This window comes from Artibeus jamaicensis, unplaced genomic scaffold (genome assembly GCF_021234435.1).
Source record: "Artibeus jamaicensis isolate MK-2021 breed Jamaican fruit bat unplaced genomic scaffold, CSHL_Jam_final contig_867, whole genome shotgun sequence".
NCBI classification, from domain to species: domain Eukaryota; kingdom Metazoa; phylum Chordata; class Mammalia; order Chiroptera; family Phyllostomidae; genus Artibeus; species Artibeus jamaicensis.
The window spans coordinates 8,592,290-8,736,468 of NW_026521995.1; the positions used below are offsets into that span (position 1 = coordinate 8,592,290).

General features: G+C 36.5%; 1 protein-coding gene across 6 annotated transcripts; it reads left to right on the forward strand.

Moving 5' to 3' along the window:
- Positions 1-7,214: 7,214 nt before the first annotated feature.
- On the forward strand, positions 7,215-119,628 carry ARHGAP12 (Rho GTPase activating protein 12). 6 transcript variants are annotated; one of them, XR_008393053.1, is made up of 20 exons: positions 7,782-7,869; positions 26,856-26,890; positions 28,695-29,441; positions 61,466-61,729; positions 68,349-68,489; positions 69,993-70,073; positions 82,147-82,272; positions 85,470-85,544; positions 92,979-93,040; positions 99,760-99,841; positions 106,227-106,328; positions 109,246-109,344; positions 112,183-112,285; positions 113,524-113,640; positions 115,306-115,404; positions 116,640-116,717; positions 116,820-116,954; positions 117,189-117,291; positions 118,095-118,456; positions 118,748-119,628. XR_008393053.1 is itself a non-coding variant. In XM_037165448.2 (19 exons), exons 3-19 carry the CDS (start codon positions 28,764-28,766, stop codon positions 118,267-118,269), a joined length of 2,520 nt encoding a protein of 839 aa, XP_037021343.2. In that variant the 5' UTR covers positions 7,215-7,409; positions 26,856-26,890; positions 28,695-28,763; the 3' UTR covers positions 118,270-119,628. The 6 variants fall into 6 exon arrangements, 5 of the variants coding, with proteins under 5 accessions (XP_037021343.2, XP_037021342.2, XP_053529476.1 ...); XM_037165448.2 differs by lacking the exon at positions 7,782-7,869 and adding an exon at positions 7,215-7,409 and having other exon boundaries at positions 118,095-119,628; XM_037165447.2 differs by having other exon boundaries at positions 118,095-119,628.
- Positions 119,629-144,179: the final 24,551 nt, after the last annotated feature.

Sequence of the window (144,179 nt, forward strand, 5' to 3'; positions counted from 1 at the left end):
TAAACTTTTACAGTGGAAGACGTGATTTCTCCTTAACCCTGGGAATTATTTGTTTTTGGAATGCAGCTGAAATTAGCATCAAACATCTGTAGTTTGGCAAAAGGCTTATGGCAATAGAATCATATTTACAACATTCATTAATAGAGTATTATTTTGAAAGTCTTATTTTGGGACTCAGGCTTTAATAACTCAGTATGATATTCCTAAAACCTCTTTTTAAATTATGGAGAGTTAATATTGGGGAAGAGGTAAGAGACTTAATACTAAGAGACGATTTATAGTCATTTTGTGCAGGAAGACATGAAACAGTCATAAAAAAGGAATATAAAATCAAGTGCAGAAATCGTGTGGCAAAGATAATGACAGTAAAGATATATTTTGTGACTCCTGGTGGTTTTAATTTCATTCTCGATTTGGAGTAATTCAAGTTTCCACATACTAAGACTATTAACAGTACAGGTAACATTTTCATTGCAACTGAATTTATTTCAAAATTTGATACTGGTGTTGATTGACTATTCGCAACTACTTCCTTCATAACCAAATGTATATTCATGCAGAATGACCATCTTACAGCAAAACTGGAAACTGCGTCTTCAAAATGTTTACTTTTGGATAAAAAAATTCTTCAACAAGAGTTATTATCTATGAAAGCAATACAAAAGAAATTTGAAGAAACTAGAGAATGACAAAGAATTTGAAACAAAATTACTATAGCTCAAAAGACATATGGAAATGAATATGGTAGAATACAGGGAATTAGAACTGAATAAACAGAAGATTAAAGAAAGAGCAAGAAAGGATATAGAAAAAGTTGGAAGTCAATTTATTTTTACAGGTTTACTTATTGATCTTTAATTTGCTTTAATTCATTGCACTGCAAATTACATTTTGTACATATACATTGTATGTGTTTCCTCTACTTCCCTTAATAGCGGTTTGTTTGGTAGATTTCTGGAAGAAAGGAGGCATTTGTTTCTCCCTTTCAATAGTTCTGTTTCCATTGTTATTATCACTAAATTGATCTTTCAGAATGATTCTTACTAGAGGATCATATTATTTTTAAGGCCATAAGGAAGAAAAGAAAAAATTGTCGTTTAAAAATTAGAAGTGGTACCTCAGTACTCATTGCCTCATTGTTAATTTGTTCCAGAACTTGTGACAAGTGCCCGAATCAAGTGCGGAACAAAGAACCATATTCTCTTGCAAGGCAGTATGGTGACTCATACAAGTTCCAGCAAGTGCAATGAGTTCCAAGCAAGCACTGAGTGTGATGAAATTTTTTTCTCGTCAAAATGCAATGAGTACAGGGTTTGACGAGTTGTGAAGCCAATGAGTACCAAGGTATGATTGTATGCCATTTCTGTTATATTGTTCATTTTTTAATTTTAAAATTGATTCCGTTATTCTTTAAATTATCAAATACACGAATACTAATGAAAAGAAGGATTTAACTTTATTTTTATAATTTAAATCTAATGTAGTTGACATTGATAATACATATTTTGAGTTCAGCTTTTGAAATTCAGCTTTTTTCATGTTTACAGCTGCTCTCTGAATTGTTGACTCAACACTAAAGGAAACGAATATAATTGTTTAGATTATACTTATTTTAAAAATGTATCCTTTTTATTTGCTTTAGACACAAGCAGCATCTCAAGAAAATGTAGAGAAGTTTAAGAGAGAATCATAATGCTTCAATAAGAAGTCAGTTGGAACTCAGAATTAAAGATCTAGAATCTGAGTACCCGAAAATGAAAGCTTCTCCAGATTCTAAAGAGAGAGATTTGAAAATATAAGGAACTCTACCTAGAGAAATAGGTTCCATCTAAGCACCGAATACCAGTTTTCATTGTTATTGTTGTTGTTACTTCTTGGTCTTAGCTATTTGGATAGTCTCTATCAGCAGTCTCTGATTTGTAGTTGATCTGACATACAGTTTTGTGGTCATATCATCACATTTGGATTGACACTGGGAAATGACAAGGCTCTACCTTATGTAGCAATGAAGATGGCAATATGCATTCTAACATTCTAGCAGTCAACATAATTCTGACTACACAAAAGCAAATGTTTCTTCCTAAGTATGCAACAGAGAAAAATTCTAGTATTGATCCCTTAAGTCAATATTATACACAATAATTAGGAGGAGTTGGCAAATCATCTAAACTTCACATGCTCAACTGAAAGGGTTACAGGCTCCTGTTAGTGTGGAGCCGGAGGACTCATCCAGCATCTTTGAAAAACTGACTCTGATGGCCAGGCACATCCTGCCCATGTATATTTTGAAAATCCCACTGTCATGTTAGTATTTGAGGGCTGCTCAATTTTATCTGAAACTCTAAGAGAGGTTATTCTCTTCCTGCTTCCAGAATTTCCTTAGTGGGATTAATCTCCAACTGCCCACAGTGGCTCAACAAAGCACCTTTTCGCAATTGCCTTTTTCCCTGTTTTATTTCCTCACTCCCATCACCTCCCAAATAGGCTCCTTGCACTTTAATCTTTGCTTCAAGTTCAAATTCTGGAGCAAACCAAACTAAGAAAGAGATATATTTTCATCTCTTACCTTTATAAATCTGTAAAGGTCCACCTTTCACTGCTTAATACAAACTATTTTTTTACTAAGAGTTGAAAAAAGTTCACAAAACTTCAACTTTATCATTTACCAACCACCTAACATATGTTTTAGGCTAGGTGCTTTTCTCTCATTCTCCCAAACCACCATGATATACCAATCATGGGTTTTTAGTAATATGATTCATTTGGATGTTTTATCTACTGTACTGACTGACATAAATTTACATAAAGTTTTATCTGCTGGTCACCTGCTAAAACTGCCAGTACCATGTTGACTAGAAGTAGTGAAAACAGATAGCCTTGTTTTAGTCCCAAAGTTAGGGAAGTATCCTTATTTTTAAATCAAATATTATTTTTATCTTACCTTTGTTTCATCTAGGAAACTATGCCTAACTGTGACAAATACTAATGGATTTTCATGGTATAAATAGGCTAAATAATGAATTATTGACCACAGATTTTTATTAGTTTTAGGGTTATTTGTTTAGTGCCTATATCCAAGTCTGAGTTATAGATAAAACTGAAATGAATGCTTATTTAATTTAAAGGATATAAGCAGAACAAATTAACAATTAAAATATAACTGAATTATTGATTGGCTGATTTATATAGTAAAACTTAAAGGCCAATTACTAATTTTCATGTGTTACACAACCCTGGCCATAAAATTTTGGGGAAAAAACTCCATGTGGCAATTATTCCTTTAATCCTCATTATTTATGCCAGCACTTAACTTTAATGATAGCATAAAAAATCTGATCATGTAAATTTATATAGTAAAAATGTTGAGATTTCACAAGAAAACAATAAAGCCTTTAAAATCCTTAAAGGGATGGTGTTATGTAAATCTGAATGTGGTTGCAATATATGATTATACTTCCCTTTTGAGGTTTCTGGAAATTAAGCCCACAAATAAATATAATCAAATACTGAAACATATTAGGCAAAATATTTTCCAGCGCATCTGTGTAACCTATGTAAATGGGAAGTGGTTGACATTACAAAGTAGGCGAGTGGATTGATATATACAGAAACATATGCCTTGATGCCTCTAATACACCGCAGCCGGGGGCCTGACCTGCAACGCAGGCATGTCTCCTGACCAGGAATTGAACCAGTGACCTTTCTGTTTGCGGAAGGTCACCCAACCCACTGAACCACACCATTCAGGGCCCAAGTATATTTATCTTGACCTTATTAGGAGATGAACAAATGGTTCATGAAATTCTAATTTTATTATTTAAAACAGAGGATCTAAGTTGTTGAAACTTGTTCAAGTTAAGTCTCCACTTCAAGAAAAATACTTTAGAAAATTTATAAATATTTGACACAATTTATATGAAGTCTCAAATGTACCTGGATCCTAAATCATTACAGTAAGGAATAGATATTGTTCAATTTGAATTTAATAAAAATAAGTGAATTTTGAAGAAGTTTACCTGATATGAGGTCTGTCCAGAAAGTATCCGACCATGCAATATGAAAAACAGAGAAATTTATTGAAGAAGATTCAAGATACAAGAAACATGGTACATGGGACAATGATGCCTCAGTCCCCTTCAAAGTTATGACTTTCTTGAGGAAATCTGGTTCACCAGTAGTGGTTCGAATCAAATCGTCAGCAACTGCAGCACCCTGTTCCTTCTGCTCTGGTAGCAGAAGCCCTGGAACAAATTTTGCTGCAAATTTCATACCAAGATCCTATATCAAAATCTCAGACACAGTAGTTTTGGGAATCCCCAGATCATCTTCTTGTTCTCATACTGTCAGTTGCTGATCATTGTTGATTGCAGCCCATACACATTCACCATTCTCCGGTGTTCTGCTTGTTGCAGACCTTCCAGAATGTGGGTCACATTCAACAGATTCTTGGTGATTTTTGAAGTATTTATGCCACACTTTTATTTGCGTAGCAGTCATTGCATCATCCCTGAAAGCCTTCTGAATCATCTGAATAGTTTCTGCAGAGGAGTGTTCAAGCTTAACACAAAATTGGATATGGATCTATTGCTCTACTCACTCAGTCATTTTGAATGTGATGGCCGCACAGTACACATGCTCACTCAATGACATCTACTGCCCCCGCTGACTTGTACAGTGAAGTTGTCATTGTTCACTCATGTACATTCCAGTCCATTCTCCTTGGCTGCCAGGTTACATCGATGTTGCACAAACCATTCTTGTTATATTAACAATGGCTGAACTTTTTCCAGACTGACCTCATATGTACTGGCAAACATGATACTCTAATCAGGCAAATTATTTGATAAAATAGATGAAGCCAGAATATTTAAATTATAAGGATACCAGAAAAAATTTAAGTTAACATTTTTGTTTAACTTTTTGAAGCAGTAAATCATTCTCATGGCTTGAATATCCAAAGTTTAAATATGAATACAGTGAAAAGTCTTTCCTATGTCTTCCATTTGCTGATTTCTCATACCTTGACAGTTACTTAGTACTAGTTTAGAGCATCTACAAATCAATACATTATTCTGCAGCATTTTCCTGCTTTTTTTTCATTCAACAAAAAAGTCTTGAAGATAGTAATATAAAAACATAAGGAACTTTGTCTTTTTTGTTAACAGCTACATATCACATTAAAATATTTGGATAAGCTCTGGCTGGTGTAGCTCAGTGGATTGAGCGCGGGCCTGCGAACCACACAATCACAGTTCGATTCCCAGTCAGGGCACATGCCTGGGTTGCAAGCCGTTTCCCTGCAGGCCAGTTCCCAGCAGGGGACGCACAAAAGACAACCCTACATTGATGTTTCTCTCCTTCTTTCCTTCCCCCCTTCCCCTCTAAAGATAAATAAATAAAATCTTTAAAAAAAATATTTGGATATATCATAATTTAGTGTCCTGCTGATGGATATTTAGGTTGCTCCCAATCATTTGCTGTTTTCAGCAATACAAGAAATACCTTATCATTCCTTGTGTGTGAAAATTTACCTGTGAGATAAATCCTTAGAAGTGAAATTGGAGGTTCAGACTACATACATATGCATCTGATATTTTGATAGATACTATCAAATTCCTGTTTGTCAATAGCCTAGCCATGGAAATAATGCCGGAAACAATTTTATGCTTTTTCATTTAGAAATGCGTAATGAAAAGTGAGTTATGTATAAAAAATTAGAAAGAAAGCAGGACAAGTTTTTTCAGTAATTTATAGACTACATTTTCACTCAAAGATACATCCAAATTTATTGTGCACTTACTACATGCCAAATGCTTTTTAGGCACTTGGGAGATATATAATCAAGCACCATACACACACAAATCAAACTCAAAGCCTCTCCCTTTGCAAAGCTTACATTTGAATGATACATTTTGGAACTCTGTGTTCCTTCTTAAGAAGCCAATTAAATGTAATTATCCTGAAAATGAACTGTTGATATCCAGAGCAAAGGAGCCAAGCATATGCTGCCACTGTTATTTAAAAACTAACTACAGTCAATGTTGCATATGATTTCACAGCTCCCCATCAGGTTCTTTTAAAACTACACACTTGAGTGAGAGCTCTTTTTATCTGACTCCATCTGCTGTTGGTAGTGATCAGCATACTGTGGGCAGTGTGGTATCATCTGAGATTAGGTTGTGAAATAGGAAGTGGAGTTACAGGCAGATCTGCAAGTATATGCAAACTACTGCTGAAACCAAGGATGTCCAATTCAGGTTTGGAGAGTAGGGAAGATAAGGTTATCAGCACATTCCCATCAGTGCAGTTTCCTTTTTGCAGTCTGTCCTTGTTTAGGTTCTAGAAAGAGGTCAAAAGATTCTATAAAAAATATTCAAAGCCTACAGCAACAACGCTCAGTATGCTGAATAAGGGAATAGAAATGGCAACACATTAGAAACTGAGGGTGACAGAAAAGACCATCGGTGCCAAGGGAAAGGTGGTAGCAAGTAGAACGACAGAGATAATACAGTCTCAGGCTTATTTTAAGTATTTTTCCTTTCTAAGAGGAGAGTATCTTAAAACTTTAGCCCTCCATTAGATTTAATTTTATTAGAAGGTGGTAAACTACAACTTTTAAAGTGTTACCAATGTCCTATTGGGTTCTTAGCAACCTTTAAAGAACAATTGGGAGTTCCACTTATGATAAGGAAGCCAGACACAATGGCATCTTCAAGTATGAGGAGAACAGAAAAGAGCTAATTCCATTGAGTGGCTCTTGACTCACATCTTGGCAGCTCCCTCATTATTAAAATTTCATCTCGGCACCATAAAAGCCACAATCAACAACTGGTTACTGAATGAGTGATTTCTGAAGTCCTAATGCTTATCACTTATGTTTTTCGGTCACTGAATTTTAGGACTTTTGAGTTTCGTCAACACGCCCCTTTAATAGCTGAGGTCGGGAAGGGTGAAGTGGCAATGGTAGAATCCAGGTCTCTTTCCAGATTTTTAGTCCACCAAGAAAAACCTTTAACGCTCTGCCTTCTGGATTCTGGGTTGCCACACAGCAAGCAGTGCAAACTGGAATGACTTTGGGCAATGACACTGGAACCCCTGTGGGGCGTGCACACAGCAGGCCCTGTGAATGGCTGAGCGCTGAGGGTGAGTGGTCAGGCAGCTCGCAGCCGCCAGTCTCAGGAGCGGATGCTACCGGGTCCCAGGGACCTCCTCCGCCCTGAGTGTGCACAGCTGGCCCAGGAATGCCAGGTGGCTCCGGCGAAGGACAGCTCCGCGTGGGTCGGGTGATGGACTCGATGTTCCATTTTTGTCCTTTTGAGGTAGCACTTTTTCCGAGTCTCCAGAGGATTTGCGGGCCGTGAATCGCTGACCTCGCTTAGCAACAGCTCCCAGCAGGCCAGCGGGCCGAGGTCGGGATCGCGTAAGGACCACCGCCCCACTGTCCTCCCTGGGCTCCATTCTTGCCTCTCTAGCTCTCAGTCTGTTTCCATTTGGCTCTTTCCTCATTTTCCCCACGAGCGTTTTCTCAGCACTTCCCACTTCATGTTTACCAAGTGCTTACGCCCACTCACTTTCCAGCTCCCTCCGGCTCCGAGCCCTCGGCCCCTCCCTCTCCTGGATCCGCAAGTCCGATTCACCCCGCGCTTCCCTGGTCATCACGTGCTTTGAGCCCCGCCCCTCTAGGGCACGTGACCCACCCCCACCCCGCCCCCGCGCCGGCGCGCTCCGACGTGCCCTGGAACTTACCCTCCCTCGGAGACTAGCCTGCGGGAACAGGCGGTCGCGGTTGCCTTCAGGCTCAATTCAGCGTCTCCCAGTCCCCTTGCGGGGAGAAGAGGCCGCTGCTTGCGAGAGGCCACCGTGCCTTCGGTAAGGTGGTGGGCGCGGGGCCCCGCGTACGAGGACAGGTTGGTGGGGCGCTGCACAAAGGCGCTCCGGGGCCGGAGCTGAGTCCTCCGAGGGCGGCGGAGTTGGGGGTGCCGAGGTGCGTGCGAGGTGAGGCCGAGAGGGCTGTCTGGGGGCTTGGGGCACGAAAGTGGGCTTGGAGCTTCAAAGGGGCTGTTGCTAGGTTAGGGGCTGACATAGTCGAGAGGGTTTAAATGTCTAGAAGTTGTGGCTCCTTAGCCCCCCGGTTTCCTGACTTCCTGTGTGAGGGCAGCGCCCGCCCCGCCCCCAAGAAGGAGGGAGTCGGGTGCGTGTGTGTGTGTGTGTGTGTGTGTGTGTGTATGTGTGTTTGTTAAAGACGGGCTGGTGCCGCCCTCCTTCCTTGCCTCCTGCTGCTGCGTGTGCCCCTCCCTATGTGCTGTAGGGTGTTTAAACCTCCGCCCATCCAGGGATCCCACCTGGGGCGTCCATTCCTGGACTGTTGACCTTAAACTGGGCACTTTCATCTCTGCAGTCTAAAGGTGCCCCACCCCTGCTGCCTAGATGTTGCTACTCTTCAACTCTTCTGGGAGGAATCTCCTCAAAGTCCTTGAATTTAAAACATTGTCTTTACAAGCATGCTGCCCCCCTCCCATCTTAGAGTACTGATCGTTTTCCAAGACAGTCAACTGCCCTAAATTTTTTGTTACTGCAGACCCTCTGAGAAGAAATGTGCACACGTTATCATTAGAGAAATAGGCACAGCCTTTAAACAGCCTTTAGTTTAAGAGGCGTGTGATGTTTTCCTTCTGGATGCAGCAGCGGTTTTAAATGCATTTGCAAAAGCTCAGAAAGCAAAATGTTTAAAGCGTATCTTTATGGAAGTTCTAAGATCATTCAAGTGAAGTGTGTGTCGTGGGAATAGGCTGTTAACAGTCCTATTGCCTTATGGGTAATAATGACATATGGAAGTAGATTTTATTGATCATTTATGCACATATTGCTGTAAAGGGAGGCAATGTGGAGGAGCATTGAATGAGGAGTCACTTGTGTTCTGGTTCAGATTCTCCCAGCCATTTCTAAAGGTGAGAACTTGGAAGATTGAATGTCACAGTGAAAGGTTATTAAAAAGTGTATTGTCCCTAGCCACGCCTCTTTCAGATTTAAAAGTTGGAAAATGGTGGCCTGGAGATGTATTTGTTCATATCCAGTACTCCTTACGTGATCTTCAGGAGGATGAATTAGAGAATGGGTCATTTTTCTATACCTTTTTTGGCCTGGCTGCTGCTATTAGTATTTTCCTTTCTCTTTGTTTTAAAAATGCTCCTGGAACCATTGCAGAGCAGGAATTAGGATCCCAGAGTAGTGACTATAAGTAGGCTGTAAAGACTTGACCCCGAGCCGTGCAATCTCCAGAGTCAGACGGGCTGGGCACATATGTGTGACCCATGGTCGCATGTAGCTCTGCTGCTTTGGAGGTGTTTCTTTGTGAGAAAAGTACTGTAACAGATTGTGTGTGTGTATGGATATGCCGCAGTCTTTGTTGATAGATACCTGTATGTACTTTGTCAGTCATAGGAGTCGGAGAAGATTGCTAACTCACTCATTCTTAGTGCCAGCTGTATGCGTTAATGTCTGTATGTAGTCAATATTTTACATAGCTTTATATGTATTTTTACTACACCAGTTGTGATGCACAACTAAACATCTAAATGCTGTAGAAAAACAGTATATGATTTGTAATTAATCATTTGGCTTTTTCCCCATTAATTGGAAAGTGTCTGTTGAGTGCTTTTTGTAAAAGGTAGATAGAAGGTGGACTTGGCAAATTTAAGTACTTTAAGTTACTCAGTTGACATTTCTGAGAATAAAAGGTTAGTAAAATTTTTAAGTTGACTAAACCAGTGAATATGACATTTTGTAAAATTATTAAATGATAGTACTAATATTTTGTTTATCTGAGAAAATTGGTACTAGAGAAAAGCAGCTTAAGATATATCTGTCTAGATCAGGCATTATAATTTATAATAAATAGTGGGGGAGAAAAGTGAAGTTTTTATACAGAACCTTTATAACAGTTTTAATTATATGTTGCAAAAATTGCAAATATGCACTGTTTTGTGGAATGAATCAGATGTGAAAATGTACGATGCTACCATATAGCATCATTGTACTTCAAATCCTGCTTTTCAAATAATGCTCTTTTTAGGTACCCATTGGGCCACTATCTTTGTGGTTTGTCTTTTTTTCAGTTGTGAACAGGTCTGATTGTGCCACTTCCTTATTTGTGGATGGCTTTGCAGTGATTCAGCCATTTTCCTACTACTTTTATTGACTTAATAAATATCCTGCAGTTTCAGTTTGCTGTTGCTACAGTTTTTTTGACATGAACTGCAAATGCTGACATTTCCAAGTGACCCTCCCCTGTTGGTAATCTAGTGCTTCTCAGACTTCAGTGTGCATGGGAATCACCGGAACTCTATCGAGCCCCCGGATGACACCCATGCTGCTCTTCTGCCCAGAACACAGATCACTGCTGTCCAGTAGAAATAAATGCTGTTATCTGTGTAATTTTGAAGTTTTAAGTAGCTACATGATAGAAGTAAAAAAGTGGAAAAAGCCCAAGTACATTTTTTATCATTTTGTCATGTAATAAATATGAAATTATTAATAAGGTATTTCATGTTCTTTTTCTTTTCTTTTTTGGACTAAGTCTTCGAAATTGCATGTGCATTTTACAGCACATCTCTGGATTAGCCTCACATCAAATGCTGAGTAGCCGTATTTGACTAGTGGCTGGTAGCACAGGTCTGGTGTCTAGAATTCAGATCAGTGCTATGCTAAGTTTATTTTAGATTGGCCACATCTGCAACCTTTCAGAATTTGTTAGAAATGTAAATTTTGGGGCCCTGTCTCATACTCTGTAGAATATCCGGGTTTCAGTTACTTGTATTTTGAAAGCTACAGAATATGACTACACAATGTATATGTGGTATTCTGAATGGGATCTTAGAACAGAAAAAAAGTTTTTCAGGGAAAAACTAGTCTGAATAAGTATCAACCTTTGTATCAGTATTGTTCATTGAGTATGACAAACACAGCATACTAATGTAGGTGGACAGGGTAGATGGGGAACTCTCGGTACTGTCTTGGCAATGATTCTGTAAACTTTACTCATTGAAAATAAAATGTATGGGTGTGTTTTTAAAGTGGTAGTTCCCCAGGTGATTCCATTTGCAGTGTGGAAGCTGGTTAGGGCACAGGCCTGGGGTGCAGTTCCAGTTCCAGATCTGGGTACATACAGGAGGCAACCGGTTGATGTTTCTCACATCAATGTTTTCTCCCTTCCCCTGTCTCTAAAATCAAAAATTAAAATTAAAACTTTTTTTTGAGGAGTAGTGATTGAGATCCATAACTTGACCTACACTACTGTAGCCTGGGTGGCAGGATGGAGGCTAGCATTATGTGGGGTAGGGTAATAATAATAATATTTTTGTAATAGAGCAAAAACTTGTAAGACACTTACCATGTGTAAGGCATTATACCATGTGCTTTGCACATATCTACTTTAATTCTCCCAGTATGTGGAATGTCTTACTAATAAGCTTAGTTTCACAAATGGAAAAGAAAACCCTGAGGCTCAGAGAGGTTCTGTGACGGAGGTCACATAGCTACTAGCAAGAGGCAGAAACAGGGATGGATGTTGGAGGAGGGAGTAAGTCATAAGCCATCAGTTAATTGTGAGTATTTTTCTACTCTGAGAACTTTGCTTCTTTGAGTAAGCAATGATTAGTGTGGATACTCTGTATCAGCCCTTGTAGTTTATAAAGTACTTTTTCTCTTTTCATTTTCACAAGGATCTTTTGAAGTTTTCTTTGTTTTCCAAATAAGTGAAGATGCTCAGGGTTTGAGAACTGATACATGTCAAATCCTAGATGCAGATATCAGGCCACTGACAGTGAATTATATGCTCTTTCTTTTTACTACAGGACAATTTAGAAAGTGATATCTTCAAAAGTTGGTTGAAAATTATCTCTGTTTTGCTGTAGATATTAGTGGTTATTTAAAAATTCAATTTTATTGAGGTATAATGTGTACACTGAAATACATTAAACCAGCAATAAAGAGTACAGATACCTACACCAACATGGATGAGTCTCAAAAGCATTATTTTGAGTGAAACAAGCCAGACATAGAAAGCTACAAGTATGATTTGTGAATACTTTTCTGTCACAGCTTTGCTTCCTTGAGTAAGCAGTGTTTAGTGTGATGCTATCAAGCTTTATAGCTTACTTTTTGTTCACATTTTCTCTTTGCAGTCTTACAAGGATCTTTGGGGTTTATATTGTTTCCTGTTTTACAGATGGATGTGGTTGTTTAGGCATTCACCAGATGATAGGCCTTTGGGTCATTTCCAGTTTCTTACTCTTATGAATAAAGCTGTTATGAATGTCCATTGTAAGGCCTTTGCATGGACTTACTATTTTTTTCTCTTGGCTAAATACCTAGAAGAGGATTTGCTAGGTCATAAGGTAAATGTATGTTTATAAGAAATTGACAAAATATTTTCCAAAGCGGTTGAATCATTTTACATTCCCACCAGCAGTGAATGGGAGTTCAGTTGGTGTTATCCTTACCAAATACAAATATGTAGGTTAACCCCATTCTAGCAGGGGGTAGTGATATATGGGAATTTCAATTTGTATTATTAGGGTTTTGTTTAACAGCTTTATTGAGGCATAATTGCTGTATAATATTTAAGTGTCCAATTTGATAGGTTTTCACATGTGTATACCTGTGAAATGCTTACCATTATCACTATTATTAAGATAATCAACATTTATCACCTACCCCCAAAAAGAAAATTTTTCTTGAGCCTCTTTGTAATTCATTGTCCTGTTCCCTGGTGACTTTTGATTTGCTTTCTGTCACTATGGATTATATTTTCTAGAATTTTATGCAGATAGAATTTTTATAGTATGCACTCTATCTTGTCTGGATTTTTTTCACCCAGCAAAATTATTTTGAGATTCATCTGTAGGCTGATTTATCAGTAAGCTTTAGGGTTTTTTTTTTTTTTTTTGGTGAGTGATAGACCCATATGTGAGTACACTGCAATTAGTTTATCCACTCACCTGCTGACGGACATTTGGATTGTTCTCAATTTGGAGCTATTACAAATACAGTTGCTGTGGACATTCACATACAGGTCTTTGTGTTGTCATATGCTTTCATTTCTTTTGGGTAAATCCCCAGGAGTATAATCCCTGTGTCATGTAGTAGATACACATTTAAACATTTAAGAACCTGCCAGCCCTGGCTGGTGTGGCTCAGTGGATTGAACATCAGTTTGTAAACCAAAGGGTTGCTGGTTCAATTCCCAGTCAGGGCACATGCCTGAGTTGCAAGTCACATCCACTGTTGGGGATGCATGAGAGGCAACCATTTGATATTTCTCTCCCTCTCTTTTTCACTCTGTTCCCCTCTCTATAAAAATAATGCAAATAAAATCTTTTATAACAGCAACAGAAATAACCTGCCAAACTTTTTCCAAAGCACTTTTACTGTTTTACAATTTCACCAGCAGTGAGAGTTCTGATTGCTTCACATTCTCAAAAACAGTAGTGTTATCAGTCTTTTAAACTTTAGCCATTCTAGTAGATGTGTAGTATTATTTCTTTGTGGATTTCATTTGCATTTTCCTAATGACTAAAGATTTGGGGCATCTTTTTATGGGCTTATTTATTATCTACTTTGGATGTTTATATCTTTTGCCCATTTTTATTGGATTATTTGTATTATTGACATGTAAAGTTCTTCATATGTTCTAAATATGAGTTTGTTGGAGATATGTGTTCATGAGGAATATTGAGCTATAGATTTTCTTACAATGTTTTTGGCTTTGGCATTGTGATAACACTAATCTCATAGAATGAGTTGGGATGTTTTCCCTCTTTCAGTTTTCTTTGAGAGGTTTATATAGAATTTATATTATTTTCTTTACACTTTTGGTAACTCACCAGTGAAGCCATGTAGGCCAGGAGTTTTCTTTGTGGGACGATTTTTAAAGACAGATTGAATATTTTTAGCAGATACAGGGCTCTTTGGATTACCTGTTTCTTAAGCAAGCTTCGGTAATGTCTTTCAAGAAATTTGTCCAGTTCATCTAAGTTGTTGAGTTTATTGGCGTAAAAATCATGACATTATCTTCCTTTTGATGTCTTAATCTGTAGTTATATCCTTTGTCTTATTCCTGATATTGGTAATTTGTGTTTTTTCTCATTTGTTCTTGATCAGTTTGGCTAGAGGATTATCAGTTTTACTGACCTTCTCGAAGAACGAGCTTCTGGTTTCATTTATTTCCTCAAACATTTTACTGGTTTCTCTTTTATTGATTTCTACTCTGATCTTTATCATGTTCCTTTTTCTGCTTGCTTTGGGTTTATTTTTCTCTATTTAGTTTTTTAGAATGGAAGCTTATGCCATTGATTTGACACCTTTTTCTTTTCTAATACGGGCATTTAGTGCTACACATTTTTTTTAAGCACTATTTAGCTGCATTCAACAAATCTTGAGATTTCATGTTTTCATTTTCATTCAGTTCACATTTTGTTTAATTTCTATTTTGACCACTGAGTTATTTAGAAAAGTTTTTTAGATTCTTAACAAATTTGGGGGTTTTAAGACATCTTTTTATTAATTTATCATTTAATTTAATTGTCAGAGAAAACACTTTCTTTGATTTCAGTTGTTAAAATGTATTGAGATTTGTTTCATGGCCCAAGATAGAGTCTAAGGAAAATATATGTTTATAAGAAACTACTCAGCAGGCTGTACCATTTAGCATTCCCACTAGGACTGTTTGAGGCTTTTTATTGTTGATATCCTTGTTAGCACTTTGTGTCATCTTTGAAGAAAATACCTTTATCTGTTGTAGTTGGCTTGTGGTGATACGTTGTTTTGGTTTTAATTTGCATTATTAGGTTTTTAATATTTTGTAAAGTAATTTAAATTTGAATAAAAGTTAATAATCATGGAGTGTTTTCTTTTTTTCTAGTAGAGGACAGAAAGCTCTGAGGGATTTGTAGTGTAGTTCATTATTTGAGTTTATTTGCTTTTTAATACAGGGTGGGGAAAAAGTAGGTTTACAGTTCATATGGAAAATGGTACAATAATTAATAAACAGTAACACAAGAATAAACTGTGTCTCAAGTACTAACAGCTGTAAACCTGCTTTTGCTTCACCCTGTATTTATATTGAAGGAGGATCTGTAAAAGCTGTACAATGATGTTAGTGACCTTTATGGGTTTTGGGTAGACGGTGTAAGGTGACTTAAATGTTATTTTCCAATGACTTTTTATTGTGATGATATATACACTTATAATATTTCGTATATATAAAGCCCTCCTTTTTCTTAGCTATTCATCCTCCTATGGATATTAGATTTGCATCAGTCTTTTTCTCTATTGTGAATACTGCTGCCACAAACATGGGTGTTCATATATCTGTTCAAGTCCCTGCATTCAATTCTTTTTTTGGATTTATATCCAAAAGTAGAATTGCTGGGTCATATGGTCATTGTATTTTTAATGCTTTGAAAAAATTACATGCTCTTTTAGCTGCGGTTGCACTGTTTTACATTCCCACCAGCAATCCAGAAAACAGAACTTTTTTCTCCTTACCAACACTTGTTCTTTCTGGGTTTTTGCTACTGTTGTTTTACAGCAGCATCTTAATGGATATGAAGTGGTTTTGTATTGTGGTTTGGATTTGTATTTCCCTAATTCTTGTGGTGTAGAGTATCTTTTCATGTGCTTACTAGCCATTTTTATATCTGTGTACTCAAGTCCTTTGCCTGCAGTGGGGCTTCTTACCTCAATGTTAATTTGAAAAAGATTGGCATAATATAACCATTATAAAGAACAAAAGTGAAGTTCTTTTGTTGTTGTCAGGATGTCCTTTTTATTGACAACAAGGAAGCACACATACTAAGCAGTGTATAGACATGTATCTGTAATTTTCAAAATATAATCACCTCTACCTGTGGTGAACTAAAAAGGAATTCATCGAGTTTCATACCGATGTCTCTAATCCATTACCACATGGATCACTCTAGCCTTCTCCCCTTGCTTTCAGTCCAACATTGAGAAATCTGGTTCCTACCACCTACACGTCATTTACTTAACTGTTTAATTCTAGTATATGTGTATAGAAGTTTCAGAATTTATTATGTTTTTATAACTACAACACAGTACTTACATGTAGTTCCTTTGCTTATATTTTTATAGACCCCAATTGTATCCAAAATTAGGTCATCATCTCTCTTCCTCCCTTTCAGGGAGTTTTTTCTGTATATTCGTAATCTGGTTATACTGTCATGTCACACCTGGTTTCCTTCCTGGGATTCCCCTGACCTCCTAACAGCTTTTTTAAACAATTTGCATACATTAAATTTCACATCTTGTGTTGTAAAGATTAATGGATTTGACAAGTGCTTCAGCTGTGAAACACTCCCTCTTCTTCTCCCACTCCAAATAATCATTGTCTCTTTGGCTTTGACTTTTCCAGAATGCCTTATAAGGCATTGAAATCATTGAGTATGTGAAATCATGATTGAAATCATTCAGTATGTGGCTTTTCAAACTGACTTCTTTCACTTTAGCAAAATATATGTGAGCTCTATTTGTGTCTGTTCATAGCTGGATAGCTGTTTCTTTTTATCACTGAATAATATTCCCTTATAAGGAATCTTACAGTTTACCGTTTCTTATCATGAGACAGCTTGGTTGTTTTCTGTTTTTGGCAGTTACAAATAAAGCTGCTATAAACATTTGCTGTAGAACTTTTTGTGGAAATAAGTTTTCAGCTCATTTGGATAAATACCTAGGAGTGTGATTGCTTAGATGGTATTGTAAGACCATGTTTAGCTTTGTAAGAAATTGCTAAACTGTCTTTCAACGTGGCTGTACCATTTTGCATTCCTGCCAGCAGTAAGTGAAAGTTCCTGTTGCTCTACATCCTAACTAGCATTTGGTGTTGTCAATTTTTGGACGTTAGCCATTTTAATGGGTATGCAGTGGTGTCTTGTTTTAATTTGCAATTCCTTAATGACATAATGTTGATAATTTTTTCATGTGTTTATTTGCTATGTTTTCTTCCATGATGTGTCTTCTCAGATCCTTATTCCATGTAAAAATCTTGGTTTATTTTGTTGAGTTTTAAGATTTCTTTGTACATGAGTTCTTCATCAGATGTCTTTTGCAAATATTTCCTCTTCCTGCCATTTGTGTTTTCATTCTCTTAACAGTGTTTTTCACAGAGCAGAACTTCTAAATTTTAATAGATTTCTACTTAATATTTTCTTTCATTGATCATGCATTTGGTGGGTGTATCTAGAAATTTATTGCCTCTTCTGAGGAAAGATGGTAGCAGAGTAGGTGGAAGCTATACTATCCTCCTCCCAGGACCAAACTGTAGTTACAACTAAATTGTAGAAAAACCATCATGAATAACCAGCTGAACACTACCTGGAGAAAAGCTTTATAACCAAGGACATATAGGAGAAACCACATCAAGACTGGTAGGAAGTGCAAAGGTGGGCTGACTGGGCTCCCACAGGCAGCAGCTGAAGTTTCAGAGGGATTTTTTCAGTGACCCAGAGGGTTCCTCCTGAGAAGAGTGGGGTCTAAACCCCAAACTGGGCTTCCCAGCCAGAGCAACAGAACCTGGAAAGAAACCCAAATAACATCCATCTGTGAAAAGCAGTGAAATTTCTGTCTGCCAGGGAGAGATGATTAGAGATGCAGAGAGCCTCTTAAAGGGTCAACACACAAAATTTCATTTGCAGCCACTTACTGTGGGCTCTGGCAGAGGGAGGCCAGAGCAAACTGGAGCCACATGAAGAGAGTCTGGAGTTGGTGGCTGTGGGGGGGAGAGCTGAAGGGTTAGTTGTCAGGATTCCTGTGCTCAGTCATTCTTACATTGCAGAAGCCACCTTAGGCAGACCACTCCCTTCCATGTGGCATCAGCCAGGGGAGGGGAAGCAATAGCCTCACCTGCAGGAATCCCTCTCGCTTCACCCTGTGGAGCTTAAGCAGGGCTGCTGAGGAGTACAGTTGGAGGCAATTTCATTCATAAAGCCAAAGAGGCCTGCAGGTGAACGCAGACCTCTGGGAGCTTGGGGACTTTAGCTGACCCTTCTCTGGGCTCTATGCCTGTAAAAGCTGGCCTTAGTGTGCAGCTTGGTTCTTTCTATACACATCTGGGCCCAGAAGAGGGAGTCACAAGCTGTAGATTACTGGTAGCTCCAAACAGGTTGCCCAACACTAGCCACAGGCAGCACCAGAGTTTGCAGATGTAATTAATGCATAGAAACAAACACAAGGAGGCAGCCAAAATGCGAAGACTGAGAAATAGGACCCAAATGAAAGAACAAGAGAATTGTCCAGAAAAAGTGCTAATGAAATGGAGGCAAGCAGTTTATCAGTTATAGAGTTCAAAGTAATGATTATAAGAGTTAGTAACAACATGAAAAAGACATAGACACCATAAAAAAGGACCAAAAGTAAAGAATGCAGTATCTGAAATAAAAAATATAGTGGAAGGAATAAACAGATGAAGCAGAGGATTGAATCAGCGATGTGCAAGAAAATGTAGAAATAAACACCCAAGCAGAACAGCAGAAGGAAAAAGAGAATTAAAAAAATGAGAGTTTAAGGGTCCTTTGGGACAACATGAACCATCCACATCATGGGGATACCAGAAGGAGAAGAGAGTGAGCAGGGGATCAAGAAACTATTTGAAGGAATAATGACTGAAAACCTCCCTAACCTGATGAAGGAAAAAGAGACACAGTCCAGGAAATGCAGAGAGCACCAAACAAGATGGACTGAAAGAGGCCCCCACCTAGATACATCATATTAAAAAGTGACAAAAAAGCCACAGGAGTAAAGCAGTTAGTTACCTAGAAGTGAGCTCCCATTAGAATTATCATCTGATTTTTCAACAGGAACATTTCTGGCCAGAAGGGATTGACATGGAATATTCAAGGTGATGAAAAGCAAGTACTTACAACTAAGGCTACTTACCCAGCTAAGCTATAATTTAAAATGGAAGGAGGAAAAGGAGCTTCCTAGATAAGAAAAATCTAAAGGACTTAGTTACCACCAAGCCAGTATTGCAAAAAATGTTAAAGGGCTTGCTTTAAGAAGAAGAAAAAGGAAAAAAAAGGAAACTAGATTAAAAATAAAATGGTAATAAATCTGTGTCTATCAATAATCACTTTAAAGGTATTGTATTTTTAGCCCATAAGATGCACCTAGGTTTTAGAGGAAACCTTTGGACCCAAGTCCTTCATCAGATGTTTTTTGCAAATATTTCCTCTTTCTGCCCTTTGCTTCAAAATTTTTGAAGCAAAAAATGTGGTAAAATATTCAGTAACATAAGTAACATATTTCACCAAATGTAAATGTAAGCGGAACTCAACAGCAGCATTAACAACCATTATTCCTCCCAAATTGGAGGGTGTGTGAGTCTTATAGTCCAAAAAATACAGTGAATGGTTTAAATGCTCCAATGAATAGACACCGTATAGCTGAATAGATAAGAAAACAAGATCCATATATATGCTGTCTCTAAGGGACCCACCTCAAAACAGAAGATAACATACATACTGAAAGCAAATGGAGAGAAAAAAGATATTTCATGCAAATGGAAAGGAAAAAAATTGGGGGGTAGATACTTATATCTGTCAAAATAGACTTTAAAACAAAGGCTATAATAAGAGACAAAGAAGGACACTACATAGTGAAAAAGGAAACAAACAAGAGGATATGACCCTAGTAAACAGTTATGCACCTAACATAGAAGTGTCTAAATATGTAAAGCAAATCTTGATGGGCATGAAGGGAGAGATGGACAGCACTATGCTCATAGTAGGGAGATGTTAACACCCCATTGACTTCAGTGGATGGATCTAGGCAGTCAACAAGGAGACAGGCCTTAAGTGACAAACTAGGTCACATAGATTTAGTTGATATCTTCAGAGCATTTCACCCTAAAGTGCAGAATATATTATATATTCTTTTCAAGTAAAATGGAGTGTTTCTAGGATAAACCATGTTAGGACACAAAACAAGTCTCAATAAATTTGAGAAGACTGAAATCATATCAAGCATCTTCTATGACCATAATGCTATAAAAGTAGAAATCAGTCACAAGAAGAAAACTGAAAAATAAACAAAAACATGGAAGCTAAATAATATGTTACTGAATAGTAAATGGGTCAACAGCGAGATCAAGGAAGAAATTAGAAGATACCTTGAAACAAGTGAAAATGAGAACATGACCATCCCAAATCTGCAGATCAATCCTAAGAGGGAAATTCATAGCATTACAGCCTTGTCTCAAGAAACAAGAAAAAGCTCAAATAAACAATCTAACTTTATGCTTAAAGGAACTTGAAAAAGAACAACAAGCAAAGCCTAAAGTGAATGCAAGGAAGGAAATAATAAAGATCAGAGGAGAAATAAACAATATAGTCAAAAATTTATGCAAAAGATCATTGAATCCAAGAGCTGTTTTTTTAAAAAGATGAAAAGATTGACAAACTTTTAACCCCTCACGAAGAAAAAAAGAGGACCCAAATAAATAAAATCAGAAATGAAAGAGGAAAAAAACAATTGACACCAAAGAAATACAAAGGACTGTAAGAAAATATTATGATCAACTCCATGCCAACCAATTGGACAACCTGGACAGCATGGATAAGTTCCTAGAAACATAGTTTTCAAAACTAAATCAGGAAAAATCAGAGGATCTGAATAAACATTATATCTATTGCAATTGAAACAGTAATTTAAAAAAACTCACAATAAATAAAAGCCCTGGATGAGATGGCTTCACAGGTGAAATTTTACCAAACACTCTGAGAACGATCACCTCCCCTCAAACTATTCCAAAAAATTCAAGAGGAGGCAAGACTCCCAAGCTCATTTTGTGAGGCCAGCATTATCCTAATTCCAAAACCAGGTAAAGATACTACAAAGAAAGATTTATAAGCCAGTATCTCTGATGAACATACATGCTAAAATCATCAACAAAATATTAGCAAACTGAATACAGCAGTACATCAAAAAGATTGTATACCATGATCAAGTGGGATTTATTCCAGGAATGCAAGATTAGTACAACATTTGCAAATCAATAAATGTGGTTCACCATATAGACAAAATTAAGGCTAAAAGCCACACGATCACATTAATAAATGCAGAAAAGGCATTTGATAAAATCCAGCACCCATTTATGATAAAAACCTTAAAAAAAGTGGGACTAGAGGGGACATGCCTAAACATAATAATGACCATATATGACAAACATACAGCCAGCATCATACTCAACAGGGAAAAAGTACACCTTAAGATCGGGAAGAAGACGGGGATGTTCGCTTTCACCTTTCTTTTTCAACATAGTACTGGAAGTCCTAGCCATAGAAGTGGGATAAGAAGAAATAAAGAGGCATTCAAATTGGAAAGGAAGAAGTTAAATTTTCATTATTTGCCAATGACATGGTACTGTACATAGAGAACTCTAAAGATTCCACCAAGAAACTATAGAACTGATAAACGAATTCAGTAAAGTAGCAGGATGCAAAATTAATATCCAGAAATCAGTTGTATTTTTATATGCCAATAATGAACTATCAGAAAGGGACATTAAGAAAACAGTCCTATTCACAATTGCTTCAAAAAGAATAAAATAACTAGGAATAAACCTAACCAAGGATGTAAAAGACTTGTACTCAGAAAATTATATAATACTGAAGAAAGAATTTGAAGAAGATACAAATAGTGGGAGCATGTACTGTGTTCATGGATAGGAAGAATTAGCATCATTAAAATGTCCATACTACCCAAAGCAGTCCATAGAGTCAGTGTAATTCCTATCAAGATATCACAAAACTAGGTCAAATATTTCAAAATCTTATACAGAACCACAAAAGGCCCCAAAAAGGCAACATTGATTTTGAAAAACAAGAACAAATTTGGAGGAATCATGCTACCTAATATCAAGCTATACTGTAAGGTCATAGTAATCAAAACATTATGGTACTGGCATAAAAATACATATAGATAGATGAGTGGAACAGACTAGAGAACCTAGAAATAAACCTATGCCTTTACAGTCAATTACTGTTTGACAGAGGGAGCAAGCACATACAGTGGAGTAAAGATAGTTTATTCAATAAATTGTGTTGGGACAATTGGGCAGTACATGCAGAGAATGAAAATAGATCACCTGCTTACACCACACACAAGAATAAATTCAAAATGGATTAGACTTAAATATTAGACCTGACGCCATAAAAATTTTAGAAGAAAACATAGGCAGTAAAATCTCAGACGTTGCTCATGGCAATTCTCTTTCTGATATATCTCTTCAGGCCAGGACAACAAAAAAATGGGACTACATACTAAAAAGTTATTGCACAGCAAAGGAAACCATCAACAAACTAAAAAGACAATCCACTGAATGGGAGAATATATTCCCTTATACAGGGTTAATTTCCAAAATTTATAAATAACATAAAACTCAACATCAAAAAAACAGTCCAGTTAAAAAATGGGCAGAGGACCTGAATAAACACTTCTCCAGAGAGGACATACAGATGGTCAGTAGACATGTGAAAAGATGCTCAATGTCTGTAATAGCAAATTAAAACTACAATGAGATATCACCTCACCTTGGTCAGAATGGCTATCATCAACAAATCATCAGACAACAAGTGCTAGCCAGGGTGGGGGGACAGGGGAACCCTCTGGCGCTGTTGGGAATGAAGATTGGCGCAGCCACTGTGGAAAGCAGTATGGAGACACCTCAAAAAGTCAAAAATGGATCTGCCTTTTGACCCAGCGATTCCACCTCTGGGAGCTTATCTAAAGAAACCCAAAACACTAATTTGAAAGACTGTAAGCACCCCTTTATTCATTGCAGTTTTATTTACAATAGCCAAGATCTGGAATGTTCCAAGTGTCTATCAATCGATGATTGCAATGATAAAACAACTGTGATACATTTACACAATGGAATGCTACTCAGCTGTAGAAAAGAAAGGCTTTTACCCTTTGCAACAGCAAGAGTGTACTTGGAGAACATTATGTTAAGTGAAATAAGCCAGCCAGAGAAAGATAAATACCATGTTTTTTTCCCTCATATGTGGAATCTAGTGAACAAACTGAACAAGGAAAATAGACTCATAGATAAAAGGGGGGTGGTTAATGGGTGGAAGGACTCAGCAACAAAGGAAAAGTATACTCATGGACATGGACAAATGTGGTCATTGTTGGGAGGGGATGGGTGATAAATGGTAACGGGAAAAATACAATAAAAAACCCTAAAAATTCATTGCCAATTGCACTCATATTTTCTCCTTTTTAAATTGGAGCAATTTGTCCATTCTTGTAATAATCCAGGAAAAACTCACATTCACCCATTTCTAACAAAGGCTTCATGGCACAAATCTTCCTAAAATACCTCATGGAAATATGTTTTTGATTGTAATATGCTTAATTTCCCCAAATACCTTTCGCTATTTCCTCATTTTTGTGTTAGATTTACATCTGGGTTTACCGGTTTATAGCTGATTGTGTTGTTACCCAATTATTTCCTGTATGCTTTCTGTTCCAGTTTTGCTATTTCATGTGGCCAGAATAGTTCATAATATTAATCAATGTATTTTTCTTTACTTTTGTTAGGCCCAAGTATATGCCTTATATATCTTTTTAATTTAGAAAACAGGAATTATGCATTAAGAAAAAAACTCTAAGTGCTAATGACTATAATGTCTTGTTAGGTGTACATTTTATAGAATTGTTTGGTTGAGTAATTTCATTGGAACTGTTTTTAACATTTTTGTTGTGCTCATTAAGTTTAACTGATTTCTTTAGCAGAGGCCTGTATAGGGGTTAATTTTAAACAACTACTTTTAAAACTCCTTGTAGGACAGTGCTTAATTGTACAGTTCTTAAGTTGGTCAGTATTTGCATGTGAGCTGTATTAACATTTTGTTGTTCATGGTACTAGAATTGCAAAATAGGTTATACATATATATTGGGCTTAATTGTAAGCTTACTGATTATGGACACACTATATTTCTCTTCAGATTTTGTTTACTTGTTTACTTTTTGGATGTACTTAGTAAGGATACCATACTCAGACATGTAGTTGATTAAAGCAGATGTATTGGGGGAGGAAGATAACATTTACTGAGCTGTATAATTTGTGGTAGGAAAGAAAATGAGGAAAATTGGCAGACAGAAAGGAGGACGCTATTAGATTTTAAAATAGCATGATTGAAAGTTCTGAATTTGATTTGGAGGAAGAGGAGTTAAAGATGTAAGCAGTTGTATGCTTGTATATCTGCTCTCGTTGAAACGTGAGGAAGAATGGTAAGATGTATGAAAAGCCTACGTGGATATTTTTAAAGCTGCAAAGACAAGCAGTTGGTTGGTACTGGGCATTAGATATGCAAAAACTTAACATGTACTGGTGGGTAGGTACTTAGTAGTTGTCAGTGTGTGTGATGAATGTGGGTGGAGGAGTGTGGCAGTGAGTACAGGATATATTTCAATTAGTAACTGAATAAGTAACATTCTGACCAAAATACTTGAGAGGATACAAGGATGAACAGTGCTCAACCTACTACCTACCTAAAGAGAAGAATCTACAAGTTTTGGGAATAGAGGAAGAAACAAGCCAAAATTAAAACTGTGAACATTTTTTAAAAGATTTTATTTATTTATCTTTAGAGGGGAAGGGGAGGAGAGAGGGAGAGAAACATCAAAATACGGTTGCCTCTTGTGCGTCACCTTCTGGGAACTGGCTAGCGACCCAGGCATGTGCCCTGACTGGCAATCGAACCGTGGTCCTTTGGTTCACGGGCCTGTGCTGAATCCACTGACCTACACCAGCCAGGACCTGAACACTTGTTTTAATACAGCTTATGTTCTAAGTAAAAATAGGGCATCCAAATTACTCACACATTTGCAAATAATTTTCACTTAAATCTAAGTTTTTAGAGCTACTCCATAATTATTTTGATTTTCTTTGACTTCATAGTGTAGAGTAAGGCTTTTATTTTCATTTATATTTTATCTAACTTTTCTGGACCTTGGATTGTAATACATAATTCCTGCTGTGTGATTTTCTAGAAGTTTATAATTTTATTAGTCTCTCTTAGGAGCTTCCCAGTTTCATTTGCCATCCTCCACCCCAGTATTCGAAATCTATCACAGCTCCTGTTCTTTTACTACATTGTGTCCACTCTGGTTCATGCCGTCTGCCTTGATATCTAAATACCTTTTTTATATAGGTGTCTTGACTACTACTCTGTCATCCCAGTTCTCATTGCCTTTAACTAAAACTTTATAGAGAGGATGTTTCATGTTGAATGTGGTTAAACTGATGACTTTATCTTTCTTTGAGAATGCCCCCTTCATACTTAATGAACTTCTGGTTACTGGGGAAGGTGTAGTCATAAAGCTTGGGCAGTGAAAGAGACAGAAGATGGACCGGTCTTTAACCCATTGTTGCTCCCCACCCCACGGCCCCTCTCTGACTAGCATAAAGTCACACAATTTTACTTATTATTCTTCATACTTTTCTTTTATATATTCCTGTGGATAAATGACCAGTATAGTATATCCGAGCTACTGTAACATTCTGTAGATTCCTTTACTTGTTTCACTATCTTCGAAGGTATTTCTTAAGTTATATTATTTCCTGAAAAGAAAAAAAAATAAATCACTGAGGATAAGTATTTCAGTGTGGAATTTGAGAAGTTGTAGTGAACAACATATGTAGGTAAAAGGATTAAAGCACATAGTGACTAATGTCTTGGTAATGCATGAATGCAAAGGCTGGACATTTAGGAGGTTAGAATTTCTATCTCCTGAGAGGGAAAAGACCATCTAGATTTGCCAGGGCTGGGGTCGGTTAGAGACAGAAAGTGAGTTTTGATATTGTGAGTTGTAGATATCTATTAAAGCATCACATGGATTTGTTGTGTGTCTGTAGTCACTTTTAATCTAGAAGAATATCCCTCTCTTTTTCACTTTTTATGTGTTCAGGCCTGTTGTCTAATAGAATGCTTTATATTCCGGATTTGTTTGTATCCTAATAATTAGCTACAGTTAAACTTTTTTTTTGATAAGAGTACAACATAGATAACATTGTAACATCTTAGTACATCACATCAGGAGGCATGTGTCATCATGTTGTCTGTCATACTTTTGGTGTTGCTAAGTTTGACCCCTTAGTTAAGCTCATGACTTAACAGATCTCCCCATTGTAAAGGTATTTTTCGGACTGTAAGACACACTCCCCCCAATTTGGGAGGAAGGGGGGTGCGTCTTATAGTCCAAATGTAGCCTACCTGGCTTACTGTGGTGGGGGAGGGGGCAGTGGAGCAGGGTCACAGATTATTAAATATTTTACCACATTTTTGCTTCAAAAATGTTTTTCCTGTTTTCCTCCTCTTAAACCTAGGTGCATCTTATAGTCCGGTGCATCTTACAGTTCTAAAAGTACAGTAGTAAGTAATCTGTGGGGAAATGTATTAGGGCCCCCAACAACGTTCAACATTTGTTTTCATTCTCTTTACCCACTCAGTACCATAAACTTGAAAAACAGTTTTGTCATTTTAACAATTTTACAAAAGTTGTTTCTTATGTTACTAGAAGTTTAAGAGAGTATTCTGTCATAATATAAATAAGGGGCAAAAATGAAATTGAGACAATGCAGAAAGGAAGTAGGAGGGGCCGTGGTAAAGCATACTTACGTTTGGAGGGTGGTGCTAACACCATGTGATACACAGAATTGTACTGTGTTCCTTGTAGCCACAAAGTTAATGCTTCTAAAATGTGAGCAACATTGTATTTATAACTTTCTTTAAAGCAATTCTGGCCAAAGTTAATGAACTTTATTTCTTTAATAGGTTTAAATGTGATACTGGATATTTATTTCTCTAAGGTAAGTTTACTTTTTATTTTTATTTTTTGAAACATCTAGAAAGTAAATTTTAGTTACTGAAGTTGTGTCAGTGATTTATTTATCACTGGGCTTACAGGTTTATCTGTTACAAAGAGTAATTGTCCTTAGGGGAATGATTGTTAGCACATATGGCATACAATAATATCATGCCCAGTACTGGGTGCTGATAAACATTTTTGATATATTGAATATTCAGAATTGCTTAGATTTGCCTTAGGATCCTTGAGCATTGAGTTGAGTGTTTAAGTTTCTTAGGGCTGCTGTAATGAAGTGCCACAAACTTGGTGGCTTAAAAAACAAAAACATCTTCTCATAGTTCTGGAGGCTAGCTGTCCAAAATAAAAGTGTCAGTAGGTCCGTGCTCCCTCCAGAGGCTCTACAGGAAGGTCCTTCCTCGCCTCTTTCTAGGTTCCGGTTCTGCCAGCATCATTGGTGTTTGGGCTTAGAGCTGAATCACTCCAGTTTCTGCCTCTGTTCTTGGGCTTATTTCCTGTGTCTCAACTTGTTTTCAGATCTCCCCTTCCTTAAAAAGACACCAGTCATTGAATTTTCGGGTTTGCCCTAATCAAGTATAACTTCATCTTAAATGAATTACATCTGCACAGATGCTATTTCCAAATAAGGTCTTCGCAGGTCCTTAGGACTTCACCATACCTTTTGGGGGGAAACACACTTCATCTCACCGTAGTTGGGGCTTGCAATGAGTTGTAGCAGTGTTGAGATGCTGTGATCATTTTGAAACTTGAATGCTGTATTCTTTGAGGTACAGAATATTTTGGAGTTGGTATAGAAATTAAAGTGAAAACTAGATTTCTTAAGCCAGTTTAGGCCTATTTAATAGACTTTGAATGTGGGAGTGTGTAGATGTGGATTTTTTAAGATTTTATTTATTTATTTTTAGAGTGGAAGGAAGGGGGAGAGAAGCATCAATGTGTGGTTGCATCTCACATGTCCCCCACTGGGGACCTGGCTGCAACCCAGGCATGTGCCCTGACTGGGAATCGAACCACTGGCGACTCCCTGGTTCACATGTCTGCACTCACTCCACTGAGCCACACCAGCCAGGGCAAGATGTAGATTTTTAACATTTATAAATAGAAATGCTGGTTATTTATTGGCATTTGTGGGATTCAGCCCAACAAGAATTGTGGCCCTTCTGAGGTAGACATAATAGGGAAACAAAGTAAACTCTTCATCAGTGTATTTTGCGTAATAACAATAATGCTGTATTTTTTATATTAGGAAACAAAACATACAAATTGGATAATTTTCTTTAAAGCTCACTAAATGTTCTTGATCATTTAAAAAAATAAACAGTTTAGGGTCATTGGAATTCAGCTCTAACTTCAAAGATGATCTTAGGTAAGGCATGCAGTGGATTTAGGTCAGTGTCTGGCCCGTGGGAAGTGCTTCATACACATTAGCTGTTGTTATAAGTGAGCCTTTCTAGGAATGTGAAGAGGTTTGAGGTAGTCATGAAAAGAAGCAAAGTTCTCACCTCTTATTTTTGATACTCTTGTATCTGGTTGGTTAGCGTATTTACTATTACAGTCATTGGTTTGGTAATGGACATAAATGACTAAAAAATGTAGATTACAGTATTAATGAGTTTTTAAATGTGAGACAATAGAAAACATTAGACAAGTATTTATTTTCTGATTTTGAGATTTGAAAGTAATGTTCTTTAAATGGCTTGTATTATGTGAGGCTTGTAAGTAAATATTAAAAATCCAGACTGTGTTTAACTTTCTTTTTCATTGTTTTTCCCTTTAAATAAAAACAGCTATATTAATCCAACAAGCCATAATGTGGCATACCGTCCTCTTTGAGAGGTGAATAGTATTGAATAAAAATGGCTGACAGAAGTGGCAAGATTATTCCAGGACAAGTGTATATTGAAGTGGAGTATGATTATGAATATGAAGCAAAGGACAGAAAAATTGTGATAAAACAAGGGGAACGATACATCTTGGTAAAAAAGACCAACGATGACTGGTGGCAAGTCAAGCCAGATGAGAATTCCAAAACATTTTATGTGCCAGCCCAGTATGTTAAGGAAGTCACCCGCAAAGCTCTGATGCCGCCTGTTAAACAGGCAGTTGCACTGCCAAATAATTCTGTGAAAATGACACCGAGTCTGCATCTTCAGAGATCAACAGAAAATGTGAACAAATTGCCTGAGCTTTCAAGTTTTGGAAAGCCGTCGTCATCTGTTCATGGAACAAGTCTTATTCGTGATGCCAATCAGAATTTTGGACCCAACTATAATCCAAGTCAAACTGTCAACCTAAGCCTAGACCTCACCCACAATAATGGGAAGTTTACCACTGACTCACATTCTCCTAAAGTTTCTGGCCAGAATACGACACGCTTATTTGGTCACTTTCCTGGTCCAGAGTTCTTGGACGTAGAGAAAACTAGCTTCTCCCAGGATCAGTCTTGCGATTCAGCAGGAGAAGGCTCGGAAAGGGTACATCAAGATTCTGAGTCCGGTGATGAACTCAGCAGCAGCTCCACGGAGCAGATAAGGGTAAGATTGATTGTAGAACGAAACACTTGCACCTTAATAAAAATATTAATTATAGGTTCTACTTTAATTAAAGAGTTTTTTGTAAGAGTTAGGAATCATTTGTTTTGCCTTATGTTTTCAGGATAGATGGGTTCTATTCCTGAGTTAAATAGATAGGGAATATGTGAAATAACTTGTGGAGTTCACTTTATGGTTTAGAATTACTGTAAGTGTGAGAAAACATTTCCTCTCTATTGATTTTGCATGATGTAGAAAGGACTGACTTAATTTACCCAGTGCTATTTCTTTTATTAGAAAAAGTTTGCTTTCCAGCAGTACTCATTTTGACTTGTTTCCAGCGAGTCTCCAGGTAACAATGGATATATATGGAAAGATGTCACTGGATTTTCAAATCACTAACTGTGTTCTTTGAAACTTGTTTGTTAACCTTGGGTGTTAAGAAAAAATACAGAGCTCACAAACCTTTACTTCCATTCATGTACTTTTGTGTCTGAAGTTTCTGAAGTGTCCATGCTTACTTGCATTGCAGGGAAAAAACTGTGTCTGTGCTTTGGTTTTCTAAATGTTTCATTATCTAACTTTGAGATTAGTTTATGCCAGTTTATTGGTTAGGTGGAGTGAAGTAATTTGAAAAGCACATGCATGAAATTAAAACTTAAATGTATTTGGCAAAGTCTAATTTTAAAGGAACTTTAAAAATGATATATTTATGGCTTAAGACTCTTGTAAAATTTAATCATCAAGTTAAGTCATTGAATAATTGTATGGCTGTTGTTAGGTGTGGCCTGATTATAATGGAACTGGTATGTTATTTTTCTAGATTTTAATTTTTCTTGTGACATTTTGAATGGGAATAGGAAAAAGGGAATGTTCTCCAGAAAACCTCTGGGTGTTTTTGATCAAGACAGTTATGTAGAGGAGCGTAGTCAGTTTATCCTGATGTTATTATTATAGAGTATGTAGTATTACTTGGAGCTGTTTTTATTATACATAGCTCCTTTTTGAGCTCACTAGTGGGATTTGAGAAAGATGTGCTTTTTTTCTTCCATCTTGCCAATACCACTGTTTGACACTTCAAATTGCGTTTTTTTTTTTTATTTAGGTACACTGGCCTGTGTTTTCATTATGGTCATCTTAAATTTATGGCATCCAAGTTCATGGCTCTTAACCTCTCTTGGGACCTTGACACTATTTTGAAATTCTATTAGATTTCTCTAGCCAGTTCTTTTTCTTACTTTTTGTGGCAACTCTGCAAACCTTTCCTATTTCAGTTCTCTGATTCACCTGCTTTTCCCTGCTCTCTTATCAGGTAACCTTTCCTTCTATTTCACAGCAAAAATAAAAGCCACAGATAGAATTTTCTTCAGCTTTGGGGAGGTTACTAGTGCTAATAAGAGCAGTGAGTTTTGATTTGAATCTGGAGTTCATAAAGGTTCACTTTATGGTTTTCATAATTCCATCACTTAATCATCTGTGTGATGATTGGGGAAAATTATTTAACTTCTGTGTGTTTCCGTTTTCTTACCTTAAATTGCAGATTAGGTGGTTGAGGATTAAGTGGGTTACTAGATCTAATACGCTTAGAATTATCCTTGGCATATTAGTATGTTAGGTACCTATTGCTGCTTAATAAATTACTCCCAAATTTAGTAGCTTAACGTAGTAAATATTGATTACCTCACTGTTTCTGTGGGTCTGTAATTCAGGAGTAGCTTAGTTGGGCAGTTTTAAAGGCTTAGGGTCTCAATGAATTTGCAGTCTTACGAAGGTTTGGCTGGGGATGCTTTTAAAATGGCTCACTCACATGGTACTAGTTTGGCCTCTTCACATATGATTGAATGTTGTGACTAGGTTTCCCCTTGAAGAAGCAAAGCATTAGAGAATGAGGTAGAAGCTGCATTGTCTAGAAGCAAAGTTGTATGAGAATGAAGTAGAAGGTAGATTTTTTTGCCCAAATCTTGGAGGTCACACACAGTCATATCTTACAAAGTATACAGTTCACCCCAGTTCTCTGCGGGAAGAGACTATGCTGGGTGCAGACATCAGGATATGAGGACATTGAGGCCAGCCTGGAGGCTGGCTAGCACAGTCGGCAGTCATTAGTTATAGCTGTCATTATTGTTATTGTTGTTTCTATCATTATTGCCACCATCTAATCTATAAGTGCACCTGTGTCAGCGATCATCTTTACCCCCAGTGCAATGTAAGCCTTGTCGCACCTGTCAGAGGGCAGTCTCTTTGTATCTGCTTTTCCCTTTCTTCCATAAACCTTTTACTAAAGGTTATGTAGCCTTGTGCTCATATGGCTTTAGAGTCATTATTTACCAAGTTTTTCCTATCAGCATTTAAATTTGCTCATGTTTTTTGCCATTTTAGTAAAGCTCTGTAGTGTAGCTTCCCCACTGAGTATCACTTACTACCCTTTCCCTTTACTGGCACCTTATGCAAAGAGTTGTGTAGGTTTGCTTCTCTACATTTGCTCATCTCCTTAACCTATTCTAGTATGTCTTTTGACTCCACCATGCCACCTAAGTGGCTTGCAAAACTATGATACAACAATCAGGATATTGACCTTGGTACAGTAGAGAAACTGAGCATTTCCAACACTACAAGTATCCTTTGTGGTTCCCTCCCACCCCCACCCCTCTTTAACCCCTGCTCACCACTAATATACTCTCCATTTTAAAAATTTTGTTGTTTCAAGAATGTTCTCTAAATGCTGTATAACCTTTTGGGATTGGCCTTTTCATTCAGTGTAATTCTCTGGAGATGGATCCAGGTCGTTGTGTGTATAAATGTTCTTTCTGTTGGTGACTAACTGCACCCATTGAGGAACATCTGGGTTTCCAGTTTTTGGCTATTGCAAAGAAAGCTGCTATATATAAACACTTCTGCACAAGGTTTTATGTGAACATAACTTTTTATTTCTCTGGCATAAATGTTCACGAGTATAATTGCATGTTTATTTCTTCAAGACACAGGCAAGCTTTCCAAATAGTCTTTGGAAAGAAGTCATTCTATATGGTGCATATTAAGAAATAGATATTATATCCCACCTCACTGAAGGTGTAGTTTCTACATGGATTATTTGGAATTATTTTGTATGGAAGATTTTTATCTTTTCCTTCATTAATTTGTCTGTATGAACTCATAAGTATTTTTATACCCTGGATTATAATCCAGTATTACTCTGTTTTGCTGCTCAAGTATTTCAGCTTTGGCAGTTGAGAACTTGTATTGTCAGTTTGAGCGCTGCCCTACTTTCTGGCTCTATAAGGTACTCCATGTACATGTTGTGTATTTTCTGCCCCAGGCTAGAACCAGCCATTTTTCCAAGGACTACTGTTTTCCTTAATTGGAGAATGGTTTTAGAAACCGGGATCTGTGCTAGTGTGCGCATTGCTACTTCAGTTCATTGCTTCAAAGCCTTCTCAGATGATAGAGCAGGGAATATACATTGGTATGCTAGCCTGTGAATATATACATATCTATAAATATTTCCACATATAACCATCTGCATCTCTTAAACTAATCAGGTTCATATTGATGTCTTCAATTCTAATCTATAACCACATAGATCATTGCTTATTTATAAACTATCACCCCAGAATTGAAAAATGTAGCTCCTACCATTGTCATTTGTGTAATTGTTCAGTTTAAGTATACATGTACAGGGATATTAGAGATATTAACTTGTGCCCTTGTGGGGTACAACATTATCAGCTAGAATATGATATTTCATGTGCAATTAATTTTTTTACAGAGTCCACTCATTTTCAGAGTTTACTTGATCAGCACCTTTTATCCCCACCTGATTAATGAAATTGTTTCATACATTTGTAATAAAGTTAGGCTTTTCTCTACTCATATTCTGCATTCTTTTCTGGGATTCTCTACCCCACTTCAAATTTCTGCATTAAAGAAATTGCATACATTGAGGTTTGTTCTTTGTGCTATAAAGCTCAGTGGACTTTGACAAATATACAGTATCGTGTTTGCACAGTTGCAGTATCATACAGAATAGTTTCATTGCCCTAATCCCCTGGGTTTCACCTGTTTACTCTTCCTCTGCTTCTGGAGGCTCCAGTCTTCTGCAACTGCTCATCTTTATGTGTAGTTTTGCCTTTTCCAGAATGTCTTTTAATTGGACTCATGTAGTAGGTGTCCTTTTTAGATTGGCTTCTTTCACTTAGCAATATGTGTTTAAGATGCATCCATGCCTTTTCACGTTTGATAACATTCATTGATGAGTAACCCATTGTAGTGATATACAGTTTGTTCATTCATCTGTTTGTTCATTTGTTCATTGAGGCACATCTTGATTGCTTTGAGTTTTGGGCTATTAATAAAATTGCTATAAATATTTGCATGCAGACTTTTGTGTAGACACAAACTTCAGATCAGTTGGGTGAACACCTAAAATCACTCGGGTAATATCTTTGGTAAATACCTAAGGTTGCTGAATAGTATGGAAAGGCTATGTTTACCTTTGTAACAAACTGCCAAACTCTTTCTAAGTGTCTGTAGCATTTTGTGGTCCCATCAACAGTGAATGAGAATTTCTTTTTCCACATCTCACCATCATTTGGGACTGTCAATTTTTTGGATTTTTAGCCACTCTAATAATATGTAGTATTTTGTTTTAATGTGCATTCCTGAATAACAGTGGATATTGAGCATCTTTTCATATGCTTATTTTGTATCTTTGTTTCTGATTTGATGAGGTGTCTAGATCTTTTGCTCATTTTTAAATTGTTTTTTAATTCAGTTTTAAGAGTTCCTTGTATTTTTAGATACACATCCTTCATTAGATGTATATTTTACAAATACTTTATATCTGTGGCTTGTCTTTTTATTCTCTTAAGAGTGACTTTCACAGAGTTAAAGTTTTTAATTTTAATGAAGTTCAAAACTTAATTATTTTTCTATGGAGCATATTTTTACAATTATATCTAAAAACTCATTGCCAAACCTAAGGTCATCTAGATTTTGTTTCAGTTTTGGAATTTTTATAGTTTTAAATTTTACATTTAGGTCTGTGATTCATTTTGATTTAGTTTTTATGAAAGGTCTTTGTTGAGGGTTTGTGTGTGTGTGTATTTATATGTATATGTCCAGTTGTTCCTCATTTGTTGAAAAGATTTACCTTTCTCTTGAATTGCCTTGTTCCTTTTGTCAGTAATAGATTGACTATTTGGGTGTATTTGTTGTCTTTCTGTTCTGTTCTGTTGATCTGTATGTCATTGTTTTGTAAATATCAGGCTGTGTGGATTAATGTAGTTGTAAGTGCTGAAACTAGGTTGTGTATGTCTTCCAACTTTGTTGTTCAGTATTGTGTTGACTATTCTGTCTTTTGCCTTTCCATGTAAAATTTAGATTTACTTTGTTGATATCCACGTGACGACCTCTGCTAACATCATTGGTTAGCAGATGGCCTCCTTGCCACTTAACAGTGGTGAAGGTTCTAACTTTTCACTAGGCCTCCTGTGTGTGTGTGCTCGTGCATGCATGGCATGCATGCACGAGCACACACATACACACATGCATGCCATCTTGTTACTGTCTGGCAGTGACTTCTCTTGTCCTTTCCTCTGCCTTCTCTGATAGTGCACTGGTGGGGTTTGGGGGTGCCTTATTACAGTCTGGCACATATGGAAACCCAGGTTCTGTGTTCGCCATTGCTAGTGGTATGTGGGTGAAACTGTTGGTTTTTCTGTGGCATTTGGCAGGAATAGCATAGTAATACTAAAGGTTTTTGGTTTTGCTAGTCTTCCCCTTTTTTGGTCCTTTTGCTATGTAGACAGGGATTTGTTGGGCTTTTTCTGGTCTCTGCCTGTTGGTGTTTCTGGGCTCCTGACTTCTACCTTCAGACTTGGGATGTATGAAGCCAGAAGTCAATCCAGAGAACTGAAGTTACTAGTTGGTATATTCTAACTTTTAGAGTTGTCTTGTGTATGTTTTATACATTTTATCCAGTGTTTTTATTTGTAGTTAGAGGGATAGAGGACTCCTTTTTCTCAGAATTGGAAGTACTTGGTAAATTTTCTAATGGTAGTTTTTAAGTATTAATTTTCTTGACCTCTTAACAGTCTTGTTAATCTTAGCTTCTATGGGATATCCTCTTATAAGCTTCCATGGCACCTTGTACTGTTCCCATGTTCCCGTTACATTTAAGATTTTTTTCCTCTCACTAGTCAGTCTGTAATCTCTAGAGTTATGCTAGCTATATTGCTCATCTCCATATTAAGTACCTGGCATAGTACCTGGTATATAGTAGCTATGCTAAATGCTTCTTGAATGATGACCAGTGTTTAGCCACAAACATAGGAAGGGAAAACCTTGATTAATGTTGTCCCATCAATGATACATGTTTCTGTATGAAAAACAGTAATTTAGAACAGCGGTTCCCAACCTTTTTGGCACTGGAGACCAGTTTTGTGGAAGATTTTTCCACGGACAGGAGGCAGACCTCAAGCCGTAATGTGAGCAAGGCTTCACTCACTCACCCATTGCTCACCTCCTGCTGTGCAGTCTGGTTTCTGACAGGCCACGGGCTAGTATCTGTCCGTGGCACAGGGGTTGGGGACCCCTGATCTTGAAATGCTAAGCCCCTTCATGCAACATAGGCTTTAATAAAGAATGTTACTAGAGAGATGGAGTTGGGGGTAAAAAATGGTAATGCAATATGGATATATACATATATATATATATTTATGATTCTAGTAGAGTAGCAATTGTAGACATGGTTGAAAAGATGACAGAGTCTTAATAGAGTCATTAAAAATGTGTACATTGTAAATGTTCTGTGTTTTCACCCTGTTTTTGTCCTGGGAAAGAATTTGAAAATCTAGGTGACACATCAACAAAAACAACAGATGTGGAAACATTTTTTCATTTTCATTGAGAAAACTCATCTGTATGCATGGAGTATTTTTAGCAATTCCTTCAGTAAATGTTTCAGACAGATGGTTTAAACTCACAATGACTACTCAAATAATACCACAATTATTTTGAAGTGTGGCGTATAATACTCAAGCTCTGGAAAATCATGAGTGTAACTTGGTACATAAAAGAAAGGTGCAAGAATAGGCTTTTAAACCAGTGACTCAGCCTTTCTACAAAATACTTGACTTCTGAAGCCCTCTTTTTGTAATGTATGATTGAATACTACTTATTTGTCTGTTTTTTCTGTCTCGTAGTAGAGTGTAATTCAGTCACTTAAAAATGATTAGTGAATAGGTGAGTGACAACTTGTTTTTTAAAGAGGGTTAGGAAAATTAAAAAAAAACAGGATTCATCAGAATAACCAATATGATAGAGAAAGAGGAGAGTGAAAGGAACTAACCATCAAGCATTTGAATAGATGCCTTACATATGTGGTTTCCTACTATTGCTTTATAAGCTAGGTAGAGATAACTTCCTCTTTGCATTGAAGAAGCAATTTCATATTTATTCTTGGTTTACAAAGTCAGGGGAGAAATTTGTGCTTTAAAAATACTTAAGTATTAAAAATTCTTCACATTCTCATTTGATTAAGTTGAGTTGAACTATTCACTTTTATAATGGAACACTAGTTTTACTTGAAAGTATGACTGACAAACTAGTTATTCATAGTAGGGTGTTTGTTAGACCTTTTGTCTAACATGAACAGAATAAGCTTAACACTTTTAGGGAAACAATTGATTTTTTTGTTAAAATGATACAATTCAAGCTTTTATGTGAAAATGAGAATTTTGAGAACTTTTATATGATAACATGAGCTTACAGCTTCAACCCAAGACTTTTTTACTGAAAGCAGTGGTGATATTTAAGTTTCTTTTGTTTAATGTTTTTTATATTGTATAATGAAATGTTTTGGCATTTGGAAGATAAGCATAACCTTGTGAGTTAATGCTTTTTAAATGGCCAGTGCATGATGGCTACAAAAATCATTCAAAGACAAGATAGACCAATGAATTTAATATGAAAAAGTAAAAAGAGTTAATTAATGTGATTTTAGGTTCTACATTACAACTGATATTTGAGAACCTATCACTCAAGTTTTGATGGAATGTCAGAGAAGAATGTCCACAATTACATGAAAAGCTTTCTCTTTTTTGTCTGCCTAAGGCCATTTTTTCATTATGTATTCAACCAAAAGAACAAATTCTAACAGATTTAATGTGGAAGCTGATGTGAGAATCTAGAAGACATTAGAAAGTATATTATAAAACAGTGTCATTTTTCTTGGTAATGTTTTGGGGGAGACTATTATTTTGAATAAAAATGTATTTATGTTAACATGTAATATGTCTTATTTTTTAAAAATGAATTTCACAAATAATTTTGAGATTTCTTGGTTTTGACTTTGAATACTAAATATCAGTAGATAACTGAACATGAACAAAAGCTCTTTGGTGTCTCCAGTGATTTTTAAGAGTGTAAAAGGAGCTCTGTGACCAAAATATTGAAAAATTGCTGTTTCGGTGAAAGGCTCTACATTTGGCTAAGTGAAAGTGCTATTTAATTGATGCCTTGCAAGATTCTTTTCTTTAGGTACATACAGGGCACATGTTAGTGGTTGGTGATAATAAAATTTTTTGATTAAAATGTTTTGAAATTTGGCTAAATATTTTTTGGCTAAAGTCTTTGAGGAGAGGCAGCTGGTAGATGAGTTCTTCATTAAAATTTTGTATCAGTTAATTTGGAAAATAGTGGTCTTAACAATACATAGAATTAAATTTAATTTTTTCTTGTAAACATATATGAAGTATTATAAACTATAGTAATATTAAAGTGTTGGAAATTTCTTGCATTAGAAAGTGTTATATCGAAAATTATTATATATAAAGTCAAATTCCCACAAGGAAGGCACAGTGTGAAAATGCTTGGTTTCAAGATTTGAAAACCTTGAATCTGCAGAAATAGAAATGACAAGAAATGAAAGACTTATATCTGTAGTAAGGATAGAAAAGAGGAAGGAAGATTTCCTCTTCTCGGACTGTTTTAAATATTTTTGTGCTGAAGTTAGAAAATGGAAAGCTTACCAAGAAAAATAAAGGCTGCCTACTAGATTGATTCTTCCTTAAGCATAATATACAGTGTGAGAGATACCTTAATGTGACAGAACTATTTTTTAATACTTTGATATAAGGTGAATTGTGTTAATTCATGAATTGTGTTAATTCATCTTCTATCTCTCTCTTCATCTGTATAGCTTGTTGAACTAAAATTTGAAGCAAGTTTGGGCAAGGGGATAATTAATGTTAAGTCTTATGGAATAAATACTTCTGAATGCAGTGAAACCTCGCTATCACTTTTTCTGGGGGACTTACATTTTTGCCTAATTGAATTTTTTTTAGTAAGACAGGGATCCCCAATATCTATTTTTCATTCACCACTTATGAAAGGCTCTCTCTACTATATAAAATTCAGACTAATCTCATTTTTGTTTTCAATGAGCTTATAGTTTGGAGTATTATAGTTCACTCTCCAGTATTAGTTAAAAGTGACATGAAAGATTATTTAACCTTTTTAAAAAGAATCAGATTTTTGTATTTATCATAATTAATACTAGTAGTTGTCTTTATAGTAGTAGTTTTGTTTGTTTGTAGTATCTCTAGGACATACTCAATGTTATCTTCAGAGAAAAACAAAAAATCATGCTATCAGGTATCATTGCCTAATTCGCCTAAAATGAAGATATTGAAAATATCTAGGTAATAGTTTTGTATAGGTATAATTTTTTAAAAATGTAAATGTTCACTTTAAAAAATTCGATAAGAGAAAATACATCTAAACAAAAAGAAAACTTGTTTCTTTACATTTAAGTTGGAAATGCTTGTTTTTCCTACTGTGTGAACTTTGAAAGTATGTATTATTTCTGACATTCATTTAAAATCCTATAGATGTAGATTTAGTTTTATATTAGTGGCTCTACCCTCTGAATTTTACTTAACGTGCTTGGCTTCTTAGCACCCAGAGGATACATCTGGTCTTCTTTATTAATCTATCGAGTATCTTCTTCACAGATGAAGATGATAGGAAATGGTAAAATCTCCTAAAAACCCAAGAATGTAATCTAGGAGAAAGGTTCACAATGCCAGAGTTATTCTGTCTCCCTCTCTCTGAGAATCTAACTAAATGGGAGGGTGTCCAGTCCCTTACTTGGGGAGAGCACACAGAAGTGTAGTGTTCTAGTGAGAAATGTATTTGAAGCTTATTCTTAAAAGAATTTGGTGGGTGTGTCTTGGCAGTTTTATAATATTTGAGTGATTTTTAAAATTACTTTAGAGTACTGAAGAACCATGGAAATTAATGTTCAAAGTTTTCTTTTTTTCCTGCTTAAATCTACCTAGTACCCAAAACATATTAGCACTCAGTAAGTTGGATGATTCTGTGTATTGGATCAAGTAACCTGCTTCCTAGTGAAATGCATTTTTGCACTATTGATCATCTTGCTTTTATTTTGCACAGAAAAATTAGTTGGAGAGTTAGAAACATTTTGAGCTTGGATTTTGGGTAGTATCGTACATGTGATGACTATACTTTCCAAACCAGAAATCAGAACATTTGTTCTGATGATTGTGAGAAGTGAGAATGTACTTCTGGAAACAGTGAAAGGCAACATTTGAAATCTTAAGTAAGCTGAATGAGTAGTTGCCACTCTCATAGAGTGGATCATGTTATTTAATTATTTTAAATATTTATTGATTACTTAAGCTGTGCTGTGCATATTTTAGGAAGCAGGACATTATTTTCCAAATCTTTTAGTAAAAATAGGTGAACTGAAATTAAAGTTGATAATTTAACACAATATTTCTTGTCTAGTGTTTTTCTGTTTGTATCAGGGAGAAAGAACGTGCCAGTTCTTAAATTTGAAAATATTTTACACTGTGGCAACAAAAATATTTATTAAACAAAGCTTTAAGAAATAATTGTAATTACTTTTACTTGGTAGGTACAACATAGGTAGTGAGTAGTAGCCTGAACTTTGAAATCACATAGACGTAGTTATGAATCTTGGTTCAGCAACTTCCTTATAGGAGGGGTAATTAACTCCTGGGTGTGAAAGAGATTAACGAGAAGAGTAAGTGCCTGAAACAGTGTGTTTGCTTAAACAATATTAATTGCTTTATTTTTTCACTGCCAAGGAAAATTTTATTGAAGACAGTTTGCAACTGTGAATTTCTGTTTTAGACTCTAAAAAGAGCTTTTCTGAACCTCTAAGTAGGCAAGCAAAAATTTTTAAGTGTACAGTTAGCATATTGAATTAGAATCAGTTTGTTTGGGTGTGCTTCATGTAATTTGTATACTGTACTATGCCCCTGTAATATATTTGGGGGCCCATGACATTTTTGTTTTTCAGCTTGTATGGATACTGTTATTGCTTTAGGCAAGTTGTTTTAAAAATTAAATTTATTGGGGTAACATTGGTTTAATAACATAAGTTTCAGGTGTACAACTTTATAATACATCATCTGTATACTCCATTGTATGCTCACTGCTCCAAGTCGAGTCTTCTTTTGTCACTGAAAATTTCACCCCATTTACTCTCCTCATCCGCCCCTCACCCCTATACCACTCTGATAACTACTTGTCTGTCCTCTATGTCTATTAATATATTTGTTGCTTTTGTTTTATATCCCATATGTGAGTGAAATCATATGGTTCTTGCCTTTTTGTGTGTACTTATTTCAGTTAGCATAGTACTCTTAAGAGCTATCCATGCTGATGCAAATATCAATACTTCATTTTTTTTTTATGGTTGAGTAGTATTCCGTTGTGTAAATGTAACATATCTTTTGTCCTTTCATTGGTCAAAGGACACTTAGATTGTTTCTGTGTCTTGGCTATTGTGAATAAACTGCAGTAAACATAGTGGTACATACATTTTTATGAATAGTGTTTTCAAAAATGTCAGGTAGATACACAGAAGAGGGATTGCTGGGTCATATGCTAACTCTATTCTTCATTTCTTGAGGAATCTCCACACTGTTTTCCATAGTGGATGCACCAGTTTACATCCCCACCACTGTGCACAAGGCTTCCCTTTTCGCTCCATCCTCTTCAACCCTTGGTATTGCTTGGTAGTATCTTATTGATAATAGTTTAGGCAAATCAAACAAAAATTTTAACAGAGCATTGCTCACTACATTTATTTTATGTTTTATAATACTTTGTCAATTTTAATATTCTTATGGAAAACTGGTATCATAAGTTTAAGGGGAACTTGTGATTTAGTCTAGGAAGCCCACTTTACTGTTTTGAGTCTTGCTTCTCAACGACAGAGATTTGTCTGTTACTTTTTTCTGCCCCCTCAATCAGGGATGTATATATGTATTGCATGTTTCCTGAATGTAAAAATGAATGAAAAGAGCATAAAAAACTACTAGTGAAGTAAAGAAACCTGGACATTAAAGAGTATGACTTTTCATTTCTGTTTCCTAAATAATATAGTATACATTGTAAAATAAATATATGCACATATATATGTATTTATTTTACTGGTACAAGTTCTTTTCTTGTTTTTCTGATTTAATTTATAATGTACTTCTAAAGAGGACTTGAATTTTGGCATGGTTTACTTTCTGTAGCTTACAACTGTTAAGCCTTTCTAAAAACTTACTATGTTACATTATAATCTTAATAAATTTTTTACCCATTAGTAAAGTGTAAAGGTAACATAGGGTAAGAGAGGCAGAGAACACAAACACTGAAGCCAGGGTGCTTTGATTCAAAGTCTAGATTGGTCACTTTCTACTTGTTTGACCCTAGACAGGTACTCAAATGTTTTTGGAACTATTTCTCCATCTGTAAAATGAGATTGATAGTGGTACTGTGTCATAGGGTTTTTATGATAATTAAATGAATTAGTATAAGTACTTAGAATACTGCCTTGCTCACAAAATATAATATATAAGTGGTTATGTATAGATGTACTCGTGTTACTTTGATATCAAACATACTGATAGCACTATATATTTTTTGACATTTTAATTAAAAAGAGAAGAAAAGGGAAATAGCTTAAGACTACTTTAATACTTAGGAAATAAAATTTACTTAGCAAGTGGATATATGGCTTTAAAAGTAATTAATAGAAATATAATCTATCTGGTTGAAGTATTAAAGATGTAAGTTAATCACTGGGGATAATCAGATGTGGATGTTTATATGAAATGATGTGAAGCTGTTTTCTACATAAGCATTTTTCTGAGACTAACAATACAAGTATTTAAAAATATAATCTATATAGACTTCTTGTATTTCAGAGAAGCTTGAATATATCAAATTAAATAATAGTTTTTATTTTTAAGTACATTTTATTGATTATGCTGTTACATTTGTCCAATTTTTTTCTCTTTATTCCCCTCCACACCTACTCCAGAATTCCTCTTTTCCCCCTAGTTCATGTCCATGGCTTGTACTTATAAGTTCCTTTGGCTTCTATATTTCCTATACTATTCTTAACCTTCCCCTATTTTGTACCCACTGTTTATGCTTCTTATTCCCTGTGCCTTTTCCCCCCATTCTCCCCTGTCCACCTCCCTCCTGTAACCCTCCATGGGATCTCCATTTCTGTAATTCTGTTCCTATTCTAGTTATTTCCTTAGTTTGTTTTTGTTATTTTTAGGTTTAGTTGTTGATAGTTGTGAGTTGTCATTTTATTATTCATAGTTCTTATCTTTTTTTAAAGTTTTATTGTTGTTCAAGTACAGTTGTCTGCATGTTTCTTTAACATTTCATATAATATAGTAAGGACTTGTTGATGATAAACTCCTTTAATTTGATCTTATCTGGAAAGCCCTTTACCTGCCCTTCCATTCTAAATGAAAGCTTTGCTGGATAGAGTAATCTTGGATGTAGGTCCTTGTCTTTCATGACTTGAAATACTTCCTTCCAGCCCCTTGTCGCTTGTAAGATTGGAGAAATCAGCTGCTAGTCTTATGGGAACTCCTTTATAGGTAACTGTCTTCTTTTCTCTTGCTGCTTTTAAGATTCTCCTTATCTTTAATCTTGGGTAATATAAGTATGATGTGCCTTCGTGTGTGCTTCCTTGGGGCCAACTTTTTTGGGACTCTCTCTTTTGAGCTTCCTGGACTTCCTGGAAGTCTATTTCCTGTGCCCCAGATTAAGGAAGTCCTCCTTCATTATTTTTTCAAATAAGTTTTCAATTTCTTGGTCTTCCTCTTCCCCTTCTGGTACCCCTGTGGTTTGGATGTTGGAATGTTTAAAGTTGTCATGGAGGTTCCTAAGCGTCTCCTTATTTTTTGAATTCTTGTTTCTTCATTCTTTTCTGGTTGAATGTTTCTTTCTTCCTTCTGGTCCAAACCGTTGATTTGAGTTCCAGTTTCCTTCCTGTCACAGTTGGTTCTCTGTACATTTTTCTTTATTTCACTGTTTCATAGCCTTCACTTTTTCCTCTATTTTGCAACCATATTCAATAATTTCTGTGAACATCCTGATTACCAGTGTTTTGAACTCTGCATCTGATAGGTTAGCTATCTTTTTATCCCTTAGTTGTATTTTTTGGAGCTTTTATTTGTTTTTTCCTGTGGACCATGTTTTCTTGTCTCAGGGAGCCTGTTAAACATAGTAAGGGGCAGAGCCTTAGTATTCACCAGTTCTGGGCAACCATATCTCTGTTTTGTGGCGCTGTATGTGGGAGAGGGGTCCAAGAGTGGCTTTCAGTCATTTCCTCTGCCACTCACAGCAACTTGGACCCTTCTGGTGTTGATTCCCAGGGGGGTGGTTTTATGTACATTTTAGGACCCTGTGGGTCTCCAACGAACTCTCCTGGGAGGCTGGGAGTTTCTCCATATGCTGTGACATTCACAGGTTTTTTTCATTCAGAGGTTTTGAGGATTTATTTCCCTGCGCTGGAAGCCTGGGTTGCGTGGTCTGTCTCACTCCCCAGTTGTTTCTCCTGGTTATGCCCATGCAAATGTGGGACCACCCACCTTGCCAAGAGTGCTCTCTACCCCAGCTGCCAGTCTCTGTCCCTCCTACCAGTCTGCATAAATGTTTCTTCTTTAACTCCTTGCTTATTGGACTTCTATACAGTTTGATTTTTTGGCAGTTCTGGTTATTTTTTGTTTTTTGATTTGTTGTTTTCCTCTGTTTTTGTTGTATGAGGATGCAAAGTTTATCTACCTATGCCTCTATCTTGGCCAGAAGTCTAGTTTTTAAATATTTATTGTGAAGTAGGGTCTTTAAGAACTGTTACCTTTCTTTCATAACATTTGTTAAAGTTTTTTAATCGTTTTTACTTGGACAGGAAGATAAAAATCACCAATTGAGAATAATAAAGCAAAAATTATGACTTTAGATTTACTGGAATGATTGATTTATGCATTCATTAAATAAATATTTATGAGTACCACCGGCTCTGTACCTTGTATTGTGCAGGGTTCTGGAGATGGTGAACAAGTATGTCTGGTAATAGAACCATGCTTTACGAATGACTTCTAGACACTGTGTAGGATTGTTTCTGCTGCTTCTCTGTTAACGTCTCATAACAAAAAATGTGGGCATTCCCTGACCTCTGGGCATTGCTAAAAGTACCTGCACAGAATGGCTGAAACCCTTATAGAAGCAAGTAGAAGCCATTATTGTAACCACTAAGGAATTACATAGGATATTCTAATAAGATTTTGGTAGTATAGATAATGACGTGTTTACTTACAGGATTTATTTGATAAGAAAACTGCCAGCCTAGAGTGAGTTTCTTAATCTGTATTGACTTTTTTCCCCCAAAACTACAGCCAAGAGTGAGCATTCTCAGTGATTTCTTGGGATTTAGATAATAGTATGGTAAGAAAGTAAATCGGGTAATGTAAGATATAAGGTCAGAGGAAAAATATGCTGGGAAGGAAAAGTTAAATAAGTTAAACAGTTATTAAAGCCAGAGATTTTGCATTTAATTTTTGTGTCTCTTCTGTCTGGGCTAGATACTAATAAAGTTATATTTTTAAAATAAAATTTTTCTTTATTAAAGGAAACCACTAAAGTTCTTTGTGATAACTATTTCCATAGTTAAGCAAAAGAAATGTTTTGTCTTTTAAATAGGTATTAAAATGTACAGCTCATTTAAGAAAATCAGTTGAAATTCATTGTTAACAAGAAAGTGACATTTTTACAAAGCTGAAGATTGCATTTTCTATTCATCTTAGGTTTATAGGACAATGCCAGTGTTGAAGGGATCTGAATTTTGTAATTTTTTTGAAGTAATTATTTTGGAAGAATTCAGTGTAATACTCATCTAAATCTTGTGTACTTTTAATAAAATGTAGCTTAAAATGAGGAGAGCATTTTCACAAGAGTTGACAAACTTTTTCTGTAAAAAAACTAGATTATAGACATTTTAGGTTTTGTGAGTTAATGGGACCTCTCACAAATTTTCAACAATAGGCAAACAAAGGCATATATATGGCTATGTTTCAATACAATTTTATTTACAAAAACAGGCCACAGGCTCGGTTTGAACCAGGGTTTGCTTATCCCCTTAACTAAAAGGAAATACAGTGAAGTGATGTACTATTTTTTCACTTTTCATTTTTTGCCTCATTTAGTAAGTGTAAAATATAGTAAAATGCTCAAATACAAAATTTTGCAGGCATTACTGTACAGATAATGTCCAAGGCTTCTGAAAGAGAATTGTTGCTGTCAGTGTAAGAAACATCCGGACCTGTAAGAATTTTTATGAGTTTATTTGAGTCAAACTGACAATTTCATGGAAGCAAAACCTGAACGGATTGGGAAAATGGCAGTTTTGTGCCTTAAACTATGCATTACAATCAAAAGAGAAGATGATAAGTGGGTTACTTGATCATCCAGCAGTGGTAGTTTAGGGAGACTGGAGAAAGCAAAGCCGGGGTGGGGGAACCTCTGGGATCGGATAAAAAGTGAAATGATAGACACATCTTTAAATAGGTGGGCACAATAAACTGTCTTTCGCCTTGTATAATGCACACTTTTTGCTCAAATCTTGAGGGGAAATGAGGGTGAGCATTATAATTATACATGTGTAGTATTAGTTCCATATCTTTATAAATATTTAATTCTTTTATTTATGTTTATATATAAAAAGTGTAACTCTAGGAAGCAGTAACGCTATCTGTGTCCAAATAATATCCTGGAATACAAGAATAGGTTTTGTTTCTAATTATAAATAAAGAAAAAATTGAATTAAAAAATGAAAACGAAAGATATTTTTCCCTGAAAGTTTGGGCCAAAAACAGGTGCACGTTATGCACAGCAGAATAAGGTAGTTAAGAGTCAACAACTAACATGATAATAGTAACAGTGGGGGCATTTGCGGCCTCACTCTAGTGTGGTATCTGTGCTTTGAAGAGTCGAGAAAAGAAACTTGACTTTCCAAAGGTATGTTATCATAGATACAAAAAATATAATAGACCCGCTCTATTAAAGTAAAGATTGAGTTTTGTCAGGGAAGAGTCTAGTCTTGGACATGACTGTCTGCCATGACCTGCTTTTAGTTAGAAAGCTTTTAATTTCAGACCATCCTATGTGGCTTCTTTAGGTGAGTTTGCACCCTGGGCCCCTCTGAGCTTGTCAGGCTTAGTATGGCTCCTTTTTGTGCACATTGCCATCATTTGATCTCTCAAAAAGTTTATCAGCTGGTATAAGCCAGTTCATATTTTTCTATTAAAGGAAACTCAGGAATTTCATTATGACGATATGGAAGTACAAGATGTTTGAAAGTTAAAAATGCTAAGTAAGAGTCCACAGCCTATACCTCTTACTAAAACTTCATTCAAGATATCAACAGATTATACTGGAGTAGTAGATTTCTCTGGAAGATTATTTTTCTTTTTAACCTTATTCTCTGTTTTTCATTTTTTTAAAAAGATAGATTACTATTTTTGATCTTTTATACCTATATTTTATAATTTAAAGAAGAGGAAATCTTAACACTTTGTGCAACTCACTGCAGCACTTTTCTAGTTAGTAAAGTGTGGCTTTAAAGTTTCATTATCTGCTAGATGTCTCCCATACGAATGTCAGATTTTCCTTCACTTGATTTACCATGCTTTTTATTGAAAAGCATTGTTAAGCCCTCATGTTATATGGATAGCATCCCTAGTGTATACATAGGGATTGAACTTTTTTTTTAATAAAGAACCAACTGTTCCATATATAAGTTAAAGTAATTTTTTCTTCATCAACATTTTAGTTACTATGATTTAGATAAGTTATGGAAAAACCTGTTTATCAGTTATGTAACATAATAACCAGGTTTTCTTTCAGCATAATCAAGGGGGAAAGAATGGGATCTTTTTAATTTCTCAGCTACAGATTTAAAGATTTAAATGGGAATTAATAAATCTCAGTGTTCCTCTAGTAACTAAATGTAATTGTAACAATGGTGTGGATATTCCTACAGTACTTACTTGCTCTGATATATCATTATTGACACATACTTGTTTTTCTGTTAGTGTATTTACCAAAATAGAATATGAAAACTGAAAACTGTGATAACCAGACTTGTTTTTTCCTATGGCTGACGGCTGGCACTTCTATTAAAAGGAACCAGACACATTTATGGCACTTTCAGTATGTCTCATCCTGAAGACTAACAGTATCCCAAAAAGACATACTAGAGAGAAATTAGTAAATTTTAACTGAATATCTCTGTTGCAGATTTTCTCATTTTTCAGTTTTACATGTAGAGATTCTTGAAGTCTGAATGAAAACCTTTTTATTTCTCCCATGAATGTTCAGATACCCGATGAAAAGTAACAAGCATATAAATAACTGACAAATAACTAACAAGCATATAAATAACTTGGCACCAAAAGGAGCCGGCATGTCTCAAGTGAGCTTTAGAACAGTGTAGAGTAATTCTGAGTCTTTAGAGGGTGGGCAGGAGTTAATATGTATGGGAAATGTATCTTTGTATTTAAGAATCTTTTCTAAAAATTCTGAACTAAGAGCTAGTTTTGATGAAAAAGAGAATTGGGAAGGGCCCTAACAGGAGACTAAAAATGTTGGAAAACAAGATACAGTTACAGTTTTACTCGAGTGTTTTTTAGGTGATTTTGTCTCCTGCACTTCAAAATATAAGTAGGTGTTTTGCACTTTTCTTCTTGGAAATTAGGGATATAGGAGGGGGTTGTATAAGTAAACTGTGATTTTTTTTTTAAATGGTGACCTTTAGTGCTAATGGTAAGTTTTATTTAAGGAGTTTAAAAAAATGTGTAAATCTGTGTAAGTCAGGGTTCTCCAGAGAATAGAACCAATAGGAGATATGTAAGAAGATTTATGGTAGGGGTTGGCCCGTGCTCTTACCGAGGCTTGAGAAGTCTCATAATCTGCCATCTATAACCTGGAGGACCAGAAAAGCCAGTAATGTGATTAAATACAAGTCTGAAGGTCTGGGAACTGGAGCGGGCTGAGTGTACTTTCCTGTTTGAGTCCTAAGGCCCGAGAACCAGAAGAGCCAATGTCACAGGGCAGGTGGCGATGGATGTCTCAACTCAAGTGAGAATATGAACTTGCCCTTCCCCTGCCTTTTTGTTCTATTTTGGCTTTTAATGGATTAGAGGATGCCCATCCCCACTGGTGAGGACAACCTTCTATATTCTGTCTACTTACGCAAATACTAATTCAGATACTAATCTCCAGAAGAGAGATATACCTAGAAACAATGTTTTTCCTGCTATCTGGGCATCCCCTTAGCTTAGTGAAATTGACACATAACATTAATCATCACAGTACTGAAAAAAATCGAAAGCAGTGACTTGAACAGATATTCATATGTCCATGTTTATAACAGCATTATTAATACCCAAAAAGTGGAAGCATCCCAAGTTTCCATCAGTGTATGTTGAATAAAGAAAATGTGGTACATACATGTAATGGAAATTTATTCAGCCTGAAAAAGGAAGGAAATTTTGACACATGCTACAGAATGGATGAATCTTAAGGATAATATGCTAAGTGAAATAAGCCATTCACAAAAAGGCAAATATTGTATTATTCATTTATATGAAGCACCTAGAGTAGTCAGATTCATAGAGACAGAAAGTAGAATGTTGGTTGCCAGAGACTGGAGCACAGGGAGATGGAGAGTTTATAGGGCAACATGTACAGAGTTTTAGTTTTGCAAGATGAAAAAAAGTTCTGGAGGTGGATGGTGGTGATGCTTTCAAGGAGAGGAGGTCTGGAATGATTAGTTCGTGTCTGGCCAGGCCTCCGTTCCTGAAACTTCAGGATGAACTAACTGCACACTCAAAAGAGGTGCTCGACTTTTGACCACTGTCATAATGGCACAGCCCTTCTCCACCTCACCTGTCTTTACCCTATTCTTACCCTATTGTTTTATCCGTTAGTAATTTGGAGAATTTGCTAATAGGAATGGTTATTCACATTGTGGCTTATTGTGAGGGTTATAATTTTAAATACATTGCCTACCTTTCTGACTTACAGTGAACCCTAAATATTTGTGACTTTGAACCAGCTTTTCCTCCTTGCCTACTCTGTATTTTCTGGGTAAACTTGAGTTTAGTATTGGCTTCCATGGGTATCATGTGTTCTCGTCTCTATAGTTTGGATTGTAGAATTTCCTAAATATCATTCTAGAATTGTTACATGGTTTTAAAAACTAATGGTCTTTTTTTCCCACATTTTTTCTTTTTCTCTCACTTCAAAATAAACATACTCATTGAGAATAAGTTAGAAAATACAAACAAAAGCAAAACAAAATTAGCTCTAGTTCCATGAAGTACATTACAGAAACTTTCAGTCTTGATTTTTTAATGCACAGATGTGTGTGTGAGTATATTTTTAAATTTATTGACTCATATGTGTCTGACTATATTGAATATCTTTTACGGAATTCAAGGTTTCACTATTTGTTGCTTTAGAGTAGAGTTGCCTTTATAACAGTGAACAATCATTTACTTTTTATGTGGTTTGTATAAGGTTTTCAGTACAGCTTTATGGAAATAATGTTTAAACCTCATAACTATACACCTAGATAGATTATCCAAGCAACTGTATTACAGTGTTGTCATGCAGAGTTGTTAATGAATTGGTATATGTGATGAGTTAGAAACCCATTTTCTTTGGTTGTGTTCATTTGAAATGACAGTTTATAGATTCTTTTCCTAAGGTAATTTGAGGTTTTTGAAATGTTATTGCAGAATCTTATTTTTGAAAAAACAAACAAAAAAGAATAGTCATTTATCAGAAAATGAGAGTGAGGATAGTATATCAGCCATTAAATGTGTACTGTATTACTGTGGATTAATATTTGTATTAATCCACTTTCTGAAATTTATTATTTTTTGTTGTTGCTGGAAACCTCAATGTCTATTCTTAAATTTGTTCATGTATGTTTTCAACAAGTAAGCACAGATGCATTTTTTCATTTGTAATTTTACGGTAAACTTTTTAGTTTCTAGATGAAATTTCAGCAACAGACTAATCTTTAGTCATCCTCTGCATGCTGATTGTACAGTTACTATTCAAGTCCCCGGGGGAGGGAGGTTTGGAATAACTGGCAGCATAGCAGTCCTTTGCATGTTGCTTCATCAGCATAAAATAGCAACTGAGTCTTGCTGTCTCAGCATAATGTCTCAGTTGAAGAAGTCAGTTAGTTTCACTGACCAAGGACAAACATCTCTGGCTGAATATTTTCAACACAAGTTAATAATAAGATTTTATCAATAAATACTAGTTTATAGCAGCTGTCTCCTTTACTTTAATATTTCTTAAAATATTTTTGGGTTGGGAAAGTAGTTACCTGGCTTAGTTTAGTATTTGTGTTAGTGCTGCTCTGTGTGCACAGGAAGTGTGTGAGTTCTGCTGTTGAAGAACAGAGGAGCATCTGAAAGAGAAGGCGACCTTTGAACCAGCTTCTTACGGTTTTATATGTGGTTTACCAGTTCGTGTTTGGGGACAGGATATCCTAGATCTCAGGTGGCAAGCACAAGGCCCTCGGGCTGAATGTAGCCCTCCACCTTGTTTTATCGGGCCCTGCACCTTATTTCTACCCAGTGGCAGCACTGAGCTCTTAACTGTTAAGGAGTGGTTACATTTATACAGTCCTAACATTACATTCAGCCCTTGAAGGCAACTGTGAGGCTGGTGAGTTTGACACTCCTGCCCTAGATAGAAGGCAGAAGAAAAGATTTGAAGGTAATTGGGAGGAAGAGGTAGCCTGGCATTAGTAATAGAATTGTAATGTGGGAGCTTTGAAATGAAGAATGTAAAGAGAAAGAGAAGGATAGTAAATGAGGCAGAAAAACTTATTCGGGGGTGGTATGATCAAGAGCCTTAAATTCTCTGCTTTGAGCCACATTCAATAGTCAGTGAAGTATTTTTGATGTTTTTAAGCAGATTTGTGTTTTTAGAGAATAACTGTTGGTACTTGGAAGATCAGTTGGACAAGGTGAAGAAATGGAGGCATTCATCATTCAGCAAATAAAGGTGAAGAGGCCCTAAAGTGGTTATATTGGAATAAGAGTGGAAGGAATTCAGGATGTATTAAGAGGAAGATTAGTAGAACTTTGTTGGGATAAAGAGAAGAGACACAAGATGACATTGAAATTTCTAAGGGAATAGCTTATGATGCTGTTGATTAGAACTGGTAAATATGCAAGGACAGTGTCTTAGGGGAAAGGCAGAGAGAGAAGGGAATACTCAGGGGACATACTGAGTTCTTACAGAAAGTGACATGAAGAGGTATGGGCCTGGCCCTGATGGGTAAGTTTGTCTTTTGTTCCTTTTTGGCAAAATTTTTTAAATTGCACACACCCTTTTGACTGAGTATTGCTCATCCCTTTTTTCCCCAGGGCTTTTCACTTTGGTGTACATCACCTCTTACCTACCCACCCTCTTGGTACAGATAGTCTTTAGCTACCAGTGTTTTTAGTTTTTTTTGTTTTGTTTTTTTAATTTTTTATTTATTTATCTTTAGAGGGGAAGGAGAGAGGGAGAGAAACATCAATGTATGGTTGCCTCTAGTGCATCCCCTGCAGGGAACTGGCCTGCAGGGAACCTGCCTGCAACCCAGGCATGTGCCCTGACTGGGAATCGAACCGCGATCCTCTGGTTCACAGGCCCGTGCTCAATCCACTGAGCTCCACCAGCCAGGGCTTTGTTTTTAGTTTATAGTGTGGCACTTTTGTAATGATTGCACTGTTGTCTGTTTGCAGCTATTACTGCATATTGGTAGCATGGAAATGACTTCATCAGTATGTTTGTGTATGGCTTTCTACAGATAAACATTTGCTAAATCTCATACCTTTCCTGCTTGGGACCTGCTTTGTTATTGTCTGTGTCAGATGAAAAGGCAGAAATGGTGACAGACCTGTGATGGTGTAAAGAAGTTCCTTAGGTTGTTGGCACTGAAAAAGTTTTAGTATATAGAAATAAGGTATCAAACCCTATAGGAGTTGAGCAACCTTAAGTTGCAATAACTAACCACCTAAAAAAAGTAAGGAAGAGAATTCATTTACCATGAAAATGATACCTATTAAAGCTTTTCACAGTTTCATTATTGAAAGGCCCCTTTTCATATCTTTGTGTTATGTCAGCTAAAAACAGATTTTGAATGTTCTTGGAGAGACCATCACTTCTCTTTGCTCATTGGGCTTCCTCCTGCCCAGCTGCTTTCCTTCATAAATATAGTTGAACTGTGCTGTGAACCCTTTCTGAACACTGTGTCTCACCCTTCTCTGTTTAGTGCCACTCTTATTATGCTCCCAGACCATTCTGTACACACATCTCTCCATAGTATTTAGCTCATGCCACTGGGATCATTTTCTTATCTATCTCCCCCTCTTTATACTAGGCTGCTCACTTTTAAGAACTGGGTCTCTTATTTTCATCTGCCACCTAGCTCATAATTAGTTTTTAAATGTTAGCTAAATAAGTAAATCATAGAAAATATCAGTGTACTCATATAATGCGGTCATGCTTTAAGATATGAACATGATAGTTTGTAAGATTTTATATTTTATTTCCTTTTTTAAGATCTTATTTATTTTTAGAGAGAGGGGAAGGGAGGAGAAGGAAGGAGAGAAACATTGATGTGTGAGAGGTACATCCATCATTTGCCTCTCTCATGCCCACAACCCAGGCATGTGCCCTGACCAGGGATGTAACCAGCGACCTTTTGGTTTTCAGGACGACATGCAACCCACTGAGCCACACCAGCCAGGGCAGATTTTATATTTTAAAATAATTAAACAAAGGGCAATACATGTTTTTCCCCTAAAACTTGGCTTTTAGTGGAAAGATGGCCTTTTAGAAGGTTATATTTTTCAGTTAACATTGATATGTAATTTTTAGCAATGAAACCAAAATTTTAGTCTTCTATTAACTGGATGTTGGCTTGTTGACAGTTTTTTCTTTTTGTCTTCTATTGTGTTCACCATTGTTACAGTAATTAACCATTATGGTAAGGCAGAATTTAAGCATATAAATTACCAAAGGCACATAAATGTCTTTTTCCAAATGAATTAAAATAGAATTAAAAAATAATTTTAATATAGAGTCTGATACTTTGGTAAATTTTTTTCTTCATAAATCTAAATCAGAGTTATGATTATAGGCTCTAGGGACTTATATTAATCATTCAGTGTAAGTATAGTCTTATACTTAGAGTATGGTAAATACCTAAATATTAGTCCTGGGTAGCATATGCTGAGAAATGTGAGGTGTTGCTCCTTAGTTTTATGTATTCTGACATTCTCTGAAGTTCCTTTTAGAAGCAGTTCTTGAACTACACAATGTCAAAAGTAAAAAGGGGACAAATCTCAATCTTTTCGATATTAAAATAGTAAGGATTCAGGTGCAAACTAAGTTTAAACTTATTTTCTTCATTTCCCTCCCTGTGAGTAGCGGGAAGGCTGTGCTAGTCTATGTATAGAGAAAGTGGGACAGGCCACATCTTTTTTTAAGTATGAAATGGGGTCATGTGCAGAGGTACTGGTCCCAATTCAGTTGTTAATTAATGACAGATGTGGCCCATAAAATTAGCTTTTTTTAAAGTTCTTTTTTTGGGGGGGGGTCTTGAAAAATCCACTTGTTTTTGTTGGTGACAATTCATGAACAAGGCTGTTCAGTTTAAGTGCAGAATACTTATTAAAAATAATTAGTAAACTTAATTTTTATTTGATTCATTTATTAAAACATGTTTTTTGTTGCTTTTAAATTTTTTTAACTCTTCCTTCGACTTTCAGAATAAGAAGCAACTGGCGGTATGGACTTTAGAATTGTCTTTAAGTAGTTATATATTTTATAATACAAATTTATTGAGCCATGGTGAACAGTTAGCCCTGAGTCCATTCAGGTAGCTTGAGTTCTTTTAGTGTTTTCTGAACAGTAGTATACATAAAAATAACGTAAGTTACTTACAAAAGACCAATTCCTGACTAACCGCTCCCACCACTGTCCCCACCCTGGTAACTCTGGGATATGACCCAAGAATTTTAATAAGCACCTCTAGGTGAGTCTGATATAGATGATCCTTTTACCACCCCTTAAGAAACAGTAATTTTATTAGTGTTAATACTGTGCCCTCACTTTTACGAATCAGTGGACTAGGCAGGTGCTCCAGAATCTTCCCATAATCAGACTCTAAAGGTAATAATTCTCATTGTAACAAAAATTGGGAAATAAAGCACATAGAAAAAAATCATATACAATCCCACTGTCCATTGTCCAGAGAACTCTGAGAATGTTTTAGTTTGTTTTTCTTAACACTTTAAAATTTTTAGTTAGGGAAAAATTGGTACAACTGTAATAGCATAAACAATTTTAAAAATCATCCAAAAAAAAGAAATTTTTAGTTAGAGCTTAGTCAACAGTTAAAAACAATTATATATTTTTTCTTATTAACCTCATAAAATTTTTTATTATGTTATTAAAAATCAACATTTTTCTTGCTCTTATAGTATTGCCTCATATAGTGGACATTTATTTGCTTAACCATTCTTCTGTTGGATTTTTAGATCTAATAAATAATATTGTAATGAACATCTTTGTGGGGAAAAAAACGTTTGTTTGTTTGTTTTTTTTTGCATTCCCTTCCCCCCTACTTGGCTGAGGGTCCTAAAAATATTTTTAAAAGCTTTGAAACATACTGTCAAACTGTTTTTCAAAAGGGTTCAGCTAATTAAAATTACTAGCAGTAAACTGAGGTTGTTACATTGTACCTTTACCCACATCCAGTATTTAAAAAACAACTATTGTTTTGCTTCACTAGACAAAATTGTGTAGTTGCTTAACCATCCCTTTGTTGTGGCTAATATATGTTTTGTGTATATGTAAAATTAGTTTGATATTTTGTATTAAGTTTTTTTCTACCATGAATGTATTTTTTCACGACTCAGTTGAGGAAAAAATCATTAGTGATCAATCAGTGGTAAGTACCTTGAAGTTTTCTCAGTGGTCGGAGCTGTTGATAGTAAACATGGACAGTTTCCTTTTGCCAGAGATGAGATGATTAACAAAAATACTGAGGGTTCATCTGTTTCTTCCATACACTTCAGAATTGAAAGTTTAAGATGATTTTGACTTAAATTCATTAAAGAAAACAAATTCATTAAGACACGTTTCTAATAGTGAATGAACAATATTTCAAATGACCATAAAAAAATTAACTGGTGGAAAGTGAGAATATGAAATATTAAATAAAATTTTATCATTTATTCATTGCCGGTAAATGTCTTCTAAGTACATATTCTTCTACTTAGAATTAATGTTGTATCTCTCGATCACACATCACTGCTGCCTTTATTTCTTGGTTTATCAATTTTGAAGAATACCACACTTGAAAATTTTCTGATTTAAAAAAAAGGAGACCATTCTCTTCCCCTTTTCTTTTGTGCAGTGCTTAAGATTTATCTAATTATTTTTGCTTCTTCTATTATTTCCTTTGTCACTTTAAGTAATAAGTGTAATAAGTGTATTTCTGCCCTGTTCACTTACTGAGCTTGTTAGACTCTGCTTGGGCCTCTAGTCCCTGGGCTGCCTCTGGAAACCACCTCCAGGCAGAAGGGATGGGAGTGGCAGCGCTCACCTTTGTTTCTTCTCAGGAGTCACAGTCCGGGCTACTTGTATAGGCATGAAAATAGTTTTCTTTGTTTTGTTGACTTTTCTAGTTGTTTATAGAAGGAAGGTAATTTCTTATCCTTGAGGCTGGAAGCTGAAGTCTTTTAATGACTTCTTAATCGCTGAATCTGATGGTGGTTTCATAGCTTTTATGTTGAAGTCTTTGGATTGGTACTGTCAAGTTCCCCCCCTTTTGAAATTTTCTGACTCCTTGACTTCAAAATACTTTTTCCTCGCTATATCTTCTACTTCAGACTTCCTGTTTTGTCTCCTTTATTACATCCTCTTACTTTGATAACAATTATATTAATTGCAATAGTACTTATAATAAAAACAATAGTAGAAGTCACCATGCCAGTCTTTGTGCTGTGTACTTATTTGTAACTTTAATTCATGAAACAACTGCTTATTGTTCTTCAGGGTTCTGTTTTCCTCCTGCTCTCATTCTGGGTACTGTCTTATGTTACTGGCTCCACCTGTAGGCTAATGACTTTTATATTTATATTTTTAGCCCTGATTTCCTTGCTGAGCTCCTGATACGTGTATCTAACAGTCTGAGCATTCTCACCTGGATTTTCAAAAGGCGTATCAACCTAATACAGTCTAAATGGAATTTTTTTTGCTCCTCTCTGTTTATCCTGTTCTTCATCTTGACATTATTTATTCTATAGGTAAAAAGCACATGCAACAGAACATATGCTTCACATAAACAAAGATACAATCTGCCTGTTAATTTAACCCTCTAATTATTCTTGACTCTGGCCCTGCTTCTCCGTTCCTTCTGCTCTTGTCCTCTTGCAGCTTTCTGTATTTTGTGTTCTTCCAACCTCCTAAATGATCTCTGCCTCTAGCCGTGTCCCTCTAAAATCTGTAATATTTATAAATTTTAAATCAGTGTACTTCTGGCTTAAAGTATTCACTGGTTCCCTAAGTGCTACTGGATATGGCTATGTTTTTTAACATGACGTGCAAGCTCTCCTTATTCTGTCACTTGCTTCTCCTTAGATACTTCTCTTGCTGCTTGCTCCTTTTGCCTACTTTGTAAGTCAGCATCATTCCTGACTGTACCATGCTTTTTTATCACCTCAAACTTTTTTCTTGCTGCCTTTTACCCATGTGTAAAAGCTTTCCCATGTGTAGCTCTAGCATTGTGTCTAATATGCATTTAAATGATTTTTGCTACACTTTCTTTTCCTATATTATAAGGTCCTAGAACACAAGACATTTTTTAATTCATAGTTTTAATATTAGCACCTAGCCGAGAACTTGACACTTGATTCATTTTTAGGTAGTTTCTAGCTTAGGTGCTGACACAAGTGCCGTTCTTTTTCCCAGACTGGAAATGTGGATATTTTCCTAGTTTTCTCACATGTAACCAAAGTCCTTAATTTTGCTTTTAAGTTGGACATATGTGTTTGTACACATTCATTTGTCCATCCAATAAATTTCATTAAGTGGCGCTAGGTGCAGTGTGCTGATCCTATTGTGGGCCGAGCATTGCACTGAATTTATAAAATTTGTAGATTAATTTTTGGAGAAGTAACATGTTTACAAAGTTCAGTTTTTCCATTTGGGAGCACAAGTTTATCTATTCAAGTATATTTTGGGGGGCCTAAGGAAAGTTTTATAAGTATATCCTCACTTGGTTTTCTACATTTTTATTAGAGCTTATTTGTGTTGAACGGTTTTTCTCCCATTATGAATGAAATTTTTAATTCTGTTAATTCTAATTTATTGCTCATGTATGGGAAACTGATTAGATGATCTTGTATCTAGCCAGATAATTAAATTTAGTAGTTTTCATGGACTTGGGATTTCAGATATTGGTTATGTCAATAACAAATAGCAGGGGTTTTTTCTTTTGGGTATTTATAAGTTTCATTCATTTTTCATATATTGGTACATTGCTTAGGAACTCCAGTACAATGTTGAATAAAAGCATATTAGTATTATTCTTCACTTTAATGAAATTGCTTTTCATCATTGTCATGCTAAGAATGATGTTTATTCTAAATAATTTTTAATCACTTGCTGACTTTTATCCTGAATCCATGTTGAATTTTATCAAATACTTTGTTGATCTGTGAAGATGACCAGGTTAGTCTGTTAATGTAAAGGATTACAGTGAGACATTGATTTCCTAAAGACAAGAGTTTCCTAACATACCTGCTTTTTTCCTGATTTATTTAATGTACTTCTGGATTTGATTGCTATTTTTTGTGTGTACCCAGCCACCTTTTATACCAGCCACCTATAAGTCAGAAGTTCTCTGTTTTTATTTTTTATTACTATTTTTTATTGTTGTTCAAGTACAGGTGTCTCCATTTTCATTCCACCACAGCCCCTGTCCCACCCATCCCACCACCCACCCTCGAACCTCCCCCCTTTGACTTTGTCCATGTGTCCTTTATACATGTTCCTTGATGGACCTTCCCCTATTTCCCCTCATTATCCCCTCCGCTCTTGTTACTGTCAGTTTGTGCTTAATTGCAATATCTCTGGGTATATTTTGCTTGCTTGTTTGTTTTGTTATTAGGTTCCACTTATAGGTGAGATCATATGGTATTTTGTCTTTCACTGCCTGGCTTATTTCACTTAGCATAATGCTCTCCAGTTCCATCCATGCTGTCCCAAAGGGTAGGAGCTCCTTCTTTCTTTCTGCTGCATAGTATTCTATTGTGTAAATGTACCACAGTTTTTTGATCCACTCATTTACTGATGGGCACTTAAATTACTTCCAGCACTTGGCTATTGTAAATTTTGTTGCTGTGAACATTGGGGTGCATAGGTTTTTTTGGATTGGTGTTTCAGAATTCTTCGGGTGTAATCCCAGCAGTGGAATTGCTGGGTCAAAAGACAGTTCCATTTTTAGTTTTCTGAGGAAAGTCTCTACTGTTTTTCCACAGTGGCAGCACCAGTCTGCATTCCCACCAACAGTGCACTAGGGTTCCCTTTTCTCCACATCCTCCCCAACACTTGTTTGTTGATTTGATTATGATGGCCATTCGTCATGACTGCTAATGTTTATTTGGTATATTTTCATTTATAAGTGAGATTGGTTTATAATTCTCTCTCATTTAATTCCTCCCTGCTTTTATTTCAGAATTACATTAACTTTATAAACTGTTTTGAAGTAATTTAATTTTTTAATTAGAAAAACTTTAAATTTGAACTTTTTAAACAAGTAGTTGTTTCTTTAAAATTTAGTAGAATTTGTTCATAAACATCATTTAGAAAAAGGCTGTTTCTTGATATCTTTATTTCCCCAAGTCTAGAAAAGAATCAGGAACAAAGTAAGAGCTTTTTTCTTTTAATACTTGTTGAATAAATATTCTCTTGATAAGTTTCTGGGAAATGACTTACTATATATATCACCAGGATACATAATTAGTATGGGAGAGAAATACATGGAAATCTGTCCCAGGGATAAATTTTCCTCATAGGAAGATGCTGTTCAGTAGTAGTCTAAAGTCAAAGCTAGCATTTTTTAGAAAATGTTGATTTGTATGATTGTAATTTGTATCAGTCTAATTTATATCATTGAATACACTGTATTGGCATAATTACCATGTGTAAAAAGACCAAAGGTAAATATTTTACAAATCTGTTCAAGTTGTGGATTATTTTTAGTGTTTTTTAAAGCTTATTATATAATTTAGATTCATTATAATTGTTTTATAGGCAAATAATTTTTTCAAAAGTTACAGTACTTTAATTTCAATAAAACTGATTCAGTATATCTCTACATTTCCCCTTTTTAATTCAATATTTTTAAGCCTCATAAAATTATTGGTATGTTATTGAGGTATTGAACATCTGAACATAACTCTAGGATTTACGTGATAAGGCAGTGGTTTTAAACCAGGGGAAGTTTTATCCCCAGGGACATTGGCAGTGTCTGAAGACATTTTAGTCGTCACACGGAGGGCGGGGGAATGCCCACTGTGTGTAGAGGGCGGAGGCCAAAGATGCCAGTGAACATTCTGCGATGTGCAGGAGAGCCTCCCGCAGCCAAGAGGGATCTGTCCCCAAATGCAGGGGTGTGGAGGTTGAGAAACCCTGCCATAAAAAGAAAGACACATACAAAACTATGAATACACAAATGCAGTAAGGTGTTCTCAGACGTGTGCTTTTTTCCAGCAACTAAATTGTAACAGTTTACGATGTCCTTATGCAAAATGTATGAAGAGTACCCTGCTACTGACATCTAGTGAAACATTTAAAACTGAAAAACGTAGGTTGAGATCAAGCATGTAAATCAGAGTTGCTGCTCATTCTTTCCACTGTTAGGAAATTCACAAATAAGGACACTAGGAATAAAATGATTTGTTTATGACCACTAAGAAATCATAACTGAGAAGGAATAGAATGTAGTAAATTGTTAGCCGAAGTAATCTATCTCCTTTATCTTTCATTTATAGTCCTGATTTAATATAAAGCTTTGAATATAAAAAATATTCTTTTGACAGTTTTCTGAATAATTGCTGAGTTACTCATGTAATTCATGAGGCTTTTTGTATTTTAAAAATTGTCTAAAGTCATAGCCTTTAGAGCCAAAGCAGACCTAGGTTGTTTAATCCAAGTTTCTCATTTAGAACTATTAAAAAAATCCATATGTAGAGAGGTGAAGGCTGATCTAATGTCACACAACTTGTTATTGCTGGATCGTGGACCAGCACCCACACCTTTTGACTTCTAGTTGTATATTCTTTCAGGGTGAGGGAAAGTTTTTAATCACAATTTGGATTCTGTTTGAGTCTTTAATTTTTTTTGAACTAAGCACATTAAAACTGTTACTTCCTCAGATAGTATGTATACCTGTATGTGTTCTAAAGTGAATTTTAGTATATACATTTATAAATTCTGTGGTTAATTTTTATTTATAAATGTTATGCCAATTTAAATAAATTTATAAATGATATACCAGTTTAAACATGAAAATTTCAAAATTTTCACAGGCAACGACACCTCCAAATCAAGGACGTCCAGATTCTCCCGTGTATGCTAACCTTCAAGAACTGAAACTCTCCCAGTCTGCTCTCCCTCCACTTCCGGGGAGCCCAGCAATTCAGATTAATGGAGAATGGGAAACTCATAAAGATAGTTCAGGACGTAGTTATTACTATAACAGAGGAACACAGGAAAGAACTTGGAAACCCCCTCGATGGACTCGGGATACAAGCATGGGCAAAGGAGATTTTCAGAGTCCAGGAGAACCAGAGGTAATCAGGAAGTTGATCAGTGAGTTACTAAACTTTTTCTCATTATTCAGAGACAAAAGGAGTGAATAGGTTTGTATCTTGGTACTGAAATAATAGAACACTTGAAATCTCTAAGATGCCAAATCTCTTCTTTCCAGGTTTTATTATGTTAATGCTAGTTACTGCCTAATCTCTAACTAATAAACAGTAGCTAACCTTGTAATGTGCTTGTAGTTGCAGAATTAACTCGACTAAAGTTGCATGCTGCCAGTGATTTCCTTCATTTGCTGATGTGCTAGAACATAGTTAAATCACTGTTATTGCCCAAGCAGTGACATTTTGGAAAAAGAAGGAAAGAAATTAATGTGTCTTAGCCAAATACACAACAGCAGATACTTAACTGATTAAAACACACACTTGATTGATTTGGTCTGTGAGCAGGATAACTTCCCAGTCTCTGTCAGTCAGATGTACAAGATCACTTTTTGTTTACATGTAAGGGAGATAAGTATAATCTTACGTCTGCGCTACAAATGGACCATCCTGTAAGTCTGCCAATTCATTCTACAATCATTATTTTCTCTAACAGGTGTTCATACTGTCTTTCCCTCCCTGCCTTGGTTTCACCTTTCCCCACACTTCTTGAGGAAGGGTGGTGTGGTGAACTGGCCAGCTCTCTTTTGACAGATACTTATCTCAGAGGTCTGTAGAGATTCTTGGGGTTGTCTTAGATATGCGGGAAAAGTTCGGTTGGGGCTGACGTGTGGATGCTAAATCCTGCTGTTTCATAGACAGGGCCCCGCTCCCACATAGGACACCCTGCTCTTATAAAAGGCAGCTGGCTTGTACAGTTAAAAACAGGAGCTGGCACAATCAGGTAACACCTGTATTTAGCAGAATCTAAAAGCTTTTTGTGTTAATAACCCCTCTTGTCCTATTTTTCAGTTGGTTATTTATAGCGTTGGTTTGGTGGTAACTTGTACTTTAGTGTTCAGGAATGAGATTGAGAATAGTAAGAAATTGTTTCTGGTTACTGTAATAAGAAAAGTGTTAGGAAGATTATTTGAAATGTAGTTCTAGAAAGATTTGAAATAAATTATTCTGTATATCAACAATAAAGTAAAACCTTGTAATTTGAGAGAGTTGGGGAAAGGACTAAGTTATGAGGTACCCCTAGAATGATTTAAAGGAATTTAAAGGACAAACAGGAACTTTTAACAATATGTTTTTTAGCTTTCTGCTTCAATAAATAAAAGTGATTTTTATATCAGAGTCTCAGCTTACACCACCAGTCTCTGCACAAATTATAAAAACAGGTATTTCCAAAGTGGCTGGAGCACATCTCCCAGTAACTGGAGTAACTTTTGGAGAAAGGTTGTGCATGGGAGGCAAAGTGGAGACTTTGTGAAAATATCTATATTCTGCTCTCATACGTAATTGCTAGTTCTCCTCAATGTACAGCATTTTGAACTTTACTTGTTGGCAGGCTGGGTCAGATACTTGCTGGGGAGTTGCCAGTGTTAGAATCATTAGGTCTTTCCTTTTATACTAATTAGAGTTTCCACAGAAGTCTTCAAATCTTCTCTCTAGAAAGTCAGGGCTGCGAGGGTGTTTGTAGTTAGCATTCAGTTTGCATACAGTCCCTGGTCTCTCCTCTTTCTGTTTAGTACCCTTGTCTCAATTATGATGTCTGAGTTGTCTTCCAACTCAAAATCTTACTGGTTTTCCCTCTTGAGAGGGAATACCCCACTTCTGCTGGTGTAAGGGAGAGATGAGCTTCCAGCAGCCAAGTGTGAAAAAGGGGATTCTGGCCATTTTAGCCCTCATTTTAGTTAGTACCCCTGCTTTCACCTCCAGTTCCGGGAATACCTGATACTTTAGTTCCTGTGACATTTGAAGATTCTTTATAAATTTGTTGGATTTCATCTTCCCTTCACCACTCCACTCCTCACTCTTACCAGTTTAGATTCTGCTTTGTTGTTCTGCTTCTCAGCTTCCAAAGTTTTGTGATTGTTGTGTCTTCTCGTGGGCCTAGGTCTTTTAAAACATACTCACTATTTTTATTTTAGTGGGGTTTGAGATGGAGCAGGCGTTCAGACTTACTATTTTAGTGTTCACACTAGAGCAAAGGTTCTCAACTGGGGACAGTTCTGCCTGAGGGGTAGGGTTAGACAGTGTCCAGACAATTGTGGTTGTTACAGCTGAGAGAGCGCTGCTGGTCTGCAGTGGATGGAGACCAGTGATGCTGTGGAACAGTCTGTGAGTCACAAGACAGCCCCCACACACAGTGATCTGGCTCTGAGTGTCAGTGGTGCTGCTGTTGAGAAACCTGCCTTAGAAATTTTAATGTGCATACTATCAAATTCTAAAGTTAGTATCTTCTTGCTCCTGAAAGCTGTACAGGAACTGTGCATATTTTTGTGCCATTGTTGTCTTTATGTTTTCTATTTTTAACTCCCTTGCTGCTGTTGTACGTGGATGTGACTCTTAAAATTAATCGTCATATTTACCACCTCTTAAAATCATATTTCTTTGTAAAAATTAGATTATCTTGGATAACTTTTCTGCTGTCTTAAGTACATACTTTTAAATTTTCTCAGTGAGGATCTGTTAGTGATAGAGTCTTAGCTTTTGTTTATTTGGAAACGAATGTATTTCATCCTTGTATTTAAAAAATGTCTCTACTGGATATACAGGTCTAAGTTGAATATTTACTTATTTGTTTTTTTTCCTAATTTATTAAATATTTTATTCTCATGTTTTCAGGTTTCCATGGTTGGTGATGAAAATTTAGTTGCCAGTTTGATGGTCTTCGTTTCAAGGGTGGCTTGTCACTTTATGCGGGCAACTTTTAGAAACTTGTATCTGTAATTTCACCATCATGTGATTAGGTGAAGGGATCTTTTCTGTTTCCTGCCAGGGCTTTGTTGGGACCCCTGAATTTGAGGAGTCCTGTCTTTGATCAGTGTTGGAAAATTCTTAGCCATTACCTGTCTATAGCTTCTGCTCCATTTTCCCTTTCTTCTCATTCTGGAATGTTGAGTAGATGAGCATTTAGTGTGCTCATTCTGTCTGTCATGTCTCTTGATTTCCCTTATGTTTAAAAACGTTATCTCTGTGTCTCCCTTATTCGTTCTCACTAACTGCTAGATGGAGCTCCTGCTCACTGTTTCCTTCTTCATCTACATTTTTACTTGATGTTGAACCAATCCTTGAATTTTAAAATTATGGTTTTTTTATTTGTTTGGTAGCCTCCCCTTATTACCTTATTACTTTGAAAAGTTTTAAACCTACAAAAAACTAGAAAGATAGCATTGTGAGAATCCATGTACCAGACTCTTCACATAAGTTACCAATTGTTAATATCTTGCCACATTTGCTTGATTTTTCTCTTCCTCCTCCCACCCTTTAGTAACTTTTTTTGAACCATTTGGAGCAGACAGCATAATTATTTTATTCTCTTAAGTATGTGTACATTTTCCTGTACAACCACATTTTTGGTGAAAATAGATTTATCAGAGAAAAAAATCTAATGCTAATGTATTTAATATGTGGTTAATATTCTGTGTTTCTCACTTGTCAAGTAATGTCCTTTATAGTTTTTTTCCTGCAATGAAGGATTCAGTGAAGGGTCATCTATTGCACTTATTTGACACATCTTTTTTTAGTCTTATATTTTGTTTTTGATAATTCTAGCCTATCAGGTCTTTGAAAATCCGAGCATTCTGTTCCTGCTGTCACTCATGGTGTGTTGTGTTGTCTCATGCACATGCGTGTGTGTGTCTTAACATGAGATTGTAGTTCTTGGAAATTCATATAGAAGAAGTTTTTTTTAATCCTCACCTGAGGACATTTTTTCATTGCTGTTAGAGAGGGAGAGAGAGGAGGGAAGAGAAAAACATCGGCCCATGCCCAGATGGGGATCTTACATGCAGAGAGCAGGGTTTGTCCATTCTCAGACTGGATGGAACTCACAACCTAGGTATGTGCTCTGACTGGAAATCGAACATGTGATCTTTAGGATATGGGGACGATGCTCCAACCAAGTGAGCCACATCGGCCAGGGCATCATATATAAGAAGTCTTTAATGCTGGGGTTGGAAGTTTCCTCCTTTAGAGAGTGTTTGCTGTTGTGTCTGCCAGGTGCTTAGGCAAACTAGTGTCCTCTGAATATCTGAAACTAAATTTGTAGCTTTAGTCTTTACTGGCCACTTAGGTAGGTAATTTATATTGCTTGCAGATGGGTTTGTGTGATTAAGGATTCCCCTAATTCCCCCCATTACTGGGGAGGATTCCTGTGATTTCCCTAGTGTTGAATAAAGGGACAGAATTTCCTTCTGGCTCACCCATAATCTGCGGGTTGAATTCTGGGTGGTTCCAGTTCTGTATTGTAGGGTATCCTTTTAGAGTCCTTGTCTTTGGTGGTCCTGAGTCCTGTTTCTTAATACTTCTGCATGGCCTTGAAAACTAACGTTCTAGTTTGAGGTTTGGCAAATGCCTTCAAGGAGAAAGCTGGTCTTTCCTTATCTTTTTGGATTCTTCTACTTGGTTTTTGTCGTCTGAGTTGTTACTTAACTAACCTCTTGCTCATTAATAATTTTTAAAAATGTTTCATCCGGATGATCAGTTGGGTAAATGGAACATTTTTAAAGCCCTCTCACATAGCCACCATGCTACATTTGCTGCAGGATACATACCCCAAAGTTCCTGAGCCAGGTATCCTGTTGAGTAGAGGTGTCTAGTACAGAGCAGTTCACGTTTGGAGAATCCTTGCCAAAAATACTCTTAGTTTTTATTTCATTGCCATTAAATGGCTCTTTCCTAACAGTATAAATATCAAGATCTTAAAGCTATTCCTGTTTTGTAGTTTTTATGGCAGAAAGGAGTGTCTTTGTTGCTCAAAAATTGGGAAATTGTGGTGAGCATTTTGTCAACTTGAAAATCATGTTTAAGAAAAAAATTAATTTGTGGTTCTTAGATTAATTTTATTAATTGGATGCTTGTTATTCTGTCCCTAAAGGATTTTATTTCACTTTACCTACCTGAGCTTACATTTTAAGTGGTCTCAATGAAATTTTTAAAAATTCCTGATTTTTAAATTAGGTTTCCCTTTTTAAAAAAAAAAATTTTATTTTCAGAAAGAGGAGAACAAAGGGAGAGAGAGAATAACATTGATGTTTGAGAGAAACATCTATTGATTACCTCTTGCACCTCCCCCAACCAAGGACCTAACCCACAGCCCAGGCATGTGCCCTAACCTGGAATGGAACATGCAACCTTTTGCTTTGCCAGATGGCACCCAACCTGCTGAGCCACACCAATCAGGGCTCCAATTTTTTTAATGTTATTATTAAAATATATGCTGCTCATTTGCAAGGCTTCTGCAGTGTTATCTTTGTTAGTACTTGTGAGTATATTAATATTAGGCTCTTTATGTTTTTAAATTACTTCTACAATATTTAGAATCTGCCTGTCTTAGTGTTTCAGACAAAATTACAGTGGTAGAAAATACATGGTTAAGATTTAATTACAAAAACCCTTTTACCTGAAATTGACCGTGGAAGAGTCATTTACACATGAGAGTTAACCCAGTAAATATTTATTGAATGAACAAAGTGCAGCCAAATTGCTACTTAGCCACATTGTGGTACCTTTTTGAAAAAAGCAGAAATTGTTAACTTTTCTCAATTTTTTTGTCTCTTATATGTCTGGAGTTTATTGTGCTTTTTATAGTAAAACATACCTAAATTATTTGTACACTGAATTTCTTAATCTCTTTGTGCTTGATCTTTCTTAGTATTTTGTTTTGTTTTGAAGTTTAGTTTCCAACTGTCCTTAATAGGCATTTGGTTGAGTGAGTTAGGAAAACTTGCCAATAAATTAGAACATAAAATAGTGGTACAAAGGTACTGTCTTTTCTCCCATATCTCCCACACACTTTAAAAAATAAGTTAACATTTATTCAGCACTGTTGTTTGACAGGCATTTGACTGGGAAGTTGTGATAGACTCATAGGTGAGAATTAGAAGATATTTGGTGCCCTCATCACCTGCTTTGCTTGTACATAGGCATGTATGCGCATCCACACCTATGTCATTTTGAAACCTGGTTTCAGTTCAAAAGCAGCATTAAATAAAAGGTAGCATTTTTGTCTCTCGGTGTGAAAACATTGTTTTCAATTTTATTATGGTGAACTTTCCTTTGAAATTTGTTCATTTTTTTTTAGAGTGTGAGAGAGAGAGGGATGGAAGGAAACATCCATTCTTTCGCTTATTTATACATTCATTGATTGATTATTTGTGTGTGCCCTGACCGAAGACTGAACCCACAACCTTGGTGTATTGGGATGAACCAAGGCTGGTGTACTGGGATGACACTGTAATCAACCGAGCTACCTTGCCAGGGTGCTGAACTTTTCTAGGGTTGCATTAATGTGCTGAAATAACTATTGTTAATTTCACCTTAACACTTACAGTGTACCATTTAAAAGAGTGAACAATTTGTTTTGAAAATTATAAAATATATTCAGGATGTTTTTGTATTTATAGTCAAATACAATTGCTTAATCTCTTAGATTTTCAACTACTGCATACTTACATTATCAAAGAAGAAATTTCCTTATATTTCTGACTATTTATAGCCTCTATCATCAGAAGAAAACTTCCACAGCATTTGTTACAGCCAGTCAGATAGTCAGTGTGGTTCTCCTCCAAGGGGTTGGTCAGAAGAGTTGGATGAACGTGGGCATACCTTGTATACCAGTGACTATACTAATGAAAAGGTACATTCTTTTTTTCTCATCTGGTTTTCTTGGTTGAATCTGCTCATAAAATCATTGTGTACTGAAATTTTAGTAGTATTTAAAAAACACTCAAAATATTTTCATTGTAATTTGTAGTCATGTAAATTGACAACATGAAAACTCAGCATAACTACTGACTTGTGGTTTTAAACTGCTTACAATTACATTGATTTTTATGGTTTCAGAACCCACTTAAGACAGACCTTTTTAAGGGTAGGCATGTTGAGTCTCATTCTGTTGGACTTCTTCAATAAACATACTGCTTTACACAGTTGTCCCTTAGTGTCCTTGAGGGATTGGTTTCAAGACCCTCCTTTTCCCCAACCAATACTATAATCCGAGGGTGCCCAAGTCCTTGGATTATATAAAATGGTACTGTATTTGCACTTAAACCTATATTCGCACATGGGCTACAGCAGAGTCTGCCTACGTATCATTTCCTTTGTATGGATTCAGTGTAGAGTTTGGCATGTGGCAAATCTAAATTTTGCTTTTTGGAACTTTCTGAGATTTTGAGGGTGGGGAGAAATATTTTCAGGCTGCAGTTGGTTAAATCTGCAGGTGGGAAACTTGAGGATACAAGGGGCCAACTGTATTTTTCTTGGGGAATAGGTTTTTGGGAATACTAGTTTTCTTAGCATGTTATTATGATATATGCCTCACTTCTTATACTCCTTTTTCTTTTGTAACCAACTTATATAAAACAAAACCCACAAATCTTGTATCTTAAGATTAATTAACTGGTTTGGAAGTGCATATTGAAATTTTATGTGTGTATTACATCTCAGATCATCAGAGAAAGTAACTGGGTTGATCGGGCTGGTTTAGAAGATAGGCCCTTGGGAGTGGATGGAGGCGGTAGGCTTTCACTGCCCTCGCGCCCCCATTTCTGCTTTAATTACTTGACACTGGAACGTGAGGAAACAGTAGTGTTCATATATATTACAGTCAAGAGCACGTATTTGTATTAGCAGCAGGCTTTCCCGCTTCGCATTGTGTGTTACATTGTATGAAATAGTTTTTCTATTATTACTTAATCATAGTGAATAAGATATGTTGACTACATGAAGTTCGGTTTAAATTGTTTAGCAGTTTTCTACTTAAAGATTAAAGAAAAATCCCTTTCAATTAATTTTTTAGTCCTGTTTTGGGGGTGAGTGTGGTGGCCCTGTGTTCAGTGCATATGTATCTGTGTACCCTTATGTTATATAAGAGTATTTCTTATGTTTTAAGTGGTACTTGAACTACTAGCTTGACTTTGGATGAAAGGGAGAGAAAATAAGCTTACACTTAATATTGAGTTCATTTACTCTTTCTAAACTTAAAATGTAAGTGTTAGCATAAGGTCGTTAAATTGTTTTTTGCAGCTTTCTAAAGCAAGTAGAATAGAACTTACAAGAATAATATCTAATATCTCTGATTATAAAAGCCTAGGCTCTCTTTTATTTAAATTAAAAGATAATACCTGTTCTGTTTTTATAGTGGCTCAAGCATGTTGATGATCAAGGTAGACAGTATTACTACAGTGCCGATGGATCTAGGTCGGAGTGGGAATTGCCAAAGGTAATAAACCTTAACACTGAATTTCTACTTAAAAATAGTAGATGAAATGATATGAAAATGGTTTCAGTAGATTTATTTTTAAATTTTTATTCAACTTTTTTAAAACTTTTTTTATTGATGTTCGAATACAGTTGTCTTCATTTTCCCACCACCACTTTCCCCTGCCCTACCTGCACCCACCTCCCACCCTCAGTCCCACCCCCCTTTGGCTCAGTCCATGAGTCCCTCATACATTTTCAACTTTTTTATTTTATTAAATTTTTAAAAGATTTTATTTATTTAGAGGGGAAGGGAAGGAAATAGGGAAATATCAATGTGTGGTTGCCTTTCATGTGTCCCTGCTGGGAACTGGCCTGCACCCCAGGCATGTGCCCTGACTGGGAACCGAACTGTGATTCTTTGGTTCGCAGGCCCGCGCTCAATCCACTGAGCTACACCAGCCAGGTATTTTATTAATTTTTTATTGAATTGATTGGGGTGGCATTGGTCAGTAAAATAATACAGGTTTCAGGTATACAGTTATGTAAAACACCATCCACATATAGTATTGTGTTTCAGCACCCAAGTGAAGTCTGCTTCCATCACCATTTAGTCCCACTTCACCCTCTTTTCCTCTTGTCATTGCCATACTGTTGTCTGTGTCTGTAAGGTTTCTTTTTTCTTTGCTTAGTCCATTCCACTTTTTAAAAAGCAACAAAGTTAATTTCTTCAGAATTCATCAAGAATCCTGTGATTGGCTAAAATTTTCTAAAATGTGCATTATTTTTGTAGATATTATTGATTATTTCTATTAAAAAATTCTTTTGGCTTAACATGAAATTTGTTTTTTATTATTCCTGGAATAAGAATTCTCTTCATTGCCAATAATGCCGTCTTATATCTAGTTACCGTGAATCATTAAATTTTCTACTTGAAGTTGGTCATATATTTAATCTTTATTTTGAAGAGAAAGAAAATCAACTCAGTATTCAAGTTCATTGTATGAAATGTGTGTTATAAATTTCATTGTATGAAATTGGGTCAGTTATTGGTTGAGAGAGGCAACATGTAGTGATAAGATCTACTAGGATGTCACTGGGTATCTCTCTCCAGACACGACACTAGGGCTAAGTTTAAATAATATTTGTGCAAACACTTAGATTTTAATTGGTACATTATTTTAATATTTCAGAAAACAACTATAATTAGCATGTCTGTGGCATCAGTTAGCAGATAGATTTTTGTTTTTAAAGAAATTTCTTTTCCCTAAAATAAGTCAATTTAAAGAAAAATATTTGTTATAAATAAATACACATGGATATAGAAAAACTCACTAGGTGTTACTAATCTAGTGTACTGACTGGTGCTGACAGTAGTTTTTTTTTCCTATGTGAGTATTATCTGGCTTGATACTCATAAAGTAAGATATATACAGCCTGTAGTTCACGTCTAAGAACCTGCCTCGTGCATCCTTATTGAGCCAGTATCATAAGAGCTCCATTATAATTCTGGTAGCTTTAAAATGTTATGTTGATCAACCTACATGGGTCTCAAGGAACACTGTAGGTCGCTATAATGGAAACTTGGTGGGGGTACGGAGAGAGGGATGAAGGAAATACTGGTTTTTATTGGTTAGTTTGGCTATCAGGTACAGCCCTAGAATCCTCTCGTAGTTAAAAAAGCTTTGTAAAGTCTTCAAATAAGCATTTTGGGGTACTTTATCATGCATTTTTTGTAGGTACTTTTTTTTTTTTTGCCCAGCTCAGCAGAACTAAAACTATTTCATATTTTTAACCATTTTGTTGTTTAAATAAACATTTTCTAATTAGAAGTCATACTACAGTTTACATTTAGACAGTATGATTTTCTAAAGCACTGTTTGGAGCTTAACATATTGTTATTAATAAAGATAATTTATATTTTAATTACAAAAACTTTCATATACAATGAGTTGAGAGGATATTATTACATTGTGGAGGTTTTTTTTTAAGACTTTATTTTTTTAGAGCAGTTTTAGTTTTTTTTTTATTAATTGTTTTCCGTTACAGTTGTCCTCATTTTCCCCCCATTGCTCCTTCTCACCCTCCCCTCCCCCATGTTTTAGGTTTACAACAAAATTGAGAGGAAGGTACAAAGGTTTGCCGTATATACCCCCGTCCCCCACATGCATAGCCTTTTCTATTTTCAGTGTCACTTACCAGATCGTACATTTTTTCACCAAGAACCTACACTGACACATAATAATCACTTACAGTTCATTGTCTGCCTTAGGGTTCACTCTTGTTGGTGTTATACATTCTATAGGTTTAGGCAAAAGTATAATGATACATCACAGAGCATTTCGATTGCCCTAAAAATCATCTGTTCTCTGCTTATTCACGTCCGTTCTCTTTCCCCACCAATCACTGATATTTTTTGGTCTCTATGGTTGGGTCACATTGTTTTTACTTGAAGTTAGCCATAAACTCGTACCCAGAATGGAGAAAGACCTAAATAAAATGTATTTAAAAGTGCCATAAAAATATAATAAAGTGCCATAAATAGCTGTGAGGATGAAAAGTTTTATATTATTATTCTTTAAAATTACGAAATATAATTTATTAAAACATTTGTAGATTTAAATTTTTTGTCATTAATTTATGCTCTTGTATCTGATTTTCACTCAAGATAAAACCATACTACTTTTTAAACATTAAAATTGTGCTGAGTGCTTAGATCACTGTAATAGTCTTATTTGATAAACCATAACATAGCAATTGTATGGTACAGTAACAGTGTTGAGGTTTTTTCTCTTTGGAAGTTTTCTGAAAATTGAATATGAAATGATCTAACTTTATTTTCCAGATTTAATTGTCCCTCAGTAAAACTTTTAAGTGACAAATTAATATTCTAAACTTTATATGGCTATTAACAAAAGTTTAGGAGAAAAGTATTCATAATAAGATTAATAATATTTTGCTTTATAAATGTTCCTGGAAGAAGTTGAAAAATACATCAGGTGTTACTTTTTAATACTGGTACCATTTATAAGAACAATTTAATCATACTTAGTGATTAAATTTGAAAGAAAAATCCATGGATAGTGATAGCTAAAATGTAATATTCTATGCTCTGGGATAAGAATATGTTTTGGGTATATAACTATTTAGTATTAAAAACTAAAACAGTGCTTGGTTTTATAATATTAAGCTTATAAAATGAGATCAGATTTTGACTTCAAAATCAGGAAATCTGAAAGTGTGTTTCATTGAAAATGATTTTGAACACAGATTACACAATATTAAATAATTTAAAAATGTAATGTTAATTTTGTTCCTCTTGACAGATTTGAATTATCACTCCTATTAGTCTGATTGCCTGGAGTAATGACATCAAACATAAAACTTTTTTTTTATTGATTTTTTTCCAGATCAGGGTCCACTGAAAGGAGAGACTCCCAGAATAATTTTGCATAAGGGCTAATTTGGAACCTTTACTTAACTAGTAGCTGGGTTTCTTAAAAACTTCTGTGCTTTCCTTGGTCAGAATGCATGTAGGCTCAATACAGTCGTTCCTCGCTATATGGTGGTTCACTTATTGGCTTCACTGTATGGCAGGTTTTTAAAGCCTGTGATATACAGTGAAGCCACAATAAGTGAACCGTGTGTGATATAGCGAGGGATAACTGTATACTTCACTGGTGAGTACCCATATAGCATTTTATACGTTGTTAAAATTATGTAGGTTTTAGAGTATAGAAAGTGTTTTTAAGGGCATATGAAGTGTTTATAAGAGAGTGGGAAAGGTTTATAGGAGTGTGGGAAGGGTTTATAAAGCCTTAAAATATATGTAAATCATAAAAAATATATAATGCTGCTAGTTCGCGGATTTTCACCTATTGCGGAGGTCTCTGGAATGTAACTCCTGCGATAGGTGAAAGATCACTGTATTAGTAAACTTAACTTCTGGAGATGCCCTGGGTGAAAGGGAGAAGAGAAGCAAGGGACTTGAGGTATATCAGAACCTTAAACGGTAGTTAGCTCTACAGCAGTGAAAATGGATGCGGATTGTGATCAATGTTGAGTTATTAGTTTTGTGATATTATCTTATTTTCTGCCATCATTTGCCACTTAGAATAAAATGTCAGAAGGTCTAGGTAATTTCTCGTATTTCCAATTAAATTTGATAGGTACAGGAGGCTTGAGTTTGGTACAGTGGGAATAAGGAAAAATGTTTTAGAACTGCTATTCAGTGAATTGTTAATGTAAGATAAAACCGCAGATTAAATTCAGTACCCTATGAAATTTACCAGTGAAAGTAAGTCTTAAATAAATTCTGTCAACAGATTCGTAACCCTCAGTAAAGAGATTAGAAATGTTAACTACTGTTTTCCAAATACATCTTTGATGCTCAGTACTGTGTAGGTGTTCTAGTAGACACAAATGCATAGAGCTTGGTCTCCACCCTGTGGGGGTCTGTTATAAATTTGGAAAGGAGAAACATGTTCGTATGACAGCTAAGTAAGATAGAACGTGTACACACGTATCATATACATCTGGTTCTAGATTGGGAATAAGTTAAGGAAACTATAAGCCCAAAGAAAAGAGGAAGTATTGGTAGGGAAAAATAAAGAAAGATGAATTAAGAGCAAAAAACCAAAATATCTCTCAAAATGAATGCCATTTAGAAATTTTTTAAAAAGACATGAAAAACTGATGTTATTATAGACATGATAAAAGTATATTTTGGTATAAGTATATTTAGTATATTTTATTGATGATGCTATTACAGTTTCCCCAATTTTTTCTCTTTATCCTCCCTCCCCCCTGCACCTCTCAGCCCTCCAGCACTCCTTCCCCCTTATTTCATGTCCATGGGTCATACATATAAGTTCTTTGCCTTCTCTGTTCCCTATACCCTTCTTAACCTCTCCCCGTCTATTTTATGCCTACCAGTTATGCTTCTTATTTCCTGTACCTCCCTCCATTCTTCCCCTCCCACTCCCCGCTGGTAACCCTCCGTGTGATCTCCATTTCTCTGGTTCTGTTCCTGTTCTAGTTGTTTGCTTAGTTTTTGTTTTTTATATTCAGTTGTTGATAATTGTAAGTTTGTTGTCATTTTACTGTTCGTGTAAACTAGAATTTTTTTAGATAGAAGTACAGTGAGTAGCATAAACTATAGAAGACAGAGGAAGGTAATGCATAGTTAAGGGAAATGGAAGATAGAATTTTTTATACTCATATTAGGAAGTGAATGGAGGAAATGGTAGAGAAATAATATATAAAAATATGACTTATGGATGTTTTCTAAAGCTAAAGGAAGGATAGGTAGACATCCACATGTTGACAAAGTTCACTGGATCTGCAGAACGTCATTATAGGGAGATCATTGTAAAAGCCATCAAAGGATTAAATATCAGATTACCTGCCTAGGGGATTGCATCATTGAGCCATTGAGGCCATTCTTTACCCACTCCTGTATCAGTGCTCTTTGCTGTGTACCTGTTGCTGTGTAGTGGCCTCCCACTGTGGATGGGTTGTATTGTCATGCTGTTAACTGAGTTCAGTCCTGTGACTTGCTTTCACTGATGGGATGTGAGCAAATGTATCAGAAAGCACCACAGTGAGATGGGCTTCTGTACCAGGGCTTGCTCTCTCACCTCTGCCATCGCCATGAGAAGAACATGCCAGGCCAGCCTACAGGTCCCAGGAAAAAGAAATAGATTTTTTTAAATAAATAAATAAACAAAGCCACGGAGTCTGTGGGAAAATACAAAAGATACAACATTTGTTTTATTGGAGTTCCAGGAGGAGAAAGTGCAAGGCTGAAAAACCTTTGAAGAAATAATGTTTGAAAATGTTCCAAATTTGGTAAAAGGCAAACCAACAGAGTCAAGAAGCTGAGTAAACACTAGACAGGATAGACCCAGAGAAATCCACGTCAACATTGTAATCCAGTTTCTGAAAACTTAAGGACTTCACTACCCTCACCCACCACCCTGCTCTCACAATCTTGAAAGCATCTCAGTGAAACAACACATTACCTACATTACCTATAGGGTGATAATGATTTGAATGGCAGTAGATGTCTTATTAGACACTGTGAAGCCAGAAGGCAGTGGTGTAACATTTTTCAGATGCTGAAAGAAAAGACCTTTTAACCCATAGTTAGTAACACCTAGTGATGATTGTGTATTCAGCAAAAATTTCCTTCAGGAATGCAAGTAAAATAAAGACATTTTTACATGAAAGTAAATTGAGAGATTTATCATTAGCCGTCTTTTTCTAAAAAAAAAAAAAAAAAAAGCTCTAAACAAAAGGGAAATGCCAACTGAAGAAAACGTGGAACATCAGGGACGGAGAAACCGTGGGAACACTGAATAGCGGAGGAGACTTTGTCCTGGATTCAATGATTATGTTTTACATTCGGAACAAAAATTACAGCTTTTCTGGAGATCTGACCCCTCGTAGTACAGTCTTTCCCTGCTAGGCGAGTGTTCCAGGGACCCATCTGTATCAGTGTAAGAGATAGCGTTATTGTGAAAGGCTGCGTTCAGCCTCTGAATTTTTTTTGAAGACTCAATGCCTTTGCATTAGCCAGTTTGATGACGGGTGATTTGTGAGCGCACCTGCTCAAACCACGCTGAGTGTTCAGCAGTTTTTGACCAAAAATGTCATGGTCCCAGTGCCCGCCCTCCGCATTCTCCTGATCTTGCCTTGAGTGACACTTTTTTTTGTTTCCCCATTGAAAAAAGTCCTTAAAGGGAAATGTTTTGCCAGTGTGGAAGAGGTGAAACAATAAATGACAGAACTAAAAGGCATCAAAATCGACAAGTTCAACAGAACTTGTTTTGAGCAGTGGAAAAAACATCTCAATTAGGTGTATTGCATCAAATGGAGAGTACTTTAAAGGTGACTGAAGTTTAAACATGTAAGAATAATATACTGTTTTTTTATATACTGGTTTTTGCCCCCCCCATAGAGATGTTTAAGACAACTATATCAAAAAAGGGGGAGAGTAATGTAATTTTTGGTAAGGTTTCTGCATTCCACCTGAAGGAATAAAATGTTGATACTAGTAGACTGATGTATTGAATATATAAATTGTAATCCCTAGAGCAAGCACTAAAAACTGTAACTAGATACATTAAAAAACTACACATGGGCGGTGTAGCTCAGATTGAGGTTTCTCTCCCTTCTTCTCCCTCCCTTCCCCTCTCTAAAAATAAGTAAATAAATAAAATTCTTTAAAAAGAAAGAAAAAAAGACTACAGATGGTCCCAACTTTGGTTTTTCTATCTTATGGTGATGATACAGTGGTTGCCCTTCAGGAAAAACTACTTCAGATTTTGAGTTTTGATCTTTTCCCGGGCTAGAGGTAACACATCAATTCTCTCTTGTGATATTGGGCACCTGCCACGGGTACAGCCCTCAGTCAGTGATTATGAGGGTAAACAACAGATACTCTTCAGTGTGCTGTGTTGCCAGCAGTTTTTTTTTGTGTTTTTGTTTTTGGAGGTGAGGGCAGGTATTGTGTTCTGAGAATGTTGAAGGTAGGCTTAGCTAAGGTATGATGTTCAGTAGATTAGGTGTATTAAATGCATTTTCAACTTCCAATATTTATAACTTCTGATGGTTTTTTTGAGAGGTAACCTCATTGTAAGTAAGTCAGGGAACATCTGTATAGATAAAATATGGCAAAAAAGGAGAAATGGATGTAAACAGAACAGGAAACAGACTTAATTACATTAAATGTAAATGTTCTAGACATATCTGTTAAAAGATTTTCAAAATGGATAAAAAACCATGACCCAACTGTATGCTTCTATAAGAAAAAGCACTTCAAATATAATGACATGTTACATCATGCTGAAGGTTATCAAATAATCTGCAGTACATCTCATAGTCTATGGTGAAATTATAGAAGTTTTTCCATTAGAATTAGTAACTAGATTAGAACTCTATTACTGCCTCTGTTCAACTATAAAATAAGAGAAAGAAAAAGAAATACCAAATACCGAAATGCTTTCGGAAAGTAGAGCATTCCTATGAAACCTTCCGTAAGCCAAAGTGGCATAAAGTAGAGTATGTGACAGCTTTTTCAGAAGAGCAAAATTTTTCTTTGGACCTTTTTTCTGCTAGTGAAAACAGGTACTAGTATAGGTCTTTTGTAAAAGGGAAGTGGCATAATCTAAACTTTCAGAAAGTGGGTGTAATTCTATTACACCTGTAATAGAATTGACAAGAAAGATACAATTTTTTCGATTACTAGAAAATCAAGAGAATCTACAAACTAAGTAGAGTTCTACTGAACTCTGCTGATGAGAGAGAGTTCAGTAGAATCGCCGGGTATAAAATCAGTGTAAAAACTACCCATTTCTTTAGTAAGTGGTCAGTTTGAAAATATGATGGAAATAAAGTTCTTCTCTGCATTAGCAGCAGCAGCTACAAGAAGAATCTTGACTAAGAAGATGCCTGTTAAAGTTTGTAAGATCTTAAGTAAAATTTCAGAGCAGAAATGAAGGGCGCAAAGGAAGACCTGAATAAATGGTGTAGTATATACCATTATGATCTTGCATTAGGAGAGTTAATTTTATGAGTGTCCACATTAGTCTGTAAGATTCACTGCATTTCCATTTCCCATCTCCCTCCCCATCTTTTTTCAACTCGTGCTAAATTTTATTTGCAAACAGAGGCCAATGAAGAAAGAAACTATTCCTGAATAGGGAGAATGTATATTGGGGGTACACATGAGGGATGGGGTTCCAGCCGTGGGGATTTAAGATGCGGTAGTATGGGGACATGTGTAGGGAAATAGACCAGAAGAGGATAGGAGGCTCAGATGTGGCATTACAAATCAGTGGGTTATGCATGGACTATGCAGTAAACGTTGCTAGGATTATTGGTTATTCATAGGAGAGAAAAATAACTAAATATAAACTTTGATCTGATTTAACTTTTAATGATTAATTCCAGGTAGATTAGAAATATAAATATAATAAGCACACATAAAGGCTATAGGATATGCAAAGAATATCTTTGACTTTAAAGTAGGAAGGATTTCTTAACACTAGATAAAGAAAAACTACGAAAGGACAGATTAACATGTGACTGCATTAAAATTAAACGAAGTGTCTTCTAATGTAAAAAATACCATACACAGAGCAGAAAATGTAAGCTACAGACTAGGAAAAGATGTCTTAAACTCAGATTACAAAGGTATAGGATCCCCAAAATAGAGAATATCCTGTTCTTTTTGTACCTACCAGTAAGAGAAAGATATCCAGTTGAAAATAGGCAAAGTACATGACTAAGCCATATGCAAAAGAGGAAATACATGAAATAAGTACATGAAAAGATAGTCAGTTTTACAGGTATCCAGGAAAATGTGAATTAAAACAGTGTGAGATAGCATTTTATCCTTTAGATAGATTTTTTAAATGTTTGCAAATATGCATACATTTATTTTATATACATAAATGCATGAGTTCACCAATACCAAATAGAGCAGTGCAAGGCACTATGATATGCTGGTAAGAGTGTAAATTAGTATTACCACCCTGTGCATATCCATTTATAGCCATTATGTAGAAATAAAAGTAAATGAGTTGGAGCTGCATGCTCACTAATGTGGATACATTAAAAAAAACATTGAATGAAAAGAGCAAGTTGAAGAATATGGGTAATATGATTCCATTTATATAAACTTTAAAACAAGTAGTATATATATTTACATATACATGAGTATGTATCAAATTACAAAATGCATGAGAATGATGAACACTGAATTATGTGGTACTGCTGGGGAGGGAAAGAGAGGAATGGAATGTGGAAGTTGTATCAGGTAGTAGAAACTTCTAATATGGCTATAATATTTCGTTTTCTTTTTTTAAAAAGGTACCTGAAGCAAATGTCTTAATGTTAGATATGCTAAGAATTGATGGTAGTTTTTCATTATGATCTCTTATTTTTTTGTGTAACTTTGAAGTAATTCAAGTAAATTTCAGTTAAGTTTTTTAAATAAAAGTTTTTAAAGGGATTAGAAAAATGTTAAGTTTTAGCCATCTGGTTAAGCTAGGAGGAGGTCTGTGTGTGTGTTAACTGTGGGGTCGTCTTATTTTTCTTTTCTCTGTCACACTTTATTTTTGTATTGTCTACAAGAGATTTTATACATGTTATTTATGCTTTTTAAAAAAATATTTTATTTATTTATTTTTCGAGAGAGGGGAAGGGAAGGAGAAAGAGTGGGAGAGAAATATCAATGTGTGGTTGCCTCTCATGCATCCCCTGCTGGGAACTGACCTGCAACCCAGGCATGTGCCCTGACTGGGAATCGAACCTTGATACTCTGGTTCACAGGCCCACGCTCAATCCACTGAGCTATGCCAGCCAGGGCTTTTTTAATGGCTTTTTTGAACATACCATTGCCTAGTAAAACAATTAGCACATTTAAAATTGTGATTATTACCTAGTTTAACTTTACAGTATTTTTGTTGCCATATAGAAATGATTTTTAAACAGTTGTAATCATAAAGGTCAAAAGCTAGGATAAGTAACAACATTCATGTATAAGTGTTCACACAACTATTCATTTTCCTTATTGCTAGCGATGGTTATCTTGAAAGGGTAATACAGCACTGTTTAACAATTGGCTCTCTTTTCGCTTAGAGATTTCTGGCACAGAATTTTTTTGGTAGCCTTTGGGCTTCTTTGTTTATTCTAGACATGATCCCTAAGTGAACTGTGATAAATTTTAAATTAGTAACAGTGAATTAATAACAAACACCTACCTGTGATTACCTGGCTTTGGCAAATTTTAATGTGAAGAATGAAATAACAGCTTTGAGAGACAGTTTGAGAGGGGTCTGTATGGGTTCATTTTGGAGAGAGTAAATGGCATATTGTAGAGAAAGGTACTGGAACGGTAAAAACACCTTAAGATATTAAAAAGGACCAGAGATACTTTAATGGAAATTATAACCAGTCATTAAATTTTAATATTTACTGGGCTTTTTAGGAGTAGGGGTAATAGATATATTAGATATCTTTTTGTTTCAGTAGAAGAATATACACCACTTAAAAAGCAGATTTCTTTTGTTATTTTATTATAAAATATAATTTACTAAATTACCTGTATAAAACAGTGTAACTTTTAAAGCTCACATTTCTTTTTCTTTTTAAGTGTTTATTTATTTATTTTTAGAAGAGAAGGAAAGGAGAAACAGGGAGAGAAACATCAGTGTGTGGTTGCCTCTTGTGCGCCCTCTTCTGAGGACTCGGCACATAACCCAGGCATGTGCCCTGACTGGGAATCAAACCAATGACTCTTTGGTTCCCAGGCGGGTACTCAATCCGCTGAGCCACACCAGCCAGAGCTACACCTCACATTTCTGAAATGTTTATGCTTGGTGATATGCTTGACATTTCAAACATTGAAATGATTTAATGCCTTATTGATAATAGGTCTTTAATTTTATATGCAGTTTTCTTGACAGTTTATGATTTGTACATCACTAATATATTTAGGAATGCTCTTTAGAATTAGGACCATCTCTACCTTTTATTATATTTTACCACTTCAGAGACACAAATAATAGTGTGTTTGGCCTGTAAGTGAAAACAGAAGTAAAAACAAATGTGCAAAAATCACTTTAAATGTGAGAGTACTTTACAGTGTATGTAAGCATTATTTTAAAAGCCTAAACTAAAAATTGAATTCATGTGGCTTTTAGAAGTAGCAAGAACCTAAAAAGTTCTCTGATGACTTCATTTTGTAAGTTATGATAACTAATATTTATTGAGAACCTACCATCAGGGCAATATTTGCTACTTTTATTACTTTGTTCAATCCTTATATCAACTCTGTGAATTAGATATTTCTGTTACATCTGTTTCACAGTTGCTAAAACTTAGGAAGATTTAATATTTTTCCAAAGATAGTAATAACATGGTCCATCCAATAAAAAAGTGTTGGTCAAAGGTGAGAAAACTAAGGCCAGAACATTCACGTTATTGTCATGTGATGAACTTGACCTAACTTCATGTGTTACTGGGAGCTAGCATGTTTAGATTCTAGTTCTGTTTCTATTATTTATGAAGTATATTTTTTTCTTTAGTATAATGCTTCATCCCAGCAACAAAGAGAAATAATTAAAAGTAGAAGCCTGGACAGGAGGCTACAAGAACCAATAGTATTAACAAAGTGGAGACATAGCACCATTGTGCTGGACACCAATGACAAGGTAAGACTTTTTGAGAAAATCTGTTGAGAATTTTGGCAAATTCTTTATAATTTTATTTTCTCCTTGGTTGAATCTCATAACCTTGGTGACTAGTGTTTTATTGTATGTTGCATCAGTTTGTCCTTGAGTAGGTAGGTTTTGGTTTTAAAAGTGGAGTTTTGCATATGGACCTTCTCATTTGTAGCTTAATGATGTAAATATACCTGGATACATTTGAGCCTAGAAGTTGACAGTTTTTGTTTTTCTGATAACCCTATTTTAAAGACACATATCTGTTAATTGTCTTCAATCTTTACGAGGTTTTATAGTACAAACATTTAATTAATTTTACCCTTTCTGGGGAAAATTGCAGTACTGTGCTCTTTTTCTTGAATGCTCACTGCATGTAGTGCTTCTTTTATCAGAGAAGCAATGTTCTCTGCTTCAACAGGGAGTGAATTTTGATGCAGAATTCAGAGTGGAAAAGTCATGAAGTTTTTAACTTCCTACTGACATCTTTCCATGTAGCGTCATTTTGGGGATGCAGTAGGAAATCACTAGAAATTCACAGAACATAGGCATACATACTAATGTTAAAATGTCATGGTATTAGTAACATTCCAATTCTAGAAAAATTATTTTAGGAAGATTTATTAATGGGGATTTTAAAATAATTTATCAGGCTTCTCTTTTGACATAATTAACAGGTTTCTTGCATTTTTAGGTGTGTTACTGAAAACAGAATGAACAGTCCTAAGGCATATTTCTCTGTATTTGGATACTTTGTTTAAATTCTTTTATAAATTATGTCAATCCATCAGTCAAGACAAGTATTTTTTTAAGTACTGTAAGTGACTGAAATTCATCTTTGTTGAATTAAAAGGAGGATTTTTATGGAGCTGTAGAAATAGTCTATACACATAAGATGGACTAAATAGAGCAACAATGAAAGTGGTAGATCAGTTTCTAATTCCGGTTTTATAAGGTTGAATGTAGAGGGCATATTAAAGGATTGCAATTCTAGAGTTTGTGCTATTGAAGAATGCTTGAAAATACACTAGCATTGAGATTAACCTCAGGGGGTAAGATTCCTAGTGATTTTAATGGAAAAACTCATTTTACTCCAAGAACCAGATTATAGTTTGGGTGTACGGAAAGCTCCTAAATACATATATAATGCTCTATTGTAAAAGCCACTGTTCAACCAACTCCACTGCCTCTTAATGCTGAGCAAAAGGATGATTGTTTGGTAATGTAGCTTACAATTTCTTACTCCTTTTTTTTTTTTTAAAGATTTTATTCTATTTTGTTTTTAGACAGAGGGGAAAGGAGGGAGAAAGAGAGGGAGAGAAACATCAATGTGGGTTGCCTCTTCTGTGCCCCCTACTGGGGACCTGGCCCACAATCCAGGCATGTGCCTGGGAATCGAACCAGTGACTATTTGGTTCACAGGCCCAGTGCTCTATCCACTGAGCCACACCAGCCTGGGCTTCTTACTCCTTTTTAATCTTTATTGAAATTTATTTTCAGTCAACTAGAATAACTTTCATGAAGTTCTTATATTTCCTTTTTCATTTGATCATTTCAGAGTTGTGAGGACATGATTTTCTTGAGACCAGATATTCACTTATTTTTGGTAGAAATGTCTTTTTTTCCTACCTATCCTTTATGAATAGAATCATAGATAATTGCTTTACCCAGTGAACTTTTCTTTTTGTCATCACCTAATAATAAATACCTTTTAAAGGTTTGAGGCTGGGAAAGAAGGATTATACCAGAACAGACTAGCTGGCTAATAAAGGGGTAAAGTGTGTATAACTTGAAATATAATCAGAGAAACCTGCTATGCATCAAATGTTACGACGTTACAGACAGCCTTGGAGGAGGGAGATATGTGTACATCATGTGTATATATGTGGTGCATCTGTTTGTTTCTGCCCGTGTATGGTTTTTACTAAAACCTGCTGTTTGGAGACATTCAACATATATTTATATATGCATGTACATTTATTTATAAGTATACATAGATAAATGTGTAAATGCAAAATTGCTTCTTGTTATAATAATTAAAGTTTTTGCACATAATTACTCCACTTGATGTGGATTTTATTTTTGTAGGACTGATGCTATGAAAAAAATTATAGTTACCATTCATTTTATTCATTTGCTTATTTCCTAGCTTGTGGGTCATCAAAATCTTTCCTCTTTTTCTCAGAGTATTTTAATATTAGATAGACACTCTTAGAAGTTAAGAAATCGACAAGTGAAACATCCGAAACTATCAGAAAAAGTACTTAAATTAGGCTAAACTGAAATTTGGACATTAAGTATAATTTGTTTTTGTAAAGATAAGTATGGTATGGTTTTAATATTTTCTATATTAATAGTGCAGACTGAGGATGTTTGATTTGGAAGGTTGCCCCTTCAAGGGTTTTTCCTGTGAACTTACACTACTGCCTAGTTTCTCTGTTTACAATTATATAGGATGTAAATCTGAAGACTTTGCCTGGCTGAATGGATGTTAACAGTTTTGCATTATGATTTAATACAAATCTCTAGGTTTGTTGACAGGCTTAATCCACTTTCATAAGCATAGAAGAGTAGACCTATACAGATGTGAAAACTAATATTCAAAGAGATTACTTGGCTTATTAATCTTTAAATCTGAGGTGTCTTTTTTGCATTTTAAAAATCTGACTTATTTCTAGTAATTGGAAAGTTAGCTGAAAATTACTTTAAATATTAATAGTAATTTAATTTCTTATATAGCTTTTGACTAAAATAAAGTTCTCATTCTGGCAGTTGTCAAGTAATTCTTGTGACTGTTCTTTGCCTAATCCTAGATATTCATACTTACTATACCAAGAGCAAGTCAGTATGGTAACTATACATTTTTATCCACAGTGTTTAGATTTTACCTATTTTAAATATGGTTAACTCAAGCTGATATAATGTTGATTTTACCTCAACATGCATCATTTCTTTTGAGTAATTCTGTATGGAGTATTTAAATTTAACTATAATTGATAAAATGCCACATTTTATAAACTTTATGATATCTGTAGTTTTCAAATCAATACCATATTAGTTTCAGAGCTCAATATAGAAGGAAAATAACTAGGAAAATAATTTTCTTAGCTTCCCCTATTAAGCTTTCCCACTGTGAGTAGAAGGATTAATATAATAGAGTAACATTTTTCATTACTTATTTCTTATAGGAATCTCCACCTGCCTCCAAACCCTGCTTTCCTGAAAATGAGTCTTCTCCCTCTTCACCAAAGCACCAAGATACAGTTAGTATGATAGCAGCGTGCAGTAAAAATCAGTCTAGCTATTTCAATCAATTTCAATAAGTCAGTCTTCTCTGAGTATAATATTTAAATATTTCTTGGGCCTCTATTAAATTTTATTGTTTTTTTTTCTTTTTAAAAATAATTACAATTAGCCCTGGCTAGTGGCTCAGTCAGTTGGAGCATCACACCCCGTAACACCAGAAGGTTGTAGGTTTGATCCCCAGTAGGGGCGTGTATGGGAGGCGTCCAGTCTTTCATATGTTTCTCTCTCACATCAGTGTGTCTGTCTGTCTCTCAAAAAAAAAAATCAATAAACATATCCTTGGGTGAGGATGAAAAGAAAGAATAATAGTTACAATGAAATAGGTTTAAGTTCAAAATCAGATTATATTGATTTAAAAGCCCCTTTTTATGCAAAATATGGTATTTTAATGATTAATTTATATGCCATACTTGTGACATTTGTTTGGTTTTTTAAAATAAATATAAAGATCCCTGGAGAATCCTGTCAAATTATACTTGACCTTTTTTCCCTCAGGCCAGCAGTTCAAAGGTAAGAAGCATTCCCCTCCTCCTTAATGAGCATAGCTGCCATTGTTTTTTTTCATATGCTATAAGATACATTGCCCAGTCTGTGCTAGCTGAGTATAGGAGAGATGAAACTCAACTTTAAGTTTTCCCTAAACTGACAAACCTCCAAGTGACCTTTCTCTAGGGACCTGTCTTAACTGAGATGAAATTGTACTTGATCTCTGCATCTGAAGTTCCTCCCAGTCTTTTCAGTAATTTGTTGATCTTGCCTTTCCCCATTAGTGGCTTCACTTTTCTTTTAGAATGAAGACTGCAGTTTTTACTGAGGACTACAAGACCTTGCATGCTCTGGCTCTTGACTGCTTCTCCAGCCTCACCTCGCACTTCTTGGTCCTCACCTTCCCTCCTTGCTGGTTTTCCTCAGACCACACTGTGCTTCTGTCCTATCCGTTCCTCAGAGGAGCCTGCTTTGCAGCTCCAGGTCCTTGCACTGTCATTCTTCTGCCCACTGAAACATTTTTCTCCCACGTCTTTTTGCCTAATTAACTTCTGTTTATTCACTGGAGCTCAGTTGAGACTATGCTTCCTCAGGGAATTTTATTTAAATCTTGTAGATTCGGTCAGGTTTCTGTAATACTCTTCATGTCATTTAATTATATGATACTTGGTTACATGAAATTGAATAACTCTTCGTTTCTTAGATAATAGAGGAGCCTCGAACCCTCTATTAGTAACCTGTCTTCCCCAGTAGACAAAGAAAAGCTTCATTAGAGAAGGAGCAGCATCAACCCAATATCTATTGCAGTGCCAGGTGGTAGGTGTCTATTAAATGTTTATTGAACGAATACATGAAACCTTTAAAGCTTTTAAAAATATAATCTTTATTATTTTCTTTATGAAACTATAATACTTATTTATTAGGATACTTTCGATTGCTTAGTCAGAGGCAAGGATTTCCACAGATGCCGAATTTCACTTTTCTAACTCCTTTTCCATCCCTTCACCTTGTCAGGTCATCCATATTTTGTACCACCTGTCGTACACATTTCCCTATGACATTGCTCAGGTAGTTTCTCTGTCTCCAGTGTCCAGATGATCTCAGCATGATTTGTAAAGAATTACTGTATGGTTTCTAAGGTGCTATTACTACCATACTCTTTATCAGTCCATCTAATAGAAAAAAAAAAGCAGAAATCTCTTTTTAACTTATTTTAAATACAGGTAATAATTTAGAATACCTTTCATAAATTATTTCTATTTTGGCTAAAGGGAATTTCTAGGTAATCTTAGAAATAGAACTTCATAAATGTTCTATGTAGAGGTACAAAGAACTGTTTGCAGATTATTTTTCTATGCATTAGCCATTTTTTGAAGAGTTTGAAAGCATCTAGACCGTCCTGGACTCACGATACTCTCCGATGGCCATCACAGGGAAGTGCCTCACCAGTGTTTCTTCTCTTTCATTCTTTGCGTATCTTCAAGTGGAAAAGAACAAAACAAAACACTGAACAGCTCTGTTAATTCTACCCGAGGCCAGTGTGTTTCCACACAGCCACTCCGTTCCCAGGGAGTGGGGAATGTTGGGAAACACACCTCATGCGTGCTGGCAGCCCTTCCTCACTGAGGTTCTGTCCCCCCGGACTTCTCCGTCCTGCCTCTTCCTTTGCTCTGTGTTCTTTTGCCCTCCTTCTGCCTAGTCTTGTCTGTCTTTCCCACTCTTACCCAGTTAATACAAGGAGATTCCTCCCCCTCCGTTTGTGAGTTAAAATATAGTTGGTATAAAGCCTTTAGTGGTAAGAAAAAGGAAGATACAAATTTAAAGAGATGAAAATGATATAATAACATTAGCTATAGATGTCATTTTAAAATCTCTGCAAATTACCCATCTGCCACTTCAAACTTCTTTTTTTTTTTTAAAGATTTTATTTATTTATCTTTAGAGAGGAAGGGAAAGAGAGAAGGAGAGAAACATCAAAGTGTGGTTGCCTCTTGTGAGTCCCCTGCCGGGAACTGGCCTCCATCCCAGGCATGTGCCCTGACTGGGAATCGAACTGCTTTCGTCTGGTTCGCAGGCCCGTGCTCAATCCACTGAGCTGTGCGAGCCAGGGCCAAACTTCTTTTTTTAATTGAAGCTCTTTTGAAATGTGATTTACATACCATGCAGTTCACCCATTTAAAGTGTACACTTCCGTTGTTTTCAGTACACTCAGGTACGTGCAGCCACCATCACAGTCAACTTTATTTTCATCATCTCAGAAAGAAACCCTGTCTGTACACATCCTTAAGTAACCAGTCGTCTTCTTTCTGACTCACTAGATTTGCCTATACTGGACATTTCATATGAATAGAATTATATAAAACTTCTTTTTTGACAGGCCTTGTTCACGTATTTTCATCTGATCTAATCAAATCAGATTTAAAACTCCATTTCTTAACATAAATTTTAAATGTGTTCATTTTTATTTCGTTTCCAGTTTTAAAATGCATTGTTATCTTTCATAGTTCTGCACATAATTTTTGGAAATGTCAGTATATACATTTTCTCTTTGCATTTAAAAAAAAATTTTTACTTTAATTGTTGTTCAAGTACAGTTTTCTGTCTTTTACTCCCATCCCAGCCCACCCCCCAGTGCTCCCCACCTCCCTCCCATTTCCACCTTCCTTAGTTGTCCATGTGTCCTTTATGCTTGTTCCTGTAAACCCTTCCCCTTTTCCCCTGAAATTCCTTCCCCTCTCCCCTCTGGTTACTGTCAGCCTGTTCTCTATTTCAGTGTCTTTGGTTATATTTTGCTTGTTTGTTTTGTTGTTCAGGTTCCTGTTAAAGGTGAGATCATATGGTATTTGTCTTTCACTGCCTGGCTTATTTTGCTTAGCGTAATAAAAAGTTAGTATATTTTCTACAATATGACTGTAGTGTGGACTGAATATGATTTTACGGGCTGATATAGAACCTGATCTCTTTGTCCCAGTGTACAGATTAGAATATGCATTTTAAAGTTCTAAATTACTGAATACTGAATAAAATTTTAGAATATACAGTTTGGAAATGAACTTTTCAAACTGTATTCTGAATTAGAGTAAAAGACATTTTCAGCATTTCTTTAAGAAAAAGTATTAATGGAAACGGTGTTTTCCCATTGAATAATACTATTTTAAAGGAATTTAAAAAATATAATTTGAATATCTAAGTTTTTAAATAACACTAATTTCAGTGTTTTTATTAAAGTGAAATTCATGTAACAAAATCGAGCATTAACCACAGCCCAGTGACATTTCACATACTTGCAACGTACAGCTACCCCTTCTGCCTAGTTTCAGATACTCTCATCCCTGGGGGGAACTCGCACACCCGGGCAGTCAGTGTGCATCTGTTTCCACATCCCCCTCCCTCTCCTGCAGGCAGCCACTGGTTTGCCCACTAGTTTGTCCTCTATCTCTGTGGATTTACCTGTTCTGGAAGCTTCTGGCTCTTTTTCAACACTGTGTCATTGTGCAAGCTTACCTTTTCTGTATTACAAGAATCTTAGTATTAAGCAATTATGATATGATTAACTGAACATAAGGATTTTGGTAAATTGTATTGATTCTTTAAAAATCATCACCCAAGGATGTTTATTGATTTGAGAGAGAAACATTGATCAGTTGCCTCCTATACACACCCCAGCTGGGGTTCAAACTTGCAACTTAGGTATGCACCCTGACTGGCGATCAGACACACAGCCTTTCAGTGTGCAGGGCGATGCTGCAACCAACAGAGCCGCTCGGCCAAAACCAGACAGTATTGATTTTGGTACATAATATTTGTTAGCTGAAATTGTGAAATGCCTATTTACTAAATGAATGTCACGTTGATTGCAATTTCTGGAGCCTGCAGAGTGATTATGGACCTGTGAAAGTTTTCTCAAATTACTTAATAGAACTGACATTGTATTATTTTCTTGCCTTATTAGGGTAGGATAACCTTATTACAATCTTTTTGGTTAAAATTTAACCACATTTTGCTAATTCTTAATAAAACATTTGCTTTTTTATGAAGTTTTGAGTATCAACCATATTTAGACTAAAATATATTCATTTATGAAAATGAGCAACTTTTTTACTGGATTAAAAATATGAAGTTATTTTAGTAATCAACACAAAAACATTAGTTAATTTTTAATTATGTTCAGTAGAGAAAGTACATCCGATAGTTGGAAATAAACTTTTAATTTTTTTCCCACAAATTTCTCACCTGTGTAACCAAACCTGTATTATTTATTCATCTGTACCCACTTGGCCTTTTTTTGTCAGATTCAGAATCTTCAGTGTTTGAGTTAAAACATATTTCTTTCTTGTGACAGCACTGCTAATCCGTTGGTCTGGTACTGCAACAAATATGTACAGAACTACAATGTTAGACACTGTACGAGGCACTGTACGATTAATATAATAGATGTGGTCCCAGCGTACAACCTAATGGAGTAGACACTGAATAAATAGATAAGTAGTTGTACTTTGCATTAAGTGCAATGAAAAAGCAAAGTGGAGGCAGTAGTAAATAATGGGAGAGGTAGAGGAGCTCCTACTTACAAATGGTCAGGGAAAGCTTCTCTTAAAAGGTGTCACTGAAGCTGAGATATGACCATCTACCCAATTTGCTCAAGCTCGGGAGTTTCCTTCAGATCTTCCTTCTCACCCTCACATTCAGTTTCTGCCATCTGTCTTCTAAATCTCACTCAAATTTGCGCCCTCTTCACTCTCTTACTGTCACTGCCCTAGCTCAGGTCTTCAGCATCTCTGATGGAAATGACTACAGTAGCACAGTATTCTCGTAGATCCCAGTCTGCCACCCTTTCTTAGTTTATTTTTTCCACTTCCTCATTACTTGGTACCATCTCACCCAATAAGCTTTAAGGCCCTCTCTATGATACTCTCTCTAGCTTTTGTGCCTTTGTATTGTCTTTTTTCGTCTGGTTTTGTTTTTTCATCTCCTGTTTCCATCTAACTAACTCTTACTCCTTTACTCAAGTGTCAGTGCTCCAGGAAACCTTCTTTCTCTCCCAGGTTGTGTTAGATACATCGTTCTCATAGCGCTTAATCACATTGCATGGGAATCATTTTTGTATTTGCACATTTTGGATATGGCAGGTTTTGTTCTTATTTTCTAGTTAGAGTGTTTAATACTTCTTGGGTCTTGATCCCTGTGAGAGTTTTGTGAAAGTTTGGAACCTTTCCTTTAATGAGGCATATACATATACAATTTAGTACCAGTTTCAGTCAACCTGATGATTTAAGTAAGAATCCCTTATTTAAAGTCTCTTTTTCCTCCTTGGGCTTAGGCTGTTTGTCACTGTGGCTGTCCCTCTCTATATTTTGAGAGCTGTATTTCCTTCTGTCTCTGTTTTGTTGCCATGCGAGTTTCAGTTTGGGCATTTTTATAGGCTTGATTCCTATTTCTGTGCCCTTCCAGTTCCAGTGCTCACATAACCAGTCTTCATCCTCTAAGGTTATTGTTGTTACTTAGTTCCTACATCATTGAAAGTTTTTATTTTTCCTCCTTGCTTTGGATAGTAAATGGAGGAATGTTCTTATAGAACATCTTATGCATACTTTTTCTTGAGAGAAAACAAAAAGGTCTTGTAAAATGTATCAGACTTGCCTAAGGAGATCTAACCTATGGTTTGTGAAAAAATTACGGAAAAACTTCATATGAGTATTTCCCGAGTTCTCAGTATACCAAAAATGTGGATCAGCAACAGTATGTCAGCTTTGTTCATAGATATGAATTTTAATCAGGCGGGCAAAACTTTCAAGCATTGTTTTTTAGATATTAAAAAATAATAGATAAAAATAAAATAAATTAAAAATTTTAATATTATGTTTATCTTTCATACAAGAAAAATAAAGTACTTATTTATTGTAACAAAAGTACATAGAGAAAATAGCTGAGGTGTGAATTAAATAGAAATAAATTCTGAATTGGGAGTAATCTTTTCTGTATGTATATATTATGTGTTTCAGTTGAAATAAAATTGACTGCTCTATCATGTACATACAGTGCTTCCTAATGTTACTAGCGTTAATGATTATTATAGGCACAATGATTCGGATTAAATTCATTTGAATATATAGGAAGCTGAAGCAATGAGAAAGTGATTCTTTAGTTCCACCAGGAAGAATTTTAAGATAACATTTAACTTGAGCATAGTCACTTTTGCCTTTACAGGGTTTGATGATAAAGCTGTGTCACTATTTTTGACATCAGCTGACTAATACATACCTAGTTTTTTTCCAGAGTCCAATTTACCATCTGATAGTATGTTTAATGAAGCATACTCAATTTGTTATGCCATATTAAGGTCAGTTGTATGCACAGTACCATTACTTTTTAATAGTTCATTAAATACATCACTACATTTGTTCTGTCTACTTTTTGCATTCTCACAAAGTGGGATAGCAGCTTAAATAACTTTCAGACTATATTGTTGTAAAGTAACAGCAGAATAAATAATTCATTTTTGTGGTATTTGTCGTAGCATTGTATTACTTTCTTTGAGCAGGAAGTCATTTTTTCCCTGTGCCGACTTGTAGCATTTATATGGAAATCTAACTTGATAGCAAAATATCTTATAGCTGCTATGACTTGAGAATAGGAAGCTAGTTACAGAATTACTGAAACTAAATTACTGACATTGTAACTAAGCTTTTAGTTACAGAATTACTGAAACTATATACAAGGAAAGTATAATTTCCTTGTATTAGGAAATTTATATTCTAAAAAAGAACTAAATACATTACATTACATTTTAATCTTTTAAACTAATTTTTACAGTATCAGATCATTTTGATTCAGTTATATGTAAGGATTTGGACTTCATTGTCTATGTGAATGATACATATATTTAGTATTATTCTGTTCCATAGGGTCAAGAGAAATATGGATTATTAAATGTAACGAAAATTACGGAAAATGGAAAAAAGGTTCGGTAAGTACACAAATCATAAATGTTCTCACATGTTTCATCTGATTGCAATAAATAAAAACTGTAGATATAATTATATTCTAGTAGAAATGTTTAAAAGGTTCATAAGAATTTTAAATAATATATTTTCTAATATAGTGTATATAGGATTGTCATGAAATGTGTGAAAACTTTTGTCTCGACATATTAAGGTGAAATTAAATTCAGAGGTCAAAAGGCAGAGGATTCTGACCGAGAATTAACTTTGTTGATGATTGCTATAGGCACAATGATTTGGATAAATTCATTTGAATATATAGGAAGCTGAAGCAATGAGAAAGTGATTCTTCAGTTCTACCAGGAAGAATTTTAAGATAATGTTTAATTTGAGCATAGTGACATTTGCCTTTACAGGGTTTGATGATAAAGCTCTGTCATTATTTTTTACATCAACTGACAGTTTTTTCATTAAGTAATAAATATACATGACAAAAACCAAAGGTATGCACAATATCTAATTAAAACTCAGTTACCTAGCAATTTGATGAAATACATGGTTTTCCTTCAGAGATAGGATATATATGTTTGTATGTCCATACATTAATTTTTTTAAACAAAATTTTTGAGAGTTTATCTTGGAAATGATTCATTTCATTGCATGTACAGCTGCCACATTATTTCTAACTGCTGTTTTGTTACATATGGTATGGCTGTATCACAGTTCATTTAACAGTTATTTGCAAAAATGTAATTATGCCTATATGTTGGTAGACATTTAGGATTTGTGTGTGTGTGTGTGTGTGTGTGTGTGTGTGTGTGTTTTGCTATTACTAAGAAAATTGTACCTAGTATCTTGGCATAGTTTGTTTTGCAGGTATGTAACTAGGCCTGTTTGGTAAAAGTGAATTTTACCGAAGTAGAATTGCTAAGCCATAGGCAGAGCTCATTTTGATAGAGTATTCCAGATTTTTCTCTGAAGCGTCGAATCAGTCCCTACCTCCCAGTAGCAGTGGATTTCTCCACACCTTTGTCAGTTTAATATGTTGTCAGATTCTTTGATTTTTGGTAATAGAGATTAGAGAGAAAATGGTATTTTCATTTGTCTTTGTGTGGGGGCAGTATAGAGTGTGGTAAGCCGTTTGTATTTCTTTCTTTTTTTTTGGTAAATTCTTTTTGTAAGATTTTATAATCAAAATGAGATCAGTCTGCTGAAGAAAGTTTAAAATCTAATGTAGTTGAGCTTTCAAATCTATGTGGATGAGCAGTCAAACCTTGTGCTTTGATTGAACTGTCTTTGTTAGATTTTAGTACTTAGAAGTTTTAAATGCTCTGAAATAGCTTTACAAATACTTCAATGATCTGTTCCTTAAACTGTTCTTTAGTAGAAGTCACCTGTAAATTGGGTCTTTTTCTTTCTGTCTTGTGAATGTATATAGTGCAGATAATTCTTTTGCCACTTTGTCTTTATTGTTGTTTTAACTAACTGTGATAATTTTAGATTTTCTACCTCTTTTGGAATACTTTTGGTGGTTATGTTTTCCTAAGAATGTCATTCATTTCATTATCTTCACATTTATTTACATAGAGTTAAGCAAAATAGGGTTTGAATTTCCAGTATATTAGTGGTTCACATATATTGTGATCTGAGGACCTCTTTAAACTCTTAGAAATCATTAATCACTACAAAGACTTTTTGTTCATATAGTTTACAGATATATATACTATGAGAAATTAAAGCAGAAATTTTCAGAATATTAACTTATAAAACTTGATTTGTTACATGTTAACGTGGATAATATTTTTATGAAGAAAAACCTATTTTCTATTAAAAAACAATTTCTATGAGAAGTATAGCCTTGTTTTACCTTTTCACAAATTTTTAATATCTGTCTTAATGGAAGAAGATAGCTGGATTCTCGTCTCTGCCTGCAGCCAGTTTGTTGTGACATATGATTTTGGTTGAAATATATGTATAAAATCCTCCCTTAAACAGATGAAGTTGGAAAAGGGAGGAATATTTTAATAGCTTTCTGAGATAATTGTGCATATTTTTTCTGCTGCACTGAAACTCCACAAAAGTAGTTGCAGTGAAGAATCTAAAAGCTCATCAGTGAAGTTTTCAGACTCAGTTACATTAAAATCCATAGGTCTGTGTTGCACTTTGAATGAATCTTTACCCATGCATAATTTTGTAGCATCTTGTAGGTCATTTGGAAAATATCAGTTTACAGACATTGTTGATTGCAAATGTTGATACATTTTATTTTATAATATCAAAGAATCACAAATCAGAAATATTGTCAGAAAAGTCACTGTTAGAAAATTGCCAACCTTAACAGTGGCAGATAATGCCAAGTTTTCCAAAATTTACTTTACTTAGGTTTCTCTTTATAACCTTTAACTTTTACTTGTCTAACAAAAGTTTTATTATGTGCCATGGAGTTAGCTCTGACTCCTGGCCACTGAAGATAAATGAGTGACATCCATTATGTCCTGTAGTCAGCCACCCTGCTCAGCTCCTGTAGACTCAACATCTGTGACTTCTTTTATGGAGTCAGTTCCTGTCATATTTGGTCTTCCTCATTTCCTGCTGCCTTCTGATTTTTCCAGCATTATTGCATTTTCTAAAGAACCCTGCCTTCTCATGATGTGCTTGAAGTAAGACAGTTTCAGTTTTGTGATTTTGCCTCCAGCGGTGTTTCAGGCTTATTATGCTCTGGGACCCACTCGTTCTTTCTGGCAGTCCATGGTGTTCTGGGAGCTCCTCTTCAACACCATGTTTCAAGTGCATCCATTTTTTCCCTTTCAGCCTTCCTCACTGTCCAACTTTTGCATCTGCCCTAGTAATTAGGAATACCAGGGTGTGGATGATCTTAGCCTTGGTCTCTAATGACACATCCTTGCTCTTAGTAATCTTCCCTAACTCTTCTGTTGCTGCCCTTCTGAGTCTCAGCCTTCTCTGCATTTCTAGACTACATTCTTCATTTGAATTGATGAGTGAACCAAGGTAAGCAAAATCTTTAACAATTTTAGTGTCTTCGTTGTCTATGTTAACATTGTGTATTTCTTCAGTAGTCATGATTTTAGTCTTCTTAATGTTCAAATGCAGTCCTGCTTTGGCACTTTCTTCTTTCACTTTCATCAGAAATTGTTTCAGATCATTGCTACTTTTCACCAGTAATGGGGTGTCATCTGCATATCTTAACTTACTGATACCTTATGTTACTGATATTTCTTCCACCAATTTTCACTCCTCCTTCCTCTTGAGTCTAGCCTAGTTTTTTTGTATGATACATTGTACATACAAATTAAACAACTAGGGAAATAAAATGTACCCTTGTCTGACACCATTTCCTATAGGAAACCATTCTGTCCTGACATTTATCTTCCTGCCCACGGTGAAGGTTACACATCAGGACCGTCCAGCACTGAGGCACACACGCATTTCTGTCAGAGCAACCCAGAGCTTTTCATGAACCATGGAAAGGATCTGTACAATGTAAACCAACCTTCTTCTGAAATTCACTGTGGCACTCCAGTGTCCAGTGAATACTAGCAATTAAATCATGAGTGCCTTTTTTCCTGAATTCACTTAAACATCTAACATGTCAAAAAACACTATTATTTATTGTCTTTGAAATGAAAGATTTATTTTTGAGATGTGTTACTCATTTTTGAGATAATGTCTATTTGCCAAATAATCAAGTCTAAATAACCATAGTGTGTCTATCAGTCTTCTTTTTAGGCAGAAATTTGTGTCCCATGAAAAAGATGTGACTGATTCTGTTTGTAACACATCACACAAAGTATTTCAGTTCTCGAGGCAAGTGTTGTTAATTCAGTGTTCAAATTTCACTATTTGTTAATTATTTGTTAAATATTTAACAATATTTGTTAAATATTTGTTTCAATATTTATTACTTCTTTAGTTTTTATTTTGAAAGTTAAACTGAAGTTTATTTTAAATAGAAATACATATTAACATTTTTTTTGGTGTAGGGTCTCAGTAGACATTATTTAAGGGCAGAGATTGAATATAAACATTTAAGAACAAAAATAAATTCTTCTAAAATATTTTAAGATATCTATACAAAACAAAATAGTAAAATAAAATGAAAATATAATAAAATGATGAACAAATGCCAAACATATCTATCATATCTATATCAACAGATATAAATGACTGTACCCATCTATTGAAAGTAAAAGGTGCTCAGACTAAAGCACCAAATAAAACCCCAGTAAATATTATATACAAAAGACGTATCTAAAAATGATCCAGAAAAATTAAAAAAACACAACACTTGTCAAAGATAGATGGCACAAAAGCAGGAATAGGGAACTTAATACCAGGAAAGTTCAATTCAGGGTAAAAGCATTAAGCATCACAAAGATGAGTACTTAAAATGATAAAGCACTGTGAGTAAATCTACTGTGATTATTAATTATTAAGACTAGCCATTCAACAAATGCATGAACAACCATAAGCAAAAAGAACAGTAAATAACAAGAAAAATAAAGAGAAACTTGGTAGTAGTAAGCTTTTTCTTAATTAAATTGTTCTCTTTTTTTCTCATTTTATTGAGAAATAATTGCCATACATCACTGTATAAATTTAAGGCATACAGCATAATGGTTTGTTTTACATATATTGTGAAATAATTACCTCAGTAGATTCAGCTAACATCCATCTTCTTACATAGATACAAGAAAAAGAAAAAAAAGGGGAGGAAGTTCTCTCTTTGTGATGAGAACTCACAGGATTTGCTCTCTCAGCGTCTTTCCTGTGTCTCATAAAGCAGTGTGAGCTGTAACTGTCAGGCCTGCACCTCACATGCCTAGTGCTCACGTTACAGCTGTGAAGTTCGTACCTTTGATACATGTTCCTTTGACTTCCCCTCCTCTCTGCTTTTTTTTCTATGAGGTTTTATTTTATTGTGTTTTGAAGATTCCACATATAAGTGAAATCATACAGTATTTGTCTTTCTGTGTCTGACATATTTCACTTAGCATATGCCTTCAAGTTCCATTCATGTTGTCATACATGGCAGGATTTCCTTGTTTTGTTTTGTTTTTTATTTAATATATTTATCTTAGAGGGAGGGGAAAGAGAGGGGAGAGATATATTGCTACCTAAGTGAGGGAATCCCAGGTGCCAGAATCTAGTAACCGAGGCTGTTTTTTCATTTTTTTAAATGGCTGAATAATATGCTATTATATTGTATATATACCACAACTACTTTACTCCTTCATCCATCAGTCAGCACTTAAGTTGATTCCTTGTCTGGGCTATTGTCAATAATATTACTGTGAATTTGGGGGTGCAGATATCTCCAAGTTAGTGTCTTTGTTTCATTTGGATATATTCCCAAAAGTGGAATTGCTAGATCATGAAGTAGTTCTATACTTAATTTTTTGAGGAACCTCTGTGCTGTTTTCCATAGTGGCTATGCCAGTTTATAATCCTACCAGCAGTGCATCAAGTTTGTTTCTCCACATCACTCATTTATCTCTTGTCTTTTTGATGATGGCCATTCTAATAGGTATGAGGTGATATCTCATTGCAGTTTAATTTGCTGTAGTCATTTGAGCATCTTTTCATGTGCCTGTTAGCCTTTCGTGTGCCTTCTTTGAAGAAATGTCTGTTCAGATTTTTCACACATTTTTCAGTTGGGTTATTTGATTTTTTTGCTCTTCAGTTGTATGAGTTCTTTATGTATTTTGGATATTAACCCCTTACCAGATTTATGGTTTGTAAATTTTTTCCCCTTTTCACAGGTTGCCTTTTCACTTCGTTGATGGTTTCTTTCACTGTGCAGAACTTTTTAGTTAGATGTAGTCCCACTGGTTAATTTTTAATCTGTGTTTTTGCTTTAAGGGTCAAATTTTAAAAAGTATTACCAAGACTTATGTCAAGGAATTTTATTCTGTGTTCCTAAGAGTTTCAGGTTGTGCATTCAGGTCTTTAATCCAGTTAATTTTTTAATTAACATCATTTTAATCCATTTTGAGCATTTTAAGATATGGGTCCAGTTTCATTATTTTAAGTGTGAATATCCAGGTATCCCAACACCATTTGTGGAAAAGATTGTATTTTTCCATTGAGTATTCTTGTGAAATATTATTTGACTGAGTAGTAATAAACTTTATTTTTTCTTAATAAACTTGAAGTTTAGATATAAAAAGAAATAAAATAATAATGTAGGTCTAATTGATGATACTAAATTATGCATTCTGAAAATGGAGAATAAACCTTTTTTTGAGTGCCTATAGAGTTTTAAAAAACTGGCCACATGTGTGGCTATAAAGTAAGCATTAATAAATCCCTGTGGTGGACATGTTTGACATCAATTTCAGTCTGCCAGCAATTGACTTCTTTTAAAGGGTAAACATTGGTAACCTTTGGAGTGTGGATTGAGTGAGAATAAATGGACTTTTTCTTTAGATATTTTTATATTCAGAGTGCTGGATTAGTACCATGTAAAAATAATTAGGTATATAGTTATTCTGATAACTTATATCTGATTAATTTCATTTGTTTTGGGGCCTTTATGGTCAGGTTCCGACAATAAACTATTAATTTCCAGTAAGCTTATAACCCTAGTAAAAACAATTAGAATGTTAATAGTGACTGTGAACTGAGGACAGCCTTGATAACCACTAACTAGCCTTTAATTTTTAAAGTTTGGTTGGAAAAACTGGGGAGGTGAACGAACTTTCACTGGTCATTTTTATAATTACAGAAAGAACTGGTTGTCTTCTTGGGCCGTCTTGCAAGGTTCATCTTTACTCTTTACCAAAACTCAAGGAAGTAGCACAAGTTGGGTAAGTATTTCTTTTCTTTGGAGGCTTTACGTTGCAATACACTTAAATTATATGGATGTTATTTATTGTTCCTGAAGTTCATGAAGTATTCCACAGTCCTTCTAGCTTATAGCTTGTGTGAAAATAAAAGTAAATGACAAGATGAAATATTGCCATTTGCAACAATGGCAGTATTTCAATGATTGGATCTTAAGACTATTATGCTAAGTGAAGTAAGTCTGATGGAAAAAGTCAAGAAATGTATGATTTCATTCCCATGTGGGATATAAAAGAGAAAATAGCAATCAAACAAGCCAAATGAACAAAACCTCATAGACACAAACAGCAGTATGGTAGCTACCAGAGACAAAGGCAGGTGGGAGGAGGGAGGGGAGGGTAAAGGGAGCCAAATATGTGGTGACGGAAGGAGACTGGACTTCGGGTGGTGAACACACAGTGCGACATACAATATGTAATAGAATTGTACACTTGAAACCTGTATAATGTTATTAACCATGTCACACCAATAAGTTTAATATAAGTAAAGAAAAAGTAAATGAAGTTTTCTTAGTAAAAGATGCATTTTGACTCATCGGAGTAATAAGAGGAGGGCTAATTAGAAAAGTCTAGTTAGTTGTATTAAAATCAACAAATTCTGTTTTATCCATTGAACTGAAAGATGGGCTATGACTTAGGCAAGATAAATAAATTTCTTGACCCATTTTCAGGATGTTAAAGCTCTCTTATGTTTGTCACTTTGCTATTTGAGACATGTAGTCAGAAAATCAGCAGACTGTGTCAGACTCCACCTGAACTGTCATCTGACCCCTGGCTACTAGTCATTGATTCAGGTGTTCATGTCTATATATAGTATCAGCCAGCTTTTACAAGAAAAAGAAATGTCACCATTACTTGTAGGATTTGGAGCTTTTTGTGTATTTGAGTATTTACTACTATTACTCCTCAGTAATTTATAGTACAAATACTAAAAATTGTAAGTGGTGACACATAATTATGCTATTATGATAGCAAACACTTTTGAACGCTTAACATGTATTAGGTATAATTAAATGCAGCTCGAGAAACACAGTTTAAAATTCAGTGACCTAGCCAATATTGAAATTGTAGAATTCTTAATGAAATTTTACCTTTAGGATTTTACTATTTGAATTTTTTCCTTTCTGTGAAATTTTATTACTGTGTTTTTAATAATACATGAGGTTTGTCCAAAAGGTATCCAGCCATGTAATATGAAAAATAGGGATATTTGTTGAAGAAGATACAAGAAACATTGTACATAGGATAATGACATCCCAGACCCTTTGAAAGCAGACAACCTTGGGAACTCACACAGTTCTCCCAGTTGCCATCAGCTGCCCTGTCATATTTTCCTGAATCTCATTGACCATCTGAAATCTCTTCCCTTTCAAAGGTTATTTTAGTTCTGGGAAAAGCCAGAAGTCACAGAGTGCCAAGTCTGGGCTGTAGTGAGGCTGAGTCACTTGGGTGATATGATGTTTCACTAAAAAACTCTGCACAAAACATGATACATGAGCATAAAACATTCATAACTATTAAAAAATTAATTCAGTGTGCAGGATGTATCATGAGCAGGCACGTTGTTGTGGTGAAGCTGCCAATCACCAGTTGCCCAGAGCTGTGGCCTCTGAATCATCCAAATAGTTTCCATGGGGAATGTTCAAGTTTAATGCACAATTTGACACAGATTTGTTGCTCTACTCGCTCAGCCATTTTGAATGTGATGGCCACACAGTAGTGCACATGCTCACTCAACGGCATCTACCTCCCCCACTGACTAGTACAGTGAAGTCATCACTGTTCACACATGTACATTCCAGTCTACTCTCCTTGGTGGCCATGTTACATCACTGTCATACAAACTCTTCTCATTATATTAACAGTGGCTGGACTTTTTTCAGACAGACATCATCTAATAATCACCCTGGCCAATGTGGCTCAGTTGGTTGGAGCTTCATCCTGTAAACCGAGAGTGGTCATGGGTTTGATTCCTGGTCAGGGCACATACCTAGGTTGTGGGTTCAGTCCCTGGTTGGGGCACGTAAGAGAAACAACCAATGTTTCTCATATTGATGTTTCTCCCCCTCTCTTCCTCTTCCCTGCCCCTCTACATACCAGTGAGTGATATTTATCATATAAGACAAATTTAGAATGATGAGTATCTAAATATGAGTATGTCTTATATGGGTGAGGATTAAAAAAAATAATAATTGTTTCAGATCAATATAATTAAATAAAATACAGTTACTCTGTAGTCTCAATAAAAGCTAAACAAATTTGGAATATGGTAAAATGGTTGGTTATGCAGTCAATTCCTAATTTTTATTTTGTGGCAAATATAAAAATCTCAGACTGCCTAGCTTTTTTCTTCCTATATGTAACACATATTTAAGGGAATGAAAACTAACTTAACTGGCCTAGGTAAAGGCAAGTAAGTTTATTCAAATAAAAAGTGTGTGTGTATAATGTATTTTGGCATATACAACATTCATAACTATTAAAAAATTCAGTATGGAGGATGTTTCTTTTTTGTAGCTATTTTTCATTAATTTCTGCTTAATTCCTTCTGTGTTTCTTCATGCAAAAATCAGCAAATACAATATATATCTTACATTTTTTTCTCTTATAGACAAAAGCTGTTACATTATGTATACTTTTGCACTTTGCTTCTTTTTTCTTAGGAATTTATATTGTAAATCACTTCACTCAGCCCATAACAATCTTATTCAATCTCTTTAGGGTTAAATAATATTATATTATGCAGATGTTTTATAATTTATTCTAAGGATGGACATTTAGGTTGTTTCCTAATTTTTCTCTTACAGAATGCCAGTTAATATGCTTCTTTATTAACTCTGTAATGATTGTATCAAAGAGATTTCAAAGAATCCTAACTTTGTTTCTCTGCTCAGACCAGTCAGGTCTATTGTAGGTAAAATGTAACTCTTACCTGAGGATGAGATGCTAATGCTATCATATAAGACAAATAATCATCTTCACTTACAGTAAAAATTGCCCTTGCACCTCTCTTTGGAAAATACTATCTTAGAACTCAGTCTCTAGCAAAGCTAATTTTTTCCTGTAATGTTGGAAGAGGTAGATTTTCCTTTAGTTGAATTTGCATGGTTTATGTTAGGGGTAATGTTACAGAAGAATGGTTCTTTAAAAATTAGATTTATCCAGTGCGAAAACCTAAACCAAGGTCTACGTGAGGAAGTAGTTGGTTCAGATTTTATACTCACTCCAGGGCATTTACTTATTGATGGAATGCTGATCAAACTCATTCATTCTTTGTATTTATTTTTGGTTTCATGGAAAACGAAAACTGAGTAAATGAAATGTGTATGTGTGGATGCAACTCTACTGTAGAAGATTTATTTTTGAATAGATGCTAAATCATCCAAACATCCAGTGAGCTTTTTCTTCTCCATGAGGGAAGATGTATTTTACTACTTTTCTGGAAAATATTAGTTATTTGCTAGTTGTATCAGTAATATAAACTAGACTTTTTTCTTACCTCATTTCACCTCATTTGTTCAACAGAAATTAAAAGCTGCTATGTTCTGGGCATTGAGTTAAACTTTGGGGTTTAGAAATAAAATACATGGTTTCTGTTTTCAGTGCTTACATTATAATGGGGAAAACCAGCACATTCAAAGTTGTATCATAACTGTGAATGTATTGATTCAATCCAGTGTGTCATATGCTCTGTCTCTGATAACATTCATCATGCTCCTTGAGTATCTTACAAATTATCATACATATATATTGCTAGTTATCCAAATTTCTGCAAATAGTCTTCTTTGAGGGCTGCTAATTCTGTGTTGTCAGGCTGTCCTGTGTGTTATAGTGTGATTAGGAGATGACAGTAGCACCCATCCCTCCCATCTGTCCCTCCTGATGTGACAACTGAAAATGTCCCCAGACATTGCCAGATGTGCCTTGGGGGCAAAAATCACCTTTGTTTGAAAACTACTTTCCTGGAGGAAGGAGAAGGGAACCTAGGTGGTAGGGCCAGCTAAAGCTTAGAAAAGGTTACCAGGGACATTGACCAGCAGATCAGGAGGAGGAAGCTTAAGAATTTCTGAGGGGACTGAGCGAGAAGGCAGAGGACCCAAAATGACTTCTCTTACCCCTAAAGTCCTTTGGTGTGATTATAGCCAGGACAGGTCTGTTTAATGTATAATGTCTTATCAAGCATTAACCTTAAAAATAAAGTGTGAGTGTGTGTAACAACAAATTCATAAAATATTCTGAGATAAAATTAGGGCCTTTGCAAAAGTATTTGGAAGTTCAGCTTTGCCATGTTGTATCTGCTTGTAGAATTGGATTTTTGTCTTAATTTGGTTCCAGTGTTTTCTTTTGTGTGTCATTTTGCCATTGTGCTATGTTACGACCTCGTCATTTTCTTCTTTTTTTCCATCAAGTCATTCCGCCAACAGGGCTCAGTCTCTGAGGTCTTGCAGTCATTGTTTTCTTCTCGTCTGTCAGTCATCAGTCTGCTGTCACATTATGTAAAATCTGGTCTTGTTTCAGCTGTCACTCAGTGTGTTCTTGTTGCCTGCCCCTCGCCACAGCAGTTTTATTCTTTGCCATGAATTTTATTATAGAGGATGGAGAAAACCGAGACTCAATTTTGATAAAGAAGGCATAACAAACACAAGAGTTTGCCAACCATATTGAATGCATCTTTCCTTTGGTTGTTATATACATTTACGTTTTAATAACTTTGGATATTTTTTATTTTTGCTCAGAAAGTTACCTATGCCCATTGTAGCTTTATGTTTAATTGAATGTCTTTTGAATGACAAAAGGTACTTAAAAGGGCCAAGAGTTTGTAGAATAGTTTAAATTTTTATCATTTTTATTTCGAGTATACTAATAAAAATTCCATATAATATCCTAAATTTTTGTTGTAACAAGTACTTAAGTCACATTGCTAGCTACAAAGATGGAGTAAGAATAAAAAGATGGAGTTGAAGCATTTATTAAATGTGAAGCTATTGAGTAGACTCACTGACATTAAGAACAGTGAATAAGTTATCACAGGGTTGATAGGTAAGATCCATTTACAATGACAAACCTAATTTGACTTAAAAATATTTAAGGAAATAAAATTTCCTCTAACAAATCTTTATGACTTTAAGATTACAGTTTATTAGCCCATAAAGATTTTAAAACCTCCAAATTTTTTTATAACATAAGAATGCTATTTTTTATTCTTAGTTAACAGACTAAACAAAAATTTAAGTTAATGATAGCAAGTACAGTGTAGGACTAGATTTAACATAGATCTTCTGCTGTTTGCTCCTGTCTCTTTTACATGCTTTACTGAATAGCTAGTTACATATTTTCATACGATAAGACACACACTCCCCCGCCTTGCGGGGAAAGGGGGTGCGGTGCGTCTGATAGTCCAGATGTAGCTTACCTGGCTCTCTGTGGGGCGGGTGGAGCAGGGTCACGTGGCAGGAGCAGGGTTGCTGCTGTACTTTCTGCACCTGGTGGGGGGGGAGGTGCTGTCTTATAGTCCAAAAAAAGGTAAGTGCTTTTTCTTTTTGAACCACCTATGTTGACTATCTTCATATTATTCTTTTCACAGTTCCTCATTAAATTGGTAATGCTATCAATGTTATAGCATCTGGCTCTAATTATAATTTCTAACAAAAGCTGAGTAAAAGAACGGGGTTAAAAGTTTTCTTATTTCATAAATTATTTGTAGTTGCTGACAACATAAATAGTTGATAAGGAAATAACTCTTGAAATCACAAAATCAGATTCAGAGAGTGTTTATTAGGTTTAATATCTGCCAGATATTATTTAAACATATATTGCCTTACCTTTTTGAACACATGATTTTATAGTCATGTTAAGTCTACGATAAATGCCAAGAAATGGAATTGCTAAGCCAAAGAATACATACGTTTGTAAATTTGTAAGTACAGAATTACTAGTTTTGCCTCTCTAGAAGTAGTTCCAGTTTATACCCCATGTTTTACCCCACTTACATGGGAGGGCATTCACCGCCTAGTTTTTCGTCATATGTTTGGATTTCCTTCCCTCCTTTCTCCCTGCCTCCTGCCCTCCACATTGTTGGGCGAAAAGATTTTAATATGGCTTTATTTTGTATTTTTTTAATGATAGAAGTTGGGCCATTTCATTTCCTTTACCTTGACTGTATATTCATGTCTTACAGAAATTTTTCAGTTTTAAAGTTGGAATTGTTATTTTATAATGGAGAAATAAGTCTTTGAGATAATTATGTGTTTGATTTATCATTAATAATATGAAATCAGTCTTAAGTCTTTTTGAATGTACACATGTATTTGAATATCACATAAAGGTTTTTCCTTTCTTCTAAATGAAGTTTGGGAGTAATCAGTCCAAACCAGAGTTCACAGTGGACCTTAAGGGGGCAACGATTGAGATGGCTTCAAAGGATAAATCCAGCAAAAAGAATGTATTGGAGGTAATACATTTTTTTTCTAAGTATAATTCATATTCTTAACTGTAGTAATTGGATCTTTTTTGAGTTATGTTAGAAAATGGTCTTTTAATATGACTAGTTCTGGCAAATTTGGTCATTAAGTTTGTTTTTATTAGTTTTTTAAAAAAGCTGATGTGAATATCAGGGCTTTATTTGCATAAAATATTGGATCTCAGACTACTATTGGATCTGAGATTATCGGGTCTCAGCTTTTGTTTCACAAATCTTGCTTTCCCTCAGCAGCAATAAAAAGGGTGTGGTTTCCTTTCCCTGCGAAATCTAATATTAAAAAATACATTTTGTCATTAAAAACCCTCCCCAGTAATGTGTGATTCTGCATCAGTTATTTATTGCCGTAGTCAGAGCACTCCACAATTTAGCAGCTTAAGAAAGGAATCATTTTATTTGCTCAATTTGGCCTGTAATGAGCTGAGTGATTCTTCTGATCCCACCTGGAACCTTTCGTGAGGCTTCAGTCATCTAGTGGCTTCACTGGGGCAGGGTGGTCTAGTTCATGTCTGGTATTGGTGCCCGCTGTTCGCCAGGCCTTTTTCCACAAGAGCTTTCATTCTCAAGGAGTGTACCCCAGGCTTCTTTACCTGATGGTATCAGGGTTCCAAGAGTCGGGGAGAGAAGCTGTAAGGCTTCTCGAGGCCTAAATTTAGAAGTCGCATGTCAGTGTATTCCGTTGGTGAAAATGAGTCAGCTGGCCCACCAAGTATTCAGGGTTGTGGGGAGCTCGAGTCCACCTGCTCATTACGGAGCAGCTAAGTCACGTCCTAGGTTAGTGCAGATACAGAGATAGGATGCATTTTTGAGGCTATCTGTGCAGACAGTACAGATCCTAACCTACCCATGTTTTAGTCTTTTCCTAGCTTGTTGTCTAGGCAGATTGGATTAGTTGCTCTTTTCCTGCCTCTATGATTTTCACTTTATTATTTTGCCTTGGGTGCTGACCCATGCCAGTCTCTGCTTGTCAAAGGATATGGATCTTTCAAGCCCATAAGAAACATTACCATAACACTAATGCTTCTTCGTTGTTTATGCTTTTAAAATAGCATTTATTTTATTTTTTAAAGATTTTATTTATTTATCTTTAGAGGGGAAGGGAAGGAGAGAGGGAGAGAAATGTCAGTGTATGGTTGCCTGCCTCCCGTGCATCCCCCACTGGGAACTGGCCTGCAACCCAGGCATGTGCCCTGACTGGGAATCAAACCCAGGCCTGCGCCCAATCCACTGAACTACACCAGCCAGGGCAACATTTATTTTAAAGTACCTTGAGTTATCATCATTTGTAAGGGTTTTTTTTTTGTGTGTGTCCTTTTAAGCAGAGACACTATGTTTTTTGTTATCTTTAAGACCTCTAAGAGTTATTTTATGTGCACTGAATGTGGAGTATTGGTTGACTGACTTGACCCACTCTCTAGAAAGAAATGAGAAAGTCACTGTTTTCTCAGTCTTGCAGTGTCAGTAACTGATTCTAGAATGAAAAGGCTTCCATGGTCAAATGCCTTTTTTGAACATTACTTCAGGAACTGTATTTGAGGCATATGTCTCTGAATGTTGTTTGAGAAACACTGCCATGTGTTCTCATAGGAAAAAATAAAAACAGTTATCAACCAGAAAATAGGGGAAATGCTTTCTCCAGCTACCTTGAAATTCTTCCTCAATCAGGTATTAAGAAACTTGAAACCAAATTATATATAAATTGGTTACTGCTTTCATATAGCATAATACAGTAGTATCTTTACTTGAGTTAGTTTATGATTTGACACTTTATTTAGTAAATTGAGTAATGTGTCTGCCCCAAAGGGATGGGACATACATTGTCTGTGCTGTCTCTGTACTAAGTCATTATATTTGTCTGTTAAATTGGAAATGATGACGGTCTAACTCTTTGTTTCTGGTTGACCAAAAAGTTCATTTAGTTTTTTCCGTACAATGGCTCCAGTAGTGCTTAGTTGTCTAACTAACTTCATTCAAAACAATTTTGTTAAAGTATATTGTGACAGTTTTCATATCAGCATGCAATAAGAAAAAATACCTAGTTAATGAATTTTTGTGCAGCCATTTTAATATTGAAGATGGAAGAAAATATGCAACATTTTTTGACATGCTTTATTGTTTCAAGAAAGGTAAAAACGCAACTGAAACACACAGAAAAGATTTGTGCACTGTATGGAGAAGGTGCTGTGATTGAATTTAATGTATCAAAAGTGGTTTGTGAAGTTTCTTGGTACTCTTGGCGAAGTTTTGGCCAAATAATTCTTTGCTGTGGGGCTGTCTTAGGCATTGGAAGACATTTAGCAGCACCCCTGGCCTTTACCCACTAGAAGATAATAGCAGGAGATAGCTGACATACTCAAAATATCCAAATCAATAAATTTGTAAGTGAAAATGAAAACATTGTTTTTTATTTTACAGAAAAAATTAAATGGACTTTTTGGCCAACCCAGTATATTCTTTTCCTACATTTTTACTCAGAGGGAAAAAAATTCTCAGATTTATGTGAAAATACCATATGTTTTCTTTCTTTATAAACAAATTGTGTTTCAGTTCTAATTTAAACTGTATAACTTTGATACTTGAACATATTTTTTAGTGATAAAGTATTAGATTCAGCATTTTTTGATTTATACAATGGGATTTGGGGCCCTAAAATAATAGATTTTTATTAAGAATTTATTCTGAGAAAAATTCATGTTTTATAACATGATTCAGGTGGTGTTTTTTACTAAGATAAAAGACGTTCCATTGCTGTGTAGTACTTAAACCTCTCATCACATAATACAAAATACGGCATCTGATCTGCTGGTGGTTTTACAGAGTTTGAATATAAACGTATTCATTTATTGGGTTGTAAGCACTAACCATTCTCTTTTTTTCTCTTTCTCTAAAGCTGAAAACCCGTCAAGGAACAGAACTGCTAATTCAGTCTGATAATGACACTTTTATTAATGATTGGTTTAAGGTTCTTAGTACTACCATCAATAATCAGGTATGTGTTTGCTTTAGGTAAGTTTTTTTACTTCAGAGCAGCTTTTCTCTTTGGCTTTTTTGTTGGTTCCTACATATCTAGATTCCAAGTCATATGGAAAAAACGCATTTTATAGTGGTGGGGAAGATGATGGTCACCTTAGTAATTCCCAGGGGCTGATAAATGACTTAACATTCTCATTTATGTAGTGTTTAACTGTTTAAAGTATTTAAGTCATTTTCATTAATTTTCATATGAGGCATTGGTCCAAAAAGAAATATTTCAATAAGAAATATTGAAAGGGACAGTCAGATCGTGCCTAGTACATAGGATTTATTCAGTGTCTGAATGAGTTGGAAATAGCACTGTTTGGTGGAAACAGGTCCTACAGAAAATTGTGAAATGAATAAAACTACAGTCTCTTACTTAGCACTTTTTCTTTCCTAGGGACACTTCTCTTATACCCGTCCCCTCAGGTGTTCTCAGGTGTTCTGGCTCTGGCCCCTCCCCCTAGCAGTGCCCTTACATTCCTGGTAAATTTCCTCCTGCATACATAGCAACCAAAAAGAACCTCAGATTTGTATTCAGGGCTCTACCTTCTTAGACTGTACTCTTAGCTCCTCACCATATGGGGGCATGGCCCCTAAATAAGGACTGTATGCTGTTGACAAAAATGAGTGTGTTGTGGTTTTTAAACTAAGTGAAGACAGAAAAAAGTTGGGGATGACTGGCTTTAGGAGAGATTAAGATGTCTTTGAGAGAATTTATAGGTGAAGCCTCCTAAGTATCAAGGTTTTCTGCCACCATGGGCCCCAGCATTTAACTTATAAAATAGGGAGGTTGGATTTGATTGCCTCTAAGTATCCTTCCAAGCTCCAAAATTTTATGGAGCTTGAAACTCCATAGAACTCAAGTTCAGAACACCCAGATTTAGAGTCTCAGTATAGTTAATTTTTTCTCTTAACTTTTACTTCCTCTAGCACATGACTCATCAGTCTACAGTATATATATTCTTTGTTTGTAGTTTATAATATTCTGTAATATTTCTGAATCTTGCTCCTTCCTTTCTACTTATTCCTGAAACCAGCCCAGGCCTTTATATGTTTATACTAAGAGTAACCTCCTAAACAGTTTTCCTTATTTCATCTCATGTCCCACCAAGCCACCCGTAGTGCCATTGCTATATGAAACTTCCTAATGTCAATTTTACAGTCCTCTCCTGCTTAGAAACCTTCTGTGACTCACAATAAAATTCAACAGCCTGAGTCCAGTCTGTCTTTTCAGTTGTGCCATCCAGACTACCCAGTATGGGCTTTCAGCTCCAGTCACAGTAATATACTCACTGTTCATTGAAAGCAAGTCTGGCTGCATTCATTTGACAAATGTGTGCATGCCGCACACACTGGGTGATAAAGCACATGCAGCCAGATGCTACACCTCTATGTGGAGCTTGCTGCTAAAGACAGAAGACTGCTCAAGACAGACAACTGAACAGTCATATAATGACGTGTGATGAGTTTGCATGGTGTTAGGGAATGTACAACATACTGTAAAAACACTGATGAAGTAGGGGCTAACTTAGTGTAGGGGCTAGGAAAGACCTTGCAGAAAAAGTGGGTTTTTTTCCTTAAATTTAATTCTTTAGGGTCGGGGAATAAACCAAGTAAAAGAGAAGAATGTATTACTGACCATGAAATTTTAAAATATGTACTGTTTACTGAATGGCAAAAGACAGGAGTGAATGTGCAAGATCTTCAAAACCTTTGAAGGGAAAATTACAAAACTTTATCAAAGAAGATTTAATTTAATGAGAAGTATTATCATGTTCATGGACTATCATGTTCATTGAGACTAAAAGGCTCAATGTAAAGATACACTTCCAAATGATTTATAAATGTATAGATTTGAGATTTTTGAATCTCATTCAAAATCTCATTTAGGTTGTCTGGTGGAACTTCAGAAGTTTATTCTAAAATTCATACAGAAATGCAAAGGGCTAAAAATATCCAAGACTTTTTTGAAGAAGAATGTGCAGGGGCTTGATCTAGTGTATGTCAAGATAATTAATACAAGGTCGTGTCCATACCGGATAGATACAGAGATCTGTGGAACAGACACTTTGTGCCAGACAGAGCACTGTAGAATAGTGAGAAAGAATAAACTCTTCAATAAATGAGGCTGGGTCAGCTGGATATGCAGAACAAATCTGAACCTTTCCCTACATTATACACAAAAGTAAATTCTTAGTGGAGTCAGTGTCTTGGTGTGAAAGGCAAAGCCTGGTTGGCTCTGGGAACTCAGTCTGGTTTTCTGACCTGTAAAAGTGGTCGTGGTTAGACTGTGGATGGGGGTTTCTAGCATTTCCTTCAGTGCCTGACATTCACAAGTCTGTGAGTAATGATTAACTGTTGACCCAAACTGTAATTTAAAAGGCTCATTGGTGTGAAAAATTAATGCACTGTTGGCTGTTCAACTTTATTTTATCTTACACTGTTTTCTCAGTATGTAGCTTCATCCTGTTCTATCACCACAGGTTGTAGCCTGACCTTTTAACTGTTATTTCTGTCACTCAGTATGCAGCTGATCAAAAGTGAGGCAGGCGAGATTGCTTCATCGTTAATGTAAACCCATTGTCCTATGACTTATCAGTAATGTTTTATTTTTGGGAATTCAGAATTAATATTATCTAAGGGGAAGAAAAGAATAATTTAAATGATTCATCAAATATCTAAATCATACCTGCTGTATATATGCTACTTAGTTCCCTAAAGTCATCTGGAAGAATCAGTCACTGATCATGTGCTGTTAAATCTAAAGTAATCAGAAGTAATGTGTGTTTGGGAAATCTCTAACCCATAGACAGTAGAAGCTGAAGAAGCAGTTGAAGAGGAGATACCAGATTCACCAGGAATAGAAAAGCATGATAAAGAAAAGGACCATAAGGATCCTAAAAAACTTCGTTGTAAGTTATTCTTTCTTTATTTGGCTGTTGCTTTGAGGGAGCTTATTCTCTTCGCTTTTCAAACATTTTAAATAAATATCTGAGGGAAATCTCCAATGTTGTAAGAAAGTTGCAAGGTTAAGTACTTGCAATATCAATATTTCAGACCTCTCCTTGCTAATTCATTGTTACTGTTCCACGTCACCTTGTACATCCCTGGAGAGTTGTACTAATTTTGAAATACCGTGATACTTGAAGAGGGAAAGAACATGTTAGGATGTATTTCTTATGAGGTCTCTACAAAGGTGAACATTATTGATTTAAAAACATATAATTACTGTTTATGATTCTAGGTACAGCGTTACACTTTAAAAAGTCCAAACTCACGGGATATGCACAGTGGTTCCATACCGGACACCAGGCAGCTTCCTCTGGACAAGATGTCTCTGCAAGTGCAGCTGACATTAAGAATAGCATTGTCTAGTGTGGGCCCCTTGTGAATTACATTGTCTTAAATAGGCTGTTCACTGTGATGCTGAACTTTATGTAATCTGTTTTAACAAGTCTACATATTTCCAGTGAAGTTTAGGCCGATTACTGACATTGTTACCTTATAACAGTGTAAACAGATAAAAATGTTATCATTGTAATTCATTTACATCATTTCCTCAAATGCAGTTATTTTTCAAGAAATTTATTTTTTGGATCTTTGTTACTGTAATTGAAATCAGTACTACAGGCAACATAGAACATTTTTTAGAGTATTATTAGTTCAGACTACAGATAATTATGATGAGACTTTGTCTAAACTACAAATAATTATGATCTCTTTCTCTCTTCCACCTTAGTTCAGTAAGGATAAGGAAGAGTAGGGATTTTTGTTTGTTTTATGGTTTTTTGTTGGTCTTTTTTTTTACCTTCTAAAATTGATGGAGGGTCAAAGAAGATAAGTTATATCATTTATGAAATAGTGAATATAAATTAGAGTAACTTAGGAATGCCTTAATACATACACCATAGAGGGTACAGTTTGTGGCCAGTGCTTAGTGATTAAAAAAAAAGTGTTGTTTGATTTGTCACTTTGAAATTGGATCTGCATTTGTTTGATTTTCCATATGTTACTCTAAACCATATTGAAGTTAGAATAACAATTTATCCTGTGATTTTTACATATGAGATTAATATATTTTGAGTGTTAGTTGAAAATACTTTGTGCAAAAAAGTTTTTATTTTATGAAGTACTTAATATCTGTTTTAAGCCATGAAAGTGTCTAGCATTGATTCTTCAGAACAGAAAAAAACCAAGAAAAACTTAAAGAAGTTTCTTACACGGCGCCCCACTTTGCAAGCTGTTCGTGAAAAGGGTTATATTAAAGGTAAGTAGAAGGGATGTCTATAATAATAACTTGGCCAGAATCAGAAATAAGACATTTAAAAACTGAAAAATTTTCCAACTGGAAAACTGTTCTTATTCCTTATTCATAAAGCTTGTAAGTTCAGTGATTAAAATATATTTGAGTAATTAAAATTGATTTTTTTATGTACATGAAGCGTTTATTTTAACTAAAGCATTGAGCAGACATAAATACCAAACTAAGTTTTTAGCGACCCTGTACAAGAGGAACTGCAACTACATGAATGTGATCAGATGGGTGGCGGATTTTTAGAAGACATGATTTTTAGTTTTGAGATGTACAGATCAGGAGAAATTTTAAATAAAGAATCATTAACATAGTAGAAAGAAGAAAAAAATGAATAAGCAATTTTGTTCTTGATTATTTTCAGTTCTCATTTAAGGTAATTAAAACATTAGTATAAGGTGTTCTTCCCTAATTTATACATTTGTTATTTCCAAAAAGAGCACCATAATGCGTAGGATCTTGTCTTTGTAAGAAGGCATTTTTATAAATACAAAATATGATTTTAAAGACTATACAATATGCATGTAATATACCTTTAGTTCTCACAAGCATGTTTAACTCCAAAGGTAAATGTTTTAGATATGTAACTCAGAAGGTTGATAGTTATTTTTAAATAAAGATACAAGTAAAAGATATATATATATTTGTCGCTGATTGTGAAGTTTATGACAAAAGACCATGATTGGAACCTCTGTTTGGAAAGCATCTAAATTAAAATACACAAGTGGGTTTTATTCAAAAGATATTTAAAACTTCTAGGAAGAGTTCAGCTAATTAAGTGTTTCAGATTAACAACCTAAAGAGTTAATAGACAAACAAGTACTTCCAGATAATCATACGAATTTAGCATTTTGAGTTTGGAACCTTAAAAAGGAAAAATCCCAACAAATTAAATGAAACGGACATAGCCACTAGTTTGTTTACTGGGCCTATTCAATGAGAAATATAAACCGTTGCCATTGTGTGGTGTTACCACTTGAAATATTTTGTTTGTTTTCCTGAATGCTTAGCACAAATGTGGCATGTCAAAACTTTGGGTTGAGAAATTAATAGAACAGCCTTTGAAACATACTTTGTGAAATCAAGTGTTGGCACTTGATGGGCACGATATGCTTGTTTGAGTACTCGAGCATCTAAGTGCTAGGCAGGAATACCTACTGATGTTGAAGAATTCCAGGTCCCTGCCCTCAGGAAATATAACAAAAATGAAAGATGGACAAGGTGACTTAAAAGCATGACGTGTACTACGAAGAATCTCACCTCGTACTGGGTGATAGGTGCGACGTTCAGAGGGTTTTCCAATGGAGATGACATTTAGCGGAGGCCAGGAATGATGAGATGAGCTAAATTTAGGGGCATATTGATTTCTGCACATGGGGTAGAAAGTAATAAGGTTATTGAGCAAATACAAGTTGGGGTGTTCATGGAATATAGTAAAGAAGAAAATTATTTGAAATGAAATTGGAAGGGGGTGTGCAGAGTGCAGGTCGTATGAAGCGTAAGTCATGGTAAGCAATTCCGGATGCACCGAATGGCTTTTGTTGCACTGTGAAGGGTTTAGCTATTTTCTGAACTGAATTTTAGTGAAGTGGTTCATTGTAAAAAACAAATCTCTTTCAGATCAGGTATTTGGAGCCAATCTTGCTAATCTTTGTCACAGAGAGAATGGCACAGTGCCAAAATTTGTGAAGTTATGCATCGAACATGTGGAAGAGTATGGTAAGAAAATGACTTTTAAAAAATGTTAAGCATACCAGCCCATTGTTTTGCCATCAAAATCCCTAGGATTTTTATGATTTTGAGTGATGCAACCAAAAGTTCTTTATAGCTGGAAGATGTTAAGAAAACCATCTTGTTTGCAAAAAATTTTTTGTTTGTACTTGTTTTTAATTAAGACCTTTGTAGGCTTCTATTAAATGTTCAGCACTTATGATCGATTGTATTCTTTGGAGTTGGCATTTATTTGCTTATATGAACAAGTAGTAATTGTGAAACCGAGTTTATTAAGAAATTATTTGACAGTGTAGAATATATGAGATTGTGTTCACTAAGAAAGTTACTTCTGTTTATAATAAAAATGAGATATTTTAAAACTTAAATCAACTATAAAGTTATCTGATCCTTTTTATGTCATTTACTATAAAATAAGGCAAACTAATTTTTATTTTGGTTAATTCTTAAATGTTTATAATATTTATACTAGTTTTATATAAATTAATAATATCTTGACTAATCATTAACTTATATCTGTATATCATTAAAAAACATCTTGTACAGTTATTTGCTTTATTTGTCATTTCTGCCAGTTACAGGTCTCTCTGACTCTGTCAGCGTGACGGTACAGACACCATGCTGCATGCCTTATTTGAAGTTAATGAGTAGCTTTGTTTAATGTGTACATCATCATCATGTAATGAATATTTAAATGTTTAGGCTTAATTGTGTGAATTTAAAGTGGTTCTATTTCACATATAAAAGAAATTGCTAAATTCAAATTATCAGTTGTTTTTATAGAACCATTATTTTAGTTGCTAGCTTGTATGAATTTATGTATCATAAGCAATATATGACAGGCATTTTTAAGAGAGTACTTTAATATGTGCATTGACATTAGAAGATGGCATATAAAAGGTGTATGGGCTGATTTTATCTACTGGCTTTCTTGGTGAACTATCCCCAGGTGTCTGCAGAAGTTTATCCTCAATTGTTGGCATTTAAAGTTTAATGAGGTGATTTCCTTGATGATAAAATACAATTGTTGCTATTTATTAAACAGAATTCAAAGTGAATTTCTACTCCTTTCTGTGTTAAGCATCTGTAAAAAGCTGTTTAAAGGAAAAGAATATTTGCCTGTTCGATGTAGGCTAATGTTAATGAATAAGAATTCTGAAGTATGTAGGTATTTTTAGAAGAGGTAGACAAGTACTCTAAGTGCAAAAATATTTGTCTCTTAGGTTTGGATGTCGATGGGATATACAGAGTAAGTGGCAACCTCGCGGTGATTCAGAAACTGAGATTCGCAGTCAATCATGGTAAGGTCATATTCCCTGTTGTTATGGCCAGAATAATCACTCACAGCTGTTAGAATTAGTTAACATAATTGAAAATTTTTCCTATCTCTACTGTTTTTTCAGATGAGAAATTGGACTTGAATGATAGTAAATGGGAAGATATTCATGTCATTACTGGAGCACTCAAAATGTTTTTTCGAGAATTACCAGAACCTCTTTTTACATTTATTCACTTTAATGATTTTGTGAATGCAATTAGTAAGTATGTAATTCTGCTTCTACTTTTTTTCTAGATGTTGAAAATCCTCTCTACAGATTCAGTCACTAAATTCTGTTTCATCTTTTTAAGGGGTTTGTTCAGTGGATTATTTTACCCCAGAAATTATAAAAGTGACCACCAGATGTCACTGTGTATCACCAAATATCAGGTTCAAAACTATGTCACTGCTTTTAGTTTTCATGCACTATTTCTAGTTACTATCTTTTTTTCAGAACAAGAACCAAGACAGCGAGTCGCTGCTGTTAAGGACCTAATCAAACAGTTGCCAAAGCCAAATCAAGATACAATGCAGATCCTTTTTAGACATCTCAAAAGGTAATAAAGTCTCAGCACAAAAGAGAAACAGTATTTGGGAAAACAGAAAGTAAGGGAACTGCACAGTTATGAGACATTGTGTAGTGTAGCCACGGGCCAGACTCAGGTTCAGATCCCAGCCGTGCTACTTACTGTCTTTGCAACTTGACAAAGATGCTCCTTGGAGCCACAGTTTCTCATAGATAAAATGGCTTGGTACAAAGAATACATTCAAGTAAATACTATATGTGTAGTACGTACCTACACATAATGCCTAGCAAATATGCAGTAGGTGTTCAAAAGTTGTTCCTAAAGTTAGGAACATTAGATGTGAAAATTAGAGCCGTCATTGCTCTAAGTTACTTAGGTAGCTACCTTGATAACTGATTTTTTTCCTTCGGAAAGACCACTAGAACACAGAAATAAATGACTCAGTGGGAGAGCTCTTTAAAATAAACTATAAAATGAGTAGAATTCAAAGTTTGATCTCTGTACCCTAATGAAATGTTTTCTCCCTGTTAGTCTAATGGAGTAAGCATTGTTACCTGAATCACAACTCATATTTAAGTGTGTCTTATTTTATGCACGTCGCCAAAATAACACACATTTCAATCTGTTAGAGTATGTATAATTATACCGTCCAGCTGCGCTTATCCAGAAGCAAGCTTCACGTGACATTTGCTCTGTATTCTGCTTGGCTAAATCGTTTATGTGTACCTTAGGGAAATGAGCATCAGTCCTCATTTCTAAATGCAAAGTGTTTATATTTGTAATGCAATTTGAAGAATTTACCTCTTTTAACAATGTATTTTTTTCTCCCTTAGAGTGATAGAAAATGGAGAAAAAAACCGAATGACCTGTCAGAGTATAGCAATTGTTTTTGGTCCCACTCTGTTAAAGCCAGAGAAAGAGACTGGCAATATTGCAGTTCATACTGTCTACCAGAACCAGATCGTAGAATTAATTCTCCTGGAAATTAATTCCATCTTCGGACGTTGATTTCTTTTGAAGACAACCCCCCGTGGAATAGGAGCCGGATTCTGTCAGATTTCAAATCCTTATACATGTTGCATTTTGGTTTTGGACCAAGCAGTGACTCTTTGATTTTGCACTTTTTTGAGGGATCACAAGGGACTGGAAGAGTCAAGATGGGTGTAGGCCCTCATATTTGCTGCTTCATTGCAAGGTGATATAACTGTGTGGAATTTTGAATTAATTTTATTCTGAATGTTTGCATTTCATATTCTGAATTTCAGTAAAAATCAAAACTTGCAATTCTAACCAGTCATATACACTGGATAATTGGGTAAGAAATCTACATTGTTTCCCTCAAACTGGATAATGTAGAACTTTTTGTGATTTGTTAGGTTCATCACTTGATAGGATGGTGTTTACTATCAGTTATTTGAAATCACTCCTGGGCATTTTAAACAAAATGAAGTATATCTGTTTTGAAAACTGTGTATTTCTTTTTCAGGGTTCTTGCATGCAGTGCAGCCTAAGTGCTAAAGTTGATCATAACCCAGACATAATTCCTTGATGGAGGCTCGCTGTCTTTTCCCGGTCGCACAGCATCCCTGTGGGCTATCTTAGTTGCTTGTTTGGGCAGCACACTAATACTACTTAAAACACTGTGATGTACTGGGGTTTAGTCTAGCATGGTTCAGTCAGGGTATTTGGGGCTGTCTGTGCTACACTGATTTAGCTAACAATCGTAATTATATCTAGTGCCATACTGAATTTTTGGTATGACCCTGTGGAAACAGACATTATCTTATGTAAATATAGGCTGAAGACTTAATATCCTTCAGTGTATGTATATAATTGTGTTGTATAGCCTGAGAGTACATTCTGACCCTACATTTCTAATCATTATATTGGTAATCTTTTCTGTGAATATTAGGTTTCCTTCCAAAATAAGTCACTATTTGAGAAAGTTAACTGTGTGCACTTTTAGCTTTTAATTACATTTACAGGCAAACCACTGTAATGCAAATGGTACTGGAACAATACTGAATAGACTTGCTAAATGGTAAATGCACTACAAGAGGAGCCTTTTAGGTTATTTAATATGTACAGAATACATTAGAAAACAATTTATTACAGAATTCTAACTGCGGTATGAATAGTGGAAACCTATATGCAAATTAGATGTATGTCAGATAGAAAATGACATTGCTAAATTTGAGAATTTCTTTTTACATTACTAATGTAGACTGGTTTGTACAATAAAACAGGGTTTGGAAGATTTTGTTACAGAGAGCATGGTCTGTTGAAAATTTTTTTAAATGTATTTTTCTAGATTAACTACTGTATATGAAATGTCTAATCTGAATAAAGAAAACTATAAGAGGTGTAGAGATTTTTCCCATTGGCAATGTTTCTTTTGGTTTTTAATTTTTTTGTTTCTGCATTTACTGGCATACCTCATTTTAAAAATCAACTGAATCTATATTTTCTATGGCAAATGTATTTTCCTCATTTTCCATCTTTTCTACCCACTCCATATGAATGCCTCGTTTACCTTCCCCACCCATTTTTATTTCTTCATCAGTATTTGAAAGTGAATGATTTATAACAGAAGTCTCTTTTCCTTAGAATTGCACTTATAATTTATAGATTACCTTCCTTGGGAACAAATATTTTGTATGATCTATCTTAAAAACCTCTCACCTGAGTTTGTGATAAAACTATTGTTGTGATCTTGTTCAACTGATGACAGACCAGGCTATGGGAAAGCAAATTGTTTTGGACAGGGAGAATAACCCCCCAAGAGAATGTTTATATTTGCCTAAAGGTACCCTTACCAATACAACATGATTTAGGACTAGTCTATGTAGCAATCATGTGTCAGGAAAACAGACTCAAATCCGTGATGTTTTTTTCTCTCAGTTGTTACAGACGTATCAGTGATTAATACTGTCCTGTATTTCTTGTTTCAAAGTACATATGTGTGTATGTGGTCTTCAATGTTCTATTAATCTGTAGCTGATCAGTGTGTTGTAATACTATATGCACAGTGAGACCAGTGTCTTGTGTTTTCATACTTTGTGAATTAAAATTTCTCACTTGTTTTTTTGTAGTAACAAAACCAGTAATATTTCCTGTCTCAACAGCTTGAGTTTCAGTAGAAAATATATTAAAGGCTGAAATAAATTGTCAGTGGAATTTCATTTACTAAATTTACTTAAGCATGACATTTAGAAAAAGGTAGTTGGAAATTGAAAGAAAAAATTTACTCAAGTGTTATTACATTGTAGTTAGAAGAAAACTACTTTAAATCTTAAAACAGTAAGAAATTTCACCTTTTACTTGAAGAAGTTAACTATGAAATATTTCCCCCCAAAAAAGATGTCACCTTTCAGACACAGGCAGATCTATAGATATCTGTTTCTTAAGTAAAAAGCACAAATGGAATAAGTAGGCCAAACTTGAAACTTAGGCAGATGTACACATACATGCATATGTATGTAAATGGCTGTGTGTGTACACGTCATGGTTTTCATGCAAATGAAAATTTATTGATAACTGTAAGGGCAGAGACCTTGAGACTTATACTACTTTAGTCCATTTCATCGCATGCTTTTTTGTAAGCCTGTAATATTAGATAGCAGCAGTGAAAGGGAAAAAATGGTATTCTGTATTTATGCCAAGAGATTTTTTTCAGCTCATGGGAGAGGCTTCTAATTAAGTATTTAAAGTAAACAAGTAGTTTTCTATGACATGAATTTCTCCAACATCTTTATGCATTTTTTAAAAAGTACACAGAAAAGCCTGTCACATGTCATTTTAGTAACGAAGAAAATAGTCAAATGGGAAAATAAAAATCATCAAATGGGCGTCACAGTCTGGTGGTCTAATAAAAGTCAAATGCTCAAACATCGCATCTAAATATAGAATTGAAATGGGTAGAAAATAAGATTTTATGGAGTTTACTAGTCTCTGAACTCCAGCCATCAGCTGTAATGATCCTCTTTGACAGAAAGCACTTCTCTGGTGTGAGCTAGAAAAGGTGGCAAATAGGGACCTGCACAGCCTGTATGTCACAGTCCTGGAGGTGGGGAGTGGTTCATGTTTTTTAAGCAATATTGCTGTATAAGTAATACAGTCCTAGTAAATGCAACTTTAGTTTGCAACCAAAAAAAGGTATGAGTGCTGCCAGATGGAACCCACAGTCTTCACAGGAGCCATGCGTTAGGATCTGTGGGAAGTACACACGCTGTAAACCCAGCCGAGCGGAGTCAGACTTGCACTCTGGAGAGGGGGAGGGACAGATGCCCAATGAGACGCTCTGTAACTGCTACAGACAAGGCAGTTCTCCCGAAGAATCTCAATTAGTCTCCTCAGCTGAAGTTTTGTGGACCAGTGGTGGCTGTAAATATATTCAGCTGGAGTGAGCTTTTTACAAATTAGCTTTATGTGACTATGGTACTTAAATGAACTCTTTCATTTCCTTCATTGCTTCCCTCTCCCACAGGAAAAAGGGAAAGAAAAGAGGACTTTCATGGTACTCTCGTAAACAGAGCACTTGTAGACCAAGGTAGCTGGTTAATAAAGCACTGTGATATGGATTTAGAAAAGTCTGGATCCTCAATTTTTCTCGTCGACCTCCCCTGCCTCTACCAACCCCTCTGGGCCTTTATTTTACCATTTCTCAATGTTTTCAGAAAGGAGTTTCAGTTAAGGTTTTTAATCATTTATTCTGGTAGCAAAATCTTTTCCATGGTTCTGATACTTATGGCTCACACTGCAATCACATTGAACCTTCAAATGCTGATTAAATCCACAGTGCTCTCAGAACAACCAGTGGTGCTCTATGTAGGAGTGCTTATCAGCAGGGCCTTTGCAGAGGGAGACGTCAAAACCACTGTGCCCTGGCTGGTGTAGCCCAGTGGATTGAGCATGGACCTGTGAAGCAAAGGGTCACCGGTTCAATTCCCGGTCAGGGCATATGCCTGGGTTGGGGCCAGGTTGGGGCCCCCCCCAGTAGGGGACACATGAGAGGCAACCACACATTGATGTTTCTCTCCCACTCTTTCTCCTTCCCTTCCCCTCTCTCTAAAAATAAATAAATAGAATATTTTTTAAAAACACACTGTGAGGTCACAGTAGAGTACCTGGTGTAGATTCAGCATTGCATTCAAGGCCTCCTTTTTTCTCCTGTGCATTTTGAATGATTATTTACATTTAGGCAAGAGAAATGGGAATCTTAGACACTGAAGTAAAACCAAGTCTCATCAGCTGATAAAGCAAGACCAACAGGAACCCTCCTGTGCACAGTTTTGTTTCAGGGAGGCCCGGAATTAATGGGAAGCTTAAGGCTGTATGGTCAGTGGCACAAAATGATAAGCTGAAGGCTGACTGGAAGAACGATCTTGGTTACATTATTTTAAGTTTGTGATCAATTTAAGTAAGGCATATTCTGGCATGTTAAAATAATACCATTTGAGGAAGAAACTAGCAATTTGCTTGTTATGGGCATCTGTTTTCAAGCTAATGAATATGTGGCATATTGAAACTTCTCTTTTCTCTTTTATATGTACCATGTACATCCCCACAAAGCAGAGGTTGGCAGAGGGTTGGTATTGCTTTCTGATCAAGTTCTAGTTGTAGAGATAATAAGCCAGCATTCTTCTCCCTCCCGGGCAAATAATCAGGCTTGAATGCTTCTGTTTCTACCCGCTGACCTATCTAGGCAGGCCACTGTGTACATTAATCTTCATTTAATATGGATATCTGCTTTCACTCGTGTTCTGGAACTGTGCCGTCCATTACTGTAGCCACCGTTTAAATTATGGCAATTTAAATTTTGTTGAAATAAATCTTAAAAATTCAGTTAGTCCTAGTAGCCACATTCAGATGTTCACTGGTAAGGTGGAGTTAATGGCCACCATTTGGACAGTGCAGATATGGAGCATTGCCATCCTCACAGAAAACTCTGGACAGTACCATTTTAGAACATTGGTTATGAAGAATACATGACCTGTAAAAGGTCTCCATCTCATGCTTGTCTCTTAAGTAGATGACGCTGGAAGAGTCTAAAAGCAAGGAGAGATTTCTAATAACTGGTCTGCCAGACTCTGATTATCTGTCCTGCTCTATGAGCTCATGTCGGCGGTTGGAAGGGCGGTTAATGTGATTTGACTCTTACCACCACTCCTATCAAGATGCTTTTCATTTCGGTGTAAACCAGTTCGTAACTGTGGCTTAAAAAAGCCTCAGTCCATAGTGTTCTCTGGGGGATTTAGGAAGCCCATACTATAACATTTCAGAGGTTTATGTGGCAGTATTCTTACTTTAAGGTTTCAGGAATTTTTGGTTCAGTGGGAAAGATTTTTTCTGAAATCCTGCTTTAGAAACTGTGTCTAAACAATTAATGAAAGAAATGGTTCTTACTAGAGCTTTCCCTTGGGATGCAAGCTACTTCACCTTGTATTTACTCCTGATTTTAAGGATGCCGTACATGAAGCAATGAAGGTTTTGAAGAACTACATGCAAAATTTCCCTTTAAACGGGAACGGAAATACAGCCACAGATACAGGGAAGTTGTTGGGACTCTCGGAGCACGTCAGTGGGTCCGCACATGATTTCACCAGCTGCCTGCTAAAGTATGGAGAAGGGACGTGGTACACAGATCCCATAAAGTCCGTGGTGATGTAGCGGCTTTTGTTTTTATCAAAATGATTGTATATTTAAGGGTCCCAGGCCAAATTTTTTAAATTTTTTTTCAGAGCTCTTTGCATTGTTGACATACACAATGCTCAGGTTGAACAAGATGCTACTAATGTATTTTCAACCCTGTTGTAAAGGCTTTCTATTAAAATTCTATTTCTAAAATAATTTCTGTTAAAATTCCTAGGCAGGTAGTGTAGTAGTTCCCATTGACACAGTGCTTTAGTTCAGACTTAAGCAAATCCTGGGGTGAAGCAGCTTTGCAGTCCAGTAAAATGAACTCAGACTCGCCTCCCGTCTTCTCATTGAAACACGAAATACTTCTGTGTCATGTCATCTTCTGCCTTCCCTTTCTCTTCCTTCCCCTCAGTCAGTGGTTACGTTAGACAATCAGATGAGCGGCTCCTCACAGAGACTGTGTTGGGGCTTACTGAGGCCCTCGTGTCCAAAGTGTCATGTGTCCCACAGAGCATGAATTGAAAGGAGTCAAAGGCCCCTAGGAAGCCAGCGCTGCTCTGCTGAGAAGGAAACGAAATCTTGTCTAAGAGGGAATCGAGTATCTTTGGATGACAAGTTCTGACTCCCAGGTTCCCTGAATTCAACCCTTTATGTTAGGGAACCAGATCTGATGTCTTGTCTGCCATCTGGCTACATTTTGTAACTGCCCACTCTGATTACGTCTCTGTCTCTTGACCAGTCATACAAACCAAATCAATTGCCTGAGCATTGCCAGTAACAATGAACCTCTTGCCCATCCTATCACTCTCGTAAGTTCCTGTTTTAAACAATGGACAGTACTGAAACATCTCCCACTGAAGAAAGGTTGGAAGGAGACTTTTAATATGAACAGTCTGCTAAGGTCCCATTTATTTATTCAGCAAATTTGGTGAGTTTGTTTTAGGTGTTCAGGCATAGTATTAACTTACAGGGATTCAGTGGTAAGCAAAACAATTCCTGCTTTTATATAGTTTACAGTGTTGAATTGGTAATACGTCAAACAGTATATATTCAGTTCTGACATACCCATATTGAGTAAATGAACTCAAAATGGTCTGTCTCAGTAGTTTCGTAAGTGTGCCTTCCAAGCGATCACCCATGTTGTGGCCAGGCCCACCTGCTAAGACCGGACTAAGATTTACTGCTATGCAGTTGAGCAGCGTGCATTGAAGGACATAATTCTGGAGTACTTGTTGAGTTGGAGTAAGGCAGGTTTGTCAAATACAAAATAACGTTGCAGGCTTTGACGAAGGCCTGCTTTTAACTAGATGGAGTATCCTGGCATGAAGAATAAAATGTGGAATGGGAAAGTCTCAATAAAGTATCAGGAAAAGCATGGATTTAACAATATTACTAATGGTCACTCAAGTAACCAACATCATACTTTCGTATTAAAGTTAAATATATGGAGGATTCTGGGAACGTGGTGGTGGCAAAACGATAATTTCCACGTTAACACAGCATAATGACAATGACAGCAAAACTAGGTAACAAGGTAACCTCACAACCCGAGCAGGTGGGGACCAGGCTCCAACAGCTCCAGTGGTCCCAGTGTCTGTGGGAGAGGACAAGAGAATCGGTGTGTAACACCTGAGAGGCCGGAACATGGGAGAACCACAATGTGATCAGTAATGATGGGGCTGGAGTACCAGCCCCTAGGACTGGGCACAGCCACCTTCACAGCTCCCTTCCAGGACAACACCTCACACGGGAAAACTGCGAAGAGTGAAATCAAAGTGGAACAGGGTACAACAGTAGAGGAAAGAGACCATCGAGATCAGAGTGGGGAGGGGCAGGTAGAGCCAGGCAATTGCAGGAACCGAGCTGCCGTGTTTTTTTTTTAACACAGTGTGAAAACAGGAATGAATCTGAGTTTAATGAAGCTTTCCCGAATTCTGATTCTGAAAGTTCAGGAAAGTTAATTTTACATAAAAAAAGAGTAAAGTAATAGTATCAAGGCCACATTCCATACAAGTATAGAAACAAGCGACATTCCTAAGGCAACTAGAAGCAGGCCGGAGACAGGCCCACAGAAAACTAGAACCCGCTACTCCAACAGGAGCTGCAAGTCTATAGGAAATACGAAAGAATGACATAAATCTGGCTGTAAGCACTAAAAACAAGATGGCAAAGCACAGGCAAGAATTAGAAACATTTCAGAATTGTAAGTAGAAACATAACAGCAAATTAGATAATGCCCGAAAAGAAATAGTTTTTTAAAAATTATAAAAGATTTAAAGATTTTTTAAATTAAAAACTGTTATTGAAGATAGGCAAAACAAATCAAACATACAATTAATAGGGGTTCATAATGAAAAAGCAAGCAAAACACACTAGAATACTTTCCTGAAATTGGAAAAGAAATGATGAATTGAAAGAACACACTAGCTAATTAACACTGACCTAATATGACCAATATGAGGACATTCCAGTGAAATTACTGAACTGTGAAGGAAAAGCAAATCTTTTAGGCATCTGTTTAAAAAGAGCACATGATTTGTAAGGGAAAGTATTAGATTATCAGAATTTGTAACTCTACCAGATGAAAATGAAGCAATGTATTTAAGATTCTCAAGGAAATTTAGTCAAGGATTTTCCCTCCAACAAAATAGACTTTCAAGTATAAAAGGTACAAATCGTTACCAGCATTTATGGATTCAAAAACTTGCCATGATCCTATCTTCAAGAATCTATTACAGAATGAGCCCAGGCTGGTGTGGCTCAGTGGATTGAGTACCAGCCTGCAAACCAGAAGGTCACCAGTTACATTCCCCGTCTGAAAATAAAATCTTTTTTTAAAGATTCTATTTTTATTTATATTTAGAGAGGAAGGGAAGGAGAGAAACATCAATGTGTGGTTGCCTCTTGTTTGCCCCCAAGTGGGGACTTGGCCTGCAACCCAGGCATGTGCCCTGACTGGAAATCAAACCAGCGACACTTTGGTTCGAAGCCCATGCTCAATCCACTGAGCTACGCCAGCCAGGGCTGAAAATAAAATCTTAAAAACCTATACAGAATCAGTTTCAGGCTATTGAAATGTCTTAGAGATATCAGCATAGTAACTGGTGGTTGAGCATTAAGTATTTAATTGCTTAGAGAAATAAAACTAGATGAGGGCCAACAAGAAGAATATACAGTCTTTAATGGCCATATATGCCCTTACAACTAACAATTTAGTATATTTTTTACAATAGAAGAATGAGAACATGCAATAATTTTCATGTTATCAGTGCTCATTTTGATGATACTTTGTTGTATATGTAATATGAAATGAGGCAAATAAGTATTTCTGGAGTATTCTATCCCTTGAGCCCTTGAGAATCAGGATCCTTGGAAAACAGTAGTCACAGCTGTAATAAGGAAAAACACTTGAGTGTCAATGTGAAGTCATGAGACAGTATGTCTGTGTGTCTATATGTGTGTGTCCTCTACTAACCGTCCACTGAAAAGACCTAGAAAAATGACCAACCCGGGGAGCATCTTCAGTACCTAAATTTTGACCTTGAAATGTATTTGCTTGTGAAACAATTTTCCTTCTATACCCATTTTATTACTTTAATCATAAGTGGATGTATCTTATCAAATGCTTTTCTTGCATCTGTTTGTAAGATCATCTGTATGATCTTTATCCTTCATTTTGTTAACATGGTGGATTACATCAGTCGGTTTGTGTATGTTGAACTGTGCTGTGTTCCTGGAGTGAACCCCACTTGATCATGATGTATGATTTCTTAGTGTATTGTCATATTCAGTTTGCTAGTGTTTTGTTTAGGACTTTTGCATTCCTGTTGGTCTGTAGTTTTATTTTTGTGTTGTCCTCGACATGTTTTGGTATCAGGGTTATGTTGGCCTCGTAAAATTTGTTAGGAAGTATTGCCTTCAATTTTTTGGAATTGTTTGAGAGGATAGGTATCAAATCTTTTTTGAATGTTTGGCAAAATTTGCTAATGAAGACTTCTGGTCCTGGAATTTTATTTTCTGAGAGGTTTTTGATGGTTGCATCAATTTTCTCACCATTCCTCAGTCTATTTAGATTCTCTGTTTCTTCATGATTCAGTCTAGGAAGGTTATATATTTCTAGGAACTTATCCATTTCTTCCAGGTTATTGATTTGGTGGCATATAGTCTATCATAGTACTCTGAGTTTTTGTATATCTGTGATGTCTGTGGTAACTTCTGTTTTATTTCTGATTTTGTTTATATGAGTCTGTTCTCTCTTTTCCTTAGTGAGTCTAGCCAGGGAAAGGCCATATATGACAAACCCTCAACCAATATCATACTCAATGGGGAAAAACTGAAAGCTCTTCCTCTAAAATTAGGAACAAGGTTAGGATGCCCACTTTCACTCCCATTCAGTATAATTCTGGAATCCTAGCCAGAGCAATTAGGTAAGAGAAGGGGATAAAAAGCATCCAAAGTGGGAAGGAAGAAGTAAGTGTTAGTTTTTGTAGATGATGATGACTCTGTATATAGAAAACCCTAAAGACTCCACCAAAAAAGCTATTGGAAACAATAAATACAATAAAGTTGCAGGGTACCAAATCAGTGAACAAAAATTTACTGCTTTCTTATATACTAACAATGAAACTTCAGGAAAAGAAGTGAAGCAAAACAATTCCTTTTGCAGTTACAACCAAAAGAATAAAATACCTAGGAATGAACTTAACAAAGGATGTGAAAGACCTTTATACTGAAAACTACAAAGGATTATTAAAAGAGACCAACACAATGAATTGGAAAGATACTCCATGTTCGTGGACTGGAAGAATTAACATAGTTAAAATGTCTCTACTACCCAAAGCAATATAAAGATTTAATGTAATCCCCATCAAAATCCCAGTGTCATTTTTTAAAGAAATAGAACAAAAAATCATCAGATTTGGTCCTGAAAAAGAACAAAGCTGGGGGTGTCACACTACCTGACTTCAAATATACTACAGAGCTACAATAACCAAAACAGCATGATATTGGCAGAAGAGCAACAGACACATACACCAATGGAACAGAATTGAGGGCCCAGAAATAACGGTTATATGGGCACAAATAATTTTGGCAAAGGAGCTAAAAACACACAATGGAGAAAAGAAAAAAGCCTCTTCAATACATGGTGTTGGGGGAATTGGAAAGCCATATGCAAAAGAATAAACTTAGATTATAGTTTATGCCCATATACAAATAGATCAAAGACCTAAATGTAAGATCTAAAACAATAAAGCACATAGAAGAATATAGATATTAAACTTACAGACATTGGTCATAGAAAACATTTTATAAATTTCCAAATTTCATCACAAGGCCAAGGGAAGTAAAGGTAAAAATAAATGAATAGGACCATATCAAATTAAAAAGCTTCTGCACAGCAAAAGAAACAACAAAACAAAAAGGCAACCAACTGAACAAGTGATGATATTTGTAAACAACAGTGTCAACAAGGGTTTAATATCCAAAACATATTTTAAAACTCAACACCAAAACTTCAATTAAAAAATGGACAGAGGACCCGAACAGACATCCTTCTCACAAAGACATGCAAATGACTGTCAGATATATGCAAAGATGTTCAACTTCACTAGGGATCAGGAAAATGCAAATCAAAACTACAATAAGATACTGCCTCACACCTGTTAGAATGGGTATCACCAACAAGACAAGTCACAAGTGTTGGAGAGCTGAAGAAAAGGAACCCTCATTCACTGTGGTGGGAGAGTAAACCGGCACAGCTGCTATGGAAAACAGTATGGGGGGTTCCTCAAAAAAACTAGTTATCACATGACCCAGCAGTCCCTCTTCTAGGTATCTACCCAAAAAACTGAAAAACATTTATTTGCAAAGATTTATGCACCCTTATGTTCACTGCAGCATTATTCACGGTGGCCAAGACATGGAGATAGCCAAAGTGTCCTTTGTTAGAGAATTGGATGAAGAAAATATGGCACATATATATTATAGACTACTGTTCATCATGAGAAACAGTGAAATACTGCCATTTGCAACAACATGGATAGACCCTGAGGATATTATGCTGAGTGAAACAAATCAGAAAAAAACTAAGAACCATATGATTTCACTTGTGTAGGATATAAAACGGAAACTCATGTACAGAAGTTTGGTGGTAACCAGAGGGAAGGAAGTGGGGGGGGGCTGCAGAGTCAAGGGAGTCAAATGGGTGGTGACAGAATATGATTTTGACTTTGGGTGATGGGCACACAGGGCAATACACAGGTCATGTATCAGAGAAATGTATACACTTGAAACCTACATGATTGTTGGTTTCAAGTGTCACCTATTTCGTTGGTTAATAGGTTTCAAGTGAAATCTATGAACCAATGTCATCCCAATAAATTTAACTTAAAAAAAGATGTTTAGAGAGATGGCTGATTCCAGGGCTGGGCAGGAAATGTACAAGGTGGCCCTGGAAGATCTTGTCATGTATAACAAGGAAACTCTCAAGTATTACTAGAATATTGTCAAAATGATCTGGAAGCAACTTGAAAAGGATTCCCACTGGCCAAATACAGAATACGTGAACTTCAGTAACAAGAATGATTGCAGTGAATTGAGACCCATTAATATGTTTTAACCCATTCATTAGTAATGATACTTAAAAAGATAATCACCCTAAGAGGAAGATATGGAGCCAATTAATGTCTTCTTTCAAGGTAGTAAATAAAGGGAAAGAAGCATTTATCTCATCTCTTCTGTATGCACTTGGGTAAGCAAATGGCAGATAGGGAAAGTATATATAGAAGTATCCCAACTAAATTATAATTCAAAAAATAAATAATATAATATCATTTTATACCCCCGTTAATATAAGTGTTAAGCATCAGTGGGTACTAGCATCATGAAAAGATAAATAACTAGACACTTCATTCCTCTTGAAAGAACACATAGTCAAACAATCAGGGTTTGAGAGTTTAAAAGTGAATAGTCCAGCCCAAGAAGGGTGGTGGGTCAGTTGTTTGAAGCATCATCCTGTACAACAAAAGTTTTTTGGTTGGATCCCAAGTAAGAACACATATGTAGGTTGTGAGTTCGATCCCCAGTTGGGGTGCATACAGGAGGCAACCCATTGATGTTTCTCAAATCGTCATTTCTACCCTTCTAAAACCAATAAACATATTCTCAGGTGAAGATTAAAAAATAGTGAATAGTCCCATGAATTCCTGGGAGAATATAAAAATACAAGATTTCAAGTGCACAGTTACTGAGAGGCAAAGTGGGAAGAGAAGGAAACTAACGGGAACTGGTGCGTTTGCGTAGGAAGCCCCCTGAGGAACACAGAGTCCACAGGTGAACTAAAGTTGACTGTGGGGCTTATCATCAAAATGGTCATACAGCCGTTCTAGCTTATAAAACTATCAGAGGGTTTAAATTCCCAATGAATTTTTTTAAAAATGCTAGTTAATGAAAAATGCCTTAATATATATGCAGATCAAGAAGTACAACACGAGAAAGGCTTACATCCCCAGCAAGCAAAATAATCTTCAAATAGATAACAACCCAGAAAAGCCATGAAAAGTCTTAAACGACCTATCCCCAGGACCAGAGCGACCACATCCCGGTATGCTCCCGCTTCCCCAGAAACACGCAGGTGGAATTCAAAAACATAACGTTGATATGTCTGATAGATGATAGACACAATATTCAGAAGTGTCAAAATGGACAATTTTTCCCAAGTTAAGAGAAAAATGGGTAGGTCGATGGAAGGAATGCTGCAAATACAATCCTGGATTCAGCAAAACCTGGACGAAATCTCACACAATATCCTGTAGATAAAGAGAAATAACCGAGTGCCTTGTACTTGTAGAGAAACAACCAGCCTGTCAATGGTGAGAGTGTTAGTAAAGTAGCTTAGTGATTCTTAGTGCCACAGAACCTGTGAGTGACCTAAACTTTGTCTTCCTACCATGTGCTTAAGTTTTTTATTGATGACTTAAAGCATAAAATATGCAGATAATGTAGAACTGGGAATATTAACCAATATGGCTGACATAATCAACATGCAAAATGACTGGATTTTGCCATGTGTAATGTGCATCTACATTTTTGGCCCAAACTTTCAGAAAAAAACATCTTTTAATTTTTTAATTCACTTTTGTATTTATTTATATTTAGATAGACACTTGTTTTTTTGTACTATAAAGGAATTTTAGCATTTATTTTTTAACATTATGGTGCAAGAAATTTTATGTAACAATTACTAAACACAAGAACAGACACAAGGTATTTCAGAATACTACCCATGTGTGATACTCATTCTCATTTTTCACTCACAAATTTGGGTAAAAATGTGTGCATTATACATGGCAACATAGAGTATATTAATAGACATGCTTCTGGCTGCAGCAGATTAACTTTGATCAGGTGAGCCATCCCACTAAGAACTAGAGAAGCTGACAAAGTCAATATTGTTGAGGTATAATTTACATACAATAAATGCACCCATTTTGAGTTCCAGTGTGATTAGTATTGACAAATGTATACACCTGTGTAAACCACTGTCACATCACAGCAAGGAACATACTATTGTCTTCAGAAGTTCCACGTGCCCCTCCTGATCCCAAGCAACTACTGATGGGATTTCTGTAAGTACAGACTGGACTTGACTTTTCTAGCGGGTCACAGAGATGTAACCATACTGCACATGTTCTTTTCTGTGCAGCTCCTTTCACTCAGGATAATGTGACCCACCCAGGTGTGTCATAGTCTTTTTACTGCTGAGTAGTGTTCCCTCGTGTGTCTGTATGACAATTTGTGTATAGAATCATCTCGTGAAATTAATTTTGTGGGGAGAGGCAATTTATTGGGAAAGAGACATGAGTGCTAAAATGTGCCATATTTTGATTTTGTATTTGGGTTATGTATTTGTCAAAGTTTATTGAACTGTTCACTTAAGATCTCTGTGTTCTAGCATGTAAATTATGACAATAAAAAAGAAAGAAACTCAGTCTGCTGGGCTATGTGTCATTCAGAACATCTGACTCACAATTTTTATGTACAATGTTTGTCATTTCATAAAAAAATAACCAGAAAATAAAGCAACAATTGACCAAATCAGTAGAAGAAAAATCCAGACAATAGAATTACATGTGAGCTCCTAACATTAGAATTGTCCTGTTTTACAAAAGCTGTGATTAGTACGTTCAAAACATTAAATGAAAAGATTGAGGATTTCAGCAGAGAGCTAGGAGTTATATATAGTAAGATTCATATGAAAATTCTGGGATTGAAAAATACAGTTAACTGAAATTAAGAACTCAGTTGATGACTTTACAGATTAGATACAGCTAAAGAGAGAATTATTCCAGAAGATATGTCAAAAGAAAATACCCAGACCGAAACTTGGTGAGACAACAGAATAGAAAATAAAGAAGTAAACATAAAGTTTATGTGGGACATGGTGAAAAAAACTAGCACATATTCAGTAGGAAGTCCAGGAAAGGTGAGCAACCATGGCAGAGGCACTAATGGAAGAGATAACGGCTGGAATTTTTCCAAAATAGGTTGAAAGACTGTAAAGCCGCAGATTGAGGAAACTCTACAAACACAATATAAATATAAAGAAAGCCACACCTTAGAGACGTCACAGGGAAACTGCCAAAAATAAAGACAAAAAAGGGGTCATAATACCTTTAAAGGAGCAATAAAATTGCTGACTTCTCATCAAAAATAGGAAAGTGGTGAAAGAACCTGCCGACCTGGAATTCTTACACTTGCAGTATTGTGACTTATGAGAAAATTTGGTCTTTGTTTATCGTTCCAGGATCACAGCTCCCCAAACCCTTGGAATTTCCTGTGCAGTATAGCAATGGAAGCATCTTTTGTCATAATAGTTGGTCTCTGACCCTCAGTTCCTGAAATCTCTTCAGAGCCATAAAGGTGAAATAGGGGTCTAGTTATTTATAACAAGCCTCTTCCCACCACAACTGGGCTCATGTCAATGAAGCGACTTTACGCACTTAAGGGTGGGGAATGGTTGCCAGGGGAAGCAACCATGTGATCAGAGCATTGAAACTTTCTGTTCCACCTTCTGATTCCCAGGGAGGGAGAAGGGCCCGAGTTGAAACAATCACTAGCAGGCAGTGATTTATTCCTGCCTAAGTAATGAAGTCTCCATAAAAGCCCGAAGGACAGGGTTTGGAGAGCCTCTGGGTTGCGAGCACTTGGAGATGCTGAGAGAGGGACATGCCCAGAGAAAGTGTGGAAACTCTGCCTGCTTCCCACATACCTTGCTCTATGCATGTCTTCCATCCAGCTGTTCCTGAGTTTATCCTTCAATAATAAACCAGTGACCTGACAAGTAAAATGTTTCTCTGCTCTGTGAGCTGTCCTAACAAAGAAATGGATTAAGCAGGGGCTGATTGGAACCTCTGATCTATAGCTGGCCTGTCAGAAACCAGATGATAACCTGGGCTTGCCACTGGCACCTGAAGTGGGGTTAAGGGCAGTCTTGTAGGACTGAACCCTTAACCTGTAGTGTGTACCACCATCTCTGCGTAGGTAGTATCAGAATTGAGTTGAATTGTAGGACACCCAGGTGGTGCCTGCGAATTGTTTGTTGGTGCTGTGAGAAAACTCTTTCCCACAAATTGGAATTGTGTTCAGTATTCCTTTGATTCTCAACAATAACACCCTTCACAGAGGAAGGAAAAAAAGGCAATTTCCAGCCCTGGCTGGTGTGGCTCAGTGGATTGAGCACAGACCTGTGAAGCAAAGGGTCGCCGGTTTGATTTCCAGTCAGGGCACATGCCTGGGTTGCGGGCCAGTTGTGAGGGGCAGCCGCACACTGATGTTTCTCTCCCTCTCTTTCTCCTTCCCTTCCCCTCTCTCTAAAAATAAATAAAATATTTTTTAAAAAGACAATTTTCAGGTGAATGAAAAGTGGAGAGAATTTGTTACAGTATTTTCTTGATAAGTGAACTAATAAATGTAGTTTCTTAGGCAGAAGGAAAATGATGTCAGATGAAAGAATGAAGATTAAGGAAGGAATGAAAGGTACTAAAAAGGTAAATATGTACGTATGATCTGTGGTGAGTGTATATGTACTCAAGTGACTATGATTATGAGAAACATGTAAATAGAATCAAAATAATCTTAGGTATTGACATTGTTTAAGAACTGGTGAAAGACCTAATTTGTATTTAATTTAATAAACCAGGAGTCATGTTGTAATTTATGGTAGCTATATAAGAATAGTAGGGGACATGAAATACTGAAAACCACGATATTCAAAAGAAGGCAAAAATAAGGAGGTGAAGCAGTAATGTAGAATAAGTGGGAAAAATATAAAACAAAACAATAGTAAGCCAAACAAAAATAATACATGTAAACAGATAAAGTGCTTTACTTACAAATTTATTGTACTAGACAAAACAAAACCAAAAGTTAGAAATATATGGAAAGGGCCCTGGCTGGTGTAGCTCAGTGGGTTGAGTGCGGGCCTGCAAACCAAAGGATTGTGGTTCGATTCCCAGTCAGGCCACATGCCTCGGTTGCAGGCCAGGTCCCTGGTTTAGGGTGCATAAGAGGCAAACACACATTGAGGTTTCTCTTCTTGTCTTTCTCCTTCCCCTCCCCTCTCTCTAAAAATAAATAAATAAACAAACAAATAAATAAATAAATAAATAAATTTAAAAAGTACATATGGAAAGGAGAGAAGATCCGCTGGCTCTGCATTTCTGAGTGGGAAGCGGAGGAGTGGGGACCCTTTTGCCTGAGTTCCTTCCGGCCACCTGCTCTTAACTTGGCTTCCTGGCCACCTGGTATTTTCTATTCCTGGGCCCAAATCCCTATGCTCTCTCAATAGGGAGAAACCAAATGGAAATTTAAAAATACTTTAACTGAATGATATTAAAACATGACAGTTCGCCTCATGTAAATTAATAAGGAGGAGCAAATTAAACCCAAAGAAGTAAAAGAAAGAAAATAATGAAGTTAGAAGATAAAAAGTAGAAGGTAAATGCAATACAAAAGGGATTAGTAAAGCCAAAAAAGATGGTTCTTTGAATAAATGATTAAAGCTGATAATAAATCTGGAGAAAGAACACAACCCATATTAAGAATAAAACAAGAGATGGACATCATCACAAAGTTTAGAGATAGCTAAAGGGTAATAAAAGGATTTTTATGGAAATACACCAATAAATGTGAAAATGTAGATAACGTGGACAAAACCCGAAAGAAAAAAACTTAACCAAGACTCACACAAAAGAAAGAGAATTTGTATAGAAAAAGGGCTAATCTCCCTCATGTTTAAAGACCCCTAAGAAATTAAGAAATAAAAGACCAACAATATAGTTAAAAAATGAACAAAGGAAGAAAGGGAATAGCAACCATGAAAATAATAAATGATTCAGGCGAGAGTTATCTAATGGGTGCTAAACTGCAGAGCTGGATGAGAACCAATATATGCTGCACCCTCTTCAGTCCTCCCGATTTTAAGTGCTTTGCTTCCTGTAGACCGCAGCCCTCCACACAGATGATGATGAGGGTGATGACCCCTCCTCTTCCCCTTATATGAGCCCTCAATCTCTTCTTTTTGGTAGAAGGAGCTAAGACCAAAGTTATAAGCTTTAGAAACTGCATTTTACATCCTTTAGGCATCGGTGTTATTTTTATCTTTCCTCTTCTAAGAAGACACTGTCTTGAAACGCATGCTGTCCTTGGATTCTTAGCTGCTCGCTTTGATGACCCATTCAAGGAGACACAGTGGTAACATTGGGAACCTCGAAATTACATTTGAAGTTTAAGGAATCAGTTTTTTTTTCAGTTTTATTCCACTGTTCTTTCAAGACTGATATCATTGGGAAGAAAATCTCCCCATACAGCTATCTTTGTATCTGAGGCTAATCTCCAACAACCTACCTGTTTTGGAAAGCGCGGCTTCTGGAAATTCTGATGGTCAGTGGGGTCTGTTAAGACTCTTGTCTCAGCCATTTTTGGATGAGCTTACACTGGGCTTAGCGCACCAGAGTGTGTGAGACACCATCGGTCTACTTCATCTACTTCATGCTGACATAAGTTTTTAACAGCTTGTCCTGTGTGGCTTTGGTGGGAGTAATGGACACAGAACTGTCAGCCCATTTTATAAATGACTGCATTTTGTATGACATTCAAAGGGAAGGAGAAACACATCTTTCATTTAGTGAATGTAGAGGTGATTTGTCCGGAGAATGCCGTTTCCCTTCATTTCACCCGGACAAAGTGATAAATCAGCCGGGTTTTTGAGCTGTCTCGCCAGTCGTCAATAACAGGCACTTGATCTCTTTCTCCAAGTAGCTGAATCTGCTTGAAACTTTAACAGTGCTCTTTTATTAGCTGGACTGCTTCAGGTTTTTCTCTGAGAAAATGGTTATATTTTATTGAGAATCATTGTGCTGCTAGGTAATGGAAAATAAACATTAAGCACTGATACTGTCATCCTTTTGACTTGTTTAATTCTCGTGGTTCGCGATGCATTGTGGCTGGACTGGTGAAGTCAAACCGTTCATGGTAAATTACCTGTCAGATGGATTTGTCTGCTCTGTTCATTATCTTTGGTGAAAGTATGGCTGGGATGGTTGTGTGTGTGCGTGTGTGCATGTGTGTGTGTGGTGTTTTAATTTTCTTGGAAATGCCTCTTTGCAGAAAGTGAACTTAGGATGCGTAAATGGAAACTAAAACAGCTGTGCGGCTCTTCATCTTTTGACCCGGAGGTTGGAAGGGCGTCCGTCCCTGGGCTGGGCACTGAACACAAGGTTGCTCCTGGGAGACCGGGCTTGAAAACAATTTGGCCATAAATCCAGGAAAGCCTTCCAAAGAACAAAATGGAAACTCTGGTTCCAAAGTGGACTGCAGTGCAGTTCTCTTCAAGAACTTAGGAAACACTACTTTTGGATCTGGAGACAGTGGCAAAAATTTAAAGCTGGTTTTTATCTTAAGGTTGAAACATCTTTTTTGTGTTTTACCTTTTGTTAACTGAAAAAAGAGCTTCCCGTAGTGTCAGCCTCTCCTTCAATGATCTTTCAGACACTCGGGCTGCCTGCGGGTGGAGGGCAATAGGAAAGCCACTGGCGCTGAAGCAGATCTCGGGCAAGACGGGGCAGGTGGCTCCTTCACCAAGGTCACAGGGGGACCTCTGTGAGGCGGCAGGTGTTGGGATGCTTTGTGGAACTGGCTTTCCCCAGCACACCCAGGTTCTTGCCAAAGTGCCTCTATACTAGAGAATGCTATGCTAGGGTAACTCTACATTCACTTCAGTGAATTAATTGGGAAGAACACGGATAAGGGGACTTCTGATGTCCCCTCCGTTGTTGCTGCCCAACCATACACTCAGTCCTCAGTGGCGGCTGCTGCCTCAGAGCAGCGCTGGGGGAAGTGGAGCTTCAATGAGACTCAAGCGCGGGGTTAAGAGCCTGCTGGAGTCAGAGAGACGCGAGTTCTCAGATCCCTAATGCCAGGATTAGAGTCAAAGCAAATTTCTTGAACTTTTTAGGACTTTGGTCTCTTTGTCTGTTGAATTCAGACAACACCTTCCTCACAGTTTGAAAAATAAGAGTTAAATGAGATACTGTGTTCAAAGCACTTTGCACAGTGCCTGGTTTATAATAAGAACCCAGTGTTAAATAGCAAAATTTGATATTACTACAGCTACAATCCTCAAAAACTTTTTCACATTTTTTTATACATTGGCTTTTATCTGGTCTTTATAAGAGGCCTGGAAGATAGGTAAGTCGACCTTATTATTCCATTATACAAGAGGAGAATCTAAATTCCCCAAGGATCAGTGCTTGATAAAGGGCACCAGGGAAGTGGTGTGTGACTGTGGGAGTTTGGGACGAATGTCCCCAGGACATATTTCCTGCTATCAGGGTGTGTATAGTCTAGCGAAGGATGTTAATCAAATAACCCCAGTAATGAGTGTGTAATTCAATACTGGTGTAAGGGCTCTGAAAGTAAGGAGCAAAGGTCTGAAAAGGTGTATTTACAAAGGGATCTGGTTTAGATGTGGGTCAGAGCAGACTTCACTGGAGGCCAGCCTAAAGGATGAGTAGGAGTTAGCTGGTCACTGAGGGAATGTGGAGCCCAAAGGAAAGACCAGGGGCAGGTGGGCATGGCTTCCTCCAGGAACCTGGAGGAAGCCAGTATCTGGGAGGAAAGGCAGAAAGGAGGGTTGAGGTGGGGATGGGGGTGGGTGGTCACAGTCGTGGTGGTGGTGGTGTTACCAAGCAGAGGTCCAAGGGGGGAAATATTTGGCCCACCAAGGGATGCCAAAAACCGTTACAGAAAACAGGGGTCCCTCCCAAGGATTGTATACTAATACCTACTGGGCTCATCTGTCCACCGCCAATTGGAAAGACATCTCTTAATGCCAGAGATTTGTGAAAAGGAAACAAAATGTTTATTTACAGCTGTACAGTCTTAAAGTAGTGACCCGATGTCCCCATAAAAATATCAAAGTCCTTTAGGATAACCACAGACTCCCACAGCCCTTCCTTCCCCCCTGCCCTAATTCGGGTACCGTATCTCAGGAAAAGAAGCACACGTCCGTGTTTCCAGGCCACTGGCACCGTCAGCTGTGTTGCCGTCCAGGCAGGATCTCCAATTAATCCAAAGCCACATGGCGCCTTCTCGTGACCTACTGGCAAAGAGTTCTTTCACCCTTCTTCCAGGCAAAGTCTCTCCTGCTTCCCAGGCCATGCGGCCAAAGGGAGCACCCCAAAGCCACGTGGGCCTCTTCTACCAAAGCTGCAGGGGTCAGCAGTCTAACCAAAAACACATGGTTCTTTCTTGACCTGGCTGGCTAAAAGGAGGTCCTCACTCTGCCAAAACCGCGTGGCTCTCTCTTTCACCTCGGCAAGAGGGGGTCCTAACTCTGCCCAAACCCCATGGCTCTCTCCTCCTGGCTGCCAGGGTCTACCTTCTTCCAAAACTGCATGGCTCTCTCCTTCATCTGGGCAAGAGGGGGTCTGCACTTTGACAAAACTGCATGGCTCTCCCCTTAATGGCTGCCACATCTGCATTTAAATCCTCGCTCCAGTCCTCCTTTTTAGCTCCATTTCCGACTCCTCCTACAATCATTTACACCTGCCAGAACTCCCATACCTTCCCAGCTCTACTGGGCTGCTGTAGTGAGTCTGGGCAGGTGTGGCCCCGTGGTGTGGAGCCAATCAATTCCAAACTCTCACACAGGCACTGTAACTCAGGGCACCTGCCCCCCAGTTACATCCTGGGTAGAAGTCACTTCCTTCTCCCTGGCTCAAAGCATGGCCACAGCTATTTAACATTTCTATAGAACCTGTTAAACGTTATAGATGTGTTAAATGACCATTCCAGAGGTTAGCTGTGAAACTGTTGCTATGCAAAACAGCTCTCAACGGCCCTGCTCCATTTGTCCCTTCCCCCTGGGTTGGGGGGAGGGGGTGAGGACATCTTAATATTTCCTGGAATACCCTTGAGTTCTGGACCCCATTCCAAATTCTTTTTTGGGTCCCCTCCGGACTGCGCCCTGTTGCAGTGGTGGTGGTTGCCAACATCTATTGACCGTGTGTGCACCAAGCAGGCCGTGCCCACCTGGAACCACCTGACACCAAATCCTTAGTTTGAGTTTCCCTGTGAATCTAGGTTGCAAATAAATCCACATTGCGATCTGTGGCCAGGGGTGTGCTGGTCCCTTTCCTTTTCCTTCTTGCCTTCCTTGCCTTGCAAGCAGCCTCACCAGTTTTCCCTGTGAGCCCTGGGGCGTGGGTGCCTGTGGGGAAGAGGGCGGGTGCGGGCCCGAGGGCAGGCCTCCACGTGGAACAGTGTCCTGCTCGGCTCCCCATCTTGGTGGGGCCCAGGCCTCAGTCTCTCTTTCTTTGCTCCAGAGTCAGTTAAAAATAAGGCTCATTTAGATGGCCCATTTTAGCGACAGCCCTCAGAATAAAAGCAACTTAAGGGGCTTTGAGGTTGTGCCACCTCCCTGGGTTCCCACTTCCCCTTAGACTCTAACCTGGTAGTTACTATCTGGTCAGCTTATTGATGTTTTCAAGGAGGTCGCGTGTATTTTGTCCAGTATATGTTTCTCCCAGCGGGCAATTCGGTCGAGGTCTGCTGTGCCGCTGCAGGGGTCCAGCCCACCTGACCCCAGTGCCTGTGTCTACTCTCTCGGCCTGTGGGAACCTCACGTCACTGGGGGTGACGTGGGGTCTTCCCTCTGAGGAGGGAAGTAACTGAAAAAAAAGTTTTATTGTGGTAAAAGATACACAACATAAAATTGACTATTTTAACCATTTCGCCTGTGCAATTCAGTGTCATTAAGTACATTCAGAGTGTTGTGCAACTACCACTAGAACTTTTTTCCAAGTAGAAATTGTGTCTCCATTTAAACAATTACTCCCTCTCGTCCCCCCCCAAACCCCCACCAGCCCTAGGTAGCCTCTAATCCACTTCCTGTCTCTCTGGAGCTGACGGCTGTAGGTGCCTCCCGGAAAGGGAATCATACAGGATGCGTCTGGCTTGTTTTGCCTGGCGTAATGTTTTCAGAGTTCATCCCATTGTAGCTCGTGTCAGGATCTCAATCCATTTTATGGGTGAGTAATAATTCCATTATTATATTTCCATCTACGTCCACATCTATCACCTTGTGTTGTCCATTTATCCGCTGACGGACACTTGGGTTCTTTCTGCCTCTTGCTGTCGTGACTACTGCTGCTGTGAACATTGGTGTTGGGTGTCTGAGTCCCTCCTGTCAGTGTTTTGGGGTCCATAACTAGGAGTGGAATTGCTAGATCATATAGTCAATCCGTGTTCTACTTTTGGAGGAAGTCAGCATGTGTGTTTTGAAGTTACTTTTTAGGACATGAGCCTTATGCCCCTGGGCCCCTACCAGCACAGGTCCTCAACCCCCTGCTCTCTGGGACAGCGTCCCCGCTGTGTCCTCCAGCAGCCGCTCCCCCGGCCCTGTGACCGCACAGATCGTACTCACCTGCATCTCCCAGGGGTTCCAGGAGGGAAGTCTGTGTCTTGTCTGGCCCACCTTTTGAGGAGTGTGTGTACAGTCTGCCCTGCAGGGTGTGGCCTCGGGACACAGTCCCTGAGAATCAGCTCCCCACTCCCTGCTAGCTGCAGGAAAGACTTCACAACCCAAGTCCAGGTGACTACAAGGGTACTTTCATTAAAGCTGGGGGCAGTGAAACACGGAAGGGCTAAGTGTAGAAGAAGCAACAGGGGAGCCTAGGAGGGACCTCCTTGACTCTCTGGGAATACTCTGAGAAAGAGATGAGTCTTGGTGGGGCTGTCCTAGCTCCTTGGTAAGTCAGAGAAAAGGGGCTTTTGGGGACGGGTTCAGGGGTCAGTGGGAGACAAGCTGCTGCTGCCCATCGCTCCCCTGGTTGCAAATCTTGTGGGGACCCTTAGAGTGTAAGACATGTGTGCCTACTGGGAAGAAGTGGGGGAAGGGACTGCCCGGGGCTGCTCCCCGGAGGGAGGGCAGGCGAGTGCTGGACCCCTTTTCTTGAGGCTTTTCTCTCTCGCAGGCAGGAACCTTAGGGGAGGTCTCAGGGAGAGTTTCAATCAACTGTCCACCAGTTTTCCAGGTGTGCTATTTCAGGGCCCTGGTCCCCACTGCTTGGTCTGTGACAGAGCAGGGGGCTTTTAGTCATTGCTAGTGATCCTGGTGTTGCCCACCTGGTTTTGCTGCATTTTGGACCTGGAGCTGAAACAGGACCGAGGCCTAGACGTTATCTCTTGGAGAGTGACCTTCTGTATCTGGCTGTAAATTGCTTGGCCAGTTTGTTCAGCTGTCTGTCTTGGGTTCCCTGCTCCACTTGTCCGGATTTACTGGCCTGTCTCTCTCCTATAGTTGGTACAGAAGCAAACTGGACTGAACGCTCTGAGCTCAGCCACACCCACACTCTAGTTCTGTGAACACAAGAGCCTGGATTCTAAGGGTGCCCAAAAGTGAGGTGTGCCCCCACTGGGCACCATCACCAGCCAGGGCTGGAGCTCAGGGCTTTCTGTGCTTTAATAAGCACCGGAAAGCTTATCTAATCTTTCTGGAGGCCAGATCTGGAAGCAATGGAACACTTTTCTCTTTATTCACATTAGGGCCTTTGTCTTCTCTTTCAAAGCTGTGGTAAGCCCTGGCTGGTGTGGCTCAGTTGCATGGAGCATCATTCCATAACCAAAGGTTTGCGGATTTGATTTCTGGTCAGGGCACGTACCCGGGCTGCGAGTTCAGTTCTGGTCCTGGACTGCACAGTCTCCGGTCTGGGGTGTGCGGAAGGCAACTAACCAGCATTTCTCTCTTCCCTCAGTGGTTCTCTCTCTTGGGTGAAGATTAAAAAATGGGGTAAAATATATATATTATAATGCAAAATTTACCACTTTAACCATCTGGAAGAGCATTTCTGTGACCTCATTTCATTAACATTGTGGCGCAATGTTCCCATGAGTTTTGAAAAGATCTTTATTTAGAGCTAAAAGAGATTATGACTTTCGAAGCACTAAAAAGAATTTTACCTTAAGGAAGTCGACTGTTCCCAGTGTTTGTGATTGTTGTAAACTTTCATAGCATTGCAAACAAAATAAACAGACAAGGCCGACCGCGGGCTGTTGGAGAGAGAGTGTCAGCCACAGGACTGGAGCCCGTCTGCCCCCTTCCCGCCATTGTCCCCTCCCTCTGCCTCCACTCCTCCGTTTCCACGGCGCTGAAAGCCCAAGCACCCTGACGCTCGCCTCCGCCCAGAGGAACGAGCGGATGACGCCCGCAGGCCCCCCGGCTGCTCTGTGAGTAACGGTGATTAATTCCTGCTTTTGTCTGCCTGAGTGACTGCGGTGGGGGTGGGGAAGCCAAAGCAAAATAAAGAGCTGGAGCTGACAGCGTATTTTTTTTAACCAGACACTATTTTAGGCTATAAACCTGTTAGGCTTCATTTCAGCGTCATCGTTTCAGACAGCAAGTGCATCTCAGGAATTTTGGAGCTGCAGAGTAGGGGCCTGAGCGGGTCATCTCGTTGCTCTGGGCGCTGGGTCGACCACCAGGAGTCTTGGACCCTGCTCTCTGCTTCCTCATTAACCTTGAGCGTGTTTGTGACTCCGAAGGAGGTGGGCTCTATACCTGCTGAGGTTTCTTGGTGCCCCAAGTGGAGACCCTGTTCCCTTCATCACTTAGGGGGAGTATTTATCTGGATGCTTTGGACTGTTGGGGAAGTTGGAAGGAGGGGTGTGAAGGGTGGGCCTCACTTTGCAGAGAAGTTCCATCTGGCTCCTGACCAGAG

What these genes read in the sequence shown, in the direction of transcription:
- ARHGAP12 (XM_037165448.2), top strand. Translation starts at nt 28,764, where the DNA reads ATGGCTGACAGAAGTGGCAAGATTATTCCAGGACAAGTGTATATTGAA. An exon ending in GCTCCACGGAGCAGATAAGG is followed by an intron (nt 29,442 to 61,465) that starts GTAAGATTGATT and finishes AAATTTTCACAG; the next exon opens with GCAACGACACCTCCAAATCA. An exon ending in TGAAAAGGGTTATATTAAAG is followed by an intron (nt 113,641 to 115,305) that starts GTAAGTAGAAGG and finishes AATCTCTTTCAG; the next exon opens with ATCAGGTATTTGGAGCCAAT.